Source organism: Lycium barbarum, chromosome 5 (assembly GCF_019175385.1).
Source record: "Lycium barbarum isolate Lr01 chromosome 5, ASM1917538v2, whole genome shotgun sequence".
Classification (NCBI taxonomy): domain Eukaryota; kingdom Viridiplantae; phylum Streptophyta; class Magnoliopsida; order Solanales; family Solanaceae; genus Lycium; species Lycium barbarum.
In genome coordinates this window covers 142,689,598-142,799,957 of record NC_083341.1, presented here as the reverse complement: position 1 = coordinate 142,799,957, position 110,360 = coordinate 142,689,598, and the positions used below count along the sequence as shown (strand labels likewise).

The 110,360-nt window shown below is 33.9% G+C and overlaps 8 protein-coding genes and 1 pseudogene across 23 annotated transcripts; 5 read left to right on the top strand and 4 right to left on the bottom strand.

Moving 5' to 3' along the window:
• Window positions 1–10,251: 10,251 nt before the first annotated feature.
• Window positions 10,252–13,749, top strand: LOC132642050 (protein REDOX 2-like). Its single transcript, XM_060359304.1, has 4 exons — window positions 10,252–10,681; window positions 11,286–11,535; window positions 12,804–12,986; window positions 13,341–13,749. The coding sequence occupies exons 1-4, from the start codon at window positions 10,275–10,277 to the stop codon at window positions 13,563–13,565; spliced, it is 1,065 nt and encodes a 354-aa protein (XP_060215287.1). The 5' UTR covers window positions 10,252–10,274; the 3' UTR covers window positions 13,566–13,749.
• A 690-nt stretch (window positions 13,750–14,439) lies between these two features.
• LOC132642048 (beta-1,3-galactosyltransferase GALT1-like) lies at window positions 14,440–20,826 on the bottom strand. 9 transcript variants are annotated; one of them, XM_060359296.1, is made up of 9 exons: window positions 20,187–20,826; window positions 18,835–18,975; window positions 17,661–18,512; window positions 16,645–16,865; window positions 16,235–16,516; window positions 15,886–16,014; window positions 15,636–15,815; window positions 15,366–15,473; window positions 14,440–15,226 (listed from the first exon to the last, which is right to left on the bottom strand). In XM_060359296.1, exons 3-9 carry the CDS (start codon window positions 18,418–18,420, stop codon window positions 15,017–15,019), a joined length of 1,890 nt encoding a protein of 629 aa, XP_060215279.1. In that variant the 5' UTR covers window positions 18,421–18,512; window positions 18,835–18,975; window positions 20,187–20,826; the 3' UTR covers window positions 14,440–15,016. The 9 variants fall into 9 exon arrangements, with proteins under 9 accessions (XP_060215279.1, XP_060215283.1, XP_060215281.1 ...); XM_060359300.1 differs by having other exon boundaries at window positions 18,886–18,975; XM_060359298.1 differs by having other exon boundaries at window positions 17,661–18,980; window positions 20,187–20,254; window positions 20,641–20,826.
• A 12,020-nt stretch (window positions 20,827–32,846) lies between these two features.
• LOC132642047 (intracellular ribonuclease LX) lies at window positions 32,847–39,985 on the bottom strand. The gene is made up of 4 exons (XM_060359293.1): window positions 39,809–39,985; window positions 39,356–39,511; window positions 37,540–37,732; window positions 32,847–33,224 (listed from the first exon to the last, which is right to left on the bottom strand). The coding sequence occupies exons 1-4, from the start codon at window positions 39,914–39,916 to the stop codon at window positions 32,971–32,973; spliced, it is 711 nt and encodes a 236-aa protein (XP_060215276.1). The 5' UTR covers window positions 39,917–39,985; the 3' UTR covers window positions 32,847–32,970.
• Window positions 39,986–45,501: 5,516 nt separating this feature from the next.
• Window positions 45,502–47,203, bottom strand: LOC132642046 (extracellular ribonuclease LE). Its single transcript, XM_060359292.1, has 3 exons — window positions 47,004–47,203; window positions 46,758–46,913; window positions 45,502–46,098 (listed from the first exon to the last, which is right to left on the bottom strand). Exons 1-3 carry the CDS (start codon window positions 47,112–47,114, stop codon window positions 45,673–45,675), a joined length of 693 nt encoding a protein of 230 aa, XP_060215275.1. The 5' UTR covers window positions 47,115–47,203; the 3' UTR covers window positions 45,502–45,672.
• An 11,203-nt stretch (window positions 47,204–58,406) lies between these two features.
• LOC132642045 (3-ketoacyl-CoA synthase 20-like) lies at window positions 58,407–61,055 on the top strand (annotated as a pseudogene).
• A 1,558-nt stretch (window positions 61,056–62,613) lies between these two features.
• LOC132642044 (pentatricopeptide repeat-containing protein At2g02980, chloroplastic) lies at window positions 62,614–71,636 on the bottom strand. 2 transcript variants are annotated; one of them, XM_060359291.1, is made up of 2 exons: window positions 69,539–71,636; window positions 62,614–62,752 (listed from the first exon to the last, which is right to left on the bottom strand). In XM_060359291.1, the coding sequence occupies exon 1, from the start codon at window positions 71,470–71,472 to the stop codon at window positions 69,649–69,651; it is 1,824 nt and encodes a 607-aa protein (XP_060215274.1). In that variant the 5' UTR covers window positions 71,473–71,636; the 3' UTR covers window positions 62,614–62,752; window positions 69,539–69,648. The 2 variants fall into 2 exon arrangements, with proteins under 2 accessions (XP_060215274.1, XP_060215273.1); XM_060359290.1 differs by having other exon boundaries at window positions 62,618–62,752; window positions 69,527–71,636.
• A 4,337-nt stretch (window positions 71,637–75,973) lies between these two features.
• On the top strand, window positions 75,974–81,146 carry LOC132642043 (uncharacterized). The gene is made up of 3 exons (XM_060359288.1): window positions 75,974–76,271; window positions 79,234–79,307; window positions 80,699–81,146. The coding sequence occupies exons 1-3, from the start codon at window positions 76,065–76,067 to the stop codon at window positions 80,778–80,780; spliced, it is 363 nt and encodes a 120-aa protein (XP_060215271.1). The 5' UTR covers window positions 75,974–76,064; the 3' UTR covers window positions 80,781–81,146.
• A 5,765-nt stretch (window positions 81,147–86,911) lies between these two features.
• On the top strand, window positions 86,912–93,505 carry LOC132642042 (phosphate transporter PHO1 homolog 10-like). Of its 7 annotated transcripts, none has more exons than XM_060359287.1 (14): window positions 86,912–86,935; window positions 88,394–89,031; window positions 89,584–89,920; window positions 90,012–90,060; window positions 90,223–90,294; window positions 90,422–90,551; window positions 90,668–90,788; window positions 90,884–91,136; window positions 91,213–91,317; window positions 91,409–91,453; window positions 91,540–91,689; window positions 92,032–92,310; window positions 92,393–92,529; window positions 92,816–93,505. In XM_060359287.1, exons 2-14 carry the CDS (start codon window positions 88,470–88,472, stop codon window positions 92,916–92,918), a joined length of 2,343 nt encoding a protein of 780 aa, XP_060215270.1. In that variant the 5' UTR covers window positions 86,912–86,935; window positions 88,394–88,469; the 3' UTR covers window positions 92,919–93,505. The 7 variants fall into 7 exon arrangements, 6 of the variants coding, with proteins under 6 accessions (XP_060215270.1, XP_060215269.1, XP_060215267.1 ...); XR_009583042.1 differs by lacking the exon at window positions 86,912–86,935 and adding an exon at window positions 92,660–92,723 and having other exon boundaries at window positions 86,942–89,031; XM_060359286.1 differs by lacking the exon at window positions 86,912–86,935 and adding an exon at window positions 86,944–87,249.
• An 8,885-nt stretch (window positions 93,506–102,390) lies between these two features.
• On the top strand, window positions 102,391–103,274 carry LOC132642041 (uncharacterized). The gene has a single exon (XM_060359281.1). It carries the CDS (start codon window positions 102,468–102,470, stop codon window positions 102,993–102,995), a length of 528 nt encoding a protein of 175 aa, XP_060215264.1. The 5' UTR covers window positions 102,391–102,467; the 3' UTR covers window positions 102,996–103,274.
• Window positions 103,275–110,360: the final 7,086 nt, after the last annotated feature.

Below are 110,360 nucleotides of genomic sequence, written 5' to 3'. Positions count from 1 at the left end.
AATTGTTCTTGTTGCTCCAATGGCTACTCCACGTTGCTATGCACCTTCCTAAGGGTTGGAACACTTTGGAAAAAATATTTTTTTTGAGTCAAATTGGAGAGCTCCAATTCTGACCAGCTATGGCCGAGAGTCTCTCTCTTGGCTTTTTTTTTTTGTTTGTTTCTCTTTCTAATACTTAGCTTAGAGTAAGTGGACTTATGATGAACTAAATTATTCATCAAAACATACTTTTACATGCAGCCCTTGAGCCTTCCACGTGCTTCTCTTATGTGTCATCCACTTGTGATTTGTTTTTCTTTCTTTAAAACCAACTTTGCAAGAATATAAAATGAATGCTCATCTTTAACTCTATGTATATGCGTTCCAATTGCTCTTCACGTGCTTTCCCCCATGGGGACTAACTATTTCAACTTTGTTTTATTATAATAGTTATTTATTATATTTTTTTGTTAAACGAAAATCGGGTGGGGCCCACACGGCCACTATACCTTTTAATGCGCATGCAACTTTCCTTGACAATTTCAAATGATGTTGTGTCCCTTCCATGTGAATAAAATAATACACATGCCAAACATTTATCTTGTACACTAAATCTGAAAACATAACCAATCCATATTAGGTCCACATCTGGAAATCATGGCCCCTAAAATTTCTCACGTTAATTCATTTGCCTCCCAACTCACTTAAATATTTACCACTTAATAATCTAATTATAGTTAATTAATCCCTAATCTCCATTAATATTCTCATACTAATTGAAACTTATAAATACTCGTGCACTAATTAAAATTGAGAATTAAAAGTCTCTATTTCATATCCCAAAATAATCCCGTCCTTAACCTATGCCGATTCGCTTAAAAATACTCCAATGTAAAAAAAAAATATGGAATATAACAGCTTCCATATCCGGAAAAAAATCAACTACTAAAATTGCTTATTCTTTGTGCACATTTTATGTTCTTGGACGTTGGCTATCAAAAATGGTGTCATACATTTGTGTTTTGGATTCTGTGTAATTTGTTTGGTAAGGATGAATATTAAAGTGTAGTGTAATGACTCATTTTTCCTTTATACGTGTGCATTAACAAAAACTATGTTCTTGACTTATACATATCCACTTAATTATAATTAGTACCATTATTAATTTCGTACTGTCTCACTTTATTCCAATATTTAATCAAATATCCGTATAATTAATTTCTTAATCTCAATTAACTTAAATAGAAATTATTTTTAATACACTTCAAATATTTATAACACGTCTGTACCATCACTACAACCACCCATAAGCTTGGGAGGATAACCTCATTTTCGTTACTAGTGTCATCTAACTCGCACGCTTTCCGACGTACGAAAATACGGGATGTAACATTTAGATCTATGGATTAATAATTTATTTTATGTAAGGGCCGTTTTTGTGAAAAGATGCATTCTTTCATCCCAATTAGTTGGATTCTTCTTTCTGATAAATTGATGTTATAATTGCAGACAAAACTTTTTACTTTTGCACCTATTACCAACTATATTTCTTTATCCTCCTAAAAAAACACTCGTTCTTCTCCAAATTTCGACACTTGAAAAAACAGAATTATGTTTTCTTTACTAAGAAGAATTTCTTATTTGCTTGGTGTAAAGATTTAAAGACTCTTAAATCTGATTGTGTTTTTAAAAATTTATTTAGACAAATTGTATAAGAAAGTAAAAGCGATTAAAGAAATTAACAAACAATTCAAGATTAAAATATAATTAAACAACTGTATTATAAATAAAAATTGATATTAGTTGTGTCAAGATGCAATTTGGAGATGCTTGCTTTTTTTGGGATCTTTAAAGATGATTAACGAAAGTGATCATGATTATTGAAATATTAAGGTAAGATGAAGCCTATTTTAAGATTTACTATATAACTATGAAACATCAAGCAAATATCAAATGTCGCAACCCCAAACAATTAGATCCATATCGTGATTTTGAAGCCATAGCAATAAGAATCGTCGACATGAAAGTATAGCCCTTTGAAATACCTTTTCAACCATATAAAGATCAGGTCAAACGGAAAGGCATATGAAGTAGGAATGTAAACAAATTGTTTAAATGGATGTCAAGCCAGATTAGACACATTATTGAAGATTGTACGTATGTCCTGAAAGCAAACAAGACCACCATTAGACATGTCTAGAGGGAGGCAAATCATCGTGCCGACTTTCTAGCAAATGAAAAAACACAACCATGAAAAACATGAAATTTCTTCTCTTAACACACTTAGATCTTATTGCTTATAAACGAATTTAGATTTAGATTTCTTATTTAGTTTGTTTTACCAGCAAAAATAAACAAGAACTTCACATAAACAGTGAAACAGAAAGGAAAAGAGGATCACACATTAGAGTGGTCCAGTATTAATTAAGGAGTATAAGATGGTACCACATATAGTAACTAGCTAGATCTCTAGTGAGTCCAGAACCAAAATACCCCTAAAAAATGGGGTTGAACCAAAATACCCAAAGAAAAAAATTGTGACAAAAGTACCTTTAACGTAGTATTTTACTGCGTTAAAGGACTTAACAGTACCAGCGCAGTTAAGTCCTTTAACGAAGTAAAATACTGCATTAAAGATTTTTTTTTTCTATAATGCAGTATTTTACTACTTCATAGAACCCAGAAATTAAAAAAAAATTTGGTCAACTTTTTTTTTTTTTTTTTTTGCAACACTTAGCATTTTTTTTCCATACTTTGACTAACGATTAGTTGTGTGTCAAGACTCCGAAACGTTAATATTTTACATAGACCCTGATTTTTTTTCTGTGTACAATAATGTAGGCTCAATACATCAAGGATACGCAAACGTTCGGATCGCCATTTTAGGGGTTGAAAAGGTGCCCAAAGTAAGTTTTGTTTGAAAACTTTAGGTTTAGTGTTCTATATACATAGACGTCCATTTTTGTTTAAGGACTTGTTGTCATTAGCTTAAAATTTTTTATTTTTAGGTTTTAGATTTAAGTGTGTTATATTTTAATGCGTAACTTTATTTCGAATATACGCGATTTTTTGCACTCGGACGTCCGATTTAAGCGATTTTTTTTGCTATATATTCGAAATAAAGTTACGCATTAAAAAATAGCACACTTAAGGAACATTTAGTGTTTTTTTTCCATAAAAAGATCGCAACATCTTATTTTAATAAATCTTTTTTTTTTTTTGCAGCACTAGTGTTTTTTTTTCCATACTTTGATCAACGATTAGTCGGGTGTCAAGACTCTGAAACGTCAATATTTTATATAGAACCTGATATTTATTTTTTTGCGTACTATAATGTAGGCTCAAGACATCAAGGATACATAAACGTTCGGATCGTCGTTTTAGGAGTTGAAAAGGTACTCGAAGTAAGTTTTGTTTGGAAACTTTAGGTTTAAGTATTTTATTTTTTAAAGTTTTGATTTAAGCGTGTTATTTTTTAATCAAGACGTAACTTTATTTTGAATATAAATCTAATTCAAAGGATAAAAACGTATTTAAAAAATATAGAGAGAAAAGCTAGTTGTAAGTGGTCAAACTTTAGATGGTCATAACTTTACGCTCAGATGTCCGTTTTACGCGATTTGATTATGCGTATTTTTTCGAGATCTATGCGTGTTGACACCCAATTTTGTCCCGCCTCTCCTCCGAAATACATATTTGCGCTTCTAATATTAAAAAATAAATAAACAAATAAAAAAAAAAATAATAATAAAAAATAATAAATAAATAAATAAATAAATAATAATATATATTATGTTACTAGTCTCTTATCAATAACGACGTTTTATTATTCTGTTACAACTATTATTATTATCATTATTATTATTAATAACTATTATTATTATTCTTAAATTATCATTATTACTAATTGTCATTATTATTATTATTGTTAATTACTAATCACTATTATCAGCGTTATTTTGTTATCAATTATTAATCATCATTATCATCGTTATTTTATTATTAATTATTGTCATTGTTTTATCAATAATTGTTATTTATTTATTATTATCATCATCATTATTATTATTATTATTATTATTATCATTATTATCTTATTATTACCACTATTATTGTTATTATTATTAATTTATTAACGTTTTGTCACTATCGATAATTGTTATTTATTATTGTTATCTTGTTATTAATTATTATCATCTTTATTATTATCATTTTAATTATCAATGTTTGTTATCTACTATTATTATTTTTTTCGCCATTATCATTATTACCATTATCATTATTGTTATCATTATTAGCAGCGTTATCACCGCTAGTTATTCGTTACGGTGTTTAGTATCATTGAAACTGGCATTTCTCGGCATTTTATCAACTCCCGCATGCACATCGCATTTATTTTCGCGCATTTAAAATGATAGCTTTATTTATCGTTAACATTTTTATCACACGGTCATTGCAACAGCATAATTTTTATTATCCGGGTCTTTTACAATTGCATATTTTCGTACCAAGTGATATTCTAGCACCCTTGGTACATCGCTAATCAAAATAGGTCTTTTATTCAAATTTAGAAGCCAAATTATTTCTTGCACTCGGTCCGCATTTTTGACTTACCGGACCCCAAATCAAGGTCCGATTAACTCCTAATATTTTTTTTGATTAACCCATATCGCTTATCTTAAATTTTAGACTAGTCCATGGTTCAATTCACTAGTCCATTCTCTTAATACCCGGTCTAAAAAATTTGACCCAGTCCATTTATGGACTGGGTCCGACCCATTTCGTCCAAAAAGGGGGAAACCTTTTAGGTTTCCTCTCATTTTTCATCATCGCCTCTTCTCCGCCTCCATCGTCACCTCTACACCACCATCCCTTCCCCTCTTTCCTCTTCATCTCCGCCGTCTTCTCCACCTCCCCATCGCCACCACACCTTCGTCTCCACCATCCTCGTCCATCACCGCCTCCAACCTCCGCACCACCACCTCCGCTAATCCACTCCGTCGCCACTCCACTCACCTGTCCCCCACCTCTGCCGTCTCCACCCATCGCCGCCGACGTCATCAACACCCCCATTCACCACGTGACTTCCACTTCACCTCTCACACCCAACATCTCTGTCACACCCACGTTACCCCCACGTTTCGCACCCTTCTCCGACACTCTGACACCACCCCTCTGCTACACCCACGCTCTGTCACCACACCACACCTTGTCCCCCCCCCACGCTCCTCTGCCACTCCACTCCTTCTTGTCCCCGCTCCTCTCAAATTCAAACGAAAATTAGTCTATAAATATTGGTTTCATCATCCATGTTAAGGGAGGATTTTTTCGGATCAGGGAGAACCCCCCAAGAACGAGGTCTTTCGATTCATGAAATCCCCCTAGAACCGTTTTTTCTTATTGATTGGTGAAATCCCAAGAACAACTTGTTTCAGCCGCAAAAACCCCTAGAAATTAGGTTTCAAATTCGAAAAATCATAGAAAATCCCCATAGATAAGATTGATTCTTGTTCGCTGTATTGTTCAATATCAAGTCAAAAATCCACATCATTTTATTTGGTTTTACCTTTGGCACCTGTTTTGAATTCGAGCGTAGATCGGAGACTCGCGCCTCACTTCGCTGCACTCCGAAGAGGTGAATAACTTCCCTTTTAGTTTGGTTTGGCTTCAGTATATTGTTTGACAAGTGTGTGTGTGTCCATACACGCTAGTTGTCGTGGCGGGCTCATTTTCAGTTTAATCGCATGATAGTCTTAGGCGTGTTTTTGTTTAGTCAATTTGATTTCGGTTTGACAGTTTAGGATACCTAGAGATTCATGTTTATTCAGTGTTTAATTCCCAGTTCAGTAATTCCCTGTTTTATTAGTGTCTATTTTGGCTCTCACGACTGTCATTTGATCAGAATTTGACCCTCATTGTGAAATGGATGTCTAGTTACCTTCAATTATGTGTGAAAGCATGAGTAGTATTTTCGTGTTAATTGCCGAGCATTTGTATTTTTTTCTCTTTTGCTAAGATCGAAATGTATCAGCAGATTGTAGAGAATTACGCGTAAGGTTAAAATGATGTTGTTTCCTTCTTTCTTTATGCTTTAAGTATCCACAAGCAGGTTCATTTCAGCATATTACTATCATTATCAGTATATTATAATATGAGTTAACATACTATAATTTGAAATAGGACTCGTATTTGGTATCTTTCGGTTACTTGAGTCTTTTGTAGTTTAGCATAACCCCTGGGAAATTCATTGGTACCTGTTTCTGTTCGCTTTTAATTGGTTTCAGTCATCTATAATTTGTAAAATGGATTTAGTATGATTTAACACATTATTAGTACAGTCAGTAGATCTTGCTTGGTGTAGAAGTCTCCTGAGACTGCTACGTTATTATTGTTAGTTGTATCATGATTCAGTCCAGTCGGCATACGTCATTCTAAGTTGGTCTTTTGTGGTTAAACTCGTATGATGAGTCATCTGCAATGTTGTAGCCTACTTGATCAGGATCTCTTGCCTAATACCTAGGACTGTAATTGTTTTGCTGGTATCATGTTGCAACTTTCCATGCCTACTGTATTTTCGAGTTTGGACCTGTTATACTTAAAGGATTAGTGATTTCTTTTGGAGTAGATAAGCAATCGATGGCTATATTTATCTTTCAAAATGGACACTAAGATTATTGTAATTCTGAGTCAGGTTATTATAGTATTCTCGGGCTGTCTCCTTACTTTGCTGTTATCTGCCAGTTGCTTATGGGTTTAATCCTTGATGTTTCTTTTAAATTGAATACAGTCTTTCATGGTATGACCATTGTTTGCTTTCTTTCCCTTTATTAGTTTACTTCTCTTTGAATTAGCCTGAGAACTGGAAGCAGTGCCTCATTTTTGTATATCCAAAAGAGAATAGCTTTGTGAATAAGGTCAAAGAACTGTTATTTTCAAAAGGTAACTTGGGAATGAAAGATTAACATTTGAAATTTCATGAACATTTGGAACCTTTTCCTACTGGTTGCATGGCTGCTATTGCCTTTTACATTGAAAAGGGGTTGTACACTTGGACTGAATCTGGAAAGGGGTGACTTAGCTTGAATTTGGAAATGTTCACCTAAAATACAGAAGTTATTCCGCTTGTATCCAATCTGGCAAGCTAAATTAAGATCTGGAAGTAATTTTGGTTCTATTCTAGGTACCATCCTAGGTACTACCATCAATCTTCGAAGGCTACCTTCCTTTAAAGCATCATGTCATGTGTTAATTTTCTATATCTTTGCAAGTAAATGGATTTCCAGATTTTGGGTTTCTGATTCTTTCTGGAAGTTATAAATGAAAGAAAGATTGATAACGACTCGAATATGTTTCATTCAGAATAAGAAATATCTTCGCCTCCTGTTTCTCTTAGATTTTACAACTGTTCATCAGATCATGCTTAGTCCGCAAGTTTGTTAGTATGTGTAGATTGGTATGTTCGTTTTGTTTGAACCATATGACATGCCCAAGAATTTCTTTTCCCTTTTGCCTTGTGAACCTGCTCGTAAAGTAGTCCCATGTACGTGACGTTATCATATTCAGTTTGGTTTTGTTCAAATTTTGTGTGTTCGTTGCAAGCATATTTCAGTTGAAATCTATATATAAATGTATAGTGAAGTATGTCCATGAAATACACTTGGATATACATGGTATATATATATAATCGAAGGATTTGTTTTGAATTTATATTTTTATGTGCTTAACTTCATTGGCCATATACTAATCTCGTTCTTTCATTTCTTTGCATGAACCTCGCGTACGAGTCCGAGAGACTCGTTTCCCTGCCGCATTCGATGTTGGGCTAAAAGCCCAACGTAATTTCTCCCGAGTCGTCCCTCATTCAATCCATCCGCAGCAAAAAAATGAAATCTTCTGGACCAATAGCCCAATCAGCAGCCCTAAAGTGGGCTGGGCCCATTTTTAATACCTTTTGCTCCTTTATTTCATTTTGTGCATTTGATTTGTATTATGCAACTAACTCTTTTTATTTTGTTTTTTTTTCTTTTGTTTCTCGACTTAGAGGAATTCTAGTAAATTAGTGGGTTTAGTTTTGGGATAAGGGTAGTTAACTTAAGGAAAATCAATAGTTAATTACCTAAGATTTCTTCCCTTTTTGTTAAATTTTTCATAGTATTTATAATATTTATTTTTATTAGAATAATTAACTTTTCAAATAGCACGAGCACATGTTTTAAATCAAAGGACTCCTTTTGTCTCTTTATTATCTTAAAATTGGAAATGTGGTGGATATGCCAAAAATGAATTCAAGTATATTTTATAAATAACTCTTCAAATTCGGAATCAATCACACATCATTTTAGCTAAGCATGATTAACAAAGTTAATAAAAAGAAAGGAAATCCTTTTTCCATCATATTTAAAGAAAATAAGTCTTGGCATTTCCATATCATCATATTGATACAATATAAGTTTCATTTAAAATTCACATTAGCTATTTTTTATTTTTGCTTATGCTCTTAAACTGCAAAAGAATCAATTAATATTTTATCATTCGAGTTGTTTCAAATATTTATTAAAACACTGCATAAATCCGCATTTTCTTCTATTTATATATATTTTGTGCAAATTTTATTTTAAATAGCATTAAAATCTTTGCAACATCTATAAGTTTATTTTAAATGCATTTCAAGTTTCCTTTTATGCAGATTATTATATTTTCTACAAATCTCATTCTAGATGGCATCTTTATTTAAAGCCTTATCAACTTTTATAAAATTTTATTTTAAATGGCATTTAAAATCTTCTTTTAGGCAAATTATTATATATATATATATTTTGTGAGTATTATTTTATAATAGCAGCACTATTTTCATTCAAAGTTTTAACGGCATTTATAAGTCTCATTTTTTTTAAAAAAAGCATTTCTTTCATGCAAGTTATTATATTTTCCTATAAATTAGTTCAGATAGCATTACTATATTTTACAAGCTATTTTTTCTTAAAATTTAAACACCATGTTTAATCTTAGTTAATTAACCTAAGTTTGGCCGGATAACCGTAGTTAACGGATTCTAAAGGATGCCTAACTCCTTCCCTTTAGGATAATATAGAACCCTTACCTAGAATCACACTAGTTAAGCAGACTATTAACGGAGGTTTAGCTAGCTTTACCTTAGTTAATAATTAGGTGCCCTAATTCACCTTAAAATCAATTAGGTGGCGACTCCTTAAAACAAAGCAATTTAGGAATCACCAATATGTTGTACTCCGCTCTAACCCGGTTAAAATGGGGTATAACAATGCGGACAAACTGCCGCAAGGGGGTTTGGCCGAGCCTATTTTTAAAAAAACACCTGTTATTCTATTCAATTTCAATTTTTTCCCCAAATTGGCGTGAAGTTTTTAGTTTTTTTTTTTACTTATAATATGATGATACGCAATAGATTTCAACGTAAAAATTCGGAGCAATGTAGCTGTGAATGTCAATTTCACTTTTGTAGTTTCAATTTTCGAAAATAAAGCTGACTAATTCTCTCAACATATAAAGTTGACTAAAATAACCTTGCAAAATAGAACACTTAAACCTAAAGTTTTGAAACAAAACTTACTTCAGGCACCTTTCAACCCCTAAAATGGCGAACCGAACGTTTACGTATCCTTCATGTATTGTGCCTACATTATTGTACGCAGAAAAAAATATCAGATTATATATAAAATATTGACGTTTCGGAGTCTTAACGCACGACATCATTGGTCAAAGTATGAAAAAAAAACACTAAGTGTTGCAAAAAAAAAAAAAAGTTAACCAATTTTTTTTTTTAAAATATTGGATTCTATAACGCATTAATAGACTGCGTTATAGAAAAGAAAACAAATATTCTTTAACGCAGTATTTTACTGCGTTAAAGGACTTAACCACACCGTTACTAGTAAGTCCTTTAATGTAGTAAAATACTACATTAAAGATATTTTTATCACAATTATTTGGAGATATTTTGGTTCAACCCCCCTTTTTTAGGGGGTATTTTGATTCTGGACGCATCTCTAGCAATCCCTCTTTGCAATATCGATCATTAAGTCATGGTTGGTCCAAAGTAGTCGACGTGACATTGTCAATAGCAGCTAGCAGCTGTTCTAATAATGCCTGCCCCTATTTTTGACATTGCAGGAAAACCAAGTATATATACAGTGCATGTTTGACCAAATGGTTGAAAGGAGGGAACGTTGACGCTGTACAGCCTTGACCACACATCAAATCTATCACTTCAACAAGATAAGGCCAATATGCATATAGCTTGTACATTTAAAATCTACATGCATCTCAAAATTGTCACGTTCTATAATCTTCTGTATCATTCCAATTTGTACTTAGTCATATTAGTCATGACAACGGATATGAAGCAAATGTTAGTACTCCCAAGATTTGTGCTGAATTCTGGTCATGAAATGCCTCTTATAGGCATGGGAACAGCACCAGCAGAACTTACCTTACCACCAAAGGATCAATTAATCTCCATTTTTGTTGATGCTATTGAAACCGGTTATCGACACTTTGACACTGCCGCAGCCTATGGCTCCGAGGAAGCTCTTGGCGGAGCAGTGGCAGAAGCGCTACAGCATGGACTCATTAAGAGCCGTGAAGAAGTGTTCATTACATCCAAATTATGGTGCATGGACACACACCCCGACCTTGTTCTTCCTGCCCTAAAAAATACTCTCGCGTAAGTTTGCTCATATTGTCGGTTCTATATTCAGATAGAAAAAGATTACTGTAATAGATCAATATCTTCTGTAAATTAATACTGGTCATTGGTCAATTTATGATATGAATCGATCCTCTTAATACAAAAGATCATAGTGCTAGAGAAACTAATTATTTACTCTTTCTATGTTAATTTATTTGGCAATATTTCCTTTTTAGGCCTTTTTAGTCCCGCTAGTTATGACATGTTTAAGACCACAGACTTTAGAAGTCTTATAGTCACGCAAATGCTAAGATCATGAGTTTCAAAAGTTATTAAACTTTGTATACAGTTAAACTATACCACATAAATTAAAACGTGAGGAGTATCGATATTATTGCTATTTATTCTTATTTATTTGTTAATAGTATTGCACTTAGACATGACTAAATGAAGTGACATGAAAGTGAGGCTTCATATAATATCAGTGATCGTAATATCTTGGCAGTTGAAGTACAATTGTTGTTGTTGTTGGTAGAACTTGATACATACATGAAATAATTATATTTCACATGTTTTGTCAACTTTATATTTCAATCTTTTTTTTTGGTTACCAATCACGAGTATCAAAAAATCTTTGTAGGAAGCTAGGGATGGATTACTTGGACTTGTACCTAATACATTGGCCAGCGAGGATGAAGAAGAATGACAGTGAAGAAGAGATAAAGATGGTAGTAAAGGATGTACTTCCATTTGACATGAAAGGAACATGGGAAGCCATGGAAGAATGTAACAAATTAGGTTTGGCAAAGTCTATTGGTGTATGCAACTTCAGCTGCACAAAACTCTCTCAACTACTGCACCATGCCACTATTCCTCCTGCAGTTAATCAGGTACTGTGTCAATTTATTTGATATACTTTCTGATTTAATATATTGCCGATAAAATCATGTTTCCTTTATTCAAAATATTTTAACTTTAAATTTCTCATTTATCTTTAGTGAGATGATTTGCGGCCACACAAATGTTTATAATTTGTTTCAGACCATAAATTTCAAAAGTATCTGTTTTCTTTCTTAAACTCTGTATTCAGTCAAACAGCCCTCCATAAATTGAGAAGACGGGAGTATACATATAAAGGGTTCTGAAAATTCAATGAATGGGTAACTAAAGATTTATTGCCATACTGACTTGTTTAAACTATAAATTTAAAAAAACTTTCATTGTTTTTTAAATTTGGTTTCCAATTAAACACCGAAGAGGTGATATAATAAAAGTTGTAAAATTCAATGAATGGGGTAATCATATGAGCACAAACACCATAGATCGGGGACCAAATTCAAATGACCTGTTAAAGCTCAAATTTTCATTGTACTTCATGAAACGTTCAATTAGTTTGAAGTGTATTTTTAAGTTTTAGTCATGTTAATACGCTCATTGTGAACGTAATATTTTTAGGAGAATTTTGACCATATCATAGATTTTTATAACAATTACAATATGATTATTATTAGTGATATTTCTTATATTAAACTTAATTTCACTTTTAATTTTTTTTTGGTATGATAATGACATGAGTTGAATTGAGATAAGAAAGTATAGTAAGTGAGAATCAGACAATCGACTCCAACTTATTTGGAAATGAGGCACATAAATAGTTATTGTACATTTTCTTCACCACGGTGTACTGTACTTAACATGTCAGCTACTCCCTCTGTTCCAAAAAGATCGTTTTCCTTTTCTTTTTAGTCTGTCCCAAAAAAATTGTCACCTTTCTATATTTAGAAACAATTTAACTTTATGAGATGATTTGCTGCCACACAAATATCTAACGCTTATTTTGGACCACACATTTCAAAATTCTTCCTTTATTTTTTAAACTTTATGCCAAATCAAAAGAGGACAATCTTTTTAGGACGGAAAGAATACTATTTTTAGTAGGTTTCAAATTAACACTTGTCGAATCAAGAAATTAAATAACTCAACGTCACTACGTTCGAACCAAGAAATGAAAAAACAAAGTCGTATGAATTAAGTTTACTTGTAATGACTTTATTTATGCTTCATGAAACGTTTTCAATCATTTTGAAGTGTATTTTCAGTATAAATTAACATCAGTCAAAAAATGACAAAGATTAGAGAAATGATTAATTAATGACAGGTGGAAATGCATGTTGCATGGAGGCAAGAAAAGATGTTAGAGTTTTGCAGGGAAAAGGAAATACTTGTAAGTGCATGGTCTCCACTTGGAGCTAATGGGATACCTGTCCGGGGCAATCATGCTGTAATGCAAAGCCCTGTTCTAAAAGACATTGCTATTCATAAACAAAAGAGCATTGCACAGGTATTTAAAAATGAAAATTTAAGGGTCAAAAATACACTTCAAGTATCACTTTATTTTTTAATTTTCTACCTGAACAATCAGGTGTGAGAGTTTAGTACCTAAACTATCACCAACTAGTTAGCAAAACACAGCTCAACTATCAATTGTTCACTTTTCCTGCCTCAACCATCAAGTAGGAAAAGTGAAAAATTGATAGTTGAGGTGTGTTTTGCTAATTAATTGGCGATATTTTAGGTAGGAAACTCTCACACCTGATAGTTCCAGTAGGTTGAGGTGTTTTTTGACCCTTGTCTCAAAAAATTATCACTCGATATTTACATCACATTATATCATTGATCTTATCCATATTTATAGGTTGCATTGAGGTGGGTATATGAGCAAGGAGTTAGTGTATTAGTGAAGAGTTTTAACAAGGATAGGATGAAAGAGAACCTTCAAATTTTGGATTGGGAACTAAGCAATGAAGAAATCGCGCGGATACAAGAAATTCCTCAATGCAGGGGATTCAAAGCTGAGGTTTTTGTTCATCCAGACGGACCATACAAATCAATAGAGGAATTCTGGGATGGCGAACTATAAATGTTACTGCTACTCATTCCGTTTTGCAATTTTTTTCATTGTTTATGTAGGTGTTCAAGAAAAATCAACTCATGATTTTTCAACTTAATAAGTCGACATGATTTCTCATTTGGTATGGTTTGTAATGCAACTATAATTAAATTGAATAATTGGTTTGATTTGGTAGCAATTAAAATGTACAAAATTGAACCGTTACTAAAAGTGAATGAACAATGCATGAATAGGTATGATTTATAATTATTTTCACAGCTTTCATCATTTGCTATTGTGCAGTCAAGCTTAGGATTGGATTTTGCTTGAATAGGCTACATTCTCTGAAAGCTTATCGAATAGGGGCATGGCATTACTTTTGTGATTTGTTCCTTCGTGTTTCATGTTAAAAATACTTGGTGAATCTAATTTTTTTCAGCTAATGTTTGTGAAAGAAACAAAGATTTGTCTTACTTTCTCCTTTATCTGGTTACTACTTTCTTAGGCAAATTAGAGATATCTTGAGCAATGTCACGCTAGTTATCATAAACACAAACATATTCTACTCTTTTGTCTGTATCAATCAGTAGCATAAACCACATTCTATCACTTGTTACTAAAGATCATAAGATGGATGAACAATCCAAAAGATCGGCCAAAAAAAGGCAAAAACAGAACAACAGCTAAAATGGAAGCCAAGAAAACTTGATAGCAACCCGTCAACTCAGCTTCATTCAAATTCAGCCCCTTTTTCTCCATCCCGTACAGACCCACAACCATCTTTGGCATCGAAGGCAAACAAAAATAGTGCAAGTTTCTGTCGCTTAAATTTAGGGCGACACCACAGATACATAAGAAGCTCAGCAGTCAAAGACATAAACATAGTACCAGTGACAAGACTGAAGACACTGCAAACCCAAATCGAACTAAGAACACCAGTAGCTGTATACAGTATCAGAAGAGTCGGATATATTGGAATTAGCAGCAATTCTCATGTTCACTTAAGGATTGCAGTTGCTACAGGATGTAATGCAGACAAGAACTCCAACATAAAAATATACTGTAGTATACATCAATCCTCTCCATCACTCAAGAAATGGGTACAAGAGATCGTGTGATTTACATACAAAATAATCACCGTACATAGTGTGCCCATGCTCTATACAACATAAATGCCCCTCCACTTGGCTCTCTTTATAATACAGATCCCTTCCCCAACATCTTCACTAATCAATATCTAGTGGTATATTTAACAAGCTAACCTAATCACCTACTTATATCAATATGCTAGTAACTACTCTACCGCCTGGTACAACAATGTGGTATAAGCATGACCTTGGCCTCTTCTTCCCGACCTATTTAATATTCCACCTCAAGTACGTGTCCTTGGTCAGCTACTAGAAAAAGTCAGCAGGAAGTTTGTCAAATCTTAGTTATAGACACTTCTGAGCCTTCAGAACTCAAACGAAAACTACTTTGTGTTAATCGCCACAACATAAAGCTCGTTTTTTCTCTTCAATCTTTTGCCAAAGACAGAGCATCTCTCTAGGGCCTTGGTAATGTGCAATAACATAACCATCACGGCAACCTTCATTAAAAATCCTCTCTTCCTTTTCATACTTCACTTCCAGCCCTTTTTTCTTCATTTCTGAAATCCAGATGCCCATAGCAACATCTTCCAGCTTAAACATCTGCATTTCAAGGAACTTGTAGCATTTAGAATTAACTGGGAGATACAGGACCTGAGTGGCTGATTGATATATTTTCATATGTAAACTTCACTCGCTTAAATGACAGTTGGATATATCGAGAAAGAATGGTTCACTTTACCTTTAGGCGACCTTTTCTCTGTTTCGAGCTGATTGTTCTTGCTATATCGCTGGAGACAACATAACCCGGTCCATGTGCCCAAGGAGGGTAAGTTTCTTCAGGCCATTCCTATACATCAACAAACAATAAGATTGAGTTTCATTTCATGATCAAATTAGTGAGAATTGCAGTTGTTGCTATTACAGATGCCCTTTCCCCATTGCTGACCACTGCAATAGAGTAAGGGTGAAATTGGCTATGAAAGATGAGATAAATGATGAATATGTTCACCTCTGGACTGATAAACCACTTGCTGTCCTGACTCCTATGAGGATGGGAATCTGCATTAATAAGACCATATAGCAATCCACGAGCCACGTTAATCCTCTCCATAGAAGATAAGATTTCATCCACCCGAACAAATGCATCATCATCTGTCTTCATGACAAACTTTGCAGAAACGACCTCTGTCTGTCCAATAGACGATGTCAACAAGGGGAGCACAAGATACTCCATGAGTTAGGAAGAGACAGGATTTTACCCCAAAAACACAGATGGCAACGGTCTTCCAAGTGATAAGACTGTAGTAATCAACAAAAGGCATCAGCTGGATGTCTCCATATGTCCTAGCCTCATTCCAGAGCTCTCCATTCACCATTTGGTTTTTATGCTACAGATGCATAACAAAGAATATCTTGTCAATTGAAGTTTCACTTATTGAAATCTAATGTGACTTCTAATGAACAGCAGAACATGGAACTATGGCACTTGCAACCCAAGCCCAACCATCCGGTAATTAGGGATCAAATAGGCATCGCCATTGAACACTACATTATCTTCAAACCAATGGTAATTTCACATTATGGAGTACAAAGAAAAGAATCACTCACCAAGCCAACAAAAAACCGCACTGCAACTTGTCCAGACCGCACCGCATCATATTGCATCCACGTTCTACGGACAGCCATTCTACGTTTGAAATTATTTGCGGTAGAAAATACACCAATAAAGAGATCTAGTCTTTTTCGTGGAGGAAGAGGAGCTGCTTTTAAGGCTTCCAAGTCATTTATATGCTCTGAATCCTCTGATGTTGGTAAACCACTTGCGACAACAGAAATTAATTTTATGTCTCCCGATATCCTCACTTCACTTATGAGCCATGGTTCCAAAGTCTGATAAGATATACATCCAAATTAATGGAGATTCCAGTGAAACAGAACAATTATGATGATGCAGAAATAACCATCATAAAATTCTGAGGAACAAAGAGGAGAAAAGGAAAAATGGGGGAAAAGATTACTTCACGGAAAGCAAAAGATGTTATGTGTCTTCCATCTACTGTCATATGAATTCCTTCAGAGCCTACTCTCAGAGTGGCAACCGAGAGATATCCTTGCTTGAAAGGAAAGTATTTTCTTGATTTAGCCCCATCCTGAACAAAGCTAGATTTATTTGTTGCAGTGACATGCCGGGTAGCCATGACATTACCTACCATCTCATTGCATTGGTCTAATTCATCCACTGACAAAAAGGTAAATAATGTTAGTAATAATGCAATGAGCACAGGGTGAACAAGTGAGGACATCAATGAAGCTGAAAAAGATAATAAAAGGAGGCAAACAGAAACATCATCAAGACATCAACCAGAGAATATTGTGATGAAACCTTAAAATGTACCAGTCATATAAACCTGTTATCTTTCTTGGTAGAAAACAGAGGGGCAAAGGATAAAATGCAATTTTAGAAATTATTTCGACTCTCCAGGAAAAAGACCAATCAGATTTTAACAAATTGGAGAAAGGATTTGCAGCATATCTCCTATGGCTTATGCAGCAATGGAGAAATAAATTAATAAGTAGGTTAAAAGGAGACAAAAGTTTATTATCAATATCAACAGGAAAGAGACGATGAAAGAACATACTAGGCGGGCATACTGAAAAAATGAAATTAGGAAATCTTTTTTTATAAGGAATGAAAATAGGAAATCCTATAAGCATTTAAAGAGTACAGACTATCTTCAGAATGTTTAGTATAATATGAGCACACAAATAAAATTCCCAAACATTTGCAGGATCTAGACCTCAACAGCTGACATCGACTTCAAGGATAATAATTTTATTTCCAATTATGGCATGCCCAATATGATTGCAGTTAATTGAGCACACAGGAGGATGCAGCATCCTTCTAAAGCACAAAGAGTTGCAAGTCGGTTGAAATAGTTGAAAAAAGTGCTGGGAAATGAGCTTCAAAGCTTGAACTTCTACTTTAAGGAATGAACTTCCTTACTGAAGGAAGGGGGGGGGGGGGAACTATTACCTTTCTTGCTCTTTTCATTTGAGGGTAACGGACAGCGCTCCTCTTCACCCCAGTCATGTGCAATTGTCCAGGTGTTTTGTACAATTACGGGATCCTCAGTTATTTTATCACCATGGAGCCTAACATTGTAGTGCAGAATAACAGGAGGCTCTGGTTCACCTGGTAGTGGCTCACCAGTCAAATCCACCCGAAAATTCCCAAGAAGACCATTTGGAATGCCAATTATTGTGATGGAAGAACCCTGAGTCAGACCACAAGGAAGCCGTAACTTAAAGCCGCCCGCATCAAGTTCTGTAGCATTGGTTTTGCTAAGAAAATGAGGACATTGTTTCTGTTTCCCTGCCTTAATTGAACTATCATTTGCATCGACTTTTTTCCTCTCTACTGCACTCATGAGGTTGTTCCATGCAACACTGGCTTCCTTAACTGCCTCTATAGCATTAGGTAAGACTAGATTACGAGTAGTTAACCTTTTCAATTGATACCACGTAGACAGAGATTGTTGCTCCTGAGCTGACAGGTTCCTCTCAATAAAAAGATCAGAGACAACAATTTCAGCAGATATTACTTGAGTAATAGTTTCTGGATGGTGAGCTGCCGGAGGAGCCATAGCATTTATCCATTCAAGAGGATTTGTCATATTGAAGTAGAAAGAACTTGTAACATAACTTTCCTTGACAGGTTTCCTCATCACACAATATCCCAAAACCAAAAACATCAACAGGGATGTAATTAAAATACCACAGTACCATTTCTTCATTTCTATTCTCAATACAACTACTAAATCATTTAGCACTTAATTCAACGAATTCCAGACTAGATGAGCCCCAAGAGTCAACAGAAGAGTAGCACCTGCAACAGTATGCCCAGATATGTCACAGAACATTAGCAGCTGCAACCGTATGCCTAGATGTGCCAAATGCTAAACAGTTTAATAACTTATCTCATTATGTGCATATGCTAATGAGAAGAAAAGAACCACAATTATCTTGAAGAACAACACCAAATCTTAATCATGTGAGTCCAGTGCTGAATCAGTTTAGGTTAATAGTACAGTAGAAAAGCCAAAAAAAATTATGCTTGTTTCTTCAGAACACCAAATAAGGCACGCACTATTACATTGTTTCCCCGATTGGAGGCCAAATATGGACGGTAGGTGAGATGAAAAACATACTTAAATATGATATTGGAGATTCAAAGTACACTGCCCAAGAAAACTTCGAACCTAGTTGTCTGCCTGGCTGATGATCATTTGGGGGCTGTTCTTGAACATAAAGATGTAGTTTTCCAAGAATGAATAGAACATCTAAAGGACCTATGCTTTAATACAAGTCCCCTGTCAGTGGATAATAGATTGAACAGAGAATATGGTTTTAAATAAAGGACCAAAATGCTCCAAAGGAAAGATGCCAGACAACTGGAATGCAGAAAAGTATGTTCCTAGCTATATTGAAATATAAAGGGCAGCAGCCAAAAGCAGTGTCTGCAGTTTATATAACTTGGAGAAGTTTCAGTAGCACTTTAATAACAAAGACAAGAAAAAAAAACGAATCTGTCAAACACACTAAAGCCAGCCAAGTCAAGAAAAAAGATTCAAAGATTATAACAAAAATTAACCATAACTGTTCTACTTTGATATACGAAGATGATAGCATTATCTATTCTGCCTGATATTCTTAGACTGACAAATAAAGGAAAAAAAGAGGCTTCGAAAAAATGATTAAACATTTACAAAACCTGCTGCTTGACCATCCTAATGCATTTCTGGTCCCTTTTCTAAGTGTAATTACCTTTTATTAACAGGATCGGGAAAAGGAGAAAACAAAAAATGAAAATTTTGCAGCTTCCAGGATCATGTAACAGTGGAAAGAAATGAAAACGAACATTGAGGGCGATCATGAAAAGGAATAGTATCATACAAGCTCTAAATAAACATCCAAAATAAAACTACAGATAATAACTAGGCGCTAATAAAATAAAACTACAGATAATAACTAGGCGCCCTTGCCCTGTCTTCTAAGAAAATTAAATACTCATAAACTATTTCCAAGATTTTAGACACTGAAATGCTATATTTAATTCTGCTTAGTCTTCAAATATATTAGTATTTTATACTAAGCAATGCCAAGTTACAGAATAAACAATAAACCAATTAACATAACAGACAAAAACAATTTAGATCGGCACAAAACGCCGAGAACATTCAGTACTCAACTACCAGTTCAACTTCAGATCTCAATCTCAACAAAGGGAAAAAACAGTGGAAATACTTAACTTAAAGATTATTCAAAATTGGAAAAAAAAAAAAAAGGAAAAAAAATTATATATATATAAGGAAACTTTACTTAATCCTACTCATAGTTATCACATAAGTACATTTCCTCTATATTCCACTAGAACAGCTTAAAACTGAAAGATAAACAGAAGAAATTTCCGATTAAAACTCACATTATGTTAAAAAATTAACCGACACTTTTAACTACTAAAAAGCAATTTAAAAATAATAATAATAAAAAAAATACATACCTTAGAAAGTACTGAGAAGTTGAGAAATGGAAGAAATTCTCGAAATGCACAGATCGAAGTGTTTGAAACTGAAAATATTACTAAAATTAAAGTTAGCAACATTTTCTACTATTAAAAACCGAGAAAAACGGCGTAGTTTGAGAGTTTTCCCGAAATGTACAGATTAAACTACTTAAAACTGAAAAATAAGCAACAAAATCCACAGTAACAAAGGAAAATTCCAGTCAAAAGGTTGAACAGTAATCACACTGCTAAAATCAAAGTTAGCGAGCATTTTCTACCATCAAAATCGAAGTCAGCGGCGTAGTTTCAAAGTATTACTGAAATGTAGGGATGGAACTGCTTAAAACTGAAAAGTAAGCAGCAAAATCAACAGTAAACAAAATTTTGAACAATCACACTGCTAAAATCAAAGTTAGCGAACATTTTTTTTTTCCTACTAATTAAACAGTACCTAGAGAGTGGTAAGAATGATTATGCTGAAGAAAAAAACACTTGGATATTTGTGTAAACTTAGCAAAATGAACATTGAAGAGTTAAAAATAAAAAAGAAAAAAAAAAGTGAGAGAGAAGCAAAAATAAAAAGAGAGAGAGAAAGATGATTTATGTGTGGGACCGTTGCTGTGTCATTGTCGCTTGGAGACTTCAAGTCTACGCCTAATTGTAAAGAAAACTGGAAACGGAATTGATTTATTTATTAAACGCGGAGGGAAAACACTCGTTTAATTCTAGTTTCTATTTTTCAAGTTACTCTATCTGTTCAGATTTAATTTTTCATTTATTATATTCAAAGAGTTGATATAATAAAATTTTGATTCTATTTTTAGCTTGTTATCAGGCGTGTAAAGTCAATGAGTACATGACAGGTAAAACGCAATTTAGAGAATTAAGAAATAATTTACCATTTTATATTTAAGCTGGTGACTGCACATTTTTTTAAAATATATTTAATTTACTTTTTTAGACAGTTTATAATAATAATTAGGAATGACAATTATCATTTTATTTATTGTCAAACATGCTCCAGTAACAGTGGACGGAGAAAAGTAAATAGTCTTTTGATGAAGTGACAACTGTGAGAACAAGGAAACCGTACCTATTTGATTGATGGAAAACGACTTAAATAAATGAGAAAATTAAAGAAGAAATTAGGGATAATGGAAATTTCTTTTGATGAATGAATTTTAGCCATGTCATTTTTTTTTTTAATGTGCTTTCATATGGGAAGCAATTTTTGTCCTGTCAGTTATTACTAAATTTTGATTCCAATCCTTTGGATATTTAACTAAATATATTTAAACTGTGTTTAATTGAAATGTGTGTTTTAATCTTTTTATTTAGGAAATATGTTATATTGGAATTGTTTTAGAATTATATTACCGAGAAATAAAAAGTGACAATATACATTTACCATAACTCATGGAGTAATTTAGTAGTTGAACGATAAATAATTATGATAATTTGTGAATATTCGCTAGCGAAGGGACCTAAAGTACACATTTCAATTAATTGAAGATTAATGTCTATAGTCAGACATCATAAGAGCCAAAATCATAATTTATTAATTATTGAGGGACCAAAAGTGCTATTACCCCCAAGAAATTATTTTGGTATTATTACATTAATTTTCCCTTTAATTACAAGGGCCTTAGTTATTGTTAAAAATACTCACTCAATTCTGTATGCTAAAAATAAATTTTCCTTTTTACTTTTATATTTTATCAACAAATTAAGAGATTTTTTTATACAAATTTATCCTTATCATAAAGTAAATATTTCCTTAAACTTATATGACGAATACAAGTGAAGGTGCAAAGGTTGAGACGTCTCATGTTCGATTATTATTTATTTATTCGTGAAAACTTCATTTAAGTATCTCCTACTCCTAATAAATCATGAACTAAATTCGAATTATTCCCAATAAGTTCGTAAGAACTGAATCCACCTTTTGCATCAGTATGAATAAAGATCAACTTTTTTTACCATGGACTCATGTTCAATTTTATATGTTGGTATTCTTTATATTGATGTGTGTTAGACTGTCAATTTAATTACAATGACCAATGGGGTTAGGTCGTTAGGGTATATACCTAATGTATTTTCTTAGACCAGGAAAAAATTAGCATGTCTAGGTTCAAACTTCGAACAATGACACTTCGTTTTGAATATTGGTGAAAAGAATGGTCTTTAGCCACCAACATGTCCCCACAGGCCCACACGGACCTTTCATTTAATTCAAAGATTTAACTTTGCAAATTAAACTAGTACTAGTATTGCTTGACATTAAGATGTTACATATGATAGTACAAACTCAACATGCCATCAGATGGAATCTTTTTAATAGGATTTGATTTCAATGAGTAGAAGTTGCACATCTCTCACGTAATAATATCTGCATCGGATGTTTACATCAAATCAATATAAGTTATTATGATTAAATGATTTAATGAAGTAAAAATACATATTAATTTATTAATTATAGTGGGTAAAGAAACTATATATTCAAACATACATCATATTTGTATTTGGTCTGTTATAAATACCCGATACGGGTAATTTTTGCCTCTTTGTCATTGTCGTCAAGAGATACTATTTCATAAATCATGTTTACTCGTTTCTTCTTTTTTCTTTTTTTCTTTTTTGAGGTAAAAAGAGATATCAAAGAAGAGACTTGAAAATAACAGAAAGGATCAAGATGGTGCAAAAGCACCAATCGCTATGACCATTCAAATACGCATAAGGTACAAATATTCCAATTAGGTGCACAATTTAAATTGACTTCTCCAGAAGGAAAAAAAAAAGTGATTTGATCAAAAACTCAAAATATTAGTTAAATATATATAAACATTTGAATATTTGCTTATTCTTTCTGAATTTAGATGCTTATGTGGATAAATTTGGATAGAGGGATTTAGCACCGTATTTTACATTGATGGGTTGAAAATGTGTCACTTTCTTTACTATGAAAATATGTCATTTTAAATTCCAAAAAAATTGAAATCTCGTCATAAGTTCATCCAAAATAATTTAGATTACGAATTACGCTCATTGCTATTCAAAAGAGTTCAGAAATAGCAAATTTAACCTTAAAAAAACAAAATTTTTAACTTTTACCTCTACTCTTTCTACTTATAGAAGATTTATAAGGCTCCACCTAACACATGGACTTAATATTTGCATATACAATTCCTTTTCACTGATTTTCGTCTTCAATTTCCAAATGAATTTGTTCAGGGGCAGATGTAACTTTGTTGATGGTTAGATTACGGTTCACCGCATTATTTACATTTTGAAATACACACACATAGCAGAATACTTTTCAAAATGCATTTTCTTTGATAACTTGCACCGATTATCATGAAGAAATAGTGTATCCATTGATATTTTGTAACCACTAACTCAAATAATTTTTTGAAGAACTAAAGATTATTTGCGTGCATATATACTTTCATTTCATTGAATTTAGATTTTTCGTATGCAACATATGCCCCATTGCTAGTCCAATTTTTTTTTCTTTTTTCTTTCGGGGAGAGGGAAGTAAATGAAACAATAAAGGAAAAATTAGAATAAATTAGATTCTTTGAGGTTAGTTGTGACTGTGCATTCTGGTTGACGAGGTTTGAGTTAGTTTTATGGCTCATTTGGTAAAATCTTAAATTGAAAGCAACAACTACAAGCATAAAACATTAATTAGGTATGCTTTAAGCAAGTCTTGTGTGTTTTTTTTTTTTTTAGGGACAAGATGTGTCGGTCAAATTTGATAAATAATATTATACTTTTGGCACCACAACAACAACATCAAATAAAAATAATAACACCAATTACAACATGAATTATATAATAATATTAACGGTTGTATTGTAATAAAAGTTACCTTGTGAATTCTGCCAAAAAAAGAAACATAAACGAAGTGTGTAGAAGCTGAGACTAAATTGTAATACAACGCGTATGCAAAATGGAACTTTCCTTTTTGGTTTTCGCGTACAAAAATTGGTCAGACAACTCCTAATTAATCCTAGTAGTAGAGTAACTAGAGTTATTAAAATAAGAGCATGTACTTAGAATATTTTTTCATGTACCATTGTACCCTAAACTTACGTTAGTAAACAATACACAACGTTTAATATAAAATGATTGTCGGTGGGCTAACAAATTAGACGTACCATCTAACGATGGCAAGTCTACAACGTTGATAGCTGCATTTATTTTAATTTCATTTTTTCATTTATTTCATAAGCTTACCTGCCCAGTACTTCCTCCAACCAAACCAACAAAAAAAAAATAGATTATATGAATTTGTTGGTGTTCTTCCCCATAGCAAACGTAACAAGAAAATAGCTTTTCGTACAGAAGTTTCGTTTCTCAAACTTACAGAAAAAAAAAATGTGTTCCATAGTCGACAAAATAGATGAGAAATCCAAATAAACGACAATCATTATGATCTAAGAATATTTCGATTAAATAGTGAATTTATGATTACTAAGTTGCATGACGTTAAGAAAATCGTTTGAGAGTATTTATAGTCATGTTCACATATCACTTAGTTATCTCCATCTTGTTACGATCTTAGCATATTCGAAAGCTCAAAATTATTTTACTAGACATCTCGATAGTATTATTTTATTTTTTCAAAAAATAAATATTATCTCAAATTGAATAGATTAAAAGAACGTCACAAATAGTGATAAATCTACTTTACATTCTTGCTAGGGTGATGTTCGACTTACATCAAGTTTTCTTTTTCTTCTTTCAATCGACTCCTTCAGTCCATCAAAGTAAATTAGCCCCTCCCCCCCCCCCCCCCCCCCAAAAAAAAAAAAAAGTCTTGGTGACTAAGCTTTTATCCATTGGATTGTCAAATATCGACAACATAGTAATATGTGTTGTTTGTGTTTTAAAGCTCCCTTGTCTTACCCGTAATTAAAGCTGTCTATTGTGATTTAATAATTCAAAGTTCTATTTAAAATTGTAAACCTAAGCAAACGATATTGACGAGTGAAGACATGTGGTGGGCGGACTGGAAAAAATTGGCCAAGGATTAATATAATCTACCTTTTTATTCTTTATGCTTTTGTAAATTTGCACAGTAAAGGGTGGCGTGCAAAATGATTTTACAGAATTATTTATAACTGCGACGAAATTGCATTTAGCTATTTCAAAAGCATTAACTGCTACTTAGAATACATTTTGACTAGCTTGCTATAGAAGGTCACGTTATATCGGTAGTGTAATCTTTTTATGTTATTAGTGTATCCTCCTTCCGTCTCAATATTTGTCATTCTTACTAAAAATACTTGTCGCTTTATTTATCCAAGATAAAATTAAATAGTTTTTTTCCATTTTATCCTTGTATTAATTACATCAATGGGCTGATTTTATGAGTTCACATACCAACATTTAAGAGGTTTCATCACTAATGAAGTAGATATTTACTGAGGAAAGAGAGCATGATGAAATATGTTAAGAGGGTAAAATAGTCAAAATGTTACCTTTATAAATGCTTTCTTAATGGACGTGTAAATGAAAAAAACGATAAATATTTTGAGACGGATGGAGTATAACTTAAATATAATGTACCTTATTAAGTACCCCTTGATTTCTATCATAGGTTAACTCTCCAAAAGGTCCAAGAATTATACAACAATTTGGATCCAATACGAAACTAGATGGAGACAAAAAGTGAAAAACAAAAGCAAAAATACTACTTAAGTTATTTTCGTTATATGTTCAAGTCTTGGTGGACAGAGTACAATTGATATCTGTGAAATTTGTCGAGGCACGAACAAACCAATTCAAATACCTCATTGTTTTACTTTTCAAGAAGCTTGAATTTAATTCCTAATCTCTCTATGGCGATTGACAAATATTTTTTTTGTACAATTATTTGATATTCAGACTGCTGATTCAACAAATGTGAATTGTAAAGCTTACACAAATAGCTACCTTTTAATATGTTCTAACAATTTATAGCTACAAGTTGCAAAATTACAATTCGTAACTGCTTTTGTCGTATTTGGTCATTTTCGAGTTTTCGAAATACAGCGAAATACAACGAAATACAAAATCGATGTTGAGTCTGGTCATTTTCGCGTTTTCGAAATACAGTGAAATACAACGAAATACAAAATCATTGTTGAGTCTGGTCATGTTCGCGTTTTCGAAATACAGCGAAATACAAAATCGTTGTTGAGTCTGGTCATGTTCGCGTTTTCGAAATACAGCGAAATACAACGAAATACAAAATCGTTGTTGAGTAAAAGACGGTTGTATACACTGAAAATAGGTGTGAAAACGGTTGTATACACTGAAAATACACTTGGTGGGCATGAAGCTAAAACAGCAAAAACTTAGGGATTATAGGGCAGCACATTTAATTAAAAAAAAGTGGGGTAGCTATGAAATGTAAATTTTGAATAATATAGCTACTAAACTTAAATATTAAAAAAGGTAATTACTATCCATAATTAAGTCTTAGGAGTAGCTATGGCAAATAAATTTTCCATGTGAATTTGCATCAAGCCCATTAAAGAGATAAGTGCTCGCTAAACGTGTTAACCGGTTACCGGTCCGGTCCGGTTCAAACCGGTTAACAAGCCGGTCAGTTTTCGGTTAAAAAACCGGAACAGGGCACATGTTCCAGTTTATCGGTTAAAAACCCGAAACCACCAGCGGTCTGGTTCAAACACGTCCAAACCCTTCTTTTTTTTTTTGTATAGTATATATATATTATAGTATTTATTAGTATATTGTAGGTATATTTACATATGTTATATAAGTTTATAAGTAAAGTTTATATATTTATTGACTAACAAGCTAACAGCAAGTCAGCAATACAGCATATACGTGTGTGTATATATATATATATATATATATGCTTAAGTTATACTACATATACCTAAAATATAGTAAGAATATACTTATATATATCAATATACTTAGGTTATACATATATATATATATATATATATATATATATATAGATATATGTTTAAGTTATATATATATACTATATATTATAAGTATATTCTTAGTATATTTTAGTTATTTTTCAAGTATATAACTTTCTAGTTTTTAATTTAAGTAGATGTATATTATAAGTATATTCTTAGTATATTTTAGGTATATTCCTAACTTAATATAAGTAAAAATATGAACACAAGTAAATAGAAGAAAGTTCAATGAGCCATATATTTTATTCATTCTTGGATAACATTTATTTGCAAGTTGTAGTTTTTTTTTAACTTGCAAATAATACATGAGTTGCAAAGAAATAGTAGAATAATAAAATCACCAATTCTCAATCATTTGGTTAATTTCTCCCATATCATATTCGGCCATGGAGAGATCTTCAAAGTCTTCCATTTGGTCCGGTCCACTTGCTATCAAATCTTCAATCTCTTCCTCTCCGCCTTCCTCCGCTTCTAAGTTTTGATTGCGTCGCTCCGATCTAATCCAATCGCGAATGCACACTAGTACTTGTAAGCTAAAGCCGGATAATGAGTGTTTATGTGTCACGCCCCGAACCATGACCTGGGCGAAACACGACATTCGGTGCCTTACTGCATGTGACCGAGCGAACCTCATGGCTTGCTTGTCAACATTGGCATCAAAACAATATACTCTATATGATGCAATTTAAATGAATCGTGTAAATGTAATTTGCGGAATAAAGTCTTGAAATTATCTCATAGCGTGAAAAATCATGAAAACATAATATTCTGCAAACATGAAAGCATAACTGACTCTGTGAACTAACATTTGTCTATGAAACCTCTAAAACATGTCTGGATATTAACTACCAGGATATGGCCCTGGACTACCATAAACTGAATACTAATACAGACTCCATGTTGAACCCCGAGAGGAGTGGGGCTCACCAATAAGCTGATAACTAAAGTGACCCTACTGCGCAGGTGTATGCTCCTGAAAATCGGTATCTGTACCGTGAAGTGCAAGCCCCAGGAAAAAGGGACGTCAGTACATGGTGAATAGTGCTAGTATGTAAAACCTGCTGAAATGAAAAACATGGCACAACATAAGTATAGGACATGAACTGAAACTGAATGTAACTTGAACATGAGCATGAAACGTGAGTAAAGTCTGAGAACAGTAAATCAATGGAAATACATGTATGTAAAACTGCTTGCAACGTGAGGAAACGCTATAGTATAACCGACAACATGATTCTGGTACTTGCGTCCTACCAGCAGAATACTCACACCTTGCCAGGGATATGAGATTTAAGTAATAATAAGCATGTAAGGATCCAAACTGCATAATGAAGGTGTTGCCTCCTTGCTGACAACTCTTATCCTACGGTGGCTACGTAGTTTCAGGCTATTTGAGCCTTCTCGGTTAACTAAGCAATTCCCAAAACATGAACATAATATAGTTGGCTAAGAAGCCCATGATTTTCGTGAAATAACTTGTAAATAACTTGTAATCATGATTTCACGAAATAACTTGTAACATGGTTTCATGAAATATCTTGTAATATGGTTTCATGAGATAACTTGTCATAGTCTTGCAAACATGTTCTTGATTCATGAATAATAACAATAGTTCATAATTATATATATATAATTGACTTGAAAACATGCTTGTAACTTCCTAGATAAAATCATAAAGTTTCATATAAACATAATGAGAACACATGAGGAAGAATTCATGATTCATGGATTAAGTTAGGGTTCCTAATTACCGTAATGGAAGATTAGGAATACAATAACGAATATAGATACAAAATTCATGTACATAAATACATAAATACGGGCTACCAATATGTTGGGTTTAATGCCCTAGGGTTTGAACTTCATGGATATCAAGAAACGGAGCATGGGGAAGAACGTAGATATTCCCACATGTGGATGGAAGTTCTACATACCTTAATTGTTCCAAAACTTGAATGAAAGACTTGAGTTTTGAAGAAGATTTCCTAAATCTTGATTCTTGAACCTTGAGATGGGTTTTCTTGAAAACCCTAGATTAGGAACAATAATTTCTTGCTTAGATTATTAGAGTAAATGTTAGAATTGAGTTGGAATAATTAGAGTAGGCTTACCTTGGTGTTCTTGATGATGGAGGAGGGTAGGAGGTCGTTCTAGGGCTTGAAGGAATGAAAAATAATGATTTGAACTGATATGGACGAATATATACTGTTCTGGAAAAAATTAAATTTTCGGCCCAGTTAAATACTGGCCGTATTTTGAAATACGGACTGCACTGCATCTCTTCAGTAACATGGTCATAACTCTTTGCACAGATGTCCGTTTGACCCCCATAATATACCGTTGGAAAGGTATTTCAAAGCTCTACAACTTTCATCAAGGAAGTTTTCCCTAATTCCAAATATGTTTTGAAATACGGGCCGTATTTTGAAATACGATTCGTATTTAACCATATGACATCCAACTGCCAAATTCCAGAATGCTCAGAAATCCTTGGTAACAGTTTACGACTTGAATTACGAGCTGTATACTGAAATACGGTCACTGTTCATGGGCGTAAACAACCATCTTACAACTGAAGAAGAAATTTCCAATTCGCACATTCTTTATCTGGTTTTCTAAGTTTAGGATCATGGTCAAAGCTTAGGTTAAAAGTACGGGGTGTTTCACTATGATCTCCAATTTGTTGTCTTCCTTGGCTAAATGCACTCTCCGAAGCCACGGTTGATACTTGAACCGTAAGGATATCTCGAGCCATTCTTGAGAGTATCAGATGACTTGCCTTGTATTTCTTCCACCATGCTAAGACGTCCAACTCATCTAGTTACTTGATATTCACATTTGGCTGCATCAAATAAAAGTGATATTCATCAAAGTTTGCACTACAAAAAGAAACGCAACCACCTCTCTAACTTTTTGAATAGAATCGTCAAAACGCACAAGACCATCTTTAACAATTAAGTTTAAAATGTGACAAATACATCTTACATAAAAAATATTTTTTAGCGGAGGGTTTAATTCTCTTTTTAGAAGACCAATCGCCTTTGTATTATTAGAAGCATTATCTAAAGCAATACAAGGTATTCTTCTATAAATGTTAAAAAATCTCATAATAGTAGATATTGAATCCGCTAAATTTTTTTCATCGTGACGACCTTTTCCTTCATCATATAAAAAAGATATAATTCTTTTTTGCATAACGCAATTTTCATCAACCCAATGACATATAATAGCAAAAAAATCTAACTTGTTAAGACTAAGACCCAAATCAGCGGTAAGAGAAATATTACAATTTAAAGAATTAAATACATGGTGCAAATAAAATCTATATTTTTTATACAAATATATAACATCCGCTCTATAAGTAATTCTAGGAATACCCTCAAATAACGGATTATAACAACGTTGAATGTAAGTAACAAACCTCAAACCCGAAGGAAAGGAAAATGGTAAACAATCATAAGCTACCATTTTAGCTATTTCTACACGCTCTTTTTTCTTGTCATACTTAAAATTTTTACCGATTCGTGGGTCTATCGTCATTTGAATACCTCCCACATTTGAACCCGTTTGCTCTCCCCAAACATCCATATGTTTCTTTCTCATATGAGCATTTAGTGTACCCGTTCCACCATCCTTACTAGTTTCTTGCTTAAAAGTAAATACTTGTCCACATATGATACATTTAGTTGTTTAGCTTTCCCTATCCTTAGTCATAAATTTCCAAATTTTAGCGGTTGACTTACGAGTTCTATGCAGTTTGTCTTGTGTATGTGATTGTGCAGGATATGTATCTCCTATGGGATTTTCGGGGGCTTGTGTTTCATCATCAATTTCATTAAAAGTGTCGGTATAATGTTGTTGCATTGCCTCATGACCTAAAAGTGAATTATTTCCACCAACATCAATACCTAAATTAGGTGTTTCTTCCACAAATGTTTCCTCATTAAGCCCACGCCTAACAATACCACTACTACCGGCACCACGTCTAAATCTCTTCGTCATTATTAAATAAAATTAATTTAAATCACTCAAATAAATCACAAGAAAATAAATTGCGTAAATTAAATTGCGAAAAATAAAGATAGCGTTGGAACGAAGGTACCAAATTGCCGAACTAATTTCCAACAAAGTGAAGGCGGCTAGAATTGCAAATCCACCAAAGCTACTTCGGATTGTTGCAAATCACCAACTCCACCAACAATATTATAATTGCAAAATTAATAATTGAAACTATAATAAGACTTTATAATATTTATTTGAGAGAAGTTTAAAGTGACTAATTGTTGCAAAGTAACTATAATTGAGAGATTGAGATTTGAGAGAAAGAGAAGAGTGAATTGGTGTGGATTAAAATGGAAATGGAGAGGGGTTTATATAGAGGTGGGGGATGGGTTAAAGTGTTAAAAAAAGTTTGGGGGTTGGTGGGGGGGGGGGGGGGGGGGGGGCAAAAAATGGGTTTGGGACCGTTTGGCAACGGCCATTTTTGCAAATGGACCGTTGCCCAATGGTCCATTGGGCTGCCCGCCTGCCCCAACGACTCTATTTAATTTTTTTTTAATTCCACCGGTTTAACCGGTTCCGATTCTAAAAAAATTAAAACTGGACCGGTATATAATAAACGGTTAACCGGAACCGGTTGAACAGGTTCCAGTTTTACCGGTCCGGTTACCGATTTGAACCGGTTAACACGTTTGGTGCTCGCTATCATAGATTCCGACATACTACTAGGACGGAATTTTTGATACAAATGTAGACAGACCCAACACTATTTTATATTTATAGATAAAACTGGTAAAAATGAATAAATACAGTGTAACCAAAATAAAGGAAATAAAGATGTGGGCCGCCTGAACTGAGCTGATTGTTGGGCTAAATGCTGGGCAAATTCATGTGGGCTTCCCTTAGTCCAACAAACTCTTAAACTTCAATTTCCCAATACCCTTTTCAACTTAATTTCAAATACTACAATTTTTTTTTCTTTTCAAATTTCAGATCTGTCATGTGCAATTACTTACTAAGACTCCGTAATTAGAACATGGCCCAAAATGACTTTAACTTTGAGAAAATTACAGTGTGGACAACAATGCTATCAAAATTAATTAATTTTTTTAATTCTTAAAAAAATGACCCAAACTTTTTTTTTTCTCTCTCTCTTTCTCTCTCTCTCTCTCTCTCTCTCTCTGCCTTTGTATATATATTTGTATATGTTGGTTATGTTGGTATAAGTGTCTGTATATGTTTGTATATTTTGGGCTATTTTTTGTAATGAAGTTTTGGGCTTTTTTTTTTTGCAATGTAAGTGACCAACTTGTATATTTCTGAAATTTTCCCTTTTAACTTTGAATGGTGTTTTAAATAAAGTTATCTTATTTCGAATAGTTTAGAGGTAAATTTGATTCTTCTTATATGTCCTGAAGGTCTATTAGCGGGGGAGGAGCGAAAGTGAATTACCTGGACTTGACGTCATCCCCACCTTCCTCCAGTATATCACTGGCAGTCCTTCGTGAGTGCGGCACGCACCTTTTTATTTGTTTCGGACCCGTTTGTTTGGGCGGGGCGTACTAAACCCACTACGTACCACACCACCGGCGGAACAATTTTGAGCCAAAAAACAAAACAGAAAACAAATTTATTCTATTTAGAATAGTTTGGAGGCAATATTGACTTTTTTTCACTACATATACTTTGACATCTTGTTAACAGATACACGTTTTACCTTGGAATGAAATTTTATTAGTACAAATGTGGAAGGTTTTCAATTAAAAATACAACAGAGAAGATCAAGAATATGATCATGTTGAATTAATTAGTTAAAACTTAAAATAAAATTAAATTCAAAATTCATCATGGTCAGTTGAGGAGAAAGGAGGGAATTCAATCTTGGAACCACATCTTCCTCCATGTGGGAAAACTGGGCAATCAATGAAATTTGATGCAGAAGAATCCACACACAAATATACTTGGTATACTTGATGGTTCCCTTGTGAATCCACATTACACTCTATGAAAGGGGTGTGTCCAACTCCATCTTCAATCGCCCTTTTAATGCTTTCTACACTGTAATGTTCTCCATTCCTTGGATGAACCCCTATTTAATGAACACAAAATTAAGTTAGCAGCAGAATTCTAATATAATAAAAAAGAAGACCTTTTATAAAAATTACTATTCTCATATATTTTGAGGTTGTCTGTAATATCTTAAAGCGACCTGATATTGTAAAAATTATTTTACATGTCAATGTATGGAAGCTAAACTCTAAAACACATAAATTTACCATTGTACTAGTTTGACAAAGGATTTAACCTAAACACTCTCACATTGTAAAGAATTTCTACACTATCAATAGTGTATTGTAATTCGTTGTAGTGTCACAAGTTATTTGATTTATATTTGAAGTTACTAATATTACTTTTCAAGTATGGTTACAAATGGTTATCTATTAGGTGACCTTATAGTAGTGGCAGAGTCACTCTCTATTTGTTCCTCCGTATGTTTACTTTACATATTTTAACTTTTCTTAGTAAAAATCTTAATTTCACAATTGCCTGATAATATAACAATTCTTTTCCACTGTAATCCTTAGGAAATTATAATTGTGAAAAACAAGACACTACAAGAAAAATGCAAATTACATGGGGATTTTCCTAAGGATTATACAAAAAAATTCGTAGAAAATTCAGTTTCATGCGAATTTTCCTGCCAAACAAAATTCGATGGAAAAATCTTTGTGGGTAATTATTACTTGAGGATTTTAAAATCCCCAGGTAAGTTTACCTGCCGATTTGAAAATCCCTAGGTAAATGTAAATTACTTGAGGATTTTTTGCAAAAAAAAAAAAAAGTAAAAAATTCTTGGTGGTAGAAATTCATAAAAATAGGAATTTCCTTGCGGATTTTCACAGACAAATCCCCATTTCCTTGCGGATTTTCACACAGATAAATCCCTATGTAATTTCGCATGAAAATCCCCATGTAATTTAGGAATATTATAATTCTAATTTTTAAAAATATCACAAATTTCATATCACCTATCCACTCAAACTATCACAAATTTCATATCACCTATCCACTCAAACCGGCCCCATTCATATTTTTATGACTTAACCCTCTACCAATTCTCTTACCAACTGTTCCTAATTAATTCGCCGAAGCAGTACGCATCCCCACTTTTCGCCATGCCACTGGATACCACTGTAGCTCATTATAAAGTGTGGAACTTTTATGTTTTTAACCGATGTGGTACTATTTGTCTACTACCCTCATTTCTCTCCCTATTTGTATTTACTTAGTTTGGCCATGAGAATTTTTCACTTTTTTTCGGAAAATTATTTCACTTTATTTAAAAATTAGTGTTTGACCATGAAAATTTTAATAACCAAATATTCTTTGCAAAAACTATAACCAAACACAACTCCATCTTCAACTTCAACTCCAAAATTTCAAATAAAGTGAAAAATAGTTGGTTTTCATGGCCAAACGCCTACTCAATAAGTCCTATTTTGTACTCCATCAAATATATAAGACTTACACAATCCACAATAAAACTAAAGAGTTCAAGTGAGAGAAAGTGGATTAAATTATGACTATGCTACTTTTATTTAAAAAAAGGAACCCTCGGTTATTTTCCAATTTACATTAGCACAATAAATTCTTTTCCAATATAAAAAATATCTTAATTAAACACAACGCAGTGTTCAAAAGTGCTACACCAATTCTAACAAAGAGCACACGATCAATATTTTTATGATATTAAAAGTTATATTTAAATGATGTTTGAAAAGAATCTGTATAAGATCACTTGATACTTAAATATCAATACTAACATGTATAAACTAATATAGTTCAAGTTACATAGTATAGTTAAATCATGTCATTTTAAATACACGTGGACAATAAAAAAATAGTTAAATTATTTTGATTAAGTCACTTCTATAATATTAGAAGTTAATCGAGAAGATGGGTGATAATAAAATTATTTGAGCACTTGATACTTAAATCTTATCATTAATATTTACAAATTAATACTAATCGTTAAGTAATTAACATACTTCAGTCAAAATAACATCATTTTAAATACTTGAGAAGAAATAGCATATAGTCCTAAACAACGTAGGTTTAGCTGAATGTCTGATGTAATGATATCTTTGTTTGCAATATTCTTTTCGGAAAAGGGCCAAATATACCCCTGTACTATCGAAAAAGGGCTAAATATACCATTCGTTATACTTTGGGTTCAAATATACCCCTACCGTTATACTATTAGTTCAAATATAGCCCTCATCCGTTAAAGTTGTCCAAGGTGGATAGTGAATCCTACGTGGCACTAACATTTAGTGAGGTGGGTGCCACATGGCATGCCACCTCAGCGCCCCTAACACATTTTATCTCTCCTCTTTATTTGTTCTTCCACCATTAAAATTTCCTTCCCTCATAATCATAAAATGCTCATGTTCCTAACTTCCTATACATACACATATGCATGGACTCCAAGAAAAAAATCCCAAAATTTTAAATAAAATAATCAGTTAATTAGCTCAAATAAAACAATATTGAATGAAGTTTCGGTGTGCAATGTGAACCCATTTGCTTTGCAAAGGGGGAAAATCGGTTCTTCTGTAGACCCACTTCATAGAATTCAAGAACTAGCTAGTGGTCCTTGATGGTTTTACCGTGATTGATTGGAAAAAAGAATGGAGGGGTGTAAATATTTTCTGTGTGAACCCATTTGGTGAACACTGCATTGTAAAAGATAAAAGGGGAAGAGATTGATTTTGTTTGTGACCCATTTCATAGAACTCAAGAACACTACGAGTCCTTGATGATTTTACTGTGTTTGATTGGAAAAAATAATTGGTTTCTTTGTAGACCCATCGGACAGAATTGAGTCTCACTTCTCTTTCCTCTCTCACCACAATTTGTTCTTACCGATGGTGGCGGTAATGGTTGTGGAGGGGAAGAAAATTTTAGTGGTGGAAGAATAAATAAAGGGGAAGGATAAAATGTGTTAGGGGCGCTGAGGTGGCATGCCACGTGACATCCACCTCACTAAATGTCAGTGTCACGAAGGATTGACTATCCACTTTGGATAACTTTAATGGATGAGGGGTATATTTGAACCAATAGTATAACGGTAGGGGTATATTTGAACTCAAAGTATAACGAAGGGTATATTTGGCCCTTTTTCGATAGTACAGGGGTATATTTGGCCCTTTTCCGTATTCTTTTACATCAACAATATAAATTCTTAATTTTAAATATAATAAGATTTATGACTATTATTTTTGTTACTCCCTCCTATTTAAGTGGGCTTACTTTTCTTTGAAGTGCGCCTCTGTTTAATTTAGTAAGTTTTCAATTCAAACATCCTACATGATAAGTTTAAGACAAAAAACATAAAATTAAAGAGATTTTGATAAATTACACACATCTTTAGTTTAAAACCACAAGATTCAAGAGATAGAATTATTATGAAAAATAATCTTAGTATATAGAACCCCAGGTAGATCCTCAATTAACCATAGGAAAGTCGCAGTAACAAATCTCCAATTAATTCCCTAGGTAATAAAACTCTTATATAAATCCCAAGGAAATAATCCCAGCTTTAATCGTAGCAACAAAAGCCTCGTGTGATTCTCTAGGTAGTAAACTTCCTAGATAAATCTCTAAGAAATAATCCCAGTTATAGTTGGTGCAAAAAAAAAAAATCCAAGTAATTTTCTAGGTAATAAAATTTCCAGATAAAGATCCAAGAAATAATTTGCAACTAAAATTGCAGCAATCAAATTCTCAAGTAATTCTCTAGGTAATAAAATAGTCAAGTAAATCCCCAAGAAATAATTCTTAGGTAAATCCGCAAAAACAAAATCCCGAGTAATTCCTAGGTAACAAAATCGCCAGATAAATCCACAAGAAAGAATCCCCATGTAAATCAACAAAAACAAAATTCCCAAGTAATTCCATAGGTAACAAAATCCCCAAGAAAAAGTCCCCAGCTAAAATCGCTGCAACAAAATCCCCAAGTAATTTCCTGGGTAATAGAATTCTCAGGTAAATCCCCAAGAAATAATCCCTAGATAAATTCACAAGGATTGCTACATGGGGAATTTCTTGCGAATTCACAAAGGAAATAAAATTTTCATAGTTTTGATCTTTTACCCGCGGAATTACCTACAAAATGATACTTGGGGATTATTTTCCTCAAGTAAATCCCCATGTAAAATTTTGGCGCTAAATGACGCCAAATTTACCTGGGGAAATCATATCCGCAGTTAAATATAACAGAGTTTAGGAATTTTTAGATTTCCGCATGAAAATCCGCAGGGAATATCCGCGAAAAAAATCCCCATGTAATTTGAGTTTTTCGGGTAGTGAGAACTGTTGTTGGAAAACAAACAAACACGGACCTGCATTCTTAAGGTTTTGAAGAAGGTTAGATTTGTTCTTGAAGTCAAGAGCAGTTTGGAAGTAAGCACGTTCGCCAAGACCTGAACAAGTCCCATGTTTTACCCATTCATGGCTCCAAAATCTTACACCATCACTACTTGGGCAAGCAAGAGATGGCCAATTCTTTTCCATTGTGCTTATTAGATCTGATATCTGCATGATAGTACAATTTTTTTAAATAAAAAATTATGATACTGCATGCATTTGTTACCATTGGTAAACATGGTTTTAAAAGCAAAATATTGGATTAAAAAAGACATTCATTCAACTCAAAAAGACAAAATGACCAATTAGAAATAACATTCGTAGAAGCAAACGCCATGTCCCACCATGTCTAATCAAAGCCACAAACCTCTCGCTAGGCAGGAATTTATATTTATAAAAGAATATATAATGGCATTTGTAAAAAAGAATTATTATTATTATTATTATTATAGTATAAATACAACGAAAGAAAAGCATTGCGTCGAAGCAAAAGTATCCCAGCAAATGTACAAATCCATACCTAAAAGCAAGAACCCTGAGCAAGGAAACATGGGCAGCAAAAAGTAGGAGTAACAGATTATACTTTTTGTCAAAAGCAAAATAATGAGAATTCATCTAAAAGTCAGCTGTTTATTGGTCTTTTCAGTAGAAGATGTCATTTTTCACGACTCTAGCACAAGAACCATACTACCAACTTGACAACATGCATGCATAATGTTACTGTATACATGTAAGATAAAATATAAAGGCACTTTTGTACCTAAAGTTGAATTTATTGGCTCAGAGTTTCATTTAATTTTGGGAGATTTCTAACCTCTTTCGTCATTAACTAGCTAAGATTTGAAGGAAATGGGAAGCTACCCTAATAGATTTTCAATCCTTTTCGTGATTAAGGATCAAGATCTATTGTGAAATGTCATCTTACATGTAATTATTTGAAGTATTCTCTCCGTTTCATTTTATGTGAAGAAATTCTGAGTACAAAAGTCAAAGTTCCTATGTTTCAGTATGAATTCGCTTGGGATTCTTTGAAATTTATTTAAATAAAATTTATAAATTTAAACATTAGGTGAAAAAGTACTGATGTATAAATCAATAGACTATAGAGTTAATACTCCATTCATTCCAATTTATATGATACAATTTTTTTAGTTTTTTTTTTTTTTTAAAAACTGACAATCTAATTTTAAATTTAGAAATAATTTATATTTTTCATATCATCCTTAATGAGAAGCTTCTATAACCACACAAATATTATGACATGTTTAATTAAGGCCACAAGTTTAAAAGTTTTATAGCCATGCGAATGCTATGATATGTTTTAGACTATAAGTTTAAAAAATTATCATTTATTTTTTATATTATATTTCATATCGAATCTAAGTATGCTATTTAAGTAGAAACGGAGAAAATACTTCAAAATATTTAAAAATAATATGAGAAATCGTAATCAAAGAAAAAAAGATTGATTCCTCAAATAGTAGTAGTACCAAATAAATTATTGGGACAGAGGAAGTATATACGTTAAAACAAGTCTAAAATTAATTACCTAAAAATATTATGAGACTAGGGGTGTCTTTTATTGACTCAAGTGTCAACGATCCATTCATATATCATTAATTAAAGAAATTTTCTATATATGGATATTGGAACTTAAAAAACATACTATGAGGGAAGACTTCAACAATAAAAGACCCCATTTCTGCCAGTGGACAATGAAATTGTCGTAAACCAAATACTAAAACCATTATTGCTTGTACTAACTAGCACTAGCTAGTTGAAAATGTGTACCTCAGATTCATCCAAAGAGCTTTCACGATCACAGTTTTGTGGCCATTTGCCATTTTCATAGTTTGGCCATAGACCATGGATACTGAAATCTTCATCAGGTTTTCCAGTGGTGGGATAGCAGCAACTACGCCTTGTATCACAATAAGACGCCGGCCACTGTATATCAAAAACACAAACATTAGGTGATTTGATAGTGTAAAAATTGTTATAAACTTTAAGAATTATAGCATATAGATCCACAATCAATAAAAGAAGTTAGTTCAAAAGTTACTTTAGGTCACAAGTTCGAATTTAAATTTTTGATGCTCAGCATAGGGAAGTTAGTTAAAAAATTATTTAGGTAACAAGTTCTAATTTTTTGAATTCCCTTGTTAAAATTTCTGATTTAGCTACTGATCGATATATAGAAGCTATAAACTCCTACTACGTACAAAACATAGTTATAGGACATACCTGCTGAACAAAGTAGAAGAAATCAAAGTCTTGTGACGCAACACAAAGAACTAACAAACATTGTACAACAAAGAACTTGATCAACAATGATTTTTGAGGTTTCATCATTCCTCTGATAAATTTTAGAATTTGCTTCAAAGCTTTAAATTCTTCTTTCTTTTAGTATGTAATATTGTTAGTTTGATAGTTGTGTCTCAATTTATAGGCAAACAAGTCACGTCGTGAAGGAATATCCTGATTAGTATATGCCAACTAATTGTGTAGCAAAATTATTTATTTACAATATTGTTGCGTGCTCAGAGTAAGCCCATGTGTCAATGTCCTAGTTGTATATTTCTATCTCCATGTGCTTAAGTTTTGGGGTTACGCATTAATTAATTAGCTTCTACTACTCGATATTCATGAACAATTTAAACCTAATAAAATAGAGTGCTCTCCTAAGTTTTAAATCGATCACCCTACAAAATATAATAATAAGTAGATCTAAAAGGAATATTTCAATGAGAAAAAAGAAAAACTAAACTGCTGTATTTTCTTACTGGGAAGTTCAATTGGACGTTAAGTAAGGAGCCGTATGTATTGAGCTACGTTTGATAGTTAGCAATAGGTTTTGTTTTTTCATCAAGCAAAAACATTGCTAATTCGTCATATAGCCATTGAACTTTACTGAAAGTAGTTCTAAAACGTTATGTGTGAAATATGAGGAGTTATTGTTCTTTTTCAATCATGCATGGACCAAGATTTATGAAAATTAACTTCCCTTACTCCAGAGATGTGATAGGATAGTTGAGATTCTTACATCTTTAATCGCAGGTTTTGAGTGGGTTTGAAAATGGAGAAATTCTTGTTAGGGAGCGAATCTCCTTTAAATGAACCACTATGCGACACGGATCTGAATTAGTCGAACAAGTGGATTTCAGATAGCTAAATTGGTAATTGAAAAAAAAATAAAAATCCCATGATATATTCATTTATGTGGATACACATAAGAAGGTAAGGACAACCAGGTTGACTATATAGGCTCGTCCCATGAAACTTATTCGCTTAATTGAGTGTAGTAACTTTAATGTCATAAACTTCCAAGGCTATAGGTAAGTACTAGTAATTGGAAGATGGTTTTTGTAAAGATAATCTTGAAGAAGCTTATAATTCTCCAGTTTCCTGACATTATTGGAAAAATTTCAATTATTTTACTTAATTTCTTCTCGGGACCATTTTTAAAATTTCTTCAAATTAATTAATTGAGACAGGTTTTTGTTGTATGAACAGAATAAATCCATGATTAGCCCGATCCAATAATATAGATCATGAGCAGAATTCCCTTGTTATTGTGATTAGCCCGATCCAATCCATGATTTTTCGCTTTAACAATCAATGCTTCATTAATTCTGCAAATTTTCCTTCAGACTTATTAATAAGTAACAAATAGAAAGATATAGGGAACACGTCACCCCTTTGGGTTAATCTATTGCTTTAATATATGTGGGAAGTATCACGATGAGTAAACAAAAAGATCCTTCCCAATTATTGAAACTTATACCATTTCGATTACATGTACTCAAGTCTATATACAATGTAATATACGTGGATTCACGTGAATTCAATAATTTTACCCACAAGCAATATATGTACTAAGATATTTTCTAAATACATATAAGAGAATATTTGACAGTGCACCTAATTATCATTGTATACGAATTAATTAGAGATCATTGTAGGAACCTTTAAACTTCAAATCCTGAATTCACATATAAAATTAGGGTACTTGTAAAGAAAATAACATAGGTCCACAATTTAATGAAGGAGTCATTTTCATCATTGTGATGAAAAACATTTTCCATGAGAAATATTATTTTTGAGAGCCATATTTCTTAATACCAAACACACCCTAAAGGAAATGGAAGAGTAACGAAAAGGTTGCCAGCCTGCAGATGCAGTGGGTCAGGAAAAAAGAAACTAGAAAAAGGAAGAAATGAAGTAAAGGAACAAAAAGCAAAATTCATATTTAAAAATGTCACCTTCATAAAGTTAATATGCATTAAACATATTATTGGAGGTAATTTTGTCTTGGAAAACTACGGGTTAGATATCAATTTTAATTGACTTCGATTGAGTCTACACTTGTACATTTTATCGACCACACAGGATTTTATCCTTTAACATTAACTTGTTTTTATGGACATGAAATTTTGACCAAAAATATATGTTAATCGATCCATGTGACAATTTGGACAATAAAAAAGTTGGGTTTTGTTTTGCTCCTCTTTATAAGTGTTTATGTTTTGATTATTACGGGAAATTTGTTAGAAGAAAAAAAAAACGTTTTCCAAAACGAGCAACAAAAGTCCTCACGTTTGGCTTTTTTGTTTACCAATTTTTTTTTTTTTTGGTGCAAATATTGTTTTCAGTTAGGTATTGACGTTTCAAGGGGTAATGGCAACAACGTACACGGCACCATTTTTTTCATCTTCTAGCTGCCACAGATAAAACGAATAAAAGAATTTCATTTTGCCCAGTCTTGGCTTTTTATGCAAAATGTAAGTCCATCATACACAGAGAACGTGAGTTTTGTTACCAATCTCATGTGCAAAAAGAAAAAGCAAAAGTAGTACCGTGGAGTTTTTTTTTTCCCGTTTCACACCCATAGGTCTCCACGCAACAGTAAAAGTTATTGCCTATGAATTAAAGCGGTGAAAATACTCTTAAGTAGGCGTTTGGCCATGAATTTTCAAATCATGATTTTAAACTAGCGTTTGGACATGCGTTTTCAGTCATGGTATGGTTTCAAACCCCAAAGCACTCAAAAAGGTATGATTTAGGTTTTGAAACGATGGTTTCAACTTTTTTAAATATAAAATTTAAACCATAAGTTTATATTTTGTAAAAAAAAAAGACCCATAAGTTGGTAGATATTTTTAACAATTACCCTCATCAATCATTTATCAATCTCATTAACTTCCACCAAATTTTATTTATATCTACCAACCTTTTAATTTTGTAAAAAAAGACCCATAGTTTAATTTTATTTATTGAACTAAAATTTGATCAATTGATGTTGTATTTTTAGAAAGGTCTTCTAGTATTAATTTTGAGCCGGTTGTTATGAATTAACGTATTAATTTTGTTATGAACTATGACTTGCTCATTTTGTAAGATTGTATAAGAATTGAGAATGTTTTGATAGTTTTCACAACTTGTGGGGTTTTTATGTCTATAAGAGAAAATACTCCATAAATTATCCAAATTGCATATCCAAACATGGTTTCAAACCATGTCCAAACGGGGCCTAAGAAAAATGCCTACAATTAGGGGTGTGGTTTGGTTGATTTTTGGTTAAAATAAAAAACAAATTGTTTAGTTAGCTTTAGAATTATTAAAATTAAACAAAACAAATGAAATACTCCCTCCGTCCCAATTTATTTGATATAGTTTGACTGGGCACGAAGTTTAAGAAATAAAGGAAAACTTTTGAATCTTGTGGTCTAAAATAAGTCAAAGATATTTGTGTGGTTACAAATTATCTCGTTAATCGTAAAATGTAAGATTTAAAGTTAAATTGTTGCCAAATAAGGAAATGTATCATTATTTTGGGACAGACTAAAAAGGAAAGTGTATCACATAAATTGGGACAGAGGGAGTATACATTTAGCGGTTTGGTTTGGTTTGCTTCGGTTTTTTTATTTTTAAGAAATCTAATGATATTTTTTTTTATTTTTTTTTCTAAATTAGAAAAGAATTTTTCATCATTTTCCAACTTGTAATCTGGGGATAAGGCATCAGTATCCCTGAACTATACTCGATGTTTCTAGGACACACTTTACCTTTACAAGGGTCATATAACCCCCCCCCCCCCCCCCCCCCACTAAACTATTTTAAAGTGTAATAAATACACCCTTCGATGTAGAGGTGGCATAGAGGGTGTGCTCACTCTCTTGGAGGCATGTGAGAAACGAAAAATGAGCTAAATTTCTGAATAATATGGACACGTGTCATTTTTTAATTGGACGTGTTTATGATTAATTAGTATACATAACTAATTAACATTACAAAAGGTTGATTTTCAAGAACTTAAAAAAAGGTAATGTTCTTCATCTTCTTCAATTTTGGTCCCAAAATTCAACAAAAACTCAATCAAATCCACACTAATCAAGCTTAAATTTCAACTACAACTTCACAACAACATCATCACCAAACTCCAGTAATCAATTTGGCCAACAACCAAGAATTTTGACAAACACGTTTTTTGTTCTTCAAGCTTTTTCAAGGTTCAACAATGATGGATTCGAAATTCTTTCTCCATTTTCGAATCTCAATAGCAACTAAGGATCTAGAATGAGTTTAGCACTTGAATCTCAACTTTAAAACTTCAACAACTTTCGAATATGTTCAGCACCCAATTCTTTTTTAGGTTCATACAATAACAATTGTCTTTGTCATTTTTCTAAATATAAAGTGATATTTCCATTGTATTTTGGAATTAAAAAGTAAGTAAAAGGAAAAAATGAAACATATTTTAAAAAAAAATTGCGAAAATACACGTGGCAGTGTGTGTATTTCACTGTCCACTAAGAGTTTGGTTCTTTATGCCATGTCAACACTTGGAGTTGTGTTTATTAAATGTTAAAATAGTTCAGGGGGGTAATAGGACCACCGTAAAGGAAAGACGTGTCCCTGGAACTTTGGGTGTAGTTCAGGGGTACTGATTTATTATCCGTATAATCTGTTATTACCCTCTTATTGTAGTGGTTATAATTTTCTTGAATTATGAATAAAATGTCTTATGATCTATAAGCTCTGATCGAGTGCATAAAGTTTATAAGAAACAAAAAAAGATCTTGGTAAATCTTTTAGTTATTTTAAGTAAATGATCGAGTTTGGATTCATGGCCTTCTTATAAAAATGGGCTTGAGGTTTAAAGTTCATTATCCTATTAGAGATAAATAAAATTTTGATGAAAAATTATTCACAAACTATTTATAAAAATCAACATATTGTACATATATATTTATATAATTATAAAAATTATGTATATAAGTTATCGATTTGGTTCGATTTTTTCTTTGGCTTGTTTTTTATAAAATCAAACCAAATCAAATATTATCTGTTTTTTTTTTTTAAGAAAAAGTTAAAAGCCAAACTCAAACAAAAATCAGCTTATTTAATCGTTTGCTCGGCTTTCGATTCGGATCGATTTTTAAGCAAACCATGAATACCCCTACCTAAAATAGCCTAATATAGTCCATTCTTTTCAATCCTCATGCATAACGAGAACTTAGTGTACTTTTTTGTTTTGTTTTGTTATCTTCATAGTTAAACAGAGAGCACGAAATATACACCTGGCTGCATGGGTCATGAGCCTCGAATGACTTCGTGGAGTCGGAAATTTACCTAAGGGGACTCCAAAAAAAATACTAGTTGCCTACCTAAAGCGATTTTTGAACATTCCCTTGTCACTTTACTAGAAGGGGATTAATCAGTTTAATTAACCCAAAAAGATAATGCCCTTATTTACAATTTTACACCGTATTTACTAGTGTAGCGAAGAAGATTCAATTAAATCCTTTTCTACACCTTATTATCTCCGCCCCTGGCTTCGTGCATAGCAACTCGAATAATGACCTTTTGTCTATTGAGTTTTGCAACATCAGATATTTAAAATTCAATAGTAATAGTTTCTAGGGCTGAGTAGTGAGTACTAAGAAGAAATGTCAATTTCAATATGTTATTTCTCCAAAGAAGGTATAGCCTTTTCCAATGATTAGAGAACATGTATAACATTCTAACATTAGTAAACAAGAAATAGTACAAAGGAAAGAGACAACACAATGAGGGATATGAAATGAGGCCAAAGAACAAAAACTGGCTCAAAATGTTGGGAACTCAATGCTGGAGTCACATTTCCCCCTAGGGTAAACAGGGCACTCGATGAGATTTGAACCCGAGCCATCGACACAAATATAAACCTGGTATAGCTGGCTATTACCCGACTCGTCTATATTACATTGAATACCAGGAGTATATCCAATCGCGCTTTTAATCGCACTTTTAATGTCATCCAAGCTATAAGATCCTCCATCAGGATGGATTTCAGCACCCTGAAGAATTGACAAAAGATCAATTTGATTCTTGAGATCAAGAGCCTTCTTGAAGTAGCCATGTTGGTTTGTGAAAACAGATTCAGCACAAGTGCCATGTTTTTCCCATTCATGTGACCAAAACGTTGAGCCAGTACCACTTGGGCATGCCAGAGTTGGCCAATTTTGTTGCATTCTGCTGATTAAGTCACGAATCTGCATAGTCAATTTAAAAACTTGTAATTACATAATCTGAACTGGGCAATCCTAGTGGCAGCGCCAAAAATGCATTTAAAAGGATTCAACAAAATGCTAGAGTGTCACAACTAGCTAGGATTTGAACCTATGACCTGTGGTGGAGCCACATAGATGGAAGAGGGGTCAGTTGTACACCCTCTATCGGATAATTATATTGTTCATATAAAAGTTATATTGCGTATATAGATTAAAAAAATTACTTTTTATACATATATATTAAATCTTGAACACCCTTGACGAATTTTCTACAACATAAAGCAATTTTTTGAACCCCTTTACTACTACACTAGATTCTTTCCTTATGCCAAGGAGATTCAACAGTTCATCTATAGGCACAAAAATATTTTTGTCATATTTATGACTATGATTTTTGGGCGAAAGGGATTCAATTGAACCCCCTTGTGCACCCTTTAATCCGCCCCTGAGTTTATGTGAGTTCTATTGAACCTAGTACTCTAAACACGAATCACAAATATGTAGTGAAAAAATACTAATTATATAACAAGAAATTAAACTCTGAATCCATAATTCAAAAATACAAGTTATAAACCAACAAGGTTAAATCTTGAATTCGTGATGGGAATTAGAGTAAGAGGCTTCTTTAGAATATTGAGTACCTGAGATTGATCATAAGGACTGTTTGGATCACAGTTTGATGGGTAAGTGCCATCATTGTTATTAGGCCAAAGTCCATGGATTCCAAACTCTGCTGCTGGTTTTCCAGTTGTGGGGTAGCAACAACTTTGTTTAGTATCACAGTATGATCCTGGCCACTGCATAAAAAAAAAAAAAAATACATTAATTAAAAAAACTAAAGAAAAAAAAAAAAGACATTTAGTTTTTAAATAAATTTGGATGTTAACCTGTTGAACAAAGTAGAAAAAATCGAAATCTTCAGCAGCATTAAGGACTGATAGACACTGAGTAACAATGAAGAAAATCAAGAAAAGACAAGTGGCTGAATTTGAAGCCATTTTTTTTGTTTTTCTATTTGCTTCTAAAAATAAAACTCTTTATTTGTGAACTCCAAAGTGGTGTATTGGTACTGACTGATAAAGTGATTTTGGCTTGTTATTTATAGGAAAAAAAATGAAGATGTGAACAGGCAGCTTCTAAGTGTGAAATTGAGGAGCTTCCTAATTTGGGATTGGTATTAAAATCTGATTCGGATTTTTATCCCTATTAGTGTTTCTGATGTTGACAATGTGAAGATGCCATTGATTTTTGGGATATACTGTATAGTCCAATAATGTTATTTTATGGTGTTAATTTCAGCAGATTTTAAGGGATCAATTTTACTTTTTTTTCCTATTAAAGAAGTTCTCTCAATCTTGGAAGATGGAAGGTTGTCATAAAGTGTGTTCTTTGTATTAAGATAATTAAGTTCATTATAAGGCAAATAGAATATACTCGGTTCATATGAAATCTACATTTTGTATGATATTTTTAATTTGTTAAGGCCAGATAAATTGAATTATTGGCAACTGGCGCTTTCAGACTTGCACTTCCCTCATGAATTTATTATTCATTATCAATCACATTAATAGACATTTATGTTCTCCGTGTCTGCCCCATGATTACAGTTGAGTTTACGTTCACACTGATATTGTATCATAATTCTTTTGACACAAGTAAGTTTAAACATAACATGTAAGTAATTCTTCATAGTGTGCCTGATATTTAATTGAAATTTCAGTAAGATTTTATTTATAACAAATATCTTGCCTAAAATTTATCCTTGATTAAGATTTTGTTTATATTAAACTTCTTGCCTAATACTTAGTAATTTTAGTAAGACTTTCTTTATAATAAATTCCTTGCTTAAACTTTAGAACTTTGAAATTACTAAAATTTTATAACAGAATGTAATTGAAGACTTCATTTTGCAATGAAACTCCTTTACTGAATAAGTTGCAATTTGAATAAATATATAGAGACGTATTTCATATCGCAAAAAAACAAAAAAATGCACATCATTTTTGGATCTGTTTGATTTTTAATATTAACCATATAAACCGACTTTGACAATCTATATTGGTGCTTTGAAACTTTTTTAAAACTTTTATCGCAATATTCTTTAAAAGTATTACTACAAAATAATATTACAAAAAAATTAAAAGTTTCTTTGAAATGTGTCTTTTGATCTGTCTTCTGTGTGCTATATTATACTTCATGCTAATCCTTTGAAAGATTATATGGTAACTTTAAAGCATAAATTTACAAAATACCGTATACAATTTTATTGTATTCATTGAATTATGCATTTTTCAGCAAAAATTTTCCTTAAATACAACTTAAGATCCTTAAATTATAAGCAATTGTATGTGAACACAAGGAAGAGTTGACAAGCAACATACTAGCAGTCTAGCACAATGACTATTTGGACCGATAGAGTATAGACAACTTTCTTTCACTTCTCACTCTTTTTTGGAGTCTAAATTATTGCTCTTTTCTTCTTTTCAATGATAAGTAGCCACATGATTTTCTGTCTTCTTTTTTGTTTTTTTCAAGTAGCTTCTAATGAAATGTCGAGTTTAAATTCTAACATTGACGCATAAACAATTTTTTATGACAGTTAATTACAGTAACTCTATTCAATAGTCAATATTAGCATTGGTTGATAACTTAAAATAAATGATAAGTAACCCGTTGTAGCAAGTTAAACTATATTGGAAGCCCTACTTTCCTTCCTTCCCCCAGCAGGCAACAACACTGGGAGGAAGACGATCAGGATCTCACGTATGGTGTATAAAAATAGAGTAGTATAAAAAATTCATTACAAGAATTCGTTACACTAAAAAGAATGTTCCATTCTTGAGAAAAATACTCCCTTTGACAAATAAGTACAATATGAAACCGTGAAAGCGTGATGTTGAACTAGACTAGATAGAAACAAATCTAAACAAATCTTTTAAGTGTGCAAGAACATGTACTTGCAAATTTATTGGCTGAATTTCATTATTGAGATGTCGACATGGACAAACACATGTCGATATCAATTACAAGTACCTTAGGAAACAAAGATTTTGACATAAAATTAGAAACGTTATGTCATTTCATTCATGAAAACTGTTTCTCACAAGTATCAGGCGTACACCCGTTTGGCCATGGATAATTTTCATTTTTTCCCGGAATTTTATTGCGGAGCATATTTGGTCATTAAATTGTTACAAATTTTTGGATTTTAATTTTGGAATATTTCGGAATTCGAAAAACTCCAAATACTTGTTTTCAAAATTTTCACTCAAAATCACTCACAAAAAATTAACATTTTTCAAGTTGTATTTATGTTCAAACACAACTTCAATTTTCAAATATCATTTTTTTTCCAAATACTACTTTTTTTCAAATTTCACATATTTTATGTTCCAACGCATTTTTTTGTGCGGATTGCCCTTCAAAGGTACTGGTCTTTCAATTTTGCCCCTCAAATTACTGGTCTTTAATTTTTGCCCTTCGCCTAATACCATGAGGTTTGGAGTTCAAACCCCAGCTCAGTAAAAATAAAAATAAAATCACAAGGCAGAGTTTCGTAGTAAAACTAGGCCTATTCACGCAAAAGTTAGGCCTTAGGGTAGAATTTTGCAAAATTTCAACTGAGTAAAAAAAAATTTGTCTTAGGGCCTGTTTGGAAAGCCACATGGTAATTGGAATTGATATAATTTCTACCCTAGTAATTACACAGCCTAGTAATGACACGGTAGTGTAATTACAATGACTTGTTTGTTTGTCATAACGTAATTATAGTGCAATTACAAGCGTGTTGTTTGGTTGCACAAGTGTAATTACACAGTTAGTTTAATTTAAAAATAAAATTTAACTAAAAAATATTTAAAAAATATTTGCCTATATAAATGTTATTAAATTAGTTATGTAATAACATTGTTTCTTGAAAATATATTACACAGTTAGTTTAATTTAAAAATAAAATTTAACTAAAAAATATTTAAAAAATATTTGCCTATATAAATGTTATTAAATTAGTTATGTAATAACATTGTTTCTTGAAAATATATTAATTAATAATCATATATTTGTAACTAATATTGTAAAAAATAATTGATATATATATATATATATATATATATATATATATATATATATATATATATATCAAATTAATAATATTTATTTTTAATTAATTATAAAACTTAAAAGAAGACTTTTTTGTGAGAACGTCATGGATTGGATGTTTGAAAAAAATAATATTTATAAATATAATGACATAACATTATTCAAATGTTTGACACAAAAAATTCATCAAATGTAAATGAAAAATAAACAACATGCAATGTGAAAACAAATAACTTAAAATTGAAAATATAACCTAAATTCAAAATCCAAAAGAAAAAATTTAACATAATACTCTTATGTCAAATTCCAACATTATAGAAGTAAGTTCCAACATAACTTAAGTAAATAATTCAAAAGAAAGGGAAAATATAAGTCTATAACCTCATTCATAACGAAATTCTACTTTAATAACGTCACTCAGTATATGCCCGGTTTGTTAATGACACATTCTTTCCAAAATTAAGAGGTGTAGTTTCAAAAATTAGAATAATAACACGGTTATGCTAAATGAATAGAATAAAAAAATAAAAAATACGAGCAATTACATGGAACCACAAGAAATAAAGGTTGGGAATGAGAAGAAAGGAAATGAAAAATAAATAATATAAAAAGAAAAATACATTTTAAAAAATAAACATAATTAAAAAGTAAAAATAAAAAAGAAATTAAAATAATAGAAATAAAAAATAAATTAAAAATCAAAAGAAACTAAAATAATAGAAATAAAAAATAAAAAGAAATTAAAACAAACAAAAAAGAAACAAACTAAAAAGTAACAATTTAATTACACTTAATTCTCAACCCCTCCTTGAGAACTGGGGAATGTAATTACACCATCTCAATTATACCAAATCCCCACCTAACTGTGTAATTACTTGGTCAAACAAGCATGCCAAACTGTGTAATTAAACCCAATTCCAATTACCTGAGTAGCTTTCCAAACAGGCCCTTAATGTTTGTTTTATGCCTGAAGGCAAAACTCTGTCTAAAAGTAGCAAAACTCTGTCTTGCGAATCCAAACTCTACCTTAGAATTTTTTTTTAAAATTTTTGATTGAGCGGGGGTTCGAATTCAGAACCAAAGAATTTTTAGTGATGGGCAAAATTAAAGATCACCAATTTAAGAACAAAAATTAAAGACCACCACCAAATAAGGACAATCGTGCAAATTGCCCGTTCCAACGCCCACTAAAACAAAAATTAAGGGACAAGGCACTGCAGTTTGTGTGGTATGACTTGGAGCCCGTTTGGATTGGCTTACAGCTTAAAGCTGTTTGCAGCTTATAAGCTGAAAAAAATAAGTTGGGGTAGTCCAACTTATTTTTTTTTGGCTTATAAGCTGTTTTCAGCTTATAAGCTGCTTTAGATAAACTAAGTCAAATGGGTCAAATTATTTTTTTGAGCTTATTTTAAGCATAAATGACTTTAAGCTGGCCAGCCAAACACTCAAAAAAGCTGAAAACAGCTTATAAGCCAACTTATAAGCCAATCCAAACGGGCTCTTGGTCGGGTTCCACCTCGGCTTAACTGGACGAAGTAATTGCACGGTTTTCCTTCAAATGGATTGGTCTTTAATTTTTGTCTGTCAAATGGGTTGGTCTTTAATTTTTGTCCTTCAAAATTGAACATTTACCTAGAGGGTCATAAGTTTTTTAAGGGCTTTGGAATAAGTTTTTTAAGAGTGCAGGCATAACTTGTAGATATTATGGTGCGTAACTTATGCCCCTCTAGGCATAAGTTCGGTTTTGAAGTCCAAAATTTAAAGACCAGCACAAAAGAGGGACAAAAAGTGCAAATGAACCTAACTGGACCAGTAAATTCACTTTTTTGAGATGGTGGACTCGGCCCAGGCCCAGAACCAAACAGGGTTGGATTTTTTAACATAATTTTTCGCCAATTATCCTTTTGTGACAACTGCTTAGTGTATAACTCTTTTTTTATTTTTCTTGCAACTTATAAACTTTTTAGACTGTGGTTTAAAATTTATAAGTTATGAAGAATATAAGTATAAAGCTTCAAAATGGAACTTGAAATCATCCATTTAAAAAAAAAAAAAAAAACTATGATGAAATCAGATATTTGAACTCAATAGAAGCACGTCAAACGATTCATTTGATAACATTGTGATAAATAATTGATTTGTGTCAAAAGACAGGAAACTCAATGGTTGATAAATAATTCGAAACAGACTTGTTAACACAAAGATATATCTCTAAGAGTTGGCTGTAGCCTGAAATATTAATATTGCACCCTATAACAGGTGTGAAACCTGTTCCTTTCCTTATAGCTTTCTTAATCTTTTTCAGTCGATAAGATCTTCCATCCGGTTGAATTCCTGCAATCAATTGCATTGATTTTCATTAAACATTTACCATTATATTGCATAACCGAGATTACTACATTTTATAGCCTATTTGACCAAGCTTTTGGGAAGCCAAAAGTGTTTATTTTAAAAACTTGAGGTGTTTGACCAAACTTTTAGAGAAAAAATATCGGCTGCTTTTGGCCAAGCAATAAGTCTCTTCCTATGACTAATTTTCAGTTCTATACTTCAATCATCCACTTGAGAAATATGTGGTCTTGTAACCAAATGTTCTGCTTATTGTGCTCCTCTGCTCCATCTGTTGTTCTTTTTTCAGTAATTGAGAAAAATATAATATAATAAACACTCAGGCTTTCACCTCCTGCGATGGTGGAATTTGATATTGATCTCTACCTCATATAATAATAGAAATAGCAAAATGGACAAAGGAGGGGGACATAAACCCGACCTCCGATCAACTGTGTTACTAAATTACAAAATTTATACTAGCTAAAGTACCATTCATCTACATCAAAGAGATTTGAGCTTTTTGGTCTTCTTGAATCTGAATTGTGTCGTTTCTATTTTGTCCAGTATAACTTGTCCCCTAACGTGACTAGCCAGGGCTCCATCAGAGGCGGATCCATAATTTAAATTTTATGAGTTCAATCTATAAATTTTTGGCATTGAACCCATTATATTTTTAAAATTAGGGGTTCATATCTACTATTTATTATAATTTTAATAATTTTTTACACATAAATTTAGGCTCCGCGTTCAAAGCTTGGTGTTTAGTTCAACCCCAACCTTATAGGCTACGTACGCCTGTGGCTCTCATGAATATAATAAAAGAGTGAATTTATGACTGAGTTTAGATAGGGTGTCTGCTACTCTATTTACTTCTTCTAGCAGTGTTGAAAGTCAAAGGTTCGGAGTTGAATTGATTACTCATACTTTTGATTCTGGTGAATATTTAGGACCATTTAGCCATGAAATTTTTTCATTTTTTTTTGGAAAATTATAAAATTTGAAAAATCCGAACAATAAGATTAATTTAAAGTTTGATCTTGGTGGAAATGATGATTGACATAGCTTTGTTATCTTTTTCGCAACATAAAAAACTCAAACTTGGGATTTCTATAGAACTATAAAGGCCAACTAAAGGACCTAGAGAGGGCATGAAATATAGGAAAGAATAAATGTTTGATGCACAGAGAAAGGAAAGGGAGAGAGAACTGCTGGTAATCACAGTTAAATTTACTTGGTTAATGAAATGAATCTGGTCCATCAAAAACTTAAAAGAGACACGTGTAATTAATTTAGAATAGGACTGGAGGAACCGGAGAGATCTATCACCGGAGGGGAGCCAAATCCGTAAACTTGTAGTAAAGAAAAAGGAAAAAAACAGAACATAAAGACTTCGTAAATTAGTATTATAATTACTGTTGAATAATGCTTAAATCATACACTAGTATAAGACTTGATAGTCAACCTAATGACCTAAAATGGCAAATATTAATCTACCGAATTTAGTTGTCAAAGCAAATTCAGCTGATAAAGATCAAAGTTTACCAATATCAAAATGCTCCAAAGGAAAAAATATACAATGGAAAAATTATAACGTTAAAAGGACTTATGCGCAGGGCCGAGTTAGAAGTTACTTAAGGGTTCAGAACTCAGTTACTGACACTTAATGTCGCTATTCTAGAATTTAGAACCCAAAAAGTTGCGGGCATGAGAATTTTGCGGATTAAGCCAATTTCCATCCCTAAATCATCCAATTGAGAAATGTATATCCCGTGTATTCTTTCATTTCTGTTCCTTTATGCTCTTATTTTTTATTTTAATTTTAAATACTACTAAGTCTTAGACATTGAATTGATAATGTTAAAAAAGAGGGCATCTGATTAAAGTATGGCAGGTTCGACTTGCTCTTTGGGAAGACCAACATTGCATGGACATTAGTATAGTTGGTGTCCTTTTCATACACTTCATATTTTCTGGAAACAGAAAAGATAAGTATTTATTTTACAACTCAAATTCAAAGTTGCTGCAGTTGGAAAATACTTTCTCTTGGTAGGTATTTTGGTTTAATTCTGGTGGTTGGAATAGTTATTGCACTGTTTTGGGACTTTTGGTGTCTGCCAGAGATGGTGAATAGTACGTGTACTTAAGTGGAGCAAATTTTGCATATGGTTTGGTACTATTATTGGTAAGAGTCTTAAATGGGAGTAGTTCTTGGAGAGTAAAGTGTGCAAGATGTTCTTAGGCATATTGTTGATGTAACAATAGTTACGCCATAGTGCTTTCTGTATTTTGTTTTGTAACATGGTACTAATTTATTGATGTTTAGGAGTTTTTGTTGAAATATTTATATCAGATTTCAAGGATAGAGTTGGTGAAGTCCTCTTTTTAACACCAGCTATCAAATATTAGCCACTATTTTAAAGCTATTAATGTTTAGCCATTCTCTTTTGGCACGGAAATTTTTTTGAACAAAAATACCCTCAACTTGAACTCAGAAATACTCGAACAGTCGGTGCTGGATTTTGAAGTTTTGATAAGTAGAAACCCAACAAAACTATGCTGGAGTCCAAAAATCTCTTACAGGCGAAAATCCACAACCGTATGCTGAAGTTCAACTCTTACGGATTTATAGATTTTTGAACAGACTTCCAACTGATTCATGTCTGATGAAATACCGACGTACTTTTCCAATAGAAAGTCGTCGGTAACAGTGAAAACTAGGCAACTATATATCGGAAAGTCGTCAGTAAACTTCTGAAGATTTTCAGCATCAATCCACAGGAATATTTTACTACTACACTTTCTAACGTCTACTCGTCGAAAAATATTCAGATAAATACAATACTTTTATTCTATTTAACACCTAGAGTTAGTTGTCGAAAACTCATTAAATTCTAAAAACTAATAGTATTAATTAGGGGGGTATTTGACTAACTTTATTCTTATTTCTGCCTAAGTTATAATTCCTCTCCATTATATTAAATGTTTGTTCTATTTATGTGTCATATCCATTAATGACAAATTTCTATTAAGGGTAAAATGGAAAAAAATAATTATTTGTGCCTTAAATTTCTAAAACGACATATAATTTGAGATAACTATTTTTAGTAACTACGATAAATAATTTGAGACTGAGGCAGTAACAATGTAAAGAATTGCTATTTGGGGTCAATTCACAGTCGAGAAAGAAGACACAGTTCTAATTTTAAATAGGGAATCGACAAATAGAGGCTTTATTAGCTATGAAAGAATACTGAAAAAATAAAAATTGCTACGTTTGTGATTTTCAGTATAAAACGCACGCACTCAAGTGCGTCAAATCCATCTCACTTTAATCTACATTATATTTTGATAAATTTTTAGATGCAAAATAGAAAAAGAAAAAGAGATGGTATTTGCTCTATTTCTGGTCTCTTATGTTTAATTTCTATTTCTTCAACAATAATAAAATTATCATACTTCTCACACTAAAGACAAGTTAATTAGCAACAACACAACTGGAGTCTAAGGAATGTTGTGAAGATAAAGAGGCTGTTTCTTATAACTCTAGTTAATTAGCATGTACTAAATTACAACAATAACATAATTTAGTAGCATGTACTGAGATATATAAAAGAATATTGATATTAGTTCATATAACAACGTAACAAATCAATATAATAATGGCGCAAACCACAGCAAATTACTTCCTCCGTTTATTTTTACTTGTTCAATTTGAACTTTGCACATTCTTTAAAAAAATAATAGGAGTAATTGATATGGATATTTTACCACAATACCCATATTGATTGTTCTTTAGTTTTAGATCTTGAAAAATCATTGGAAAATAAGTAATTAATGCTAAGCGTATAACATGGAATAATCTGTCCATTTTTGCTTGTACATGTTTGACTTGACACACCGCTTAAGAAGCAAAAAATAAAATGACAATTAACTATATCGCCCCTAATTATTATAAATCATCTAAATGACTGAAATCAATCAAGCATACTTTGAAAGTTGTGCAGCTCAGTAATTAATACTCCACATCCGTATCAATTTGTTTGTCTTTCTTTCCTTTTTAGTCCGTTTAAAAAAGAATGTTTTTTTTTTTTTTTTTTTTGACAACTCTTTAACTCTAACTTTCCACATGACATGTTTATGACTACAAGATTAAAGAGCATTTTGGTACATTATACATATCTTTAATTTAAGACCACAAAATTCAAAAATCTTATTTACTTTTTAAATAAACATTTATTTTTAATACATTGCTCAAATAAAAACGGACGGAGGAAGTATTTATACTATTTAGTGCATTTCCGTGCTTTTAGATGGATTCATTTCAGATTTTGATGGTAAATGGATAATTCGCGGTTTAGTTATCGAGATAAGTGATTTACAAATCACCTAAGGGTCCCCCTCTATAAATTTATTGAAAATTTTATAGCCGGAGTCATTAGAAGTTAGAATACTAACAAATCACCTAAGGGCCCCCCTTCTGATTTTCAGATGGAAATATTTGGGGAAATTAATGTGCAAGGGACAGTAATTTATACTAGACACATTTATTGGGTGGGGTCTAGGTCATAAGGTAGGGTTTTTGTGTTTTTTTTTTTTTTTTTTTTTTTTCTAATCAAGTGTTTGGGCTGAGATATTTGGGTTTTATGTAACTGACGTAATTAGTCCGTATATGGCTCCTACAGGGCATACCAACTAAGCATTTAGTATGAGATGACATGCCAACACAACTCATTAATCAGAAAGACGAGCAAAAAACCACGAATAAGAGCGTAAGACTTATGCGAGGGAGTGGAGCCGCGCCCCTAATCCTTTCAAGAAGATAATTATTCTTAATATTGATCAGGAGCAAATTTAGTACATTTATATCAATTAAAAGAAACAATAGATGCGTATGAAATTAGTTCCCCATGAAAAATGGTGGTTGTTGAATCAACTATGAAATATGCTCTTACTCATGAATCTATTGTTCTGAAGAGGACAAAAGACAAATGTTATGCTTGCAAATAAGCTTCAACCAAGCATCAAATAGAACAAGTTGGCATTGGGAAAAGAACTATTTACCCGAACAATATCGAGTAATTATTACCCTCGCACGTCCCCAAATGAGAGCATCATCTTTGCCAAAGAAAAAGTGCATGCGATGTAATTTTCTAAGTTCAAGTTCGATTACATTGCTCGATGTACTTGAGTCATAAATAATTTCATAAGCAATCTTTCTACGGATCAACTAAGCTGTATTCTACTTTAAGGAAGTCTCGTACACCTTTAATTAAGTCTACGCCTCTATACGTATATCCATTAGTTTAGTGGGTTAGATCCTCTAGCATTCCATTAGTTTTTTATTTAGTTTGTTACGTGCTTTCAGGTATAGATATCATTCGCCTATCTTTCTTGAAGTCCTAAAATTCTCCTCTAGTATTTCATTCTCTCTCTATAACAATATTACTTTCATTCATATCTCATGTAAAATAGTTTCTAAGGCAGGGAGTCCTCACAAAGAAATTAAAGAAAAAGATACATCACTTTACCACGCAGTAATTTTCATCCATATGAGTGACCATTTAAGAAATTTTACTTTAAAATCTGCGACGCTTTCTTACAAGTAAAATAATTAGGCTTATCTTTGTATCACGAATGAAATTTTTTCCCGACACATATAGGTAGGGGTGTACAACATATGCTACGTATTTAATTGCATTTAATGTGACGGCAATGGGAAGTTGATAAATGTAAATAACAAAATTGACTTAGCATTGTCATTTTAGGTCATCAATTAATGACACATTAATGTAATAGGAGGTGAGTTCGTTGACACAAGCCAGTTTTTTCACTCTTTAAATTGTCCAGTCTTGTTGTCCTTAAAACTCATCATACTCCATCTTTCTTGTTTTACTCATTTTCTCTTGATCTCTACCCCAAAATAGCAATGGCAGAAAATGCTCCTAATGGAGAAGTTCAATCATCAAAATTACCCAATTTTCTTCTCTCTGTTAGGCTCAAATATGTAAAACTTGGATACCATTACCTAATATCAAATGCAATTTATCTCCTCATTGTGCCCATTCTTGTTGCTGTGGGACTTCATCTTTCAACCCTTACTGTTGAAGACCTCATGGACAATCTTGCCATGTTGAAATCTTATTCAACCCTTGTTGTTTTTTTGGCCACTGTATACTTAATGAGTCGTCCGCGAAATGTTTACTTAGTCAATTTCGCATGTTACAAGCCACATGAACGTTACATGATGTCGAAAGAACGTTTAATAGAGAAATTGACAGACATTTTCGATGAAGATAGTTTGAAATTTCAAAAGAAAATCTTGTATAACTCGGGTTTAAGTGATAAGACTTATGTTCCAGTCGATAAATGGATCCCATCGAACTTTTCCCTTAAGAGTAACCAACATCAAGCGAAATTGAATATCATCGGTGCCATTGATGATCTCTTGGCGAAAACCGGAGTGAAAATTCGAGAGATTGGATTTATTATTGTGAATTCTAGTATGTTTAATCCAACACCATCTCTTTCTGCTATGGTTGTGAACCATTATAAGCTTGGAGTCAATGTGATTACATATAACCTTGGGGGCATGGGCTGCAGCGCTGGACTCATTTCCGTGGACCTGGCTAACAGGCTTTTACAGGTTAATGTATCTTCTTTCTGTGCCTTTGAGCGTTTTGTCATCAGTTTAAGTTCTGTGCATTGTGAGTGTATGAATTTTTATATTGCTAGATTAAGTTGGCTTACTATTTCATGGCGAGCTTGATATTATAACTTAAAAAATAAAGAAATAACCAATTAATAATCAATTAAATTGAATTGATGGTGTAAACATCTTTGCTCTATCTATATATATAAGTTAAATCCTCATTAATATATAATACTCCATAGAGAAACACTTCAATGAAGGTTCCAATAACTTATTCACTGAGAATTTTATTGTTATGTCCCTATATTTTTTTAAGTCTGTTGCAAAAAGATCAATATCTTAAAGTTTGGAATTTTAGACTTTTTATATTGTTCTTGGAGTGTGTTTGGTATGAAGGAGAATACTAGCCGAAAAATGGTTTTGAAAAGATAAGTCATTTTCTGAAGTTTGGTTGCTAAAGAATCTTTTTCAAGAGGCATTTTTCTACCAAAAGAGGGAACATAAATTCTATCGCTTTTGGATGGAAGTCATTTTCCTTCGTACATATTTCAGCTCATTACGTTATAATATCACCAACTTTTATTAAACCAGACATCATTATTAGTCTTTAACACTCTGAAAGGTTCATTAAACACTATATTCATTAATATTGTCATCGATCTTTAAGAAATATTTTTTTCATTGTCAAAATAAATATTACTTATTAAATATGCATGTTTAATATCACAAGTTCTAAGGATATTTATGGTATGTTATATATATATTTTTTTGTTAAACTCCGTATCTAATCAAACATCATCATATAGTATGTAACCGAGTGAAAATGTATATCATGGTAGTCAAAATTGCTGACTTGTGAAATGATTGAACAGGGGCAAGCCAACAGCTATGCACTTATAGTAAGCACGGAGATAGTCTCATCAGCCTTCTATACAGGGAACGATAAATCAAAGCTAATACCAAATATGATTTTCCGAATGGGTGCATCTGCTGTTCTCCTTTCGAACCGTTTCTCCGACCGTTGGCGCTCGAAATATCAACTGATGCACGTCGTCCGCACCCATAAAGGCGCGGACGACAGAGCATTCAGTTGTGTGTACCAAGACGAGGAAGAGGATGGAAAAAAAGGCATGTCATTGTCAAAAGACCTAATGGCTGTAGCTGGAGAGGCCTTAAAAGCTAATATCACAACTCTTGGCCCACTAGTCCTCCCAATGTCCGAGCAGCTCCTCTTTTTCGCCTCGTTAATCTCGAGGAACGTCTTTAAGAGGAAAATCAAACCATACATCCCGGATTTCAAGATGGCTTTCGAGCATTTTTGCATTCATGCAGGGGGAAGAGCCGTGCTAGACGAGCTTCAGAAGAATCTTGATCTTCCTGAAGCACTTATGGAACCTTCAAGAATGACTCTTTATAGGTTCGGAAACACTTCAAGCAGCTCAGTGTGGTACAATTTGGCTTATTCCGAGGCCAAAGGGAGGATAAAGAAAGGCGATAGAGCATGGCAAATTGGTTTCGGATCAGGCTTCAAATGTAACAGTGCTGTTTGGCGCGCATTGAAGACTGTCAATGCAGCCAAAGAAAAGAATGCGTGGACAGATGAGATTGACGATTTTCCTATTAAAGTCCCATGTTGACGCCTTTTACATATCTTGTTCAAGTACTAGCTAGATAAATTGTATAACACAACCAAAATCACTCGTGTATAGATTGTGCAACAATTATTTGTACGATCGAGTATCTAGAGTTCCAAAATTGAAGTCAGATGGGGTACCAGTAGGTTGTTCGAATTTCAATTTTCATTACCAGATTTCAGTTAGATTGGTGACTTGAATTCTAATCTTTTTATTTCAATGTTTAATTAGCTCATTCATGCTCTTTATGTTGAAGGAAAATACCTTGTTCTTGAATCTCACCTAGTTTATTACAAAATTGTGGGGAAAGAAAGGAAGGAGGGGGCAGAATTTGAGTTCGAAACCAAAATGAGGCAAAAAAGGTATATTTCGTAACAAACATGAGTGCCAAAAACTAAAAGTAACAAATTCAGATGAACCACTGTGTTGGTATAATACATGAAATTCATGCTTTAACCTTATTTTTGTTACTTTTAGTTTTTGGCACCCATTTTCATTATAAAAATAGTTTTCGCGTTATTTTGGTTCCAGACTCTGAAAAACTTTATCCTCAACTATTTGAGTAAATTTTTTGTAAATCTCACCAATGACCCTCTCTTTTTTTTTTTTTTTGGTCTTCTTTTACCTCTATTCACAGGACCACCATTCAAAAACAGGAAAGGCGTGATGTTATACTGCAATTTGCAAGAGAAGAGCAAGGTACACATGATATATGACTGGTTCTTTGAGATAGGACCACAGCGAAAAGATTGGAAGACCGTGGAATTTTCATTTCCTTCAGGGAATTAACACTATTATTATATTGAGGAACTGGCAATGCATACAAATATATTGACTTAGCACCCAATCTCACTAGCAATTCCAGATTAAAAGTAGTTTAGCACCCATAATTTTAAATTTTGGATTTACCAGAGTCTGGTTCCACCTAACGGTCAATTAAACCAACAGAGAAAGCACCCTAGTTTAAGTCCTATATGACTGAACTACACTAGATTTCGAGGATGGGTAGTAGATAAAACATTATCTCGAGGTATATTCATAAGTCACAAACTGCTTCACGAGTTGGACTCGAACCAAAGTCTCTATCAAAGGCAGAGCCACAATCTTAATGCAGTGCTAATTTATCAACCACAGCTTAATGAAATGATAATAATCTCAATGGCAGACCACAAGGAACCGTGGTTGCAATAATTCTAGCTTCATTTGTAGATAACCTCTTAGTATTAAGATAGAGCTTGAGGCCCTGCAACTATTTCAAAATGCAGATTAATAGTTGGTTTGTAACAAAGAGGTACATACAAGTTGATTATAGTACTCCTATTATGTCAGACATGAGAATGGTCTTATTCAATGTTCACGATTCCAATCCAGTATGGAGTTGATGGTTGTTGGGGCTACGCCTATGAAATTGCGAAAAACTTTTAAAAGAAGCTTCTCTCTTCTTCATAGTCAATGTGATCAGTTTGACAATGATTTTCCAAATAAAATCTGCACTTTATCCAAAAAATATTGGACGGACAAACCACTTGAAAGGTCGTTTGGTTCAAAACCAGGATATCCTAAAATTATAATCCTGGGACTAAAACCACAACTCTAACCTGGAGAACTTTTGCCACCCTGTATATGGGATAGTTGTGCCAAGATTTTGGGATAAAAATAATACCGGTTTTAGCTAATATCTCCAACCAAACATGGGATAAATTGAATCCCAAAATTTAAACCAGGATAACCCGCCTAATCCCTTGAACCAAGCGGCCCCTCAGAGATAGACTTTCAAACAGGATGAGAAAGAGAATCAACCCATTAATATGAAACAACAGGTGCCGTGTTTTTCCCATTCGTGTGACCAGAATCGTGTCCCGTTATTTGTTGGACAGGCTAGCGTCGGCCAGTTCTCTTGCATGCTACTTATCAGGTCTTCGATCTGCACAAACATAAATAGTAGAGTTGGTAAAGGAACTCTACTGGTAGAAACTTGGGAGAAAACTTACTTGAGCAACTATTTCGGCAAAATTAACTATGTTCCCGAGAAAATGCCAGTGTGCCGGAGCCAACGTACGAAAGAGCATCACATTACTTACCTCTGTTTCATCATAGAGGATTGTGTTATTACAACTTTTTGGGTAGGAACCATTGTTGTAATTTGGCCAAAGCCCGTGAATGCCAAAGTCCAGTGCTGGCTTTCCAGTAGCTGGATAGCAACAACTTCGCTTTTGGTCACATTGTGCTAGTGGCCACTGAGAGCAAACAACAACAACAACATACCCAGTTGGATCCCACAACGTGAGGTCTGGGGAGGGTAAAATGTACGCAGACCTTACCCCTACCTTGGAAGGTAGGGAGGCTGTTTCCGAAAGAGCAAAAATAACCTTAAAGTTAGAAAAGTTCAAACTTGTGTAATAATATCCTATTCTATGACCCGCAAGGGTGGCTCAGTTGGTTGAGCATGGTGCTTTCATAATGGAGGTCTCAGGTTCGAAACCCCCTGCCTACAACAGCAGGGGATTTGCCTTCTGGGTCGAGCTCGTCGCACGGGACTTGTATAGTGCGGGTTATCTCTCCTGTGTGGTTTGCGAGCTATTGCACAGGAGCTGGGTTTACCTTGTCCTCACCCGAAAGGTAGCGGCTGCGGGTTCCCATGTCATCAAAAAAAAATATCCTATTCTATGAGGAACTAGTGATAAGTGGAAGACTTGCTTGCTGAACAAAGTAAAAGAAATCAAAACTCTGTGAGGCACAGAGAACAAACAAACATTTTAATATAATAAGCTTGATCAGCATAAGGCGGTAGTATCCCATCCTAGTCTGCACATAAGGTTTTTATTGGAGTTGAAGAAGGTGTTTGCCGTCTAGAGCTATATATACACACATGCGTATGAAAACCAGGAATCATCAGGATTACCAATGTGTAATGGAAACGATCAACAAACTTCGTTTTAGTAGTAATAGTTCTATTCATGAGGAAAAGTGTACAATCATGTGGACAACGCACTGCTAACGTTACTCTAACAGAACAATCTGGACAGTTAGCATTGTTAGGTGTGGAATTGGCCAAACAAGTCAATTCTTTTGTTCACATAGTCGTGATGTAAGCGCTTACCTCATGATAGTCGTGATGTAAGCGCTTACCTCATCATAGGAAATTCATTCCTATAAATAGGTAGCTTATGGTTCATTTGTAAACACACCAAATTGAAGAAGACAACACATCCCAAAGAGAGAGAAAAATCTAAGAGAAATACTCTTAGTGAAAGGCCTAAGTAAGAGAAGGTCTTTGAGAGAATTTTCTGTGGTAAAATTCTTGAGTGTAATTGGGATTGGGGTAGTGAGGTTGAGTGTTGTAAACACTTGTAATATTTTTTCTTTAATAAGATCTGCAGCAGCAATGTGGACGTAGCTCTCACATTGAGGGTGAACCACTATAAATCTGTGTGTGCTATTTATTCTTCGCTTACATCACGGCGTAAGTAGGTTCTGTCTAAGGAGGTTGGTATTTAAGTGGTCCAGCTGTGACCCTCCAATCTTTCCTGGGAACCTGCTTACAAAGGTCGGATTTGGGATTCAAATCCTTACAACTGGTATCAGAGCAACAGGTTGTGTTGTGATTTAGAAACGATGGGAGGCGAAGATGGTACGACGCACGGCATCGGTAAATTCGATGGTACAGACTTTGCGTTCTGGAGAATGCAAATTGAAGATTATTTATATGGCAGAAAGCTTCATGAACCTCTGAGTCCGAAACCAGAGGAGATGAAGCAAGCAGATTGGAATCTCCTCGACAGACAAGTTCTGGGAGTCATTCGGCTGACGCTGTCGAAGAACGTTGCTCACAACGTGGCAAAGGAGAAGACCACCGCAAATATGATGAAGGTATTGTCTGACATGTATGAGAAACCTTCGGCAAATAATAAGGTATTTCTCATGAAGAAACTATTTCATCTAAAGATGATGGAAAATGCTCATGTTGCTGCACACGTAAATGAATTCAATACCATTGTAAATCAATTGTCATCGGTAAAAATTGATTTCGATGATGAAGTGCAAGCTCTAATTTTGTTGGCATCCCTACCAAATAGCTGGGAGCCAATGAGAGCAGCGGTTAGTAATTCTGTCGGTAGTGACAAACTAAAGTTCAACGATGTTAGGGATCGTATCCTTGCTGAGGAGGTGCGCAGGACAGATTCTGGAGAGGCATCGACGAGTTCTGCTTTTAATGTTGAAAACAGAAGCAGAAATTTTGACAGAAACTACAACCGAAATAGGGGCAGATCGAAGTCAAGAAATGGCAGGGGTCAATCCAGACCAGGACGAACATTTGAGTGTTGGAACTGTGGAAAACCAGGTCACTTCAAGAAAAACTGCAGGGCGCCAAAGAAGGAGGACAACAAGGGGGCTGGAATCAACGCTGCTACGGAAGACATTGGCGATGCGTTGTTGCTATCGGTTGACAGCCCGATAGACTCTTGGGTGCTTGACTCAGGAGCGTCCTTTCATACCACCCCACATCATAATATAATGACAAACTACGTGGCTGGGAATCTCGGCAAAGTTTATTTAGCCGATGGAGAGCCGCTAGACGTTGTTGGCACGGGAGACATTAATTTGAAGATGTCAAATGGATCCTCGTGGAAGATTACAAAAGTTAGACATGTTCCAAAGCTGATGCGAAACCTGATTTCAGTAGGTCAGCTTGATGATGAGGGATATGATCTCAACTTTGGTAATGGGTCTTGGAAGGTGGCGAAAGGTGCTATGGTAGTTGGCCGAGGAAAGAAGATTGGCACTCTCTACATGACGGATAGCTGTCGTGATATTGTTGCTGTGGTTGACAACACAAAGAAGACAGATTTGTGGCATTGTCGGCTTGGGCATATCAGCCAGAAGGGGATGAAACTGTTGGTGACAAATGGCTTAATTCCGGAGCTGAAGACGGTGGACCTTCATACGTGTGAGAGCTGCATTCTCGGAAAACAAAAGCGAGTAAGCTTCTCAAGTGCAGGCAGAGAGTTGAAGGTCGAAAAGCTGGAATTGGTGCACACAGACGTGTGGGGACCTACCACTGTACCCTCCCTTGGAGGATCACACTACTACGTGACCTTCATTGATGATTCAACCAGGAAGGTATGGGTTTATTTTATGAAAAATAAATCCGATGTGTTTAGTGTATTCAAAAGATGGAAAGCCATGGTCGAGAATGAAACAAACCTCAAGTTGAAGTGTTTGAGGTCCGACAACGGCGGAGAATACACTGATGGTGATTTCAAACGGTACTGTGCCGATAATGGGATCAAGATGATGAAGACTATTCCTGGAACGCCGCAACAGAATGGAGTAGCCGAAAGAATGAACCGAACGTTGAACGAGCGTGCTCGGAGTATGAGAATACACTCTGGACTGCCCAAGACATTCTGGGCAGATGCAGTCAATACCGCGGCCTTCTTAATTAACCGAGGACCGTCAGTTCCCTTGGATTTCAGAATTCCAGAAGAAGTCTGGAGTGGCAAGAAGGTAAATCTTTCATTTCTGAAAGTGTTCGGTTGCTTATCATATGTTCATAATGATGATACGGCTAGAAGCAAGCTTGATCCAAAATCAAAGAAGTGTTACTTTATTGGCTATGGTGACACCGAGCTTGGGTACCGATTTTGGGATGAACAAAATCGGAAGATCATCCGAAGCAGGAATGTTGTCTTTAACGAAGAGGTACTGTACAAAGACAAGCTGCAAAAGAATTCAGAATGTCAGGACAAGGAATCGGAAATAGTCGATTTGAAGGACTTTCCGGCACCTGAGCCGCAGCCAGGTACAACCGAGGCAGAGGAACAAACAATCCGAGAAGGTGCTGATGAAAGTGCTGATTCTGAAACAAATGAACAGACGCCAATCACAGAGCTGCGTAGATCATCCAGGATCAGGAAGCCACTTCACAGGTACTCTCCATCCCTCAACTACATTCTACTCACTGATAGAGGGGAGCCGGAATGTTATGAAGAAGCAATGCAAGTCGATGAATCGACTAAGTGGGAGCTGGCAATGAAGGATGAAATGGATTCACTATCGGCAAATCATACATGGGAATTATCCGAGTTGCCAAAGGATAAAAAGGCATTGCAAAACAAATGGGTTTATCGGATAAAGGAAGAACCCAATGGAAGCAAACGTTATAAAGCAAGGCTGGTTGCAAAGGGATTTCAACAGAAAGAAGGCATTGACTATACAGAGATCTTCTCTCCCGTAGTCAAGATGGTGACTATCAGAACTGTTCTTGGGCTGGTAGCAAAGGAAAATCTACATCTGCAACAGATGGACGTGAAAACTGCATTTCTTCACGGTGATCTAGACGAGGAAATCTACATGCGACAGCCGGAGGGATTCAAAATCAAAGGAAAGGAGAATCTGGTGTGCAAACTTCAAAAGAGTCTGTACGGACTAAAACAGGCTCCAAGACAGTGGTATTTAAAGTTTGACAGCTTTATGAAGAAAGCTGATTTTTCAAGGTGCGAGGCAGATCACTGCTGTTACTTCAAAAAATTTGAAGACTCGTACATGATACTGCTACTCTATGTCGACGACATGCTAATCGTAGGAGCAAACCTACAGGAGATTGATCGGTTGAAAAAAGGGTTATCGGAAGAGTTTGCAATGAAGGATTTGGGAGCTGCAAAGCAAATCCTTGGGATGAGAATCGACCGAAGCAAGGAGGGCATCAAAATCTCACAAGAAGAATATGTGAGGAAAGTTATCAAAAGGTTTAACATGCATGATGCCAAGCCAGTCAGCACTCCCTTGGCTGGACACTTTCGGTTGTCAAAGGATCAGTCGCCGACAACCGAGGATGAGAAGAAGCAGATGGACAAGATACCTTATGCATCTGCAATCGGTAGTATTATGTATGCAATGATATGTACAAGGCCAGACATTGCACATGTAGTGGGAGTTGTCAGCCGATTTATGAGCAATCCGGGAAAGCAACACTGGGAGGCTGTGAAGTGGATATTCAGATATCTGAAAGGCAGCTCGAGTTCAGCTCTGTATTTCCGAAAATCAAAAACAGGATTGCAAGGGTATGTTGATGCTGACAACGGTGGTGATATTGATAGCAGAAAGAGCACATCCGGGTATGTTTACACATTCGGAGGTACTGCAATCTCTTGGGTTTCCAAGTTGCAAAAGATAGTAGCTCTCTCTAGTTGTGAGGCTGAGTACGTTGCTGTGACGGAGGCCACAAAGGAAATGATGTGGCTACAATCTTTTCTGCGGGAATTGGATCAGGACCACGAGGGAAGTGTGCTATATTGTGATAGCCAAAGCGCCATTCATTTGGCAAAGAACCCGGTTTACCATGCTCGAACGAAGCACATACAACTTCGGTACCATTTCATTAGATCAGCTTTGGAAGATGGAGCGCTAGTGCTTGAGAAGATCGCAGGGAGTCAGAATCCAGCAGACATGCTGACAAAGGCAGTGACGATAGACAAACTGAAGCTATGCTCAACTTCAGTTGGCCTGCACGAAGTATGAAAGTAGGAAAGAGCTGCTGCATCGATCAAAGTGTGAAGACAAATTAAAATTAGTCTTCAAGTGGGAGATTTGTTAGGTGTGGAATTGGCCAAACAAGTCAATTCTTTTGTTCACATAGTCGTGATGTAAGCGCTTACCTCATGATAGTCGTGATGTAAGCGCTTACCTCATCATAGGAAATTCATTCCTATAAATAGGTAGCTTATGGTTCATTTGTAAACACACCAAATTGAAGAAGACAACACATCCCAAAGAGAGAGAAAAATCTAAGAGAAATACTCTTAGTGAAAGGCCTAAGTAAGAGAAGGTCTTTGAGAGAATTTTCTGTGGTAAAATTCTTGAGTGTAATTGGGATTGGGGTTGTGAGGTTGAGTGTTGTAAACACTTGTAATATTTTTTCTTTAATAAGATCTGCAGCAGCAACGTGGACGTAGCTCTCACATTGAGGGTGAACCACTATAAATCTGTGTGTGCTATTTATTCTTCGCTTACATCACGGCGTAAGTAGGTTCTGTCTAAGGAGGTTGGTATTTAAGTGGTCCAGCTGTGACCCTCCAATCTTTCCTGGGAACCTGCTTACAAAGGTCGGATTTGGGATTCAAATCCTAACAAGCATGTGACTAGGGGAGCCATTTCTTGATTTGACTCATCATAGCAGAAATGTGGAAAGCATGCTATGAAGGAATAGGTACTACATGTACTATCAACCTTACAGGCCAACTCAGAAAAGTCTAACTAATGGTTGGCAGCCAGAATTTCATCAAGCAGATTATGTAATTCAAGATATGTGGTGCTCTCTTTTCATAAAGCATTATTAGTTACTCACCAGAAATGGCTCTGTCGTCTAATACATATAATGGTCCCATCTAGGACTCAATTAGACCTTTGTTTGGAAAATTATGGAAATTATATAACAAAATGGAAGTACAGTATTTCAAGGATGTTAGTTGTAGATTCAAATTTCATTTTCCACAATACAGGCATATGACTTTATTTTTTTTCGATCAGGTAATATAGGGATATGGCATATCCAATTTTCGGTTATCTTCTTGAATTACTTCTTGTTTAGCACGTCAGTTGATTTTTAGAAAGTGAAGCTTCACCTTTAATTTATGGATTACAAAAATTAAAGAACCTGAGCAGAATGTTATAGAGTAAAGAAGGACAAGAAACCTACTTATTTTCTAACCTTGGGCTCGGCTTTTCACTAGCAAAACAAATCCATAAGAAAAACTATTTTTATGGCTGATGAGAACACCCAATTATCACAAGAAAATTCTGCATTTGCTCCTGTTGATGTTACCAAAAATCCCCACAAGAACATTTTCCGCCTTCAAAATGATGAAACCGTTGCATATCTCTGATAATAATATGTCGTTTAAATATAAGCGATATGAATTTTGCAGCTGAATGGCAATCCCCACAGATTCTAAGGTTTTTAACAACGCGAATTGTTTTTCCAGGTGGACTATTAAGAAGACCAAAAGTAATTGCCAATTTTTCACTGTGGTACCTCAAAGTAGCTTCTTTATCTTCATCTTCTAATCCAGGACGAAAAGATATAGAAGTATCAGGAACATAACCAACCAATTTCAATTTCTCAATTAACTTGTCAACTTCCTGGTGCAGCTCCCTGTGCTCAATACGCGTAACCTCCCCAGAGAAGAATTCATGCTGTACATTGTCAACCTCTATCGAACTACAGCCAGGAATTTTTTTAATCCCTCTAACTTTCATTAATTTCCAGATATAATTCACTTCTTCCCACTTCCCAGCTCGTGCACACATGTTGGAAAAAATCACGTAATCGCCACTATGTGATTTGTCCATTTCAAAGATTCGTTCAAGTACCAACTTCCCCAAATCGACATTTCCATGGATGTTGCAAGCAGCTAACAATATCCGCCAAAGTAAAACTGTAGGCCTAATTGGCAATTCCATTAAAAAGTTAAATGCATCAGTAAGTCGGCCAGCCCGAGCTAACAAATCCAACATGCATCCATAGTGTTTCAAGCCCGGTACAATCCTGTAGTTCTCTTTCATGCTATTGAAAAATCTAAAACCTTCTTCGATCAATCCTCTGTGGTTGCAGGCATAGAGTAGACCCAAAAATGTAATTCCGTCAGGACTAAGTCGTGCTTTCTGCATCTCTTGAAACAAAGATATTGCACAACGAGCACGACCATGAATAGCATAAGCCATTATCATTGATGACCATGCTTGTGTGTCCTTATAACTCATGCTTTCAAAAACAGAAATCGCATCAGGTAAGCTCCCACACTTTGCATACATATCAATAAGTGCTGTGTTCACCTTAACGCATCGATCAAACCCGTTCTTCTTAACATATTCATGCACCCATTTTCCAAATCCCAATGTACCCAACAAAGCACACGATGAAACAACACCAAGAATCGTAACATCAGTAGGCTTAATCTTTTTCACTTGCAATTCGCGAAACAACAAAAGAGCCTCATTTGGCTCGCTACTTCTCACGTAGCCCATTATGATCGCGTTATACATTACCACACAAGGTTCCACTATCCTATCAAAAACGCGTCGAGCTGAACCGTTGTCATTACACTCAATGTACATATTCATAAGTGCAGGACAAACATAAATATCATCGTCAAGGCCATATTTAATCAAGAAACAATGCAATTGTTTACCTTCCTCTAAAGCTTTTGAACCTGCACAAGCCTTCAACAAAGAAGGAAATGTATAAAAATCAGGAGCAATACCTAATGTTAGAATTTTCAAGAACATAACAAAAGCATTTAATGGGGTGTCACTACGAGCATATCCACGAGCCAAAAAGTTAAAAAGGACTATATCTGGTTGAGGAATTTTATCAAACAAGTGGTGTGCATAGTGCATAGAAGCAGGTGTTGGATTAGTTGTACAAAAATTTATGAGCTTACTCATAAAAAAGATATCATTTTGCATGTGGGTTTTTATGGAAATGGCTTGAATTTGCTTGAGGTCTCTTAAAGATTTGATTTTGGGTACAAGAGAAACAGGATCAAATTCAATTGGACTAAATGTGTATTTTCTTGAATACTTTGTGGTGAAATTTTGGCAGGAAAAAGGCAATACTGTGAGTGATGGTACTGGAATTGCCATGGATTAAAGATTTACAGTTATAAAATTGTTTTGGAGGGAACAAAGTCGTTAAGGTTGTTAAAGGTTTCATATTGTATTGTGTATATATATCAAATAAAAGGATTATTCCTAGTTTGGCTTTTCCTACTTTTGGCCTTTCATTTTGCAACTCAATTATCCTATGCCACTGTCTTTTTCTTAAAAATTGTTCTCCTATTTCCATTTTTAGAAATCATTATAAATTTATTTTAACCAAGACTTTTATAATAATTTTTTTAATTTAATAGATTCAGTGCAAAAAAGTATTTTCTCGTATCTCTTTTCTTTTCCCTTGGGAGTTCATGTCAATTTGAATTGTTAGACATGAATTAGTTAATCTAAAAGGATATTTTTATGTTAAATAGTTTAATTTCAAGACATTACTAATATATTTCAATACATTACTAATGTACTTAATTCTTATTATACATCCGGTCCTGTATAACTTAATGCCGGTAAACTACCGTCAATGAAATGTCGCATTATCCCATAACAAGTATTACCCCCTTCATCTAAAAAATTGAGCAAATTAGAATGTCATCTTTTGATTGATAAGATTACAGAGAGGATCAAAACCACATATTCTAGGCAACTATCATATGCAGGCAGGTGGCAGGTGATGTTTGTAGTGCTGTTTTCAATCCATAGTTTTTGGGGCTCAGTCTTTATTCTGTTTCAAGGTGTAGTGAAAGAGGTGGACAAGAAATGTAAAGAATACCTTTGAGGTAGCACAACAGATAAGAGGAAGATACCACTTATTTCTTGGGACAAAGTATATGTTCCTAAGAAGTATGGAGGAACTCAATATCAAAGGTTGTGGACAATGGAATATAGCCTCTGTTGGAAAGCTTCTTTGGCGGATTGTGCTGAAAAAAGACTCACTATGGGTTAAATGGGTCCATGGGATTTACATTAAAAATGATACTAGCATATGGGTACACAAAGCTCCTTTGGACAACAGTTGGTATTGGAGGAAGCTGATTTCTCTGAAGGATACAATGAGAGGATGGTATGTTCAGGGTAGATACACTCTTACTGCGAGAGGGGACTACTCTATAACTAGGAGTTACATTGCCTTGTCAGGTACTCAGATGGAATTGAATGTTGCTGAACTGATATGAAATTGTGTCTCACCTCCAAAACACAGATTTATAGTGTGGCTTGCCATGCATCGAAGGCTGCTAACTAAGGCTAAACTACTACACCTGCACATCCCTGTTGATGACTCTACATGTTGTCTTTGTGATACACTGTAACTGGTTCAGGACAGCGAGAGCTGAGTTATTGTAGTGGTTTGATGTTCAAGTGCCTGTAGGAATTCATCAGGTACTGGAAGCAATCAAGAGAAGGCCTTGGAAGAAATTAAAAAAGGAAGTGGCTGCTGCTATGTTGGGGGGCTTGATCTGTCATACTTGGAGGGTTAGGAATTGAAATTATTCAAAGGAACTACTATACAGTTAGTTCATATGGTGGAGCAGATAAAACGAGAAACTGTAGAAAGAATAAAATGTTTTAAGCTGTCTAAACGTGCACATAGATGTAGGAGTTTCTGGCAACAATTTTGTAACTAGTTTCCTCCTGAGGCTTGATACACATCACAGCCTTACTGGAAGGTGGTGTTGGGATTAGGTACTCTTAGTTTGTTCTTGTTTTGTTTGTTATGGAATTTCACAATGTTACCCCAAAAAAAAAAAAAATGGCGCATTAGTTATACATGACTGATTTTTTCTTTTGTGGCTAACCAACTGTATTATCTCGGGGCAGAGTGCATAAATAACTAGTAAACTTGTCCGCACTTCGCGCGGTCATCAAAAAATTTTGTCATATAAAAATAACTATCTTCCAATACCCAATTATAGAAATTGTGCTAAGAGTTTTCTTTAAATTTCAGGGTTTGATCCATTTCAATATTTACAATTAGTTTTCTCAATTTTTTTTCTTCTAATTTTTTACCACTTAAATTTTTTGGTCTCCTCGAATCTGGGGGCACTTGATTTTCGTATAATCTATATAGGTATATAATACATCATTTCTTTGAGACGTGTAATGAGAGCAAAACATCCAAGAAAAATTGGTCAATTTATGTGTGTATATGCGAAAATAAAAAATAAAATTTGAAATGTGATTATGCTTTTTTTTATTCCTTTATGCACTTCATATATGTACACACATATATGTACACACAAGTGTAGAATCTTTGGGCGAAATCAACTTACATCCTTCAACTTTGCTTTAAAAATTGAACTCTTCCTTCAACTTTGAACAACAGAAGTAAAACTCGATCCATCACCCAAAATCAATGCAACCAAATTCTATGATCATTTTTTTCCCCCCGTCGTTCGTCCTTCTACATTTCCTTTACCTCTTTCTTCTATTTCATCACTTTTTTTTCCTTTTCCCTTGTTCCTTTCTTACTCCTTACCCGTTCATTATAAAAAAATAATTAAAAAAGAAGTCAAATTTTCTTCTTCTTTTTTTCTTTTCCTTTTTTGGTTATTTGACTTATCAAAAATAAAGAAAGGTAAGATATATAGATAACCTAAGAGACTCGAGACATAATAATGACATGTAACTAAACAGATACAAAGTACTATTCAGTTGATTTTTTTTTTTTTTAAAGATTGAATATAATACTCTATTAATAAGAACATAAGGGCAAAAAAGAACATAATATACACCAATATTAGCTATCTCGGATATCAGGAATTCATGATAAAAATGTTAAGATGTCTTCATTTACGTCTGCATCATCAAGATGCTAACTTAAATGATCTTCTTTGGAGTGCCAAACATCGTAACTCTCCTCATCATATAAGAAGGGTAATCTCATCTCTTTCTCCATTCTCTCCTGCAACACCAATGAAGAGAAAAATCAAATATATAAAATAGCAAGCATACAAACAGGTAAATGGAAATATGCAAAACAATTATGGAAAAAGAATAAGATGTCATTATATTCATTTAATCACTGCTCTGAGTTGACTATATCGCTAGGCTAACAAAATATAGATGATAACGGCATGTTAGTTGCATACCAGACGAAACATGTTTCAAGGATAGCTAAATGGGAATTACACAAGAATTTAAAATAATAATTTATTAGTAATAATAACTATGAAACAACTAAATTATTCACCCCTTTCATAAATAATTCTAATTTAAAAAAATAATCTCTAACCAATCGTAGTTATATTATTTTTTATTCTGAAAATTCCACTTAAACCAATATACAAATTGGCGAAATGTGATACTTGGTGAAAAAGGTGTCTTTTACCGTATATAGCATGAAACATAGAAATAGAAAAAGGGTATACCTTTTTACCAATAAAAAAACAGAAAAAGAAAAAGGGTATACCTCTTCCAAATGTAATTCAAATGGTAAAATTTACTGAATTGTACTTTCTTGCTTTTGCCGTTGCTTTGCGCTTGCTCCAGTACTGTTATTCAATGATGATGAAGAACCTCCTCAATATACCCCTCAATTATATAACATTATTTGGCGGACCCTTAATCTTCTATATAGTCATTACTTTTGTTTGCTAATAATTGATGAAGATGGGCGTTATAAGTCTGGCCCTCAAATTTTAAGCATTTGTCTGTTGACCCTTTATTTTCCATACGTTCATCAGTCATCACTAACTGCAATGGTAAGTAAGGGTGGAAAAAGGTGTAATTAAGAGAATTAAGAGGTGTGACTAAGAAAATTAAGAGGGTGACCTTTGAATTATTCAACATACAATATATTAATTTTAAAAGGAGGAAAAATTTTAAAAAAAAGAGAAAAAAGATAAATGTCAATGGAGGTCATAGAGAGGTGCCACATAAAATTGTTTATGCCTAGCTTTATATTATATATAGATTAATTTTAGGACCCCATTATTTAAGAATAACCGAAATTTATAAAAAAAAAAATTATAGCTTAGCGCCTTAGAATTAAGGTGAAATTGTGATTTTGACGTTTCAAAATTCAGACGTGGGGGTCTGAAGTTGCGCCTTGCTTGAATGAAGTTCAAATTTAGATATGAAATCTGGAGTTATGCTTTAGCCAACTTCAAAATTCTCCTTTTTAAATACCTGATTTTTGGGTATGAAATTAAATAGTTTTTAAATAAGAAAGTTGCAAGCATATTATTTATACACATTATGTTGTACAGATTTTACGCTGGACCTATACGTCAACAAAATGATGTTAAGTTTTCTTTTAAATTTCCCTTAGTTGTCTTTCCATTGAGCCGCGGAGAGAATCCAAATCGTAGTCAGTGTTCATTATTTGATTGGGCACAATGTGGTCTGCTAGTCGCGTTAAACTACCCAAAATTTCTAGACTTTTTAGACCATAATCAATACATCTTTTTTAGCAAACTAAAAATCTTATCAAAAAAAAAAAAAGTTACACATGTTAGACGACAATTTAATGTTTTGCTTTTATTGATCAATATTGAAAAAATATGACATTGCGTAAAACGGGCCAAAATGATAGTGCAAGCCCAAGATGAATCCTTGGGCCTCAAATTCAGATTCAATATGTGAAACCTTCTCCTACCTCAGCAACTAAAGCTTCCAGTTTTGCGAAAATGGCGTCTGCAGTAGCCAAACTTAGAAGCAACTCCAATTACATCAATGGCCTTCGAAGATTTTCACACGCAACAGCCATTCCTGCCCCACTTGATAACACCTTTAATCACCCTACAGCTTCATCACCATCATTGGTTTTACCTGAACATGACAACAACAACAACAACATAGGATTTATGGACCTCATGGCTGTTCCCAAGAAAAAGGTAACCAAGATCCTTCCTTTTTTTGTCCCCTTTTTTTTCTTTTGTATTCCCTGAATGGGGTTTTTCTTATTATTTTTTAAAGTGATAGTTAAGGTTATAATTTTAGTTATGAGTTTAAGTTCTGTGCGCTGATCATATGGAAAATATTTACACAATCAGGTCATTTAAAAAATCAAATGCAGTAACTTTATTTAAAAAGTGTCTTAGTTTGATTGGACACAAAGTTTAAGGAATAAAAAGAGACTTTTGAATCTTGTGGTCGTAAATTAAATATGTGTGTAATGTACTAAAATGAATTGTAAGCTTACTAAATATAGAAAGAGACGCTTTTTTTGGACAGGTCAAAAAGGAAAGTAACACATTAAATTGGGACGGAGGGAGTAGCATTGATTGGTAATCTTTAAGAAATGATAAAGTAACTTGTTATAATAGGTGTTTTAAGAAAGCATTACATTGTGCATATAACTTACCTTTAGTTATTACCTGATGGGTTTAGGGTTTTAGGATACCATATTGCTTGGTGTTCTTCTAGGCGCCTTTACTATCTAATTTGGGGCATGTAGTCTTTTGTGGATATAGAGTCTCCTAATATTGATTTTGGAAACATTAAGGTCACCTGATGATTAATATTAGTTGAGAATGTGATTTAAATGTTAGCACTTTTACTGTAGAGCCTATGCTTTCTAGAAATCGTTTTGCCTTTCGGAGATTCTTTTTTATGTTTGGGAAGTATAAACAACTTCCAATACTTTTCGTTTGTATGTGCATAATATTCATAGCCGATCCTATTTTGTTTGGTACTGAGACGTAGTTGTTTTTAATGATATTAATATATTACACCTGTCTGTTGAGTCTTGAGTTTAGCTTTGCATTGCGATGAATTTTGGCTTTTGACTGATAATGTTGGATAGAAGAGTGTTGCAGCGCGGCTAATTGTTGTATTAGGTTTTACATTATACTCTTTTTGTCTTCGTTTCTGTGATGTTATTGTCTTTAGTTCTAATTAGGTTGTGAGTTGATATCAATAACGTTGCAAAGTCTCTTGCGCTCGTATGTGAAGCAAAACCTTTTATGTGTGCAGATCTTGTGTATTTCTATTTTCGAATATGAGGTAATAGACTTGGTAGATGATAGATTCAGGATGTTTTGGAAAGACGTCTTTAGGGAAAAAAATTACAATCATGATCTTTATTTGGGAAATAGAACCATCACATAAGTGTTGTTGGGAAAAAATCCGTCCAAATTGAAGCACTAAGAATATCTGAGTTCTGTTGGTGCCCTTAACTATATGGGTAGAGAACTTTGGGAGGTGGCTTATATTTATTTATTTCCCTTGCAAAGTAGAAGAGATTAAGACAAAGGGTGAGCTCTGTGTCAGGTATCGGCGTGTGCTGGGTCAAATGAAATGGGTGGAGAGAGCAAATAGTTTCCGCACGTGGTGGCTTAGAATAGAAAATGACCCCCTTTGCTTTTTGTTTTCTTTTGGTCTTTATTCTCGTGCAAACCTCGAAGCTTGGATCTGACCAGGAAATTTCCAGACAGTTCCAGATATGAAAGTGGGTAGTAAGCTTAAGCTTCAACCACCACAACAACATACCAAGTGTGATCCCACAAGTGGGGTATGGGGAGGGTGGGGCGTACACAGACCTTAACCTAACCTTTGTGGGGTAGAGAGGCTGTTTCAGATAGACCCTCGGCTCAAGAAAAACATTCTTAAAACAGGTTTGAGAAATATCAGAGTAAAAGGTTATGATAAAAATATCGAAGAAAAGAAAGTATTGACAACAAAGATAGTAAAGATAGTTAAGTAAAAGAAACAACAGTAGTAATAAAATGGAAGAATAAGATAATGGTAGAATAATAATAATAATAATACTAATAATAATACTAATACTACTACTACTACTACTACTACTACTACTACTACTACTACTACTAGTAGTAGTAGTAGTAGTAGTAGTATGTTGGTTGGGACAAGAACACCTCCTATTTTTATTTATTTATAATATTGTGGAAGCTAGCAACAATCAAAATGGTGAGGGGGTGGGGGAAGCTAATTTGATTCCAGTAAATACATGAATATGGAGTTGATACTTAAATTAAGATGCCCAGAATAAGACTTTTCTATAATATACAATTATAATTATAGAACTGAAATTATGGGATTACATTTTGGCTGTTTATTCACAATTAATAACTCCGCCTGTGTGAGCTCGCTCACATTGCCGGTCCCAAGCCCGGATAAAGGAGGAGGGTTGCCGAGGGTCAATCGGAAACAGCCTCCCTATCCAGGTAGGGGTAAGGCTGCGTACATCTTACCCTCCCCAGACCCCACTATTGTGGGATTACACTGGGTAGTGACCAAGACCATTCACAATTAATAACAGTTTAGCTAAGTGCTCCTCTGATCTTAGCTACCCTATGCTGTAAACTGAATTTTGGTAAAATGTGGCTTTGTAGGCCCCCGCATATATATCTCTACGTGTTTTTTGTTAATAATTGGCAGCAAGATTGATAACCTTTACACTTTAATAGGTTATTCATGTGGAGGGCTTTTTGCTTGCTTCTGCATATATCCACATGAACTGTCTGCATTTCTTTTCCCCTTTTAAAGCTAAAAATCATTTCACTAATGTTGCATTAATATAGTGGCAAATATTTACAATGTGTAACATTAAGCTTCCAGAAGAATATATCCAACTACCTACACAAAAAGGAGTGTATACAATCCTAACAAGAACCCTTCTTCACATTTTCTCGGGAGAAGGTCATAGGTTTGAACTCTGAATCTTTATCTGAAAATGGGAGCCTTGTCAATTAGACTCCCTCCTTGACCTCTATTTCTTAGTGCTTTTTTGCATAGTTTTGCATGCCAGGTTGGCACACTTGTTTAAATTTTGTGTTACATAGTTCACATTTCATCACAATTTGTTATGCTGATAGGATATGCTTGATCATGCAGGTATCCCCTCATAAGAGAGGCATAAGAAATGGACCAAAGGCTCTAAAACCAGTGCCAGTGATTATGCGGTGCACGTAAGTGCTTTATGCCAACAAGTTGAATTTTATGCTTCTTCCCATAAATTAATCTCAATTGAAACATATTCAAAAATGAAATGTTTAGCTAGTAAGCTAAAACCCTGCATTCTCTATTTAGCTTGTAAATAACAAAAGGTTGGATACATCGACATTTGTAAGTCTTTCTTAGTGCTTCTGGAATACTATTATTTGTCCCATCGTCAAACTAGAGACCAAAGCAAGGCTCGACAAAACAAAAGCATTATAGTACATTGTTTTTCCCTATAATGGAACTTTCATGCTAAACCCTCAGGGGCTGGCCTGGTGGCAATTGGCTTGAGCCTTGGGGTGCTCCCTTTCAAGGTCTCAAGTTCGAAACCCACTGGGTGCAAACAATTTCTGAGGGCCATTGGACTGGGTAAAACCCTGAATTACCCGTGGTGCACTTGCGGGAAACTCCTTGCCGAGGGCCTGTGCACCCCCGGGATTAGTCGGGGCTCAAAGAGCCTCGGACACCCGGTGCTTAATCAAAAAATAAAATAAAAAAAATAATGGAACTTTCATGCTAGGACAAGAACCTGGGGCCGAGCTAGAGACCAACGTACGGGTTCGGCCAAATCCATTAACCTTAGTCTAGACATTGTATTTGTCAAAAGAAATCCATTTAATATGTACAACTTATTAGTTTAGAGCCCAGTACCTTAAAAATGCTAGAATCCTAAACCCATAAGCTTCAGATTCTGCTTCGCCTTTGACAAGAACTAGCATGAAACTCGGACTATGTCTCTATGTCTCAAGGGCAGTTTTGATAGGCGGGAAAGCCCCTCGGAAAAATGGGACAATGAAAAAGTAAAAGTATACTTGCGCTGCCCATAAATTGAAAAAGGGGTCGGCAAGAAGAGAACAAAATGTTTTTCTTTCAGTACCTATAAAAAAGGGTATTATTCTTTCATCACATATCCCATTATTGAGCTTGCATTGCCTATCTGATGGAGTGAATCTTTGAGATTTTACTGGGTTGTCTGAACTTAGCTCAGGAGTCAGACTAAAGCCATGTGCTTCTTATATTGTTTTCCCGAATCGATGGTGTTCCAAGGTAACATCTTGCTTCAATGATTGTTAAACAATAAGATTATAATTGTTTACACATAAAAAAGATCCTGTAGAAAATTAAAATTTTAACTGATGATATTTGAAAGACATGCATGATTTTGTGATTCAGGTGTGAGTTTTTATCGTCACCATGATGTTTATCTTGGTCCTCAGAAGGAAGACAATTGCTTAATGTCATGTTTCATTTTCTTGCCTAATGCAAAGATTTTTGTTGTGCTCCCAATTCCATTTTTCTCTGTTGGTCGTCCCATCTAGGTCTACAATTGACGTTCTTCTGCTTGCAAATAAACATGCAGGGTCTGTGGTCGAGTCAAATTACCACATTTCTTTTGCTGCAGTGGAATTAAGCCTGGTGATGAGAATAGTTCCAGTCGTTGATCAACTTGAAGTGGAGAGTCCCAACATAATTTCTTCAAATTCAACTTTGTTGTTCTGGTAGTCTTTTTTGTTTGAAAGAAAGAAGGTTTAATATGCACCATGGGTGCACAATAGCATAGGCCTCTTGCTGAACAACCTGTTTTGCATTTTTGTACCAAAGAGCAGAGTTCTTTTGTTGAAGGATTTGTTCTTTCCTCTATCCGGTATTGGTAATCGGTATGTATGAGAAACGATTAGGCTAGTTGAAGCTGTTAAACTGTGTTTATGCAATTGAAGGGTTGGATTTCTTTCCCCATGCAAGACATATCAGTAATTATTCTTTGAAATATTTTTGTATTTATGATGTCTTATCTTTCAGTTGTTGAATCGTGACTTGAATTTGATTCACCTTGTACTGGTGGAGAACTACATGGTTCAAACGGGGTTCAATTGCATTCTCTTCGTCAGAAAATAGTACTCTGTAAATATAGTAAAACAATTCGTTTTTGTACTCAACTAGTAATAATTATTATCTCGGAACGACTTGGATATTGAATAACAATTCCTAAGGATATGAATCCTTGTGGGATTATCATATTGAAAGTGTACATCCATTATATCATGAATATTTTGCATAAACTGCTATATGAAAAAAAAATCCAATATCTTAAAGCATTAAATACAACAACAACAACATACCCAGTGAATCTCACAACGTGGGGTCTGGGGAGGGTAGAATGTACGCAGACCTTACTCCCACCTTAGGTAGGGAGGCTGTTTTCAAAAGACCCTCGGCTCAAGAAAAAGCACAGGAAAGGTCAGATACGGGCAAACAAATCAAAGCAATTGTGAAAATGAAACCAATGAAAGTAAATAAGCCATTACTCGCAGATTTACCATTTTACTTTGAGAAAAGGATCAAATTTACTCTCCGTTATACTTTCGGTTAAAAAATACCCTTAACGTTAATAAAATGGATCAATTATGCCCCTCCTCCGTTAAGTTTGGCCAAGGTGGACGCCTAGTCCGACATGTCACTAACTTTTTAGTAACGTGGACACACGTGGCATGCTACGTCATCACCCAACCCATTCGCCCTTCCCCTCCACTTCTTCCACCACTATCACCTCCATTCCTTCCACCATCAGTGCTGCCATGACCACCATCATGATCATTGAGGATCGTTAATTTTCTATTTCAATGTTATGACTGTGATGAACATTACCTTGTGAAACACACTCGAATCAAAATTGACCTCACTTTCTATACTCGACATTTAGACCAGTGATTGATATGGGAAAATATTGGCATATTTCACATTCGAATTACAAGATAGTACATCAATAGTCAAAGTGTGTATTTCATTATCATTACACTCAACTTTTGTCTCCACTCAACTTTTGTCTCCACCCTTTTGATTTTGTATTAACAAGACAGAAATAGGCTAGGCTGTTTTTTTCTGCCCAGTGGTTTTTGTATAACTAAGACAAGAGATGGGTTAATTAATAACTACTACAGCTCAATCTGTAGCTAGTTATAATTGACTATATGAATGTTCAATATTCATTCTAATTCCAGCTGGACCCATTGAATAAAAATCTCCAGAATTATATTAAACCGTCCGGTGTATCATGTATGTTTACCGTCTGAATCGAGACATACATACCCTTCTCTAGCAATTGAAAGGAAAAGCATTCTCTGGTTAATGCTTGTCAAAAATATCTGGAGATTAGGTTTTTCTTACTGTTAAGTGAAGGTGGAAATGGTGGTGGTCATGGCGGCACTGATGGTGGAAGGAGTGGAGGTGATAGTGGTGGAAGAAGTAGAGGGGAGGGGTAAATGGGTTGGGGTGGTGACGTGGCATGTCACGTGTGTCCACGTCACAAAAATGTTAGTGCTATGTTGGACTAGGCATCCATCTTGGACAAACTTAACGGAGGAGGGGCATATTTGATCAATTTTATTAACGTTAAGGGTATTTTTGAACCGATAGTATAACGGAGGGTAAATTTGATTCTTTTCTCAAAGTAGAAGGTAAATTTGACCCTTTTCCCATAATATATTCACAAAGAAAAAGGCATATAAGCTTTATTAATTAAATTTTGAGAGAGCAGACATGCAATGAAGAATATAATTTATCTCTATATGATCGGGAATTGCATTTTTAGTAAGCATTCGTTATAAAAGGGGGGACTTGATTGGTTTTAGAATCCCATAAAAAGTCATATTAGGAAGAGATCTTCAACGTTACAATTTTAATTTGTCCAACAAATAATAGTTTTTGATAATTACAACTATTTTTGTCAACCAACATTTGCAGTTGCGCTTTGATAATAATATATAAATTGTCGAATCCTCTTACCATAAGGAGAGCTTATAATATAATACTAATGTGAGCCGCCTAGCTTCTCCCTTCTAATATTGTCTTTTTTTGGTTACAATTTAGCATTAGTTTAAGCCTTTAATTATTTTTGACAGAATGTTTGGTGATGTCAATGACTTCGTTTTAGTAATTGCCCATTTTTTTTATGAGGTAATGTATCACAGGAGTTGTTGGATGATAAACAATAATAAGCATACAAATTAACGTAGACATAGTTGCAAAGAATATGGAGATCAATTAATTAGAAATGTAGAAACAGCAAAGCCTAGCTAGTTCCTTGTAGGATTGCTTATTGGCTTGTATTATACATTTGGACATCTATCTATTTATTGACATTAAAGCAAGCCCGGATTATGTGGCTTTATTATACATCATGGCTATCCGAAACAAGAGTAATATATCTTATGTAATATCCTCAACTTTAAATTATGTCGTAGGTTGCTTTTATAATTTTGCTTACTCATACAAAGTGTTATGACTAGTCACAATGAGTGTTATACATTAGTTGAAGATTAACACCAAAAGGACTGCTATAGCAGTCAATAAAGAAGATGAAAATATATACAATAGAAGAGCAGGGATTATTTTTTTTTTTTTTAAAAAGTAAATCTGTAGCATGTATACAATAGAACAATTGACGTGCACACAAACTAAACTTGAATATTCCCGATATAAATGAAATTACTCCAATTATTTGTACATTATTTTCATATTTAACAATCTAAGAAGTGGAATACTACAAAAGCATGTTCCTACAACCACCCCCACCCCCACTTAAAAAAATAAAAAAATAGGCAAAACTAGAAGTATGATGAGGAAACTCGATAGTCAAGCAGATGTAGAAATAATATATTGCAACCAAATGGGGGTTCGGAAGGAATATGCTGTATTTGGGATTAGAATTAATGTAGCTATATATGTTGTTTAACGTTAGATGATAAGTGTAACATCTCATTGGCAACATAGGTACAGTTGAGGGTTGAAAAAAATACATATATGGGTCCAAAGAAATGTAGACGAAACCAAGTTTTTAGGATTAGCACGTTGACATTCACTCGCGTTTTCACATTCATAATCATTGGTACTTCAAAAGTAGTTCTTTACAACAAGTAATGCACTATAATGTCCATGTTCATTTCTTTATGACAATGTAATTTTTTTAATCGACTTGTATATGCCTAGACTAATATATAAAATATTTCTTTGCCAATAAAGTAAATAGGCAAATGAGATGAATTAATTTAGTGTGGCCTCTGTTATTGTTAGTACTCGAGTTTTGGTTTTCAAGAACGTTACTCCAACTCTTCGACCCACTAAAAGCGGATTTACGTAAATGTTTCTTTTTTTAGGCTATTATTTAGATTGTGTTTGGTATTTTAAAAGTTATACAAGTATAGTCCTTGAAACTAACAAAACATTATATTATCGTCCAACGTTCTAAAAGTTAGACCGTGGTCTAAAATTTTCTTATATGATTTTTCAGTTTGCTCAAAAAAATATCTTTAAATTGTGGTCTAAAAAATTCATAAATTACGAGAGAAATAAAATCATTTACTAAATAACTGTACCAAAAAGGACAACAATAAAAAATTCGGCGCACTAGATCACCCTTTGGGCCCTGTAACTCTCAATATTAACTTGAAATTCCAAGGCTACAAGTTGATTTTAATTTTTAATCTAAAGAATATTTTTTAAACTTGCTGTACTAGCTAGAATGTCAATATTCCCAATACGGCGTGTTAACTTCTTTTAGTTGCATGGATAATTATTTTCTAATTAGTTTACTTAAACTATTCAGCACTAATTAGCAGAAAAAGAATGAACTCAAATCACTTATATAAACTAACTAGTAGGGCAACCTAGAGATCAAAATTAGAGAAATTATACAAGTATATATGACAGTCCACTTGATAGTTTCAACTCAGATTATTTCTTACTAGTAATATCCCTAAAATGAATCATGTCATAAAAGATTGCAATTAATGATTTGTTATCATGTTTGTGCAGAATGATAAATTCCGAAACCAAGTTTAGAAAATAGTTTTGGAAGTCATTTGAAAAAAGTTATATTTGGTCTACCTCAAATTACAAACTTATACAGTAATTAAAATCCATTCCCCACTAACATCCGGAGGCCACACCTATTCATTACTCGAAGGATTTAAGTTACATGTGTAGAGATTTTTCACATTTTTTGTGAATTTTACCTCTAATAACATATTGATTAGTTAGTACTATATTTTCATCAGATTGTCGAATAATATTTTTTTCAATATGTTTAACTATAGTTATTTAAATAACTTGACCGTATAAATGGTTCCTATTTTCAAGAGCAACAACTCAACTTCTTGATCTGGGATTTAATTTATTTTAACAACTTTTTTATTTATTAAAACAAAACAAAAAACTTGGGGCTTTTCTTTAAGCAAGAAGATCAAACATATCTATTATAGCTATTTTATTTTATGCTTTTTTTGATTTTCTACTCGGTGTTCGGTATCCGTATTGGAGCCCAATTATATTCAGATTCGCACTGATAGGTATCATTTCGAAGGCAAACGCTCCCTACCGAAATTTTTTCATATTCAGGCTCGAACTCGAGATCACAAAGAAAAGGAAATATATTTTAACTCGAAACCATTCGAACTATAATCTTCATTTCCCTGTTGTGAAGGAAAAAGTAATATATATATATATTTTTTTTATTATTTTATTATTTTTTTTTTGGGTACGAAAAAAGAGAATGTTTGACAAAAATGTTGCGTATGAAATTGCTACAGCATAAAATGAGGACCGCCGCATTATTAGCATCAAAGTTCAACAGAAATTCACACCATATATGAAAAAAGCAGCTACAACGCCAGCATTGAAGGACACGTGTAAAATAATTGAGGACCAAACGAATCTTGTGATAAGCATATAAAAGGCATATCCTATGTGTTCAAGACCACCGTAAGCTTCCCTCCTAAGGTTCTACAATCAATCATTATGCTTCAATCTAAATTAAGTACAAGTATTGTATAAGTTAAATCATCATATTATAGTAGTTATATTTATGTTGACATTTAATTTACCGTAATTATTTTCTTTTCTGGACTTCAAGTCCGAATAACAAGGAAAATTGTAGCATGTTGACAGTTGATAATCATTATGAATTTTCAAAGTACAAAATTTGTTAATATGTCTCTTTAATTTGCCTATATTGATTAAAAAAAATGAATTTTAAATTTAACTCGGTTTTAAAAATTGACTCACATATCGAAAATTGCATAAAGTAGTTATATGATGAGGAGACTTTAATCTCCAATACATATGAGATTTAATACTTATATACATAAGATTGAATATCTAACGCGTCAGCAATATAACATGAGGACTCAATATCGCGCAAACCAATAAATTAAGACAAATTTGGACTATTTTAAAACTCCAATTGATGTGGAATCAAATAGATATTGAGGTGTAATAATAATTGTTTATCCAAACTTAAATCAAACTATGCTCTACAATTAGAAAGATACACCCAAAAAAAAAAAAAGTCAACACTGAGACACGTCATCGCACGATTGCTTAAGACCACAGTATTAGGATAGGTTGACAAACTGGAGATTTAGCTGAGATCTAAGTTTTAACTAACTAAACCAGCGCGTTACAGCTGACGTTTGTCTGGTTATACAAGCAACAAAAAAAAAAAAAAAAAAAATATTGATAAAGACTCCACTAAAACCGGCATATTATATATTCCAGCATTTATTTCACATTGCATCACCTAATAATTTCAGACGGTGAAGAGGTACACATCGACCCATTTCCAACTTTTCATGTATAGTGCGAATCATGCATGTAGTTTCATAAATACACGCTAAAAAAAATTGTCATTAAATTTACTTATAGCTAACGGAATTTTCTGAAAACCCATCACTGATACATTAGTATTTTGCTGTTTAGCTATAGAATTTGTCTGTCGCTAATTCTTATACATATATGCTTATGTATGCTTATGTATGTATGTATGTATGGCGCATAAACTACAGGGGAAATGAGAGTTTTATTTGTGTAGTGCGGTTAGAATTATGGCGGCTATATATGTGGAATTGAGCTCTACATGTAATGATATTTACTTTCTATTTTTAGGAAGTTTTTGGGTTTGGGTTTTGTATTTGAGCTGAAGAGTAATTGGTAAAGTGGAAAGGTTGTTAGTTTGTGTTTTCATTCTGTTTCTTAGTTCAATGAAGCATTATTATCTGCTTAATGATGTTTTTACGTACTAATTACTACTATAAGCTAAATTCTGGAATTTTGATGATTTGGGTCTTTCATGTTATTTAGTATTTTGATAGATTATTGGTTTAGCCAAGATGATTTTTTTTTTTTTTTAAAGTTATTTGGGTTTTGTTTCTCTGCATATCAGCAATTAAAATGATGTAATATGTTCAATAGATAGTAGATAATAGAGGAACATTGAGTTTATGAGACTTACTATTAAGATATGAAGTTATCTAATTAGCTTTCTCCAATTATCTGGTTCAGTTACCATATTAGTTGGAGTAATTGCTTCTTATCAGTAAGTGGAAAGTTGACAATGATGGTGATTTGTGAGAAAAAAAGTATGAGTTGCAGATTGCATATAGCCATATAGGAATGCTTAGATATGGAGGGCCAATTCAGGTGATAGCTTCCTGTACAGTAGTGAATAGTGATTAGTAGATATTAATGTGGATTCATCAAAATGGGAAATCCCTATAGTCATTGCTCTGCCCAGTGATGAAAAAACTGATTAGGAACTCCAAAGTTTAGCCCATCATCACTAAAATTGGCATATATACACTTTGTGTTTAAATGCTAGCTGTCTTACCTCCATCTAACCATAATCTTTCTTGTTAGTTTTGGAAAGGTGTCAAGTAACACTATTTCAATACCACCTCAACCATAGCAAAGCATGTGCTGGGGCTTTGTGTGTGGAAAAGGAGGGGGGTGGGGGGGGGGTGGAACCGGTTTGTTCATTCAGCCTCCTCTTTTTATCTGATTTTATATCTTTGCTGGCTTTTCACATTTTCTTCCTAAGTGCCGATCTTGGATATAATGAGTAAATTGAGAGGTGGATAAAGTAATCTTTGCGATTCCAAATTTTCCGGGTAATTGGATGCGCAATTCTCATTTTATGTGTCAGTTGTTAATGGCACACATTTCTGTTTTATTATTTGGAATCTTTATCTCACTGAAACTTGCTAAATTGCATGTGAAGTTGCAGAAATATCCCCAACAGTCAGCCGTTTGCTTTCTTTCAGTAAAGAGTACAGATATTAAGTTTCTGTTGAATCGCAAGAATGAAGTTTGGTAAGGAATTCAAAAGGGAAATGGTCCCAGAGTGGGTAGAAGCTTATGTGGACTATACTGGACTCAAACATATACTACAGGAGATCCGCCGTTTCAAGGAAAGCAAACAGCCTCCAACGCCTGCAAGAACTTTAGAGCAGAGGTTGGCTGTATATCGGAACTTTAGTGGTCTAAATCTACAAGGACTTGCTCAGAATGCTGGTGATATTGAGGACCAGGTGATAGCAGTGAACACGGTGCAACACGAAAACTACAGAAAGTTTTACAAAACTAAGTTCCTAGCGTCTCCTGAAGGAGCAGAGAATGAAATTAGTTTCTTTAACAAACTAGACCATGAATTGAACAAGGTTAATACCTTCTACAAGGACAAGGTGGATGAAGTCATGAGGGAAGTAAATTTGCTGAATAAACAAATGGATGCTTTGATTGCGTTACGTATCAAGGTGATGGATCCGGGTTTCGATGCATTTGCTTCCCTTCAACGTCTTTCCTTAGACATTAACAATTCAACCCCCTCGAGGATTACATCTCCTCCCAGAATAGCGAATTTAGGTAAGGGACACAATCACATCCACTTCATGAATTTCACCTATAGATGTGCAACTTTGACAGAGAATATGACTCTTACATGGCCTAATAGGGAGTTTATGAACTTAACAGATAGTAAACTATATAGCATTAAAATTGATAGTTGGAATTTGCATGATGCTGATCCCCAAAGGATCAGAGTCAATGACAAACCAACAGTAACTCATCATATAATATACTATAGTTTACAAGTAACCGGGATATTTGGGTAAGAGCTGCGAGAATATTCTATTTTGTAAGATTAACAGAGTTCAATAGTCTAACACTTGAAGCTCTGGAAGAGAGAAACTCCATCTTAAGTATTTGTATTGGCCTTCAGTTGGCTCCAAGGTCCAATCCCAACCTAGTAAGTGCAGCTTACACAGCCCAAATCTATGGCTATCTTTCACTTAACGATGTGATTAGGCAGAGAGAAACGAGATTCAGGAGTAAACTATTTTATTATTATTTCTGCAGATGATGTTTATGTATCTTTGGTTCCAATGCATATTCAGATTCTTTTCTGTCAATGTGCAGATACAGATGATATGCCTGTCAGCCCAAGTTTTGGCCCCACTTATGGAAGACAGGGTTCTACGACTAGTGCTTCATATTCCAAGGTTCCCATCGACCACAATACTTTAAGAGAGAACAGAGATACTGATTCAACAAAAACAGATCCTCTTGAAATCCTAGATCACGTTAAGATTGTTAATACATTTGAAAGTCCCATGTCAACAATAAGAGGTGTCTTGGGCGAATCCAAGGAGAATGACTTGAGTTATAAGAAAGAGGAACTAAAGAAGGTTGAGCAGAGGCTAAAGCTTATTTTCTTTGAGTTCTATCAAAAACTTCGCCATCTAAAACACTTCAGGTAGTGAAAAATAAAGTTTGAATTGCTTTCCTTTCCAAAATAATTCGTTCAATTTAATTAATTTCTTCCTTTAATGGCTATCTGATACCAGCTATATGAACCTGTCTGCATTCTCCAAGATCCTCAAAAAATATGAGAAGGTTAGGTTTCACTAACCAGAAGCTTATTTCAATAGCCTACTTTTCAGTTACATTATATCAGTTATAACTGAAAGCAACATTTTGAGCAAGTTCCAGGAACGCTGCAGCCTGTCACCTAAGGATCTTAAAATCCTAAATTTTGAACTATTTTCCTAAGTGCAGATTACATCTAGAAAAGCAGCAAGATCATACTTGAAAATGGTTGATAACTCTTACCTTGGGAGTTCTGAGGAGGTTTGTCTGATCTATCCTTCCGCCATTAGGTTTATGTCGTACTCTTGTAAAACTGTGAATTTTCATCAGAATGTTTGTACTTTGAAACTGTCTGTTACTTCATTAATCGTATCATGTCATTCTTAAGGTTACCAGTCTTCTGGACAGAGTGGAGACCACCTTTATCAAGCATTTTTCACAGTCGAACCGCAGAGAAGGCATGAAGATATTGCGTCCGAGGCATAAAAGAGAAAAACATCGTATAACGTTCCTGTCAGGCAAGTAATACAAACGTATGATGTAGTATCATTATACAATGCAGAAGATATAGTGTATTTCCTTTTTGCATTTTATAATACCCTGGATTTTCCAACTTATCCTTCACAATTTCCAGGTTTTTTTTCTGGTTGCTCAATTGCTCTACTAGTTGCTGTTATTCTATTAAGAGATGATAGAAAGTTGATTGATAAAGATGAAGGAACCTCTTATTTGGACAAGATAGTCCCACTTTACAGGTAAAGGAGGATCAAACTATTTTTTATGTAAATTTTACTACTTTGGGTTTCCTGAGCCTGATATGAATAGAGAAACGTTTTGAATTTTCTGGCAGTTTTTATGCATACATTGTGTTGCATATGCTTTTATATGCTGCAAACATTTATTTTTGGAGGCGCTACAAAATCAACTATGCATTTATCTTTGGTTTCAAGCAAGGGACCGAGTTAAGCTATAGGGAAGTCTTTCTTCTTAGCAATGGTCTGGCAATGCTCGTCCTTGCCGCTCTCCTGATGCATCTGCACATGAATTCAAGAGCTGAAGTATATGGAACAAGTGTTGAATATGTTCCTTTGGGATTGATAATGGTAAGATTTTAGAGCTTTCTGACCGACCGGTTCTACTGCATTTACTTTCTTTCACCAAATATAATTCTCTATGCAGGTTCTTCTTTTCATTACTTTCTGCCCGTTTAGCATCATTTATCGCTCAAGTCGTTTGTTCCTTATGAGATGCGTCTTCCACTGTATCTGTGCTCCTCTTTACAAGGTATATTCAATAGATAATGGGTCGTAAATCAAAACGATATGGTTATAGCTGGGTGAGCTAATTCTCTTTTTTAAGTTCTCTTTGCGTGCAGGTTACTCTTCCAGATTTCTTTCTAGCAGACCAGCTGACTAGCCAGGTTCTGTGACTTCGCAACATTGAAGAGTTTAGTTTCTATTTCGTCTTTTAGTTGTTGTAGTGGTTTTAACTTCCTACATAATACAGGTTGAAGCAATAAGGAGTTTGGAGTACTACATTTGCTACTATACTTGGATTAAATCTTCGCATGGACATAATTCGTGCCCAAGTCACGATGTCTATAACATATTTTACTTCATTCTAGCGATCATACCATATTGGTTTCGGTTTTTCCAGGTTTGGGAACATCTTCTGATTATTATTCCACTACTGTTAATTGCGTATGTGAAAAGATGAGTGCCACTAAGGATCTTCCATCCTCCTTTCAACTTATGAGGGTTGGAATATGGGCTTACGAAATGTTACCTCTGATAACATGTGAAAGAATATAACATTCAACTCAAAACCTTCAAGCAAAGAATAGGGGTAAAACATGTATAGACACCTTTGGAAGTCCTTACATAACTCACATGGGACAACTTTATAACTCTATAATATCTTTATGTCATTTCTTTCAATACTCGAGCAGGAAATATTTCCTTTACATTAGACTTACAGATGTTTATAATTTCACTGTAGTGTGTCCGTCGACTGTTTGAAGAAAAAGATCAAGCACAGGCATACAATGGCCTGAGATATTTTTTGACAATTCTGGCAGTTGTTATTAAAACAGCTTATGCACTGAGAAAGAGTTTGACTTGGGAGGTGTTGGCGATACTTAGCTCACTTATCACAACTTTCTTCAACACTTACTGGGATATAGTTGTAGATTGGGGGCTGTTAAGAAGGAAATCCGAGAACAAGTTTTTGCGGGATAAGCTCATATTGCGTCATAGAAGTGTATATTTCATAGCCATGGTAATTTCCGTATGATAACCAAGTTGTGTTTAATTCCTTTTAAGATGAGCTGTCAGCTACTCTAATTTTCTCTTTCTCACAGGTCTTGGATGTTTTGCTTAGATTTGCTTGGCTACAATTGGTATTAAAGTTTAATGTGCCCTCTTTGCAAGGAAGTACTGTCTCAAGCATATTTGCTTGCTTAGAAGTAATTCGGCGTGGCATGTGGAATTTTTTCAGGTATGATGATCTGTCTTGCTAGATTTTCTGTTGGAGCGGCCATTCCCATTGTCATTAAGATTTATAAGTTTGTTTCGTCCTCCATTGATCATCTTCTAATGTCTTTGAGAAAACATGTTTTCTCACACAGATGATCCACTGTCCTTTCACATTATGGCAAAGGGAGAATTTATCGACATATTTATGATCTCAAGGTTCTGTAAATGTCATCAGACAGCAATCTCGCTGTCCATGTATAATGTTCTTGGCAATTATACACCAACTGACATGCATTGTAATTTATCAGGTTGGAAAATGAGCACTTGAACAATGTGGGGAAATATCGGGCATTCAAGTCAGTACCACTTCCTTTCGTTTACCATGAAGAGGATGAGGAGAAAGAAGAATAAAGATGAACATTGAACAATATCTGTCCATTACCTTATCAGAGTGCTAGCAACTGCCAAACTTTAGCATCCAGCAAATGTCATTCACCATGAAGCGCTCACATGTCAAATGTTGCCTAATAAACAGCAATTTGACATCTAAGCTGAAGAAAATATTACATTTCTGGGCTTAAGGTGGATGAGAAGAGTCGAACACGTGTGAAAGAGGTCAACATTCCAAAAAAAAAAAAAAAGGACCAGGCAGATTACAGAAGATGCAGATTTCTTTAAGGGCTATTTATTGGCCCTTTAACTGGATAATAACTTCAGAACAAGGCAAGATGTGCAGTGACAAGGAGGAGAGAAAGAATAGAAAAGGGATATATAAAAATTGCTTAATTGTACATTGTTCAAGTCGAAGATAGTGAATGCGATCACAGATGTTGCCCTGTCATAGCAGACCAAGCAATGTTTAATTTCTAATTTTCTTCAAGCCAATGGTGCAGTTGTTCATTCATAGTTGAGAATAATTCTCTGAATTAGTGATACATTGATATGTTCCCAAACTTTATAGGTTAAATAGTTAATTTGCCAATGAGGCATTCTTTTTATAGATTAGCCAACAACTTTACATAAAGAAGAAGAAATATGACAAAAACTAATTGCCATCTATGATGTCTAAACTCTTCTCCTTAAAGTAAAACTTATAAGTACTATAAAATTATAATACCTAGATGAAAAGGCTCCTAAAATAATAATGTCTATTTTGTGAAATTTTTCAAACCTTGAGAAATTAACATCAAAATCACGGAAAAAGAAAAAGAATAAATTAAATATTAAAAAAGAGATTATTGAAAGTAATTTATCAATTAGCTCATCAGGAAAGATAATATAAGAAACTTAGTTATAAATAACAACAATAAGAAAACAACTTATATGCCGATAAACTCAAACAATTAAATCAAATAAAAGTTAAAATAGAACATTATGATAAAACACAACTTTCGTTGAACTTTCGAATACTTTTGAAAATGTAATATGGCACACAAAAGAGTTACACATTGTAGACACTTGTAGGAGAAAAAGAAAAAATAATAATGAAAAAGAGAAGGAGATGTGATAAATGTAAAAAATCAAGAGGCACGTAAACTTGAGATTTGGCCCGATATTTTCTTCTTGCAAAAACTTTTTCTTAATAATTTGTTCCTTAATAGGAATTGTTGGCACTTATATTTCACAAGCTTGATAATTTTTTATAATTCTTTTGAAAAATTCAAAAAAAGAAGTTAAAAAGGAAACAAAAAAGAAAAGAGAAGAAAAGGAATGGTCAAAAAACAATTAAATGCATTCCGTTATCGATGAGAACAATTTCCCTGATTTCTGATACTAATTTCTTTTGTTTTCCCTTTCCTTTTATTTATTTCTTTTGTATGCCTCTTCTTATTGTCTCATCTTCTTTTTTTCTCCCAAGAATCCATAGATGAATAATATATACGTCAAATGAAAAAAATTATCGTTATTTCTTTTTATAGATCACAAATCAGTAGCTAAAAGTCAACAACTAAAAAAAGTTGTCTGAAATTGAAGTTTGAGTTAAAATTTCATGGAGTCAATTCGACTAATTTTCAAAACTAAGTTGGATTAGATTAACTTAATATTTTAAATTAAAATCTAGATATTCAAAAACTATAGGAAAAATATTAAATTAGTTGCAATTCTTACCATATCAATATGATTAAACAAAACGTTTTAAAATGTGGTTGAAGTTTACACAATTTGCATCTTGAGAAGCGAAAGTTATCACATAAATGGAGGCAGAGGGACTATACCTTTTCCAGTTTCTAAGGATTTTGAGAGCAGTAATTGTTTGATGGTATGACGCTCTTCATAACCGGAGACCAAATTATTGCTACAGCTTTCATGGATTTTCTTCTGCAATGAAGACAGGAAAGCAAAGACCTGTTTAATTACCCTAATCAAATAAGCTGGGTTTTCCAATCAGAGAGCAATTGTTATAAATAAGGATGGGAAGAGAATGATGAATGGTGAAGAAATACGGAGAAACTGGCAAAAATTATTAACTCAACCATATAGAAAATGTATGAGTTATGAAGGAAAAAGTTTTTAGTAACATGTCAACTGTCTCGTGACCACGTTATGTTTTCCACGCTTTAATTATACACTTAAGAAAAATATAGTGAAATAATGTGGTAATCAAATGTTGATGCACCGGGAATGCTCAGTACTCCAATAATAACCAATGTAAATTGGATAGAGTAACATAAAATAATCTTTTAATTGAGCTTTGCTTTACAGACACAAAAATAATAGCTATGGAAAAGAAAATGGGTCTATGAATCACCAATGACCAAAGGAAAAAAGAAATAAAAAGTGCTATACCTAACCTCGATTTTCAGTTTGTGGTATATCTTTCAATCTTCTATTACCAATAAAAAAAAAAGGTATAGTAACCGCTGTTGGAAACGTTTGGGTTCTTACTTAAATTGAGCAACAACTGATCGTGGTTTCAGTTTTTATTTTGTCCGAACGAACACGGCGTTTCTTCATTAATGCGAGCGTTGTGTTGGTGTAAGGTTTTTGTGGGAGTTTAATAAATAAAATATTGGAAAACCATAGAAAGAATATTGGGAAAAAGGAGAATATAGATAAATACTCTTTCATATCGATGAGGCATGCCACATCAGCAGCGGGGCTAATGCCCTGCTTTATATAGATACTAGTTTATTGTACGCGCTTTGCGCGTGACCAAAGCGCGTACCTCATTTGACAACAAATGGTCCGTCGCTAAATCACTCGTACCTAACAGATGTTTTTTATAATTCATTGTTAATCTTCCGTAAATAGGATTAGTATTGAATTCTGTTGTTTAACTTTCTGTCGCTAATTCTTATTTATTTAGTAGCGAAATTAATTAATATATAAAGAATGAGAGTGAAAAGTGTAACCAAAAAAATAATGACAATTTATTTAGAATTTTTTTCCCTACTATTCGTCCTTGTTATTTTAGATTTGCATTTTACCAATTTGACAATTAAAATTATACTATAATCGGTTTTGCTTTATTTTTAATTTCTTTCACCACTAATGTTTTTCTTGTTTAACAAATTTATATGGTTAAGAGTTTTGTCGATTTGAAAAATAAATTTACTGATGTGATGATTTGAAAAGGAATAAAGTTAAATTTATTTATTGTTATTCAAATTTTAATTATTCATTTACAACGTCAAAAAAATAATTTTTATTAATATTAGTTTTATAATTTCATACATATTCAAACAGACTGGTGATTATCTGTTTGAACAAATAATTAGTCAAATCTAGCCTTTTGTTTTCTAGAAAACTTTTATTTATTTCTTAAAAATAAGTTTTGTTTTCAAATCTAAGGTTTTCAAATTTTAAACAAAGTTTTCAATCCAAAAGAAGCAATACTGGAATATATGCCCCTTAAGCATTTAAACAATTCATCTCAAATTTTATACTTTATAAAGCAAAAGGAAATGGTGCTAAGTGTTCTTATCCATGTGGAATAACTATGGCGTTGCAACTTCGAGAATAGTTTGATATTAAAATCCCATATAAATTCATATTAGGATGTTAAAATTTACAGTTTTGGACAATAGGTATCTATCTTTTGCCAAAAATAATAACATTTGAAGAGTATAACATCGGTCAAACACTTAGTAGATATTTCAATATGACAATTTCTCCAATATTAAATTGCTTTTTTCGAAGAAAAGTTTTAGTCTTGTAAAGAAACAAAAATGTGTCTCTGTTTTTCGCTTGGAACCAAAACAAAATCTAGCATTCTTTCTGCAATTCCATAAAATAATTATTTAATTTCAATTTGTAATTTGAGAATACCTGACCATATTAAATTAACGTTTCCCATTGATTTTTCTTTTTTCCTTCCACATTGCCTCGAGGAAAACTTGACTTGTAGTCCGATAGCAATTTCTAGCTGAATCCAAAATTCTTTGGGTCATTGATTTTTCTTTTTCCTTCCACGTTGCCTCAAGGAAAACTTGGTATATTTAGGTTTAGCTTTAGGTTACACATTTGTAGTCCGATAACAATTTCTAGCTGAATCCAAAATTCTTTGGGTGAAATATTTAATATGACAATTTTGTCCAACTTTGAATTGTTAGTTTAAAGAAAAAATTTAATTTTGAAAGGGTATAAAAGTCGTTCAACTTTTTGAGGATTAGAGCATTATAACTAAATATTAGAGAAGTCCTACGCCTAAAAAGAAAGGCTAAATATTAGGATTTTTTTTTAAAATTGAAAGTTTTGACACCAATGACTCTGAAAGGAAAAAGAGAAGGACTTCTTTAGGATTTATACTTGCCAATGACTTTAAAATTTAATAACCAAAATTTAATTGGTTTTGAAGTCTTAAATATTAGGAGAATAATTAAATGTCTATCGATAAATAAATATTAGAAAAAAGAAGAACAATTGATAAAGGTAGTTAAATTACCTGAAGAAGAATGATATTTTGCGCCTAATACGACACAGTGGTGTATGATTCGAATCTCTAGAACTTGGTATTGAAGGTGTATACAACTTACATAATTAGGTTAAATTAACATGTATATCTGAAAGTATTACATTAAATGTTGAATATGAATGAAAAAGAACCAACTGCCAATTAATAAAAATGCAAAATCTAAATAACTGATAACGCTAAGATGCTGAATAAGGATACCGACCTAGATGATCAAGAGGGAAGCAATATCACTGAGAAATTAAAAAAGATGCAACAAAAGAGTTAATGCTCGAATCACCTATCACATATTCAAAAAGAAAAATAAACTGTTAATTGTACTTACTTTTGTCTCCATTTTATGTGGCTGCAAAGTAACACAAACAAAATCAGAATTAAAGAATAACGGTAACATTTTAACAAAAAATAAGTATCAAGCAAAATCAATTTGCAGCGAAAGAAACAATATTTGAGACAAACATCTCAATACAAATTTAATACACGTATAAACGGTTTTGTGATAATCTTTTCCTCCAACTGCTTGAAATACTCCATGCAATTCTCCCGTAAATTTGTGTATAACATAATTTGTGTTGTTTCTCATGGCTTCCTTGTTGGATTTGTTTTAAGCAAAACGAATGGTCCAAACAGGATAAAGGAGTAAAAGATAACGGAGAGTGGTAATTGTCAGGGAAGTCACATAGGCTCAAATAATTGTAATTAGGGTTTGGTGATGTAGCTTCAAATTTCGAAGGGTTAGATGAAAATTGGCGAGCACTAAAGACCAAAACCTACTTTGGCATCATTATAATTAACGTGTAAGGTATTTCAATAAGGCAGTTTTTATTGAGTTTTGTTTTGAAATTAAAGGACTCCTAGCCGGGTTAGGTTACGGTAGACATTTTTGGTTTGCCAAAAATAAGACATGGTTTTATTGGAGTTTTTGTTAAATAATAATTTGAGAAAATTAGTAAATGACAGTTTTGTCTATTGTGAAGTCTTTTAATGAAGGGTAAAAAGCTCAATCAATATTTCTAAGGTCGTTCGTGCTTTTAATATAGTATAAATATAGATAAAATTCCTTTTGTGAAAGACTTTAGACCAATATACCTAATAAAGTGTTTCCTTCTCCATTAAATGGAGTAATCCAATTTTATCTTCTTTTTTCGTTGCTAATAGTACTTTTTTCTATCTATAAGATACTGCATAGTTGTGTTGTGCCAACCCTGACAAATAAATATTCGTTTGCTAAGTTGCTTTTTATTTTTTATTTTGATCATTATATAAGCACTTAACCCAGTCCAAAATAATCAGATTCTGATCAAGTCTCTCAAATAGTACATTCATTTTAATAGTTCACATCGTTATATTTTGTTATTTTAAGTTGGTCATGCAAACATAACTCCAGTGCAAAATATTAATGTATTTTCCTCTCTTAACTAGCCATCTCCAAAACAAAAACGAAAATGTACGTGACTTTCTTCTCAAGAAACAGCTCTACATAAAAAGAAAATTAAAAAAGCCACGTCATAAAAGGAGCAATATACTATGGAGCTGTGGACGAATCTGGACCATTCGAAGTTGACAAAACATATCTGTCCATCCAAATTGAAGGAAAACACAGCTGTGTACAGATAATAAAAAGTTGTTAAAATGGTAGCCAATAGAAATTAGACAAATCTGTATAGGATTATTTTATTTTCGTATTTGTTTTAAATGCATAGACTTATATATACAGAGACACAAAATTCTCAAATACAGTAGTACTATTTATTTCCTTGTGTTACAATTATATATTACTAGGTAATTAACCCGCGCTTTGCGCGGTTGTGAATAACCTCTTTTGACACGGAACATCCAATTTTATTTTTCTTATTTCTTGTTACATTTACACAGCTGCATTTTTAGACCTGCTACTTGTATTCTAGTTTGTCTGTGTTGTTGGCCAGTTTGTTGAAACACGGATAATCATATAAGATAACGTTACAAAAGTTTTTATTCTGATTAGTTGTTGTTATACTTAAGAGCACTTGAGTTCAATGAATTATAATCTTGTGATTTATACAAATCAGGATATTCAGCCCACCTACAAATAGGTATTGCATCTCCATAATCTTGTGCTCTATATTGAGGTCTCTCGTTGTATGATGAAGGCAATATAATAGTTTTTCGTATCATTAAACAATCAGAATCACCTCAAATAATAACATTCATCATTTCAGAAAAAGATCAGCCCTGAGCTTTTTATTCTTATGAAAATAACGAATTCTTTCTTCGTCAATTGTCACGTAACCATACACTATGTACTGCTACAATAGTCTATCGGCCTGTAAAAGAGTGTGGCCCTCATTTTTGTTGCATCCTGAAGCAGCAGAATTGTCTCATCGGTAAATTTCATGTAACTTTAGTTGATTACATTTAAATTTCATCTCTAATACTTAATAGGTCAAGTTTATGGCATGGACTAAAATTTCAAAAGGGATGGATAACTAAGAAAGGCAGTTTGAGAAATTATAAAAGATAAACGTACAAATCATTGAACTGATAGAATACCGAACCAGGAAATTCCCGTGATTGTCATAGGTGTTGTTCCGAAGTTGAGCATGTGACAGGACGATTTCAGAAAACAAATTAATATCGTAATAAGGAAATCATCATTTTTGTGAAGTTCCAAAGTAGAACTCAAAGGAATTCAATAAAAACTGTAAGCGAAGAGGATAAATTCCTCACAGTGGAGAAGAGGAAGCAGCGGTTATGGTGAGCATATTCGGTAAGTGTTTTCCAAGGATCGGAGAGATAATTGGCCTAACCTCAGATTGAAGGATCAAACAACTTTCAACTGCAAGAGACCCATATGAACGGTTGTATCATTTGTTGCGGCTTTTCTTAAAAGTTTAGTGGTAGGTAGAGGTTTTAACATTACAATTTTTGTTTTTGTTTCTTTGCATATCAGCTATTCTCTAGTGATGTAATGGATAGTAGTACATATTAAAACATCTTAATGGAGGAATATTGAGTTTATGTGAATTGCTGTGATTCCCAAGTTTTTGTCTAATGTATTTCTCATATTGGTTTGAGTGATTGCTTCTTACTAGTAAATGGAAAGTAGACAATATTACTGATTTCTAATAGAAAAACTATGAGCTGCAGATTGCATATACAGTATATACTTGATTGTTGATATGGTGCACCAAAAAAAAAAATGAAAAGAAAAGAATGTGGATTCATCGAAATGACAAGTTTCCGTAGTCATTGCTTTGCCTAATGATTTAAAAGATGGATTAGGAACTTCAAAAATTTAGCCAATCACTAAAATTGATACATAGACTTGTTTAAATATTACTGCTAGTATCTTTTGCTTGGCTTTTCACATTTTCTCCCTAAGCGTGTGTTTTTTAAAATTGTCTAATTTTATAGCAGAGGAAGAATACAATAGGGATATTTTTAAAAATTGCTTCAAGCCAATGGTGCAGTTGTTCATAGTTGGGAATAATTCTGAACTAGTGATATATTGTTGTGTTCGCTAACTTTATAGGTTGTAACATTCCTTTTGTGGATGAATTTACACCAATAATACCATGTGTATTTCCTTTTCCATTAAATGGAGTAAAGTAATCTATTTGATCTTCTCTTTTCCTTCTAGTTGCTAAGGTTAATTTTTGTCTAAACGATTCTAGTTCTGTTGTGCCAACCCTGAGAAAGAAGACCAGATCTTTTTATTTGGCATTACTAATTTTGACTGAATAATGTTACAAATCCGTTTGCTAAATTTCCTTTTAATTTGATCATATAAGCACTTAATTTGAAGGACAGCCTTGGAGTAACCGGTAAAGTTACTGTCATGTGATCAGGAGGTTACAGATTCAAGTAATGGAAACATCTCTTGCAGAAATGTAGGGTAAGACTGCGTACAATAGATCCTTAAACACTTAATCTGATTAGTATTTTTAAATATATTTCAATCATTCACATTGTTATTTTTTTAAGTTAGTCATGCAAAAATAATTTCAGTGCAAAAATAGTAATCAAAATTGATCCCCCTAAAGATAAAGAATATATGGATAATGGAAAGGCAGTATTTCCTCTTTTTTTTTTATAACCTTGTCCGAGCTTGCTTACTAATTTCACGGGATACCTTCTAGTATTTTTTATCTTTGCTGGGATTTGATTCTGATATCATTCTCAACCACTTCATTCAACACTAGGCCACACCAATTCATTAACGACTGAGTCACACCTAAGGGTGCAAAAAGATTCCTCTCTTAAACAAAAAGGATTGAATTTTGGGGAAACAACGCGCGCCCCCTCAAACCAAAATAATTACCCGCCCATTACTTTCGTACCCCCAGAAAAAATCAAAACTATTTACCCGAGATGCCCCCCAAATTACGATACCAATATGGTATATAAATATACTGAGATGGTATCATGGAAGACTGCTTCAGTCTTTATCTTAGTCTTCCATGATACCATCATGATATACAAATATACTGAGATGGTATTATGGATGGTCATGTTCATTTATTAAAAAATACACGCTTTTCTCGAAAAAAGACCTCTATGATACCATCATATTATATACATATATTGTAATGGTATCATGGAGGACTGCTTCAATACTTCAATGAGACACTCCTCAGGACCATGGGTACCATCGTGGTATATAAATATACTGAGATGGTATCACGAGGACTAAGAGAAGGACTTTTTAGTCATCCATAATACCATTACGACATATAAATATACGGCGATGATATCATGGAGAAAGGGTTTTGGGTGAGAAAGTACGTTGGGTAAATAGTTTTGGGCCGGGGATACAGCGGATAATTAGTTTAGGAGGGACATGAGCGGGTAATTATATTATATTTTTGGGATATTTGGGTTAATTTTCCTTTAGTTTTCTGATTTTTGTTAACTAACCATCTCTGACTTGTCCACAACGAAAATGGACGTGACTTTCTGCCAAAGAAAAAGAAAAAAAGAAAAAAAAAAAGGCCACGTCAACAAAAAAGTAAAATATTAATTATTCTCTGGAAAAAGAGGGTTTAAGTTGAGGTTTATGAGCAGCCATGGGAAACTTTCTTTCAGATTCAAACCCTAGCTCCCCAAATTCCACCACCACCATGTCTTCCTCACAATCCAAATCCAAGATTGACCCGACCCACCAATCAAAACCGGAAATTGAACCGACCCACGAAGCAAAATCCGAAATTGACCCGACCCATCAACCCGAAACCAGCAAAAACCAAAACCCTAATGAGGAAAAAATTGGTGAAAACGACACATCTTTGGGAGAAAACGAGGAAGAAGAAGAAGAAGAGGGTGAATGTGGGTTTTGTTTGTTTATGAAAGGTGGTGGATGTAAAGATTCATTTATTGAGTGGGAAAAATGTATTGAAGAAGGTGAAAAGAATAAAGAAGATATAGTAGAAAAGTGTTTTGAGGTTACATCTGCTTTAAAGAAATGTATGGAAGCACATTCTGATTATTATGCACCTATATTACAAGCTGAGAAAGCTGCACAAGAAGATTTGGAGAAAGAGGTAAAGGAAAAGGAGAAGGAAGAGCAAAAGAATGAAGGAAATGATAGTTCTTAGCTAAAAAAAGAAAGGTTTATTAACTCTGCATAATCAGAAGAAAAAAAACTGATCGTTTTTTGGGGGTTATAGGAGATTTTGATAATTAAAAAGTGGAAAATTGGGAGATTCTTTTGAATGATATAATTTCCAATAGTATGGTTTCTTTTGAACTGAATAATTAGTTACATTTGCCTTGTATCTTTTGTGTACTTGGCGAAATTGATTGTAGACTTTATAGTTTCTTCTGATTTATGATATGATGATGCTGGACTGGGTAGGAGTAATTTTACAGCTGGACCTTCAATTCTTGATCTGTAAGTTATGTCATTTGATTATTAGCTACTTTTTTGATAAATAGGAGTTTGATGTCAAATTTAGATTGGTGTAGTAATTGTTGATTTATGGTAATACGCGTTAATGAAGGCAACAGCACTGTATCGGTGCCATCAGACACCAAATTGGAAGGGAGTTCAAATAGTTCTTAGCTAAAGCAGGTCTAGTAAGTCTGCACAATCAGAGAAAAAAAAAAGATCTTTTTGGGGGGTTGGGGGTTATGAGTGATTTTGATAATTAAAAAGTGGGAAATTGGGAGATTTTTCTGTGCTTTTAGCTAATGATATAATTTCCAATAGTATGGTTTCTCTTGAACTGCATAAGTAGTTGCATTTGCCTTGTATCTTTTGTGTACTTGGCGAAATTGATTGTAGACTCTATAGTTTCTTTTGATTTATGATATAATGATGCTGGACTGAACAGAAGAGTTTGATGTAAAATTTGTTGCTGTTGGATTGCTATAGTAATTGTTGATTTATGTTTAAATGCATTAGTGAAGGCAACGACACTGTATTGGTGCCATCGGACACCAAATTGGAAGGAAATTCGAATAGTTCTTGCTAAATCAGGTCTAGTAAGTCTGCACAATCAGAAAAAACTGATCTTTTTTTGGGGGGTGGGGGGGGGGGGGGGGTTATAGGTGATTTTGATAATTTAAAAGTGGAAATTGGGAGATTCTTTTGACATGAGGGAAGAAAAGAGAGAGCGTTTTAGTTAATGATATAATTTCCAATAGTATGGTATCTCTTGAACTGAATAAGTAGTTGCATTTGCCTTGTATCTTTTGTGTACTTGGCGAAATTGATTGTAGACTCTATATTTTCTTTTGATTTATGATATAATGATGCTGGACTGAGCAGAAGAGTTTGATGTTAAACTTGTTGCTGTTGGATTGGTATAGTAATTGTTGATTTATGTGTAAATGGATTAATGAAGGCAATGACACCGTATTGGTGCCATCAGACACCAAATTGTAAGGAAGTTCGAATAGTTCTTAGCTAAAGAAGGGCTATTAAGTCTGCAGAATCAGATAAAAAAAAAAACTGATTTTTTTTTTCGGGGGGTTGGGGGTTATAGGTGATTTTGATAATTAAAAGTGGGAAATTGGGAGATTCTTTCGAATTGAGAGCTTTTTAGCTAATGATATAATTTCCAATAATTGTATTGAAGTTGCCTCAGATTTTAACGTGGTTTCTCTTGAACTGAATAATTAGTTGCATTTACCTTGTGTCTTGATTTATGATATAATCATGCTGGACTGGGTATCCAGCAATTACCTTTAACTCTTGATCTGTAAGTTGTGTGGTTTGGTTATTAGCTACTTTTTTGATAAATCAGAATTTGATGTTAATTTTTTTGCTGTTGGGGGAAGAGAAAAGAGAACATTTAGCTAATGATATAATTTCCGATAATTGTACTGAAGCTGCCTCAAGTTTTAACCTTATATGGTTTCTCTTGAACTGAATAATTAGTTGCATTTGCCTTGTGTGTTTTGTGTACTCGGCGAAATTAAGTTTAGACTCTGTAGTTTCATCTGATTTATGATATAATGATGCTGGACTGAGCAGAATAGAATTTCCAGCTATGACCGTCAACTCTTGATCTGTAAGTTCTGTCATTTGGTTATTAACCTACTTTTTGATAAATAAGAATCAGTGTTGTCAAAGGCGCGCTGAAGCCCTCGAGCGAGGCTCAAAATATGTTGAACGCTTCACCTCGCTTTATGTGCGCTTCAGTGTCATCATCAAGCCGCTAAGACATACTTTTCCTTGCCAATGAGCCTCTCTTGAAGAGGTGACACTAGATTATTGATATTTCACTTTATCGTAATGTTTTTACAATTTCTTTGTCCATATATATATATATATATATATTTTTTTTTTTTTTTTATTTTTTTTTGCACCATTGCGCCTTTTTTAATTAAAGCCCACGCTTTATTTGCACTCTGCGCTTAAAGCCCCAGCTGACCTTAGAGCTTTTTTGCGCTTTTCGCTTTTGATAACACTGATAAGAATTTGATGTTAAATTTGTTGCTGTTGGAATTGATATAGTAATTGTTGATTTATGTGTAAATGTTTTGTGAAAATCAGATGGATTGGATACTTCCTATCTTGTATTCTTCATCAGTTTAGGAGTAGCGATTTCTTTCTGCAAAGTTTTGACTTTCTACTGTGTCTCAAAAAATTTGATCCAGTTCTTTTTCCCTGATAAGTAAGAATTTGATCTGAGTACTAGTTGGTTATTGGTTGAATCTTTTGAAGACCAGTGATATGAACTTTTTCACTCTCTATTGTTAGCTGGAAATAGACTGAGCAAGATAAGAATGCAAGATCGTATTTGTTAGAGCTTTGTAATGTGCCTATCACATCTTGTTGCATCCTATGAGCAGTTGTTAAGAGATGTAGCCCAACGGTGAAGGGTGTTAAAAAAAAATGATCTGCTGTTAAGGTCCAGGAGCCAGTCATATAGCTTATTTAATTTAGTATGAAGGGGAGCCTTGGAGCAACGGAAAGTTGTCTCCATTTGATCTATAGGTTACGGGTTCGGGCCGTGAAGCAGCGACTAATGCATGCATTGGTGTAGGCTGTCTACATCACACCCCTTGGGGTGCGGCCCTTCCCCCGACCCTGCTAGCGCGGTGTGCTTTGTGCACGGGGCTGCCCGCCCATATAGAGTGAGACATTGGTCTGATTACTCGTCAATGACATCAATTCCATGTTTTGGGGAGCTCGCCCGAAATTATAGTTTAACTTTTCTTAATGACAAACTATTTAGTTCTAAAGAGCTCTTTTTTTTTTGTGTGTTCTAAAGAGCTCTTGCGTGATGAAAGTTAATCCTTCCCTAATACTGATAGAGTTTGAGATCAATTCAACTTCATTTGCTTATTTGTTGCAGTACATGAGTTTTTGATTTTCCAATTGTTTGCTAAATACAAGTAATGAATATAGTATGACCAAAAAAAGGTAAAGGGCAGTCCCAGTCTTTGCTCCGAGTCCATCTTTCAGAGCTGTTGCCTGCAAAAATCTTTAGTTACTAAACTGTAAATATATACATCCTTACCATCTATAGCTTTTATTAGTTTCCTTTAAAGACTCGACAGTACAAATGATGTAGATTTTTAAATGTATCCTGGAGCTGCTGCTGTTAATCACTTGATCTTTCATAAATGTATGCTGCTAAATGTTCCATCATACCCGCAAGGGTGGCTCAGTTGGTTGAGCATGGGGCTTTCATAATGGAGGTCTCAGGTTCGAAACCCCCTGCCGACGACAGCAGGGGATTTGCCTTCTGTGTGGTTTGCGAGCTATTGCACAGGAGCTGGGTTTACCCTGTGCACATCCAAAGGGTAGCGGCTGCAGGTTCCCATGTTATCAAAAAAAAAAAAAAATGTTCCATCATATCGTCATAATGGGGGGTATCTGCATGGGCAATGCATTTTAAAGCCACTGATGTTGTCCTCTGCTTATGTACTATAAACTGATGTGCGTCCTGTTATGCTGCTTCTCAACCAGATATTCTTAGGAGACTATTTGTTGCCATACCCAGAGGAAAATACCGTTTTATGTTGGAAATTGTGGTTAATCTTTTACTGCAGCTTAACATTGCACCTGCATTCAGCACTGTGCTCCAGGTTGTAGAAAGTAGATTAGCTGATATACTTGGGCTCAAGTTGGTGCTCTTCATATGACTTCTGCTGGAGGTTTTAAAGCACTTTAGCTGAGTATATCTCATTTGTTGCTTGTTGATTGAATCTCATTATCTTATAGCTAGCTCTTCTAGCCGTGTGATTCGGGTAGGTTGGCCATTTTAAGAATAGGTAACATAAAGAAATGGCCTACTCCTCAACTCCAACAAGTTGTTAAAAGATAGGTTACTTCATGAAAGCCAAAGTAATGTAATGCTGCTTTCGTTCTCTACCTTTTGGTCCTTTTTGAGATTTTCTCCTGTTGTGCTCCAAACACACAAAAGAAATTATTTTCATACAGATGGTGCTATTGTTAAAGACCATCATACAAATACCAATGCAATACCTGCGAAATAGCATCAACAGAAAAGTAAATGCCCTCTCCCAGGCTGCATACTTCCTAGTGTCATGTATACAAACACACGAAAGAAATTATTCTTCTCCTGCTGTGCTCCAAATACACAAAAGAAATTATTTTCATACAGATGGGGCTATTGTTAAAGACCATCATACAAATACCAATGCAATACCTGCGAAATAGTATCAACAGAAAAGTAAATGCCCCTCCCTGGCTGCATACTTCCTAGTGTCATGTATACCATGGCATTCATCAATTTGTCCCTTTCATATTTGTACTTGCATTCTGTGTGACAGGTCCTAGCTCTGCCTGCAATGTGATTTTGGTGGCATGACAAAAGCTAGAATATGGTCTGTTTCACCTGTTATTTATCCTTTTGGTGTGTAGGGCAGGATGAAAAAAAGAAAACATAACAACGGCTGTTATTGAGCATCAAAATGATGCTTACATCAGAGAAAGCTCCTCTCTTCTTAGTTTTGTTGGTTTACTGGTCTTAATAGTCATACGGAACATAAAAAACCGCATATTATTGTTTTCGGTTTGTGGAAATTATGATTTTGCCCTGGTTGACTTACCAAAGGAGTTCTAGGCTGTCACTGAGATAAGATTTCTTGTGTGTTCTTGCTACTTATGTGTGGGAAATCTGAAAACATCAACTCTTAAAAAGAGTGTAAAATGACCTTAAAACTTTATCGCAGTATGTGGGATAGTCGTACAGTGGTACTACTAAACATTGAATTACAGATTGTTGATGGATCATTAACTCCAGGAGTTAAAAAAGGGTAAAGAGGTGAAGTTTTGTTGCGGCATCTTTGTATTTCTTATTGTGCTTTGTTGCTGAAAGTTTCTGTCTTGTTTAGGCAAACCAGGATTTCTTGCAGCCAATTTTTTTTTAATGTTGTGGGAATCTTACATTTCTACATAGTGCTATGTTCAAATGATCTAGATATTGCTATTCTTGCCTGGCAGAACTGTATTTCACCTAGAGTTGTACATTTTCAATGCCATCAGTTGAAATTTTGGAAATTGCTGGCTTGACACTTGTTTTGAAATCTAGAAGCAGTTCCAAGATGATTTTTAAGTCTCTCATATTGGTCTCTCTTGACAGACACTTGTTTTGAAATCTAGAAGCAGTTCCAAGATGATTTTTAAGTCCTCTCATATTGGTGGTCTCTCTTGACAGACATTGTTATGAAATCTAGAAGCAGTTCGAAGATGATCTTTAAGTCTTGTTCTCATAGTGGCCTCTCTTGGCAGTGTGCATCGAGAATTTAAATATTAAGGCTGTGTTTTTTTATGAAGGAAAATGGACTATCCAACACCCTAAAATTAGAAACTGCTTCAAATGGACTGTCGGAGAAATATAAGCGAAGAAGAGTCATTTTGGTCTTCTAATGGAAAATTATTTTTGAGAAATATAAGCGAAGAAAAGATTCTTGAGACCTCCTCTAATGTTTCATTAGTCAAATATGATGTGAGGCAGATAATGTTTCTTGTCCAATTTTCGCATCAGATGGAGGGCAATGCTGACATGGTTATGGATCAGCTGTGAGTCATTCCGAAAATGTAGTGCCAATTTCTCGGTGAAAGGCTTCCAATCAAAAAATTGTTTGTTGCGATATAACCATTGGAACCAGTCTAAAGTAGCACCATCGAGATTAGAAGGAAGCAAGAGGTAGCCAGTCCTTTTCTGAGAGGCCAAGATAGGTGAAATACCGTTCCACCCTAAGAATCCGCCCTTTTGGATTGCCACTGCTAAATCTATCTAGCATCCCTGAAGTCATTGGATTACGATCGATGAGAGCACGAGTGTGACAAAATCAATATTGATATATTATAATCATTGGAAGCACAAATTACAGAGAAGCCGAAACGACAAGCAAATAACGAATACAATCCTTAAAAGGAACAAAAACACACAGATAGAAGAATGGGGATGAGAAGTTTTGACTCAGAGACAAGGGATGAGAGGAAAAGACAGTTTTCTCAACAATATGCATAACCGTTCTAACTCTTCGTTCTTTTTTACTAGTTGCTAAATGGATTTGGATCCCAAATAAGCCTTTTGACCCGGCCCAAGATCTGTTAGTGTGTGCTGGGGCTGATTCACAACACTTTTCGTCTGGTTGCTTAAATCATTCTCATTGAATAATTGTGGCCCACTTGTGGGTATAGTTACATAGGCACAATTTTGCTAGACATAGGCAAATCTCCTTTCAGAAGTAATTCATTTCCTGTCCAAAGTAACAAAAGTAATAACACCAAGAGAACTTAGGTGGATTGTACATATTAGAGAGTTTAGCACCAACGATACACTCTATTATATTATTCAGCTCGTTAAACTGAGCTAAGCTCACTAATCAAACGAGAGAAAATCACGTAGATGAAGTATGAGGTAGAACCATCATAATTAACTAGCATCATAAAAGTAGTTTGATTAGTTCTTTCATTGCCTTTTCTTTTCTATAAATAATCAACTCTTTCTATGCCTTGATTTTTCAGATCTACGGTTGCATGTTATTAAACTCAGATGCATACAGCTAGCTAGTTCACTTTTCTACCGATGTATTATAAGGAAAATTGCTTTTTGAGAAGTCAAAATAAATACTGTACATACATATTTTTACAACGGTTAAAGCTTTGGACATGTCTTGCATGTTTGTGAACCATGATACGAGACTAGTGTCAGTGTGTCACGAGCTATGATGTTCGTTTTCCCTAACGTAGGATATATTTTGGAGTGTGTTGTAAAAATCAACCCAAAAAGTTAAAATAATTCATTTCAGATTTGCATTACACAATCATCACCAAATTTTTCAACACCAAAAACAAATTTGAAACGGGCAATTCGCGGGAATGCCCATATTTGGGGGTGGTCTTTAATTGAGAGCGGAGCCTAAAAGGTATAAAAATACACGGTATAAACCAAAAGGGAATGTCAAAAAATTTACATACCAAAACGGGTATAACGTGGACTGATCCACGTTATACCCCAAAAAAAAATTTC

Excerpts from the sequence above, each read along its gene's own strand:
- LOC132642050 (XM_060359304.1), top strand. The coding sequence starts at position 10,275 with ATGCATCTCAAAATTGTCACGTTCTATAATCTTCTGTATCATTCCAAT. Across the intron at positions 11,536-12,803 it reads TTCCTCCTGCAGTTAATCAG|GTGGAAATGCATGTTGCATG; the intron begins GTACTGTGTCAA and ends AATTAATGACAG. Across the intron at positions 12,987-13,340 it reads AACAAAAGAGCATTGCACAG|GTTGCATTGAGGTGGGTATA; the intron begins GTATTTAAAAAT and ends CCATATTTATAG.
- LOC132642048 (XM_060359294.1), bottom strand. The coding sequence starts at position 18,420 with ATGAAGAAATGGTACTGTGGTATTTTAATTACATCCCTGTTGATGTTT. Across the intron at positions 16,517-16,644 it reads CATCTTTTGCTTTCCGTGAA|ACTTTGGAACCATGGCTCAT; the intron begins GTAATCTTTTCC and ends ATATCTTATCAG. Across the intron at positions 15,227-15,365 it reads AGAGAAAAGGTCGCCTAAAG|ATGTTTAAGCTGGAAGATGT; the intron begins GTAAAGTGAACC and ends CTTGAAATGCAG.
- LOC132642047 (XM_060359293.1), bottom strand. The coding sequence starts at position 39,916 with ATGATGAAACCTCAAAAATCATTGTTGATCAAGTTCTTTGTTGTACAA. Across the intron at positions 39,512-39,808 it reads TCTTCTACTTTGTTCAGCAG|TGGCCGGCGTCTTATTGTGA; the intron begins GTATGTCCTATA and ends TTTGATATACAG. Across the intron at positions 37,733-39,355 it reads GCTCTTTGGATGAATCTGAG|ATATCAGATCTAATAAGCAC; the intron begins GTACACATTTTC and ends ACTATCATGCAG.
- LOC132642046 (XM_060359292.1), bottom strand. The coding sequence starts at position 47,114 with ATGGCTTCAAATTCAGCCACTTGTCTTTTCTTGATTTTCTTCATTGTT. Across the intron at positions 46,914-47,003 it reads TTTTCTACTTTGTTCAACAG|TGGCCAGGATCATACTGTGA; the intron begins GTTAACATCCAA and ends TTTTTTATGCAG. Across the intron at positions 46,099-46,757 it reads GTCCTTATGATCAATCTCAG|ATTCGTGACTTAATCAGCAG; the intron begins GTACTCAATATT and ends TTGACTATGCAG.
- LOC132642044 (XM_060359291.1), bottom strand. The coding sequence starts at position 71,472 with ATGGCAATTCCAGTACCATCACTCACAGTATTGCCTTTTTCCTGCCAA.
- LOC132642043 (XM_060359288.1), top strand. The coding sequence starts at position 76,065 with ATGGCGTCTGCAGTAGCCAAACTTAGAAGCAACTCCAATTACATCAAT. Across the intron at positions 76,272-79,233 it reads TGGCTGTTCCCAAGAAAAAG|GTATCCCCTCATAAGAGAGG; the intron begins GTAACCAAGATC and ends TTGATCATGCAG. Across the intron at positions 79,308-80,698 it reads CCAGTGATTATGCGGTGCAC|GGTCTGTGGTCGAGTCAAAT; the intron begins GTAAGTGCTTTA and ends ATAAACATGCAG.
- LOC132642042 (XM_060359287.1), top strand. The coding sequence starts at position 88,470 with ATGAAGTTTGGTAAGGAATTCAAAAGGGAAATGGTCCCAGAGTGGGTA. Across the intron at positions 90,789-90,883 it reads AAGATAGTCCCACTTTACAG|TTTTTATGCATACATTGTGT; the intron begins GTAAAGGAGGAT and ends ATTTTCTGGCAG. Across the intron at positions 91,454-91,539 it reads CAGACCAGCTGACTAGCCAG|GTTGAAGCAATAAGGAGTTT; the intron begins GTTCTGTGACTT and ends TACATAATACAG.
- LOC132642041 (XM_060359281.1), top strand. The coding sequence starts at position 102,468 with ATGGGAAACTTTCTTTCAGATTCAAACCCTAGCTCCCCAAATTCCACC.